Source organism: Chelon labrosus (assembly GCF_963514085.1).
Source record: "Chelon labrosus genome assembly, chromosome: 17".
Lineage (NCBI taxonomy): Eukaryota > Metazoa > Chordata > Actinopteri > Mugiliformes > Mugilidae > Chelon > Chelon labrosus.
Genome location: NC_140350.1, coordinates 5,006,438 through 5,109,234, shown reverse-complemented (window position 1 = coordinate 5,109,234; position 102,797 = coordinate 5,006,438). Strand labels below are relative to the sequence as shown.

Below are 102,797 nucleotides of genomic sequence, written 5' to 3'. Positions count from 1 at the left end.
AGCCAGTTTCAAACGGTTTCAGCTACGTTTAAACCTACCTTAGCGGATCTCAAAGCGCTTTGCGGTGTCTTTCATTTCCCCAATTCGCTAGCACACCAGCAGTGGAGGGACTGCCGTGCAAGGTGCTCACCTGCCATTGGGAGCAATTTTGGGTTGCACAAAGACACACTGTGGCATGCGATTAGTTGGCGACCTGCTCTACCATCTGAGCCACAGCCACCCACCCACAAATTACACAAGAAATACAAAATATACGGTTAAAAGCACTAAAATGCTGTTTTCTTTATTTATTTCTGCAACATTGTAAGTTAAATTACACATGAGCCAAAACCTTGACATGCTCTGGAGATTTTGTCAGTGATCAGTGGTTGAATTAGGTATTAACCAGAAATATTTCCCTCTAGGTTTATGTTGGTGCGTTGGCTTTGATCCCTGCTTTTAGTTGCATTTTATACATGTGATAGGACATATAGATAATATACTGTGCAGGACAAGCTCTAAATTTGATATTACACAATACTAGCGTCACAATATATATGTAAATGATGCATCTGCTCAAAGAACTGGCTTAAACTTATAGTGGTATCCTAAAAAATATATATAGATTCTGTCCTAGTCCTAGCTTAAACTTTCTCTGAAGTAGATTCTTTCTGCAGAGCTTCAGATTCAACTTTATTCCATCATGGTTATCTCTGAACCACATAACAGCTCCGTGTTACACGAAGATAACTCTGTTATTGCCAGCACAGATCAGCGCCGGGGAGGATAGCTCGGGGCGATGGTGCAATGGGTGCTACGCACAGTGAGCCTGTCAATATTTGTGTCCTGAAATGGATGGTCGGGGATTAGGACTCTCTGCAGATATTGTGCAGACAAGGGGGCACAGTGTGCAATCCAGCATTTAAACTTTATATCCCACATCTCGGCTTTCCACAAGTGCCACGAGGTCAAAAGAATTTGGATTGTGTAGTCGGTGCCGTATCACTCTGACTCAATATGGCTGCAGTATTGCAGGGACCAGCCTCCTGCAGTGTTGTGTACTGGTGTCTCCTAATTTCCCCAGCTTGTAGTACATGTGAATTTAATAGAAAAACAGAAACGCGTAGCTTAGCCCTTAGAGCCCAATTACAGGCCTCACCTACATTCATATAGCAACAGCTGGCTCATAAAGAGGTAGCTTCATATACTGTTCTTGGAATGGTGTGCTGACTTTGTAGATTGTTGTGGTTTTGGTTCAATGAAATGAAAAATCTGTTTACTGCAACAAATTTATTGCTGAGGTACTTCTCCAGCCTCTCGGGGGAACAATTTGGCATCAAACAGCCTCGCTTCTTTAGACATTGCTCCAAACAACTGAAAAGTGCTTTTAATGGAGGTCTTTTATTCTCTGAAAAGCCCTTGTAGGAGTAATGACAATGAAGCAGCTTGTTTTTGCAGGAAAATAATTCACTCTGCACATTACAAGCATCAATTGTTGATTGCAATTTGAATGATGGCTTGATAACAGTGTGGGAAAGAAAACAAATCCAACAGATTGTGCAGGTTGTATTTCATTTTCTACAGGAAGATTCATTTGGAAGTCATCAAGTGGGTAAGAATTAAAGGTGTTAAAATGTCAGACCCGCTGTTTGGGAGGCTTTAAGTGTTTGTTTGTGGGTTTTTTTCCTTATCTTTTGAGTGTTTTGTAAAATTCATGCAGCATCTTTAAGCTGAAATGAGCGAGGTCAGAATCAGTAGCTGACCTTTTGCCTTTGTGTAAGCAGAGCAAGGAGACAGTTTCACATTTAGTCATAGAAGGAATAGACATTGAATTCAGTTATTTCCTGGAAATTTCTGACAACACATACGCACGTATATCCTCGGAAAAAGAAGGCCCACTTCAAACGCAGCGCTTCAGCCTCGAGCAGGTACATCTGCCACCACGAAATAGCCGGATGAAGACATTAAAATGAATTTGAACTCAATTTGTCGGTGTGCACTTTAAAAGCCTCATTATGGATGCCACAAAAAAAAAGAAAAAATACAAGAATACGGATAAATCAACCTCTTATTTAGGACAACTTAAACGAAAAAGAAAAAAATAATAACAGGCTGCAGTTTACTTGAACAAAATCAGCATCACACAACTCTCATGAGTATTCAGAATACAACAGAATATTCCTATCTGTGGTATAGTATCTATGTAGTACTATATAGTATATCCACTGAGAACATTTTAGTTTTTCTAGCCATAAAGACTTGTTGATTGCTCAGTATGCAGTGTAAGACTTACTGTACAATCCTGCACAAATGCATTATTCCTGCTTTAAGGGAAGAAGAATGGGAACTACTCAGTCCCCTTCCTTTTTTTAAGATCCCATGTGTGCCCTCATGTGGTGGACAACCTTTTCAGTATGATTATGTGTAACCTTGCCTCCAAACGCCGAATTTGTGACTTATGACATTTGGCTAATTGCAACATTCAAACAGTGTGGTGGTTCACATGCACCCCCCCGCGAGCCCGAGAGTCCCGCTCTGTGGCTCGGCTACCCTGAGGGTAAGCTAAAGGCCACTGGTCTCCTGGCCTTTAGCTCCCTCAGTGACCAATTTATTTTCATCTTGTACACCCTGATGGTTCATCTGCCGCTTTTGCGTGCCACTGACTTGAAGCATCAGACCCTCTCCTGGAGGTCTCTGGTGGGGGGGAAAGCTAAAATTGATAAGTTTCTTCGTCCAGCGCCAGTGCCATCAGGGCAGGCAAAACAAGTAATCGTTTGGGGCTTTGTGATATAAAAAAGGTGGTGTCTAGATGGTTGCAATAACAACTATAAGTGCTGTTAAAGCTGTGAAGGCCTTACAGTGCACTGGCAATTAGTTTACAGCTTAGTTTAAAGCATTCTGAATAGAGATTTCATCTTTACAGAGATGCTAACTGTTTACATAGATGCTACATAAAATGATACAAACATAAATCCCTTTTCTTGACATGCACTTGGTGGTTCTGCTTGTTGAGTGAAGTCACATCTGCATGAAATACATTTATCTGGAACACTTGAACTTGAGTAGAAAATAAGTTTTTAATCTCACCTTTGTTCCTAAAACCCCACTATTGCCGTTTACTGTCCTTTCTGGAAACTTGGGGCAAACTGCCAAAAGAATGTATTTATTTCCACCACAAACAATCAGATAAATCTTTTACATGATTATTGGATGATGATATTTTTCTACTGTGCAGATTATCAAAAGTTAACAGCACCCAAAATTCTCTCTGATCGGGCCAGGCCGTCACACGAGAGCTTTTAAGTCACGACTGGGCTACGGTTCTGATTATCAGTTAGTGTCCATGTAGCTACCGTCTCTGTGTTTAATCTCGCCAACAGAATTCCCCTCCAGACGCCCCACTTGATTTATTTAGGACAGCCTGTCTCTGCGCAGTGTCTGCTGGGGATCTCATGGTAATCACATTGAGCCGGGGCAACACATGCGGAGGCTGCATTCAGATTCATCTGCTTAAGGTGGAATGTTTCTCCACACTCATCTTGAAGTTTAAGTTGTGTACCTAAGATGGGTTCCTACATTTTTTTTAAATATATATTATAACATGTCCTTAAGTACGGTGATAATTAATTAAGACACTGACTGCTTTCTGCACCTCCTAAAAAATTTTGACCAGTCTTATTTCTATGACTTTATGGCATAAATATACCCATGGGTAATGAACAGTTTGTAATTAACTCTGTGTGTTTGAAAATCTCTCTTTATAATCTTTAGGATTCTTTGTCACCGTGTGTGTGTGCTTTAAAAATGTTGCCCTTATGCTTCCGACTCTCACATGAAATCCACGCTATCGCCCTCTTTGCCTTGAGTGCAGCTTTTGACAACTTACCATTCCCCTCTCATCTGCCGCAGTAAGCCATCACTTGGCATCGCAGGACACATCCTCCCTCCCCGGTTCGCACTCAACTTTTATAGTGACAGACAGGGCTATAGCTCCATAAACAAATTTGAATTTACCACTGCTGCAACGAGCTCCACCTCACCACCAGATTCATTATCTCTGACACCCCCTAATTCCTCACCAACTGCCTGCTTTAAGAGAAAGTAATCTTCCTCAAACACAACTGCAATAAATTTGAAATCATAAATTTGCAGCCCGCTGCTTCCACTCATAACTTCTCCCCCAACACCAGTGTTAGCGCATCCCTTGGCCCTCGGCCTTGGCACGCCTCTCGTCGCCAATAACGTCAATGGCAATAGAAAGCACGACCTCTCAGAGCTGAGAAATGCTGCCTATCTCTGACACCACCTGTGTATTTCACTGCAGTGAAGCTAATCGATGTCTTCATCACCTCCAGACTTCTATCCTGCAACAGTGCTTTCTGCTCTTTCTCAGTAAACCTAATTACTTTGAAAATGCCGTTACTTGAATGACTGCACGCACCTGCTCAGGAGGTCGTCTCCAAAATAACTCAAAATAACTATACAAGGCATGCAAAATGATCTTCAGGATTATGTCAAAATTAAACGGTGGGAGTTTTGATAAGAAGAAAAACCAAAAGCCTACATGACATATGGCGCAGATCAGCTGGTAGGTCAGACAAGAAATTTTCATTTTCAGCACAGCACTCAGCCTCTATAGATCTGTCCCCTTAGAAAGAGTTGTTCGGAGCTGACAGCCATCAGTTTCTTTTTTTTTTTTTCGTCAGCCTCTGTGCAATTTTGCCACATTTGCCCTAGCTGTCATGGCTGCCTCTTTGTCAACAGATTGCAGAGAATCTGCTGGATAAACACAGCAAAATTGAAAATGAAACTTGGCAGCTCACGCACGCGCATGCGCAAGTGCACGCACATGCACTTGCAGTATCTTAGAAACCAAGGCAAACACTTGAAAACCCCACTGTAGACAGTTGTCCTTGAGAAAAAAAAAAGAAGAAGAAGGGACAAGAGTGAAAGCCTCCATTCATGGCGCTGAGAACTAATTTTCTAGATATGAAAACAGCATTACTGACTAAACTAAATCATGCTCAGAATTCAATTTGGTTGCAATCATGTTATTGGAATAATTTATGAAGAGGATCATTGCATGAATGACTTATTAAACATGACGAAAAAAAACATCCAATGTTTGAGTTCTCATTAAAATAATGACCAAACGCATTCCAGATTTTAATGCAATTATCAGCATAGAGGAATAAAGAAATGTATTACTTGTTATAAAATCCATAGTTTTATTGATCCTCATGGCTGCACTGGAGTGGACACTACCTTTCACACCATTTAGCCGTACCAGTTTTGTCACTCAAGGCCGAAGTGATAATTGGACAAAAAAAAAAAAAAAAACTCACACCATGTCTTAGCTGTTGACAGATGTACAGTTGTAAAAGAGGTCAGCCTTTTTGCTCAAGTGGGGCACATGAGATGGTCTCATAGGCTTCACTGTACTTAACACCTGCTGTGATCATCAAAAACGCAGCCATTTTCCTGTATTGTAGTAAGGAAATGTCAGCAATTATATCTGAGAGTACCCTTTTTTCCCCAGAAAACATCATAAATGTTCTGTTTTCATGCAATTCATCCATGCTCCGTTAACGATCTCCAAGGATACGTTCAAATACTACTTTTTGTGGGCTTATTACAGAACAGTTTGATGTGGGAACAATTTTAAAAGGAAAACCAGAGGAGCGATTGCAGCTAAAGTGTATTTCTAACCAGAGTGCAACTGTGCATTTTCTTGCACATTCAGTCTCTGCTGTCGCAAAGCAAGTGAGCGTATATAAGCTGATGGACTTGCTTTTCTGACAGAGATGAAGCGACTTGACTCGTGTGGATCAGTGACTAGTCTGGAGGACGTCTTGTAAAACAAACTCTTCTGATGTTCTAGACTGAAAAGCGCAGAGTGCTGCTGCTCTGTCCTTTACCTCCTCTGTTCGTGCAAAGCGCTCCAGCTTCTCTGGTGTTGAAGCAGAAGAAACAGGCACTTATACTTGCAAGGTCAAGAGAATATCCTTCTTTGATCCTCGCCCTTGGCAGTATGTGTTCTGACAACCAAATCTGGAAGAGTGAGTAAACAGCCAAGTGGAGTGTTTTATAGTTCTTATGTTAAGTTTTAATTACTAAAAAGGGATTTAATTATTAGGATTATTGCTTTTTTTTTATCCTTCAACCTTCAGAAATTGGTCATAAGTCTGTAAATTACCAGATAAATGTTGATGAAATGACAAGCTCTCAAGTGAAAGCTGCGGCAATGTAGCTGCTAAATGCTTTACTATGTTCAGCTTTGTCTATAAACTCATGCATGGTAGATAGCACATAGTTGGTTTTAGAGGTTGTGAAACTAAAACGTCATCATGTGCGTTCTGATACTGGAGTTGAATGCTGTGCATGTTTCCTGAGCACGTTCTTATAGAATTCTTGTCGAACAGCTTAATGACCAATTAGAAAACCGCTCTATAGGAATGCGCGTTGTCCGTGAAATGACCAATTACAGCCTGCATTTTTCTGTATCTGAGCTTGTAATTGCGCATGTTGGGAGTGTTAATGACATCTGTTCATTAGATCACTTAAGTGTAAATTTGAGGTACGGCACCATATCACAGGCTTTTAACTCTTAACGCATTTGTGGAGAAAGCTTTATTTGCTAATTACTTTTCAGATCACTATTTTTCATACCCTTACGGTCCGGTGACAGCTGGGTATCTCGGAAGGTGATGATTTCGAATGTGTGTGGTAAATTGGAGGATTAAGTGTCTCTTTATGGGTTGAGAAAATTCTCATCCTCCTTAAACTAAATTAAAGACTGCTGGATTATCAAGAAAAGCTTTAAAAGTTAGTTTTTCTTTTGAAGGATTTTGTTTTCACGGGACGGGATACTAAAACTATATAGTGATCTCAAAGTATTCAATAAGGTGAGATCAGAGAGTGACAATATATTCATCATGAAACCATGAGAATGCAAAGTATTTTGCCGTATAGACTCCGAAGGACCCCCGATCCTATGCACTGGTGGAGATGGAGGTGGAGATGAAGTTAGCAGGCAACTGAAGGAGACATCTGATGAAGACTACAAGAAGCCCAAGAAGAAGTGGAGATGGGGAGGAACATGGTTGCACAATAGACGGTCTGAAGGTAAAGTGACATATTTAGGATGGATTTAAAGAGCCGGGACTAGGGATTAATGGGCTGTGAGATGGTGTGCCAACAGATCATTGGATCAGAGTTGGGATGTAGACAATGAGTATGATTTTGACATCGTGGGAAAGGGAGGAAATGGATAAGCCTGTGTTCACCGTGGGAAGAGAGACAGAACACAAAGGGACAGATCATTCTGGATGAACTTTTACCTTCACTCCATAAAACTTGTTGAACCTTTAGCATCTACATAGGTACACTGCAACATACACATACTCTAAATGCAGCTATATGTTTAATCCAAAGACATCGTAAATAATAATTCAGCACTGACATGGAGCGTTTAATAACTACACAGTGGTGATGGAATACAAATTAAATTTTGCTGATATGCTTACACACTCTTACGTAAATGAGGGTCTTCATAAGTTGGAGTATTTTCACACTTTGGTACTAGTATATTTACCAATTAAATGATGCAAATGCCTCCACTACAGATTATGAGGCCTGCTGGACTGAGATGAGTGGCAGAGCCGTTTGTCAGTTACATTCTAGGAGCTGGCAGCTGAGCATTGCTTTGAGTATTGCTGTGGCTCTGTCATGAAACTCGCATCATCCTATCAACTAACTGAAAGGACAGCGACAGCAGAGTCGTAGGTGATCTCTGAAAATAAATTACAGCAGAACGTGCTCAGGAAAACAGATGCCCATTAAGGAGGATGACTTTTTGTTTTATTCTCATCTTCAGGTAAAAGTGTAAATATTGTAATATGAATGCAATGCTAGGACAGTGCAGAAAGTCCTGCATAAGAAATATCTCGCGTGTCATCATTATATTGGAATTAGTAGTCTTAGTACAAGTTGTGCCTGGTGGTAGGGTTATGAGAACACGGTGCTGTGTAGAGGCAGACACTAAAGCATGCTCTGATTGACTACAGGACTTATAGAAGCTTTTAGAGAAGAGAGAGGAACATCCTACGCTATAAATAGGTTTTTAATGGCAACTTGTGAAGCACCAGGTAATGTGCAGCACCCCTCAGGACAACACACCACATTTACACGTCATGCAGTGTCTGGAGTTCGACATCCAAAGTGAAGTATATAGAAAAATAAAGTGAGTTTAAAAAACAACACAGGTTGCAGCACTCTTGGTTTGCAATAATCCCTGAGTTGGTGTTTTACCTAGGGTAGAACAATCTGAAAGGTCACAGTACGTACTCACCTCACCACCGTGTGGAGCTGCTTCAGGGTGGACCTTGTTAATAAAGCGCAAAGGGTACTACATAATTGTAAAATCAGTGTAATTATTTGTGGATGATGCACTACTTTGAGTCTAGGGATAGTCAACTTGACACATACACACACACAGGTTTGTATAGCTATCTTTGTGAAGACATTCATTGATATAATGCATTCCCTAGCCCCTTACCCTCACTATCTCTGACCCTAACCCTTAAACCAAATCCTAACCATAAACTTAATAGTAACCCTTATCCTAAAACCGAGTCTTAACCCTCGAGCAGTCTTGTAAAGAAGCCAGCCAAAATGTCCTCAATTAGCACAAAACTCAACCTGGTCCTCAGAAAGCTAGCTGTACAAGAGCGCGCACACACGCGGGCTGAAGACCTTTGTGAAATACTTGCTTCATTTCAAAAGCTTACAGCTGCTCTCTTGTTGAGGGTTCCTAAGTGAGGTTAATTAAACTGCATATCTCATCAGACCCCCTCAGTTTTCCACTCTAATCCTCCTCACCTCAGAAGCACAGAATGGGACGGGTTTACCGTACCTGTGGGACAAACTGACAGATATTCAGCTGGAATACAGGGACCGAACTACCAAAACACAAATGAACAAGTATCTCTGACATTTTTTAATTAACCAGCGGAGCAAACATTACCGATCCGATCAGATTTTCATGAATATAGTTTAAATTAGGGTTTCTGTTAAACATACACATTTCACGTTGTAGACCACTTTTTTTTTTCTTTCTTGATGTAATGTCCACACAAGTTGCACCTCCTATGTTCACAAATCCATTTGAATATTTCAAGGTCTTAAAACTCCTGTTTTTTTAATAGAAATCTGAGAATTTTCCAGGTTTTTGCGTTATCTGTGTTTGCAGACCAAAAACATGCTCACTTTTTCTTTTCTTTTTAGTGTTAAATATGTCTGTGGAGATCCTCAGTCTCTCTGGTTGCAGTAATCCTAAGCAGTCGAGCGGAAGCCAGTCAGACTGGAGAAGTCCAGGATTAGCTTTGTTAAACTTCCATCTTTAAAAAAAAAACACTTTTGAAGACATGAGGGAAATTACATTCTTCACGGTAAGTAGTGGATACATTTTGCCATGTCTATGTGCAACTGTGGCCCAGTGGTTAAAGAAGAGTCTCAGGGCTGCGCTTTCCACTCGATACGCTTCGTGGATGCGCCTTTGAGCAAGGCACCTAAGCTGCCAAACTGATTCCATAGTGTTTCACAGGACTGCCCACAGCTCTGAGTGTCCGTACTACTTCTTGCATGTAGAAATGGTTGGGTAAAAAAAAGCAGAGGCCAAATTTCTACGTGTGTAAAAAAAAAAAAAAGGGCTATAAAGATTCTTCTTCTAACTTTGAGTGGTTGAAAACAATTGTTCCATCTGAAAAAGCAACCACAGTATCGTCCATTTTGTCCAACAGAAACAAGTTAACAGATTACTTGTAGTTGTTGCTTAAGGAACAGCAATATTTATTCAAACAGAGTAGTTAAAGTGACATATTTTTTTCCACATATAACTTACAGAACAGGGCTGGACAATATGACCAATATCTGAAGCACAGAGAACAATTAACTGTAGAATGATCAGTGCTCAATAAATTTAAATTAGAATACATTTCTCTTTTAATATCAGTGTGAGCAGTTTATATATTTTGGAAATGTTCTAGACTGTGATAATTTGATTGAAATCCAGGTTAGATGTAATTGGTTGTCAATTTACAACGGTAATAGATTGATGGTGAGTCATCTGACGAATTCGGGATATTGTCCAGCCCTACCCTAGAAGTAATGGCCAAGGTTGAGGGAACACAGGAGCAGACGAAATGAACTCATCAGAGAGAAACAATGAAATGGAACCAGTCCATGACCTGACGTTTCATCATCCCGACGGGACGACAGAGCAGTCAAGATGTTAAGTAAAACCTCCAACAGGTGAATCTGCATGCAATTCTCCCAATACACACAACGGATAGTTCACATGTGAGTGAAAGCAAATGTACGCAACCGAAGTGCACAATCACAATCAACAATCTTTTCCTCCCGCCTGAAGTGAAATGATTAACAAGACTCCGGAGACTGATTTCCTCCAGTCCAAAGTTCATTTAACAATGACTTAGAATAAAATTAAGTGATTGTGCTTTTTATAACCAAAGTAGAACAAATAATACAAATACAAGATGTACATCACTTAGAAAACATTAACACCGTTATATAAAATTTGAAGCACTTCTGTGGCAGTAAACAATTTACAAGATGGCCGGTAATGACTGTATATCAATTACAGTAAAAGAACAAGACAACTGACGAACAGAGATCGGGCGCGCCGCGTCAAGCAGCCGCCGTGGATAATATTTTTGTAGACACTTACAGCCGCCATCAAATGTGCATTCATTTTACTTTACCGGGGCAACCAGCGGCTCAGGGTCCTGGAAGCTGCTCGCCCAAGAAAGCAAACAATAAACAGTGCTATAAATTGAAGTCCACAGACTTAAACATGAGAGCACTTTTTTTTCTTTTTTTCCCCCAACACCTAATGAGAAAGTAGAAAATGAAACTGTGTATTGTGCAGTATTTTTAGTCTTTTTTTGTTGTTGTTGTTGTTATTGTAAAGGTCATAGTTCTTTGTCTGAAGCAACTGTAGGATATTTCCACTCCTCTCACGATTCTTCTTAGCTTTTCAGGAACTGTGGAAGTGAAAGATTGTCTTGATGTAATTAGACTGTCTGTTAAATTTTGTCACATATAGATATAGATACATAAATCCATTTAAGTGGTGATGCCTGGTTTGGATTTACCTCTTCCACCTTTGCCGTGGGTGCTACTTGTCCTCCTTGTTTGGTCCTTGAGTCTCCACATGACGAAAAGCTGGACGGGTTTGAATCACCTGGCTCCCTCTGAGCTTTACCTGATGGGAAAGAGGGACGACTGTACAGAAGAATGTCCCCAAATTCTGAAGGCAGAGACACAGTGAAGAAAAATGAAGTAGGCTCGACATTCAGTCACTTATTAAAATGCAAGGAGCGCCATCCATCCATCCATCCATCCATCCATCCATCCATCCATCCATCCATCCATCTGATACCTGAGTGCTGTTGGTTTTTGCTGCTTCCTTTCCCCGCTAGTTGAGCCTTATGCTTCTCCTGGCTCTCTCTCTGCTCAAATGCACCCTCTCTGACCCTGTGAGTCCCAGTGCTGCCTCGTCGACCACGCACATCCCCAGAGCCCATCCGAGGGAGCGTGGCCCCCCTCACTTTATAGTCACCGTGGGACGTCTGGCTGGCGAAAGTCAGAGGCATGCAAGTGTCTGGGGACAGAGCGGAGCGAAGAGGTCCAAATGTTAGAGTTATTAAGAGACAGGCAGCAGCAAAGTCTGATCTCGTTCTTCAGTCTTTATACCGTCATTGAAGACATCTTTGGCTTGGTAGCCCTGCTGACCGGACTGGTTCTGTTTATGCCTCCTGGGCCTTTTATGTGTTATTGCAGGACTCATGTTGCTATCTGTTGACATGGGGCTGCTGGGTCGCTGGTGCCGCCAGCCTGAAATCATCATGCAGATTTAAAAGTTTAAATTGCGGTTGATTCACTGTAAAAGATGTACACAGTCTGATAAAATATCATATTTTCTCCATCAGCTTCTTTCTGTGAGCAGGGTGGTCTTACATGAACACAATTTCTGCCACAGTTGGAAGTAAAATTTAATATATTTTATGATCTTTCTCTTCTGAACTATTATCAGGATTTAGCAGCAGTTGGATCAAGATGCAATTACCATTTCCTGGTTGTTTGCTCGTGTTGCTCAAATTTGTCCACATCGTGTTTAGAAATGTGTGAGAAATATTTAAGGATTAAAACCATTTTTTTTTTTTTGTCAAGCAGCTTTACTGGCAAACTGTAGGATAATTAGGTAAAAAACCAATGATAACCCAAGGAAAGACCTACGGCTTTAAAACACTTTGTTGAAAGAACACATATTAAATTCTACTGAGGAGAAACAAAGAACCCTTTCAAATAAAATTGAGTTTTATGATCCAATTCTGTGCAAGGGAATGAAAAAGTACGGAAGCGAGTTAAAAGAAACTTGACACACAAATCAAGCTTCCACAGAAGCTCTCTCACCGGATTCCTCTGGGTATCTGCACATGCGCAGGCCTACAATATCCCTCGAGGAGGCTACCGCCTGGTTGAAATCGCCATCTGTAAAGAACGATCCCTCTGAGGTGCTGACAACACTGGACCTGCCTGATGAGATGTTGTCCTCAGATGCTGAGCCCCAGCTGTTAACCATGGACCCCGTGACTGATCGGTCCAGATCCCCGGTACTGGAGGTTGGGGTCTGCTCCAGCCCACGGAGGAGCAGCTTGTGTGGAGAGGGCTGGTGCAGCTGGTGTTTGTGCTTCTGATGGTTGTGTTGTTGGCTATAGTGACTTCGAGTGAGCTCTGCGTCTGTTTCCTCCTCCTCCTCCTCCTCCTCGTCCTCCTCCTCCTCTTCTCCTCCCTCCTCATTCTCTTCCTGTCCATCAATATCCATGCAGATGGGTATGGAGCTGTAGGTGTGCGTTGGGGAAAGAGAGTGAGGGTGGCTGGTGACGTCTTGGCTGAAAAAGGCATTTAAGAATCAGTAAAAAAAATCAAGACAATCGTTTTAATTGAATGATTGAATTCAGAGTTGGGTTGGTTAAATCCAGTTACCTGAAGTGTTCATCTCCATCGTGCAGGCCATTGCTCAGGTCTCCCTGCGATGATGTGCCAGGTGGGTGACTATAGGACGCGTCGGTGGGGGATGAGGGTGCTCCTCTAACTGGTGGAGTGGGGCAGCTTTCTGTCCTCTGCTCTGGATCAAAACTAAAAAGAAAAGAACAGCTGACACAAGGTAATGGCTAAAGGAGTCAGGGGTGGCTAACAGTTGTCACACATTAGTCACAGCTCATTAGACGTAAATGCGAAACCCTCAGTCCACCGTTAAAATATTCCATCACTGCAGCAGCCAATGATAGAGGCTCTCTTGAAGGTCTCTCTTGTTTCTGTTCCTTCACTGCACATAACAATTATATAAACTCTACTGCTTGTTGTAAACTGACAATGACAAAAACTGTATAATTAGTTTGGTTAAAGGTTTTGGCTGTGACAACAGGACGTTGTTTTGACAGAAGGTTTGCAGGTGTTCCTCCAATTAGCTATGCTTGCATCTAATATCTTTATCATGTTATTGTTTTTCGAGCTGATGGTGCCACAGTTGGCTAATGAGCGACATCAAAAACAATAGATTAACCTGACACATTCATAAATGTTGCTAATTGTGTGTTATGCACTTGTTCATCAGTCAAGTAAGAACTACAAAGTTATAAACGTGGCGCATATCTTGCATATCATACACCGATCATGCATAACATTATGACCTTCCTAATATTGTGTAGGTCTCCCTTGTGCCTCCAAAACAGTTGTGACTCATCAGAGAATGGACATGGGCCTTCTAAGGGTGTCCTGTGGTGTCTGGCAACAGAATGTTGTTAGTGGGGGCCTTTGAGGGGAGGGGCCTCTGTGGATCATCCCACAGATACTTGATCAGTTTGGGATCTAGTGAATTTGGAGGCCAGGTCAAAAGCTTGTGCTGTTCTTCATGTTTTTTTTGAGTTGTTCCTAAATTGTTTGTGTGTGTGTGCCTTTATCAGACAGCATCCTGCTGGGGATGGCTGCTGCCATCAAGGAGTCTGGTCTAGGTGGGCGGTACTTTAATGTTGTGGCTGATCAGAGTCTATTTTTCCTTTAAGAGTCTGCTATAAAACTATCAACTGACAAAGCCATGGTGTCTGTGTGTGCTGTGTAGAAGTGCATTCATCTTTTCCACTCACCTCCTCTCCATAGGCAGGCTATACTCGTCACAGTCCCAGGCATTAGCATGAGGAGGAGACAGGGCTTCTCCCCAGCTCACTGCAGTATGTTTTGGGATCTTTTGGGCCCGTGTTCCCCTCTTTTGATTCTGGCTCCCTGAGAAATGAAAAGTAAACCTCAAGGTAAACACAGACTTACTCTTTACCTCATTAATATTAAACAGAGTATAGTTGCCGGCCTCACCTGAGGTGCTGCTGCTGCCTCTGTCTGAACTGTGGTGTGAGCCTCCTGTGCTGTGATCTCGTGCCTGGATGTAGGGGATAGTTTTGGGATGGATCATCCCCTCACTTCCTTGCAGATGATCTGAAGAGAAAGCATTGTTGCAATATCTTATCTTTTTTTCCCCCATACAAATGATGTAAGGCACATCAAATTTTAATCTGTCCTACCTTTACTGTTTTGCTCACTCATGTTGTATTGCATCTGTGCTGCCATCTCTTTCGGTATTGGGGGCAGATTGGGGGGTTGTTTCCAGCAGGGTATGTCCAGAGGCTCTGCTATAGAGCCACCAGTGGCTGCTTTGTTCTTAATGTTGGCCTGAATGAGCTGCGTGGTGGCGTACGGAATGGGCTCATATGTGGCTGATGGATCTCCTCCCGGGCTTGCATAGCACAAGTTGGAGTTGTTGAATGTTTTAATCTCATTGAGCTTGTTGGAGAGGTTCACGTCGCTGTATATGGCTGTCTCAGAACCAAGCTGTCCTCCCTGTTTGCTGTCTGGATGGTTTCCATAGTTGGCGATGCAGTCAGCTGTGTGCATGAAACAAAGCAGCTCATGAACGCAATAAGTCACAAACCTAGTGTTTTATTAGCTTCACTATATGTGTTTCAGAGGCTTCCACCTGAGCTAGAAGCTAAACTTGCACTGACCTGGTCGACTGTATGTTGTCATGTTGCTGTCACTTGTGCCATTGCCATTATTGCAGCAGTTGATGCTACAGTCCTTGTGATTGGCACATGCATTTGGCCAATTGTCTGGCAGCCACAGCTGGTTTAGAGGCTCACCCATGCTGAGAAGGCCAGGTCTGCAATAAGGAGGACCACAGTGCTGTCACTCAAAACCTGCCCGTCCTCATAAATCAGTAATAAATGGAGAGGGTGCAGACATCCACAACATTTAGAGCGGGGAGACACCTCCCCCTAGCGTTTTCACCATGTAAGTGCATACACAGTCTTTATATAACACAAAGGGACGAAAATATCACTCACCTGCCAGCATTGCACACCGATTCTCCTCTTTGATATGCGACTGCAAAGAGAAATGGAAAAATATTCAGCCTTGATGAGCTGTCAAAAAGAGGGAGTGCCAAAGGCTGAGAAAATCATGAAAGGCAAGTAAGGAGACTAAGCAAAATGAAGTCAAAAGTCTGCATTTACTTCAACACATGCCTCCATTCATAGCGTGCAAAGTCTGAATGTCTGGTTTAATTTGCATGAATAAAACACTAATTATCGCCTGTGCCTTAAAACATCTCCGCATAACAGCCACTGATGCAGAACCAGATAATGTTGAATTAAGCTGAATCTCTCCAGCAGAATGTATTATGTATTTTCTTTATTTATTCAAATGAACTTAACCCACTGAGCAGGTGTGTTTGAAGTGGAATCAACCAACTGACATCTGTTTTAACCGAATACAATGTACTGTATTAATTAATGAGTTAACTCACGTTTAAATATTGACAGTGTATTAGATCATTTTTACTGACTGCCATCTTCCTTTAGCACTGAGCACTCCATTAAGATATGCTTCCATATGTAACTGACGTAAAGAATGAATTGCCCCACCAGGTCAAATGAGCTTTCAAAGAAACAGGATGCATATTGAGATGTTAAATGCATGATATATAACGCTTCATAAGAAAAGTACTTGCAATATCCATAAATTATCACAATAACCAGCACATAAACCATCCTGTACATACCTGTAGGTGTGAAGGTGAATGACGGGACTGTAGGGTTAAACAAAGTAGAGTAAAGAAGGTGAAATCAGTGATTACTTAGGAAATAAAGCATACGATTCTACTATAAAAGACTACATCCTTACAGTCCTCAGTATTTTGTAGTGTGTCTGCATGCAACCTCCGCTGTTTGTCAAACATCTCGTCATATAAAAACTTGAAGTGCACCGACACCGAAATAACCACATGCCACCTGTGATTGTGCCGCGTCTGTCTTTGACACAAGTGTCCAGGTGAAGGTTAATGGGGGTGACAGGCAACCCGAGAGACAGGGGGGAGAAAATAACAGCAATATTGTAGCAGACATGGTAATGGCAGGTTGACAGGCCCGTGCCTCCTAGAACCGCGCGCCGTTGAGGAAATGACACTCTACAAACATGCCATTAAAGGTCAGCCTTCGGATGTCTGCACAGACGCAAATGCAAATGTGTTTCTGAAGTCTTTGTATCACAGGGAGATTAGACCAGAGCATTTTTTTTTACCCTTTGATGTGATCTGCTTATCAGTTTCTGAAAATATTCTTTAATATCACTGAAATGACAACCGATGTTTAGTTTGGTGGCAACATGTCATGTCTTGATCTCTTCTACAATCATAGCGACCTTGAAATGTACTCACAAACGTAACATCATAATATGTTATGCACACATGGCCTTTATGATTGGAGTGCATTCATCTGTGCGTCTACCAGTGCAAAGTGTAACCGTGACAGAGGAAGCACACACCCTTGCGGATGCCGGTGTATGTGCTGCTGAGGCCGCTTCTCTTCTTTCGGTGACGGTACAGCCACACGCTGAAGATCATGAGGACCAGCCAGCAGGTGGTGCCAATGCCAGCGATAAACGCCGGCTTCTTCACCACGTCTGAGATCTGAGACAATGTGTCTCTTTCCTCACTGATATCCATCATCTGGCCCGCAGAGTCTGATCCGTGAGAGCAGAAAGAGGAGAAAGGAGAAGAAAGAGCAGAATTCAAACACTGCACAGAGGATGTTCAAACATGTTGATGGTGCCGGCAAAGACACGACACAAAACCAACTGACAACACAGCTTAATGTTTCATTAAATGTTCTACACTGTATAAAAAAGGCTCTAAAACATTACAGAAGTTTGTTGCCATCCACTTTTATGACAGCTCCTAAATTGATTCACCATTTTGGATGAACTTTTACCTAATTGGAAGAAAGCGACATCGCTCTTTACTCCGGGCCCTGCACCGTTGCTGGCTGCAACCTCCACACTGTAGCGAATGCCTGGCGCCAGGCTGGAAATGACAACGGAGAAGGTGGAGCCATCCACCGACTGGTTTACGTGGTAGCGACTCTCATTACCAAGGCACCAGATCTGTCAAGAGAACATGAGGAGGAGATGAGATGACAGCGACTGCCTGAGGGACACATACGGCAACACAAGAGGCGGCGGCACTCTCACAAAGATATGAATTACGTTTTAACTGGAATACAGATGATTCAGAGCAGACAGTCGACTTTTCTTTTTCTTTTTTTTTACCTTGTATTCCTGAATGACTCCAGCCTTTTCCGCTTCTGGTGGTGGTTTCCAGGAAACAAGGATAGCAGTCCCATTGGCATCACTCTTTGTAACTGTAACACCCTGGGGTGCTCCGCTAGGGGCTAAGACAATGAAGCATGCAGTTAACCACTGAGACACGGACCAAGTCTCAGCTAATGTGCTGTTGTACGCTGAGTAAAGCAATATCTGTCGTTTATATTACCATCCAAACATCAATCATTTTCCCTTTGCTATTTTTAGATACTGCAGGACAAAACTTCACCTTCCTCGAGCGTCCTGACGACTTTCACCTCACTGTCAGCTCCCTGGAATTCATCAAAAAAGGGTCGCACTTTGAACTCGTAGATGGATCCTTTCTTCAGCTGACCGATCACCACCCCGTCCTCCCGCGGGGCGCGTACCTCCAGGACACTCCAGTGCCCCTCAGGCTGGCCGTGCTCAGCAGACGCCCTGTAAAGCACCTTGTAACCCTGGATGTATGGGGACTGCTGCTCGACCTAGCAGAGAGCCAAAGATAAAACATGCTGCATAAATGTCATACTGCATGACGGCGATACCCCCTTCCATCTCGAGCAACTGAACATCCGAGTTTGAATCAAAAAGAGGTGTGAATGTGCTGCAGGTAAATTGAGAGTTTAAACAAAAGCGTTCACAGAGGAGGTTAAAGCCTCATCCTGTGTGAACATCTCCCGCGAAGGATCTGTTAAATCTTAATTAACTTAATACACTTTTCCTTCAGGGTAATATAGATTTCCTCATATCTGCGAGTTCTCATTTGAAACCACAATATGAGGTCATTAATAGTTTCCACTCAGCATGGCCTTGGTTGAAATTGCACCAGCAGAGAACGAAGCAGTTTCCATTTAAACCACACTATTAGGACAAAGGATGCCTTAAAAGATTCCTGTGGAGACATCCACTCATGTCCACTGAAAAATGCTGCATGTACATTCTTATGTGCTCGAAACAGAGTGCAGTTACACTCAATAAATTCCCTTCTCTGTGCTGTAGATTTACTGCCTTATACATGTTTAGAAAGAAACTCAAACTATGAGATGTAGTTTCAGAAAAAAAATATACTATTTCAGTTTCTGCTGAACTATTTATGTATCTCCGTTGAAAATGCAGTCACTATTTCATAATTTCACATCATTTTCTTGGGAAAACATAAAAGTACTAAGTGTAATTTTCTCTACAATAACCCCTTTTATAAAAACTACTCTCTCAGCCCTCACATGTTTTTCAAGGCCTGACCCTTAGCTTTAATAGCGTTCGTTAAAGTACAATATTTGTTTACATGTCCTGGCAAAATTGCTCATCTGACCTTTTCCCAACCCTAACTCTGGCAGTCTAAAAAGGTCTGAGCATGTGCGTGACATGTTACTCTTACTTTCCACTGCAGCCTGACGGCAGAAGATGAAAGGACGACCGGTGTGTGCAGGTGGATCACAACATCTCCCAGTTCTCTCTGGATGTGACGGTGGTCCACTCCCTGCATGGTTGACGTGCTGTCTACTGGCACAGAGAGAAGAAAAAAAAAAACAATAACTTATTTATTTGAACTGAAATAATGACGCGGTTTCTCCAGTGTGCTTTTCGATGTGAAGCAAAGCCTTTAAAAGGAAATGGAAAACCTGCACTGACCTTGTGTTCTGACCGAGTCGGAGATTGGACTGGGGTCACTGAGGCCATGAGCATTCACTGCTCTGACCATAAAGAGGTAGACAGCTCCAGGCTTCAGGTTTCTCAGAACAAAGGTCTGAGCCTTCACATGCTCAGCTAGAGTCACCCATCTGTTGCCTAATGTGTAACTGCAGGTGGGAAAAAAACATAACACACCGATATAAGTGATGCTCCATAAAGATAGATCATACCTGCTGCATTCCACACGTGTCTAACCTGAATGCCTCAATTAGGTAGGATATAGGTGATGCATTGGTGTTGGGGGTGGATTTCCATGACAGAGTGACTGAGTTACGAGTGATGTCGGTCACTTCGGGTTTGGATGGAGCAGTGGGAATCAGGTTAGGGTCTGCAGGATGACTGGACTGGACAACAACTCCAAACTCTGCCAACAGATGAATTAAAAAGTCAACCACATATGGCTCTTCTGTGATTGTTAATCTTTCTTGCTCTGTCACAATCTGCATAACCAACCTTCCACTTGCAAGTATGCTGTCCAGGAAGCTTCTCCGTTGGGGCTAGAAGCTTTACAAGTGTAGAAACCTGTATCTCCCAGCTGATGAGAGAACGTATGGAGGCAGGGTTTAGCAGGATCGCTTGGCTCAGTGCTTGAACTGTAAGAACTGTATCACTTCACCGCCTACCTTAGTATAGTGAATCTTCAGTGACCCTGTCTCTGTCAGGGACATACGAGAATCCACAGGGGACACCAGCACATCATCCTTCATCCAGTGGACTGTAGGAGGTGGAGTCCCAGCAGTCTGGCAACCCAGTATTACCGTGCTGTCTACAGGAACGGTCTGATTGACTGGACCCTGCCTAATGACAGGAGGAGGGTGGTCTGACCCAGCTAATAAAAAAATGAAGGACAGTGAAAGAATAGCAATGTTAATGCTTTCCTTGTAGCTCCATTACAGGTTATACACCACCAGTTAGCCACAATATTAAAACCATTGACAGAAGAAGTGAATAACATTGACCATCTTGTGACAATACAATGTTCTGCTGGGATTAGACCTGACATTCATGTGGATGTTACTTAGACATGTAGCACCCACCTAGACCAGACCAGGCACCCCCACCTTATAGCAATGACACTCCTTGAAGGCTGCAGGAACAACTCAAAAAACATGAAGAACAGCACAAGGTGTTGACCTGGCCTCCAAATTCACTAGATCCAAAACTGATCAAGTATCTGTGGGATGATCCACAGAGGCCCCTCCCTTCAACCCATAGGACCCAAAGGCCCCCACTAACAACATTCTGTTGCCAGACACCACAGGACACCCTCAGAAGGCCCATGTCCATTCTCTGATGAGTCACAACTGTTTTGGAGGCACAAGGGAGACCCACACAATACCTGTGTGCAAAAAAAAAGTGTCAAAAGTCTGTCACGGAATTACAAAATGAGGTTTGATGCTCATGAAAGGTCGAAGTTAATAAATAAACTGAGAGAAAGAAATAAAAGTAAGGAAGACGAAAGTAGAGAAAATGAAATGCGGAAAAAAACAAAAAATAACAGATAAGATGTGAAAGATATTGAGAGGAAAATTGGTAAAGAGGGAGAACAATAGGCTTAGATGGCTGTGCAGGCAGTGGAGGAAAAATAAATCAACTTTTCCCCTCCAGCGGAGAGCAACTAATCGTTCACTGGGCAGTAAGGTACCGCTGGAGCCGGATCCAATCATGACGGCAAAGCCCAACTAATAACAGTTCCACTTAGATAAGAGAGCTCTCTCTCTCTCTCTTACATTTTAAAACCCCGTGGATGGGGGCAGGGGGTAGTAGATAAATAAATAATTAAAAAAATCCCCCCAAAAAAAGGTGACGGAAACATGCCTTGAAAACTGCCAGAGGTAATGCAGGCTGGTTATTACCATACAAATGCACCACTCCAAATGGGGATGAGAGGAGTGTTGAAGGATGGAGAGAACTTGGGGGAAGGGGAGAATAGAGGGAAACAAGTACAAGTGAGTGCAGACCACTGAAAAAAAAACAACAACGTGACACCTTTTTTTTTTATTTCCACTGAGTGGATACCTCTAATTTTCACGTTGCTAACATGATCAATCCCAGCAGAACATTGTCCATTGTTACTAGTACTGCACTGAACAACTTAATGTATAGCTGAACTAGCTATATGTTAAAACCTAAAGCAATTACCTTATATTAATGTACTGCATGAACATAGTGCAAAGTTACACAGACACATGTATTCATGATCACACAGGTGTGTAATTGCTGATGTGGGCCTCCGAGCACATTTAAATTGCTTTTTTAAAGCAATTAACACAGATTTTTTGAGTCCCTGATACCACTTTCCATTAAAATGTACCTTTAAATGAATCATATGGCAATCCTGCGTTCTTAATTCACAAATATCTGCAGCAGAGGTGAACAAAGACTGTGCTGTGTTCATAAAAAAAAGAAGGAGAAGTTCCGCAGCAATTTTGTTACTGCATTTCCCTTGATCCAACCCTTTTTACTTGGATTACATTCTGAAATGTTACATTTTTAGAGGTAAGAGAGATAAGGATGGGCACTCTTTGCACACAGTCACCACGGAAACAGAGAATTCTGAACCTGACATGCGAAGAGCATCTCATCTCCCTCCCCTGACAGTAACCAAGCCCAACTACCACACCCACGAGGGAAGCTGCTCTCACCAGTCTGCAACCAAAGCAAAACTGTAGCCTAATATACCTGCTTAAAAAAACACTGCAGCAGCAGCAGCAGCGCAGTCTGTTTACCCAAAAGACAAAAGAATGAAGCTGGAAAGGTGTATAATAATCTGCCCTCCGTCACCCCTCCTCTTTACTCACAGTCTGTAACCTCTAGCAGTGCTTTGGTAATAACACTGCCAGCGATGTTAAGAGCCTGGCAGCTGTAGAAGCCACCATCCGAGCGCTGAACGTCAGTAATGGTCAAACTGCCCATCTGGGAGACAGACAGGCGGCTAAAGGGCTGTGGCGGCTGGTAGGAGAACAGAAGACTCTAGAGGGCGAGATGGAGATCGTAGTTAGAGGGCCATTCATTACCTTTATTTACACTGAGTAGTGATTTAGTGCGATGACAGACTGAGGCTCAGTCTCACCTCGCTCCCCTCCCTCTGCCAGAAAATAGCGGGCTGTGGGTTGCCCGTGGCCTCGCACTGGAAGGTGACGGTCCTGCCCACTGCCACCGCCTGGTTTCTGGGGCGAACGGCAAACGCTGGGGGCACTACAGAAGGAGAGAGGCCCTAATTACCTGACTGACACATTTTCTCATTTTAGAACATCTCAGTGTGCATACAAAGCACAGGGAATAAGGCCTGAGTGTGTGTGTAGCGAGAAGCAACCGTTTTTCTTTACCTTTTAGAATATAAAGAACAGCACTTTTTTAAAAGAAAAAAATCATTTACCCACACATAACATGAATTACATACTGTAGTGGTGGATGGAATTACAGTGTTGACAGGACAGAGACAGGGGCTCATGATTTCCTGCTGCTGCCTGATGGTGGATGAGGGATGGATGAAAACTTACCAGTATTGACTACAAGAGAAAAGACACAAAACAGAGCAGTGTAATGAGTAATCAGGGTGAACGTGGGGATGTACAAATGAAATGACACACTTAACAGTACTGGCACATGACTGGAGGAATGAGCACAATGGAACTTATATGAAAGCACAGTCAAAAACGTATCTAGAGAATCATGAATGGGTTATGAGAATATGAGCCTCTGGGCACAGGTGTTTAAAATGACCCACATCTCCTACAAGGGAGGAACACATCCCGCATCTCTTTGTGGTGATTTTAAATCTCTCGGTCATTGTTCTACCGCATTTGAAATGTGGTGATTCTACGTTCCTTTGCAGTTGTTTTAGATCTCTTTGCAAAAGTGATACGTCTCTCTGTAGTCATTTCACCTTGGTTTGCATCTATTTGTAGTCGTTCCGCTTGTCCTTGCAGCCATATTCTCTCTTTGTATTTGTTTAATGTCTCTTTGTAGTCCCCTTTCATCACTTAGTTGCAGTTTTGATTTTTGTTTGGACCAGTTTTCTTTTTTTTGTAGTTCATTTGAGAATTTCAGTTTCAGGGTTTGGCCAGACACTCATTGGAGAAGAAGTAATTCTTCTGTGCAACGAGTACTATATTTGTGGTTAATAACAAATTGCTTTTATGTTTAACATTTTACCTAACTAGCATTTAGCATTTTACTTAATTAACTACATAGAACCATAAATAAATAAATAAATAAATTAAGCAAGGGCAAAGCAGACTGTTTATCCCCAATTAGACCCAGCCAACTTGTTGACTGTGACGTGTAAAAGCTGCATGTAATTGCTACTTTGAGTCACAGGTCACAGAGGAGGCCAGCCGGAGGAGCGTAAACCTGAGAGGGGTGAGGAAGGACCACCGTGTCCGGAGGGGAGAACTGTGAACTGCTGGCGCTGTACACAGATCTCTCCTGTACAAGATGTACCACACTAACAGTGACACATTTGGGGGTGAGAACAGCCGACCATCTTGACATCTGTGAGCGAGATTTATAGTGAAATGAATGGCTTGACTTGCTGCGCAGCTGATTTTGGAAGTACTGCTGGAAGATGACTGTGGTAAAGTTGGGTTTACAGAGATGTATTTATACGTATATTAACCATACAATGATTTAGCTCTGTGGCCTGCTACATCTATTTATAACGGCAACTGTAATATCAAACACATATTCTGAGATGTAGGTAAGTGAAAACTGATTCTGTGGTCAAGACTGTGGCAATCTAGCCAAAGGTTTAGACGGTGTGATTTAATTATAAAATAAAACGTGCATTCATTTAGAAAGCACCCTGTTTTCTCCATTAACTTCCCAAATTAACTGTGGTCCCCCCCTGCATGCACATTTTTGCTGCTAAGGTTTTTTGGAGGAAGTGGAAAACAATGTAATTGGAACCATGTCACTTCCCAGCATGCAACAAGGCCAGCCTTATCTTTAATTAAGCCCTACTGTCCTGGCAGCATATGTCACCCGCTGTGTCACTGCCGTGTGTGTGTGTGTGTCTAAGTGTAAAGGCCTGTGTGCAACTACGAGAGGTGTCTCGGTGCTCATTTCCTGTCACTAATTTAAGAAGTGAAGGGTGTCATTGTGGCGCGGCAACCAAATGAGTCCATTTCTGTGGTCACATAAACATTTACTCTGCATGCTCCTTTCAGTTTACACATGGCATTAGTATGAAGCGCAGAGTAAACAAACTCCTGCATTGTATTATACTCCTTGTTATTTAGAACTGGTGACAGCTGCAAACATTACTTGACCTCCGGCCAGGAAGTGGAAAGAATGAAAACGCACACATGAAAGCCACAGTGATAATTCCGCCTGTCTGCACTGTCTTGAGAGCAGCAGCAACCTAAGGCACAATAATGAAAACTAGGTCTGGATAAAAGGCTGTGTAAGAGTCACTCCTCGCTAATTTGTGACACCATGAGACTGGATTAGTTCTCCCGTTAGCAATAACTGCCTTGCATACACTTCTCATCCGTGGAAAATAAACCTCGGGCCTCCGAAAAAAAAAAGTGTGTGAACTGTATATACAAGAGAAGAGAGGAAATTACGTGTGAAGGTCGGGTTGTACTGACCGTGCACAGTGAGCGTAGCGGATGCTTCAGACTTCCCAACCATGTTCTCCACCACACATGTATAGGAGCCCTCATCTGAAGAGGTCACTTGGCGAACATTCAAGGTATGGTCCTCTAGGATTTCAAATCTGCAAGCAGGACGGACACACATGCTCAGAGATGAAAGAACAAGTTGAAATACCATGTTTGCATGGTATATTACTGCATGTGGAGGGCCTTTGTGAGTTACCTGCCCTTAGGCAGGTCAGAATCATCTTTCCTCCAGCGGACAGTGGGAACAGGGTCTCCTTGAACCACACAGTGGAACGCCACAGTCTCGTCAGCCAGCACCACTACACTGCTGGGCCGCTTCAAAAAGGTCGGCCGCTCTGGAGGATAGTGCAAAAACACAAAATACAATCTTCAGTAAATTCATCTCACCATGTTAGTGCCTTTGCAGCGTGAGACCACCAACAAATTCTGTTTTATTTTTTACCTTGAAATACTCAGTCGGATTATTTAGAAAAAAACGTAAAAACATAAAAAACGTGTAAAATAAAGATTATATATGAATTCAAGGCCATTGACCATGTTAACTAGTTGTTAATCAGATGACACTCATCTGGATTTGACCCGAGGTTTGTTCAAGTAAATCAGCTTACAGTCTGTGTTTACCTTCTCATAAATATGGCTCAAGTTTCCAGCAGAACATTATTTATTAAGTAGCTCTGTATCAGTGGGAAACATGGCTTTAAAACTAACTAAGAGTCAAAAGTGCCATTTTTATTCTAAGCAAAGAGAGACTTTCTCAGCATTAAATCACTGCTAGACTGAAAGGGGGAGTGTGTGGCGCTAAAAAGCAAGGCAGACGTAAAGCGATAACCTCTTCAGAAAATCAATATTCTCTTTGTTTACTGAGAGATAGAAAAGACACTTTATCACAGATACGGAATCTAATAAATGAAGAACGCATCTCAGTATTTGCAAGAACTACTTTAGGACTAAAAAATACCAAGGAGTGTTGACTGTAATGGCATGTGTAATCAGGTTTTGCGCAAGAAAGGGAGGAATATTGAAGATATTCTGAAATTCATGTACATTTTTCAGCCCTCACATCAATATGTTATAAATCTTATAGACATAGCAATACAAGCACAGTTAACAGCTTACTACTTTTATAGAATCTGGAAAGCCCATCACCCATGCATCTCCATAAATCTACAGTGAGCCATTTATTATGTACAGGTTGCATGTGCTGACCTTATTCTGCATATAGCAGGATTATTCTCATAGCCTTGAAAGGCTCTACCAGGCACTACACTGTATATTTGCAACCTAAACCAAGGTCATCTTAACAGTGTGATACTGATAAGAGCTGTACTCTGATGGAAAGTGTTAGGAAAATAAGTGGGGGATGGAGAGTAGAGGCTGGAAGGAAGGTGGGGGTATCGGAAGCACCATAGGGAGCTCTTATGCTGAAAGGTTATAACGTTGGCTGTGGCAGCGGTAGATGTTCGCGGCACACGTTTGGTGGGGAGCCTCTCCAAAGCTTCCAGACTGGATGATAGTGCTGCATAATCAGCATAATTAATGGGTTATTATACTCCAGCGGACTGGCAAACTAAAACTAAGAGAGTACTTAGACTAAGTGAGGCACTGCAACACTGTGAAAAGCAATCACAAATTTTACCTAGCACCGTGAGTTCGGCGATCTCGCTCTCCCTCTCTCCCACCATGTTGGTTCCAACGCAGATGTACTTCCCCGCGTCGCTCTTCCGAGTGTTGGTGATCATCAGCTTGCCGCTCCGAATCTACAAGAAAGCCGAAAGAAAAAACGTGTTTGCGCAGCTGTATTTGCACAGGATCTTACCATGCTAATGTGTAGTGTTCTCTGTGAGCTACCGAGTGCGGACGGCGCATTCATAATGCATGGCGTCCCCACCTCCCGCCTTTCATATAATCACACCTTTGGCTACCTTTCGTTTGATAATAGACATTTTCATGCACATGATGGCATTACAGCGCATGGCGCTGTATAAGCCTGTGTGCATCGGTACGGCTGAAAAGAATCTGCGCTGTCTTTCAAGCCGTACAGAAGGTCATCCATTATGAAATTACATAATTCATATCTAGTGCTACACAAGAACCCCGGGAACAAAGACGCTGCCTCTTTGTAGAGATGCTCCTTAGATGTTGTGTCAGCCCACTTTGCCTTTCCCAAACTTTTCTACCTTCTCTATGTGCACACACACACACACACACACACACCCACACACACACACACACACACACACACACACACACACACACACACACACACACAAGAACACCCACACACAACAAAGAGGTCAAAGACATATACACTCCATGCTGCTTTCAGTCTTTTCTATCTACCACATGCCCCCACAGACCACGGAAGCCGTTTTTATTGTGCATTTTGAATGTGAGCTCCTGCACTGATAGTCTGCAGCTACCCGGTGTTAGAGGTGATACCAGAGCAGCAGAGGAAACATGCCGATGTGAAGACCTCAAAATAAACACCTCGCGCAAACAGACATCTGAGACATTCTCCCAGACTCGGCTTCAATTAAGCTTTCAGCCCAGTTATTATGCTTTCAGATTGCTTCTTTCCTGCTCACACTAGGCCGTGGTCTCCAACTATTCATATATGCTTGCTAGGGACACACACACACACACAACGCGTAACGGCACGGCTTTTGCAATTTCTTAAGGTCACAGGTCAAGGCTGCCTACAGTGCTGCGTCCATAAAAGCATGATTCAGAGTCATGCGAGGCAGCACCTGGCTTGGTGGGCACTCTCCCCTCACCAGCTTACAAATGGAATACATCATTAAATTGCTGCTGCAGGGATGAAACCAGCAGCCTTTTCATTTATTAGTCAGCCTCCTCTAGGCTAACCTTCCACCATGAACGCCAGAAAAAATTAAAAATAAAAAAATAAAATGAGCGACCTAACTATGGCTGACATTCCAAATCTGTTGTAGATGATGTGGTTTTAAGAGGAAGACTTAACAAACTGTGGTGCGACTTGTGGTTGTGTGCGCTTTAGATACACAATGCCAACCACTAGTAATCACAGGGAGCATGTGTGGGGAATATGGGAACTAGTATTGCAGATTCAGCCATTCCTGTCGGCGTTCAATGGATTAGGGCTGCATGTTTGGATTCACATTAGGGCCGATGAAAAACATTCTATATTTGACTGAAAGCATAACTGCATGCAGCAGTGGGGAGGCTTATTCTGCCACGAGTGAGCCATGAGTAATATCAGATCTTACTGCTGGAATCCTAGCAAGTCACATGCAATAAGCAGCATGTTTTGACAGTAACAGTATTCAATTTGACCAAAGTATAAATACGCATATAATTGCATCAAATTAAAACCCAGTTATTATTAAAGGTTACGTAATCTAAAATAGGGGAACTTATGACAAGGAGAGAGTGCCTGCAGATTTATTATTAGCTTGTAATCTTCCACATAGTGTCGTTTTCCATTCATAGCATAGGCACCAACATGTTTCATCAAATGCTTAACCATATTGAATAGTGCTGACTGAGATTACCGAGTCCAGTCCTGGATAAAGGGATTTGCATCTCAGATTCACCAAGCACACACGGGCACTTGTTGGACCGAGGTATTTATATATTAATTATCATTTCATGAACCCATATCAAATTGTGTCGTGATGTAATGCTGCCGCTGAAACACTCCCCAGGGACAGCGAGGATGATCTAACCAGTGGCAGTGACTCATGTTGCACTTTTATTTTCCAACTTTTTCTGCGCCGTAAATGTCGCTGCGCCAGTAACTTTAGCAGCTGATTAAAGAGCAGACCGAGGGCTTTTTTATTTCCCGGAGTGACCGCTCCTCGTTTTTAGCAGCAATTCCATTGCTGAGACATCCAACTGCGGTTTCTCCATCCTCCGTCTCGGACACTGAAACCTCAGCTTTCTGTTCTGTTTGCATGGGTTCTCTTTCCTCTCCACATAACCTTAGTGACCCCGAAGGCAACACATGTGTGAAACTGTATTTTGCCACATAAAGGCACACAGTTCTTCAAATTAAAATCCAAAAATTACACCTACATAGTGTGTAAGTACGCTGTAAAAATGCTATAAAAATCAACTCACTACTTTATGTACATTACTATTAATAACTAATGTCACAAGGGAAGCACTCAAAGGGATGGGAAGTAGCCATGAATCACTTGTGGTGGACTTCTTTGGTCTTTGTACAGTGAGTAAGTAAGTCTCTGAGTGAACACTCATGGCAAAGGCACATTTCCATATAGAAAAGATTATTAGGAAGGACAAAGACAGGCACGTAGGAAAGTACAAAGCAAAAAGGAGCCTTTGTGTTTCCCTCAGAGGAGCCACCCCCCCCTCGGCTCTGATCCGTTCCTTTCCTTAAATCAGAGAAAGCTGCTCTGTCCATCACAGTCCCCCAGAGAGACTCTACCTGTCAGTCCACACTAACGTGAGCTTTGAGTCTTCTCCTGCGTGTCTCCGGCAGCTCGCACGGCCATTCAGATAAACAAATCAACACGCACACACGTAATGTGCGCACACACACACCCACACGCACACAAAACTATATGAGCTGCTGAAACCCGGTTCCTTATTTTCCCATCAGATGCAGTATGAATTCAGTGTACGCACAAAACATGAAAAGACTTCACTGCCGTCTGCTGCACGTCACATGATAAATTAGCACATTCAATCAATTCCATACTGTGCTCATGCATACAGTATAAAGCAGCAGTATAGGCACGTCTTTTTCCTGAAACACCATTTTATAATTAGGATTTTTATGTACAAAATAAATCATCTCTTCAAATTCTTCCAAGTATTTTTCAATTGTGAGAACCTCAAGATAATTATACAGCAATCTCGACTTTACAACCTTGCTTTTTCACATTCCTGCTGAGGTGAGAGGTGATTAGTTCTTGAAAGGTTTTTCTGTGGACCATTCATCGAGGTAAAAATCAGGGCTGAAACCTGATCAATCAAGTAGTCGATCTATAAAAACTATCTTCAAAACCAAATGGCTGATTCCAGCTTCTCAAACTGGAGGATAATGAAAAATAGGAAATAAAAAAACCCTCATTAGTTGCAGTCCTAGTCCTAGTCAGAAATAAACATGTTCAAGGGCAAAGAAGTATTTTTTGTTTTTACCGTGATGCGTTCATCTCTGTCATCTAAATTGGCTCCATCTTTCCTCCAGGAGATGGTAGGTTCAGGATGCCCGCGAGGCGGTTGGCACTCCAGCACTGCGGGCTCACCCACGGCGACCATAACGTCTACAGGGTTCTGTCTGAAGTCGTCTCGTAGAACTGGAAAACACAGAAGAGTAAACAGAGTGGCATTTAATGGTGATTGAGCACGAATGGACAATGGTGAAATCATAACATTGCTCATGTTACTGGTGACTTTGAGGTTGTGTTTAGTGAGTTAAAGAGTCCATTTAACAGACTCATCCAGCTCCGCTCCCACAGTGAACGCCATAGGTCTTTATTCATACAGCAGCTCACCTTTCTGTAACAGATAACTCCATCTCTATGTTAATCCTCCTCCATCCATATTATTGCACCTTATTTAACCTCAGCAAAGTCTGTCCAAGTCTAATGTGCCTAATTTCGGTGTGTTGCTCACAGCTTCCACAAGTGCGGATTAATATTACTTTAGAAAGAGTTTAGAAATTCTAACATGCATTTAATATGCAGTTTTAAAAAAAAAAAAATGATTAAATTGTTATTTTTCCATTGTTTACCCCTTTCTTGTTCCTAGAGTGGCAACAGAATGCAACAAGCACAAAATGATTACCACTATAGTAAGTGGAACTAGGCCATGGTCCGTCACATTGTTAGTCACCTAGCAACAGTGTTCTCAAGACTTAAAGGGGTCCTAGAACACATTTTTTGACCATTAGGAATTGATCTTTGAGCCTAAATAATGGCATATGTAAATTTGTGGGGCTGAAAACGCCCCAGGAGCACTGCTAGAGAGCCTAATACAAGGTCATAAATAAGCCCTGCAATGAAACAGTTTGTTTTTCCCGCCCACTCAGCAAGTTCATGAATAATGAAATGAGCTGCGTGCTGATTGGCCAGTTTACCCAAAGGCTGATTGGCCCACATATCCTGAAAGCTGATTGGCCTAATCCACCGGGCTGAAGCTAGAGCCAAAGCCGGCTTGATACTTTTTTTTTTATTTTTTTTTTTAAATATATTTTTTGGGGGCTTTTTGTTGCCTTTATTATAGAGACAGCTGAAGATAGACAGGAAAGGGGGCAGAGAGAGAGGGGATAACACGCAGCAAAAAGCCACAGGTCGGACTCGAACCCTGGGCTGCTGCAACAAGGACTCATCCTCGGCACATGGGTCGCCAGCTCTACCCACTGAGCTATCCCGACGACACAGCCGGCTTGATAATGTCCGAGGTTGGAGAAACACTCCGGGGTGAAGTGGGCAGAACAAACTACCAACCTCGGGTTGAAGCTCTGTGGAACGCGGTTGTAAATGAACATCAACTATTCCCGCTGACAGTTGAGTTCTTGGGGAAGTCTGTGTAGAGTCTTGACCTGCCCCAAACATCCTGGAACATTACACGCATAGTCCGACATACCGTATCCCTCTTGACAGAAACTGCGGTTAGCTGTCGCTGGGGCTAGCTAGCTAACGCCTCCGCCCTTACAGTGGGCTGGAACATGCAAATGAGAGAGGGTGTATCCAAAAGGGCTGGGCGCCTATTACGTAATATCGGAGCTCTGTTCAGATTTGCCCATTTCAACACGGCCGTTTCTAGTTTTGAATTTGCATACGAAAGCAGGCTGGAGAAGGCGGTGAAGTTTTTGGTGTGGTTCTTAGACACCACTCGGAGCCTAAATTCAACAGGAACAACGTAAATGTGGTTTTGATTCTAGGACCCCTTTAAACCAATTGAACAGGAGGATATTGTGCACTTGACTCCCCATGATGAAAATACGACCCTACGAGCTCCATTTCATGTCAGCGTAATAAAAGGTCGCTTGCTCTATCTGCCCATCACATTTTTGAGAGTAGCAGACAAACACTTGTCCAAAATAGATTCACCATCACCCATGTAGTACTCTCTACTGTATCCATTTCAAGTGTATTCATTCATTCAGGGTAGTAAAACTAACAAAATCTCTCAGGGTCCCTCTTGGGGTTACTCCCTTACTCGAACGCGGCCTATTGAGACGCTAGCGTCTGAGAGAGTCGGTTCTTCTAATGGCCGGCGGTAAGACGAGAAGATGCACTGCTATATGGCTCCGCAGCAAGGTGGGATCCAGACGACTCCACGAGCAGGCGGCGAAAAGCTACCACAGCAATTCATCATCTTTCCACAACGAGCAGCCTGTGTGCAGAAAGAGACGCAGCAGCCAGAAACCAAACTGCAGACAACGCAAAGGAGACCAAGAGGACCGTGTGAAATCTGGTGGCCACAGGCAGCTCCTTCCTGTCCCCACCATAGACTTAAATGTACAGCTTCAACCTCCCAACACCTCAAGGAGGAGCACATTTCTGAATAGCTTCATTCCATAGCACACAACTATTATTTGCAAGATCGCAGCATGAGAAGAAAATGGAACTGGGGTGTGCTGTTAGAGAAACTGGGTTCTCTGCGATGAAAACAACCTTTTAGTCCATATCACTGAGCAGATTCCGGCGCCGGATGAGGTGAACAACATGTTCATAGACGCCTGCGCATGAGTGACTGCTGTTAAGCATTGCCAGTCTTAAATTACAGAAGGGGCTTAGAACCTGAACAAGCCAAGGGAGCTGAGCCAACGCAGAGCGAGCAGAACTCAGCAGAGCTGGGTTGGGGTGAAAAGACAGGAAACAATGAGGAAAAAGCATAATCACTCCCAGATGGCGGCAACCCGTTCACCTTTGGCTACGGATTTGTACATAACACTGGTCGAGCGGGGCCGAGATGGCTGATGAGCACCGTGGATACGGGAGAACAAATTGGGATGACCTTCTAATTGGAGATATTTTGGCCCCCGCGTGTCTTGGAGCTCCACTCCGCCGATTTGCCCCTCTGGTCCTCTGAGCGGGGTTGCGACTGGCTGACTGTAGATGACTGAGCGCTGATGGGAAACAGCTGTCTGACGACCACCCCCCTCCCCCTTCCCCAGCGCTGCCAACACCACCGTGTCACATGATAAAAGGCATTCCTCGTGGGACACAGAAACATGGTCGAGGGTTACTTCAGACAGGAAGAAAGTGAGACCGGCGCATTTCTGTGTACAGTGTGTGCGTGTACATGTTGACTGATTGACTGATAGCATCTTATAATTCCAGCGGCAATCATGTTACACATCTGCTTTCACTATTACGTGAGATCCAAATGATTCCATAGGATTTGAAAGCCTGGACTACTTCCTCAAACCCCGCTTTGTTAAAGATTTACTTTAGGTGTTAGCACTGAAGCTCATGCAAGAAAGGCAGCATAGATAAAAGATAAGGGTTAAGAGCAGAAGAGGCTTATGAATGTTAGTGAGCACGTTTGTATCCGAGGAAGGAAAAGCTGGCAGTTTTTGCGCTATTGTGCTGGGTAAGCACACAAATAATCTGGAACATGTGTTTGTAAAACTGACTGTTTATACTCTCAGAAGAGAAAAAGTATCTGCCTGTTGAGTTATAATAAGAAATTATGCATGCCCAAGTAAAAACCGTACAAGCATACACAAATAGAAGTACTCTGATTGTCAAAACCCAAAACTATGCTTTCTTCTCTGCAGTTTCTCGACAGTCTTGCGCTCCCTCCGCTCACCGTGCATAATTGTCTTTTCATCGCATCTACAAGCGCCACACAATTCACATAATTCCTGCTTATCTGTAAACACATCCTGGCGATCTAAGTCCTAAGGATGAATGTTGCTCACACTCTTAAACGTTTCTTAAATCCCTTAAATCATTAACGTTTGCAGGCAGGGAGAACGAAGTAAAACTGTGCTGATTTAGGGGACGTTTTGAAGTATCATGCAGAGGACAATCACCACAAATTAAACCTCCTCTCTTATTTTTTTCCTCAGTAAGCCTTGATTGCAGAATCATTAATATTTCTCTTGTTCATTCCTGCCAACTTCAAATACTTATTTTTTTACTGTAATCTTGTTTTTCCTTCTCTCTTGCATCTGTATTCCAAGGCTTTGTACATCATCACGACTCGTGTTATTCTCAAATCGAACTTGTTTATTTCACAAGCTGCACACATGTGAATTTCACAGGTTTTTGAAGCCACTCATGGCGTGTAGGCTCTGGATTCTGTGAAACCCGCATCCACATCCTCTGAAGGCAAACACAGCTCGACTGTTTAGCCGGAGCTTTGCACCTCTCGCCGACTCCTTTTCTCCCCCCCCCCCACCATCTGATCCCTCCAGATGAGAATCTCGTAGCCCACTTCAAAGCATCATCCCCTTGGCCTCACTAGTCTGGATCTGACAGTGTCTGACTTGTTGTTAGTCCTCGGGAGCCTGAGCCACAGCTTGAAAGGCCTACAGCAGCAGAGCTCCAATAATCCTCTCTGTACAGTCCAACTGGACCAAAAAGGAACACAATCAAACCCCACGGACAGGAGAGGGATGGGGCGCATGCAGTAACCTTATCAAGCTACATCGCTGCATGAGACTGATAACTTTTGTCATGATGGGCTCAAGATACCTTGCTGTATTTTTTGTATTCAAACTACCGGAGATTCCTTTGTACAACGATTTTGGCACAGCGGATCATTTTTATATCTCAAAGTCAACATCGACATTACTGTAAGGCACTAATGGTTGAACACCACACTTGCCAAAAGCAGGACAACAGCTGTACATGCTTCTGCTTCCAGCTCATGTTATAGTGGAGGAATACAATTAGCAACAGCTTATCCAAATGCCTGTCTGGAGCCTTTTTTTCTGAGGTAATAACTCAAACACTTTGTCTGTCTGCTTCATTAGACGGATGCATTTAATGTCATCATTATCCCACCAATACTGTACAACTATTGCAGGACACAAATGAAAGAAGGAAAACACAGCAAGTCGCTGCTGGAGCGATGAATTGAGAACATTTAGAATGGAACCACTTCTCTACAATCAGCAGTGTGCTGCATGAGCTTGATGAGAATAACTAGCTGTCAACTTATAAGAATTACAGTAATCAAGTTTTCAGGTTTCTTTGTCAAAAAAACGGAGGGACACTTCACCCCTACTTTTCAACAGTAGGTTCAGATTCAGCAGTGCACCGCTGGACTGCCACAGGGTTTTGTCTTTGACATCCAGCGAGCAGCTCATGATTTTGGGAAACACGCTTAGTTGCTTTCTGGTCAAGCGTTAGATGGGAAAATCGATTCCACTGTCATGTCTGTAAGGTAAATATAAAGCTAGACATCAGCCTGATAGCTCTGAATCAATACTGGAAACAGTGTGGAGTGGTGAAAAACCAAAGAAAATACTTAAGAGATAAACTAAATCTAACTTATTCACATATTTGATCTCATTTATTTTATCTGTTCAAAAACTAAGAGGGGAAACTGCCAACCTGGCTTTGTTCAAAGGCAAAAAAGATGACGAATTCTGACTTATTAACATATTATACTGTACTTATTTGACAAAAAACTAAACTAAGCAAGTTGTGGTTTTAAGGGGAGTAAGATGCAGGAATGTTCTGTTTCTGAGCTGGGAAAAGTGACTTCCTTAAAATATCCACTGGTTTTGGGTTGGATTCTCAAAATGTTGAACTACTCCTCAAAACAGACTTGTACTGTGGAACAAAATATCAAAAATACAAAAAGTGCCCAGATTTTGTTAAAGTCAAAACAATGACTGAAAAGCACACTATACTTAAGATTACATTAAGAAAAGACAATCCTTTGGTATCCTCTAACTTCTTAAATAAAAAGACTGTAATGTATAATCAAGCATAGAAAGAAAGACAGAGCATCAGCCTCTAAAGATGCCTGCCCTTACTACTGTTATTCATTTTTTAGGTGTAGGTGTAGTGTGGCTATTTTTTCCGTATTTAATCACACTGTGTCTGGGATATGTAAACACTAAAGTGGAAAAGAGACAAAAGCTGGAATTATAGTTCTCTCTCTGTTTCATGGTACCCTGGTCAGAGACCGCACTAAAACACATTATTCCGAGAGTAAGTAGTAATAAGTAAATATAAGTACTGACATCTATTACACTGTCATGAAGCCTTAATGCTTCCCAGTGCTTAAAAACATACACCTCAAATACAAACCAGCCTCCTTTGACCAAAATAAACCAGAACACCGACTGGAAAATATATAAATATATCGCTAACCTTAAAAATACCGCTATCATTCAATCCCAGCAGATATGAAATCCTTGACTTTTCTCACAATCTATCTCCTGACCTCTCCCTCCGCCCCCTACCCCTCTGCGTCTATCCACCGCCAATCCCCTCCTCCGCCTCCTCCCTCCCCTTGCTCTTATAGAACTGTAGTCTGGAGAGACAGAAAGCTGCAGGAGAAACAGCTGCTCCACAGAAAAACCAATATCTGCAGCTCAAGTATAGTAGTTGGTCAGATAGATCGAACAAAGAGACGCGCTCACACAGGAGGTCTGCCGGGCCCCGGACCCCTCTGGAATCATCTACCAAAGCCAATAACATGATATGAACCGCAACCAAGCATATCCAATATAAACTGAAGGCCCCACACATACAAATTAGAATACGCGCATTAGCTCAGTCTCATAACTATGCCACACGAGATTTGTGAAATCTGCACGTGCATCCAGAAAACAGTGCACACTGGTTATAAAGGAAACAAAAAAATCCTCGCCTGTCCTCCCCAAGCTCCCCTATTTGAATTTCATTTTCTGCGAAGAAATCATTACTCAAAAAAGTCCCAGGGCAAACAGATTGTTCTTTGCTTGCAGGGCCATAAATCTATCTTGTGTTTTGGCGAGCCCATTAACTCAGCATGGTGGTTCACTTACCGGTATAACGCTTATAATATAATCATTGTTGGATCTTTTAACTTTTTTCTTGCTCTCTTTCTCCCTCAGATACAGAAAATAGAACACTGTATGACTCCATCAGGACCAAAAATGTGATAGCTATAGTTTCATAGAGAATGTACATTATACACCAATCAGGCATAACATTATGACCACCTTGCTAATATTGTGCCTCCAAAACAGTTGTGACTCATCAGAGAATGGACATGGACCTTCTGAGGGTGTCCTGTGGTGTCTGGCAACAGAATGTTGTTAGTGGGGGCCTTTGGGTCCTATGGGTTGAAGGGGAGGGGCCTCTGTGGATCATCCCACAGATACTTGATCAGTTTGGAATCTAGTGAATTTGGAAGCCTTGTGATGTTTTTCATGTTTTTTGAGTTCTTCCTAAACCGTGTGTGTGTGTCTGTGTCAGGTTGCATCCTGCTGGGGATGGCTGCTGCCATCAAGGAGTGTCATTGCTATGGGGTGGGGGTGCCTGGTCTTGTCTAGGTGGGTGGTACATGTCTAAGTACCATCCAAAAGAATGCCAGATCCAAAGGTTTCTCAGCAGAACATTGAATTGTCACAAGATGGTCAATGTTATCTACTTCTCCTGTCAGTGGTCATAATGTTACGCCTGATCAAGATGTGTCATTTCTTTCTTTTCTTCAAACTCTTGCATACCTGTTAAAAATAAACAATGACCATGAAGGATTTCAGTTTGACACAAAAATCACTGTAAACGTGGAGTACCTTTTTAAAGGCACTGCATTCTGACAGAGGTATTATGTGCTCCATGGTACAGTGTGTGCGCGCGTGTGTTCAAGGATAGATCCACCGGTTCATCAGTTCTTAGAAGTTCTGACACCCTAATCCTGTAGATGTACGTGCAGAACACATCACTCGTGAGGGGCAGATATTAAAACCAGCTAAAAGGATTGTGTAACCTTCATTGTGATCTCCCCCCACTCATCCCATCCCTCTGTGAGAGGGAAGGCATTGCTGAGAATAAGGAGAGGGTTGATATGAAAAGACAGACGGGAAAGAAGGAGATTAGTGAATTTTTGCAGAAGTGCCGGTGGAAACCGAGGCTCTGATAAGGTTAGGAAAATTGTCAGTGCTCACTAAAGTGGTTCCTGTTGTTGATTTCCCATGCTGTTTCTTTTTTTTTAACAATCAATCAAAACAAACTATAAACTGGTATTTCCAAATTCTACATTTACTTGGACCACAGCCTGAGCAGCATGCAGAAAAAATGAAACTATGTGTGTTAAAGGGGGCATGCTTTTTCAGTGCATTTGAACACAAATACAGAACACGCCTGTTGTGTGTGGTGAGAAAAATATGAGAAGGCGCTCACTGATTTCCCTTCTCCATTCACCAGCCATATTGGTTCTCTTCCCTTAGCGTTTGCAGGTAGATCCATGGCACTGGCAGGAAAGACGCAACCCCGTTCTAAAAAGGGGCGTGGCCATTATAAAGCTGTGTGTTTGGAACAGAGCTAACAGCAGGCTTATACAGTACAAGCATGGTAGGATGATATGATATTATATGCAAATACTGGATACATGTAAAATTTAAAAGAAAGTGTATATTATGAGATATAACAGAGAGAAGTACATACTATTTTTTAAGTATGGGATTAATGAAAAGATTATAAATTTAGACCCAACAATACAAGGACACTGGACTCCCTTTGCATATTTTATTAATTGATAATAAATAACAACTAAAATTACACTAGTTGTCGGCTGGTCTGCTCTGTTGAGTTTCTCTGTATACTTCAAATAATGGCAACAGGAAGTGACTGATATTCATCAACAGATACTTTTACTGAAATCACTGCAACACAAAAAATAGAGAAGCTGTCTGAGCAGATGGTTTGTGGGAGGCTGAACAAGAGACATAAACGAAGAAATGCTTTTCAGATCGATCTCAGCTGATGCTGTTTGTATTGGTGAAAGGGTTTTATTCTTGGGGGAAATATGTCAGGCTACGACATACTGGTTACAGAGCTACACCGTACCTAAGATGAACCCTTCCCTGTAGGTAGTTAGAAGTGATGGGCGACCATAAATCTGGCTTAAACTTCTCATTATGGAACGTGTAATTGCCATTTTTACAAATGCTTAACGTGCTTATACATGAGCATGCTGTATTTTTACGTATTTATACTGCATTACGACAAGTTACCATGACTATTTTTCTATCTGAGCTACTAGTGCAACCTCAGTGGTAGTCGTCTATATCTATGGGGTCTTATTCTCTACTATGATTTTAATAGTCGGTTAAAAAAAATAGATTTTACATTATTGTGACGATAACAAGCGTCCATGCTAAGTACACCCACAGGGTTTCTCCTTGTTAAACACGGCGCCCTCTCGTTAAATTGGATTACCTCGCAATACAAAGCAAAATGAATTAAAAATGCTTATTATTCGTCCAACTCCGTCCAACTCCATTTCCTCTAGCGTCGACGGAAAACACACAAATTATTAAAACCATCACTAGCTAATGACTTTTAAGTATATTTTCTAATTAATTTTGCCAAGGTTCGGTGTTAAATTAAATCAAGCTTCCATGAGGCAAAATAAATGAAAAGAAAGCAAATCTGATTTTTTTAAAAAAATGGCTGCTCGGTCCATTTAACGAAGTGTTCGACTCCTCAGGCGACACTGTGAATCTGGAAAGACAGCGTTCTCTAAAACCCCTTTGCAAAATAAAGTCTGCTAAAGTTATGCAGTGGCTGTCCTTTGTATTTTCTCACAATTGCAAGGACACAGCAGAGTTTCTGATAAGGAAGCTTTGTATGACTGAAATAAACTCTCCAGGTGTCTGAGTGCATCTTTCCACCTGTTATTTTCTAAGCAGAAACACTTTGTTGACCGTGAGCTTTTGAAGCCCCATGTTAAAAATCCTCCCAAGCACTTTGCTCATTCGGTGTCTACTTTACGTTAAACACCAGCCACAAGCTATAAAACAAATAGAATTGTTAATTGTTATTAAGATGACCGCTGCACCAGTTACTTATTCCAAACAATTGGAATTCCTTCTGGCTGAGTGATAATAGGGGCGGAAGAGCAAACAGCTGAGAATGCTGGGCGGATGACACTAATGAGCGACAGGCAAGCGGACACAGAGAGGTGTCTGACAGGGTGTTGACAGCAGCAGGTTGAAATGGCGGTAGAGCACACAGCAAAACCCAGGGATTGTTGGACTCAAAGCACAATGACCTATATGGTGAGATCTGTACTAATGACAACCTCCCCGTTGGGACGTGACCTCCTGCCAGGTCCCCTGGCACCCAAGCTCTGCTTTATTACTTTTAAGGCCCGTTCCAGGTGTGGGGAAATTTAGTGACTCAACTGCGACGATCTGATTAGTGATTAAAAACAGATCTATTTTGACTGTTGATTGTGGCAGCAACAGCAGACACCTGAATCCTTCAGACAGCAGGAAGTACGCGCCGATGAGAACGGGAACGGTACAAAACCGAATCAAGTCCTCTTCTTCTGAATAATGGAGAGAGCTGGAGGCAGCTGAAACGTGGCCCTTTCTCTTCGGGGGCAAGAGTCCCTGGCATGAAAGCAGAGAAGCCACACACACACACACACACATCACCCTTTAACCCTCTCATTAGTGTAATCCTGCATGAGAAGAGTAAATTGTCATGAATAAATCCACTTAGAAGCCAGTGAATGAAAGACTTTCACTTTGAGATGGTTGCATTACCATTTCAATAAGCGTGCCGTGCTGCAAAACGTCTGCAGTGTTTGACAGAGTAATTGGGAACATTAACGAGGAGATAAAATATGGTTAGCGGAGGGAGGCGTGCATGTAAGTATGTGTGTGTGAGTATGTCAATTAATTCTTTCACGCGGACCAAAAAAACACATTTAGATTCTTCCACTAATAGGGCTGATGAATCTCTGTTGAAGCAGAGATATTGGTGAGAAAGACTTCGCTGGTTTTGTATGGCAAAACAAAAGAACTGGAAAGTAGATAGTAGTCAGACCTTCAGTCAAATATACTCCAGTATACTGGCCCTTGGAAACCTTTGTTTGAGCTGCATGACCTTAGCAGTGCTGTTTGGAAAATCTCCTCGGGCTAGGCTGAGTTCTAAATAAGCACCTTTCATGAACTGTACACAAAAAGAAATGAGGGGCAAATTTCGGGGTATGTGCAATTACACACTGCAGACGGAGCATAAATCTCAAGCTTAGCGGGCTACTCTTTTTTTTTTCAAATGAGTATCTACCCTAATTCCTACCTGGCCTTTGTTTGTGAGAGAAGACGAAGTGGGTCGAGATAGAAATAATAAAGTGCAAAACCCAGGAGAGATGCTCCGAGGAAGGAGTGCACCCAGGTCACAGAGAGAGGCGAGGGAGAGGAGGAGGATCAGGAAGAGTCGGTGGTGGGGAGGGCAATGTATCGCAACAAAGAGAAAAGTGAGCAAGACAAAGACATAGAAGCATGAGCACGAGCAGAGACAGGCACAAAGAAACAAAGAACCACAGCGAATGCAGACTGAATTAGACGAGTCAGTAGTCACGGTTTGCTTTACGGCGAGGCAGGTGCCAAAATACGCAAAGTTATGTGCTAACAAAAACACACCGGACGCGCACACAGTGCACACACTCCTAGTTACAGCTATGCTCTGCATCTTAATGTACCCTGAGGTGCCCTAGTCTTTCGCTTGTCATCAATCTGAGAGACAACTCGGGGCCCAGGAGAGAAGCAGGGTATGGGCAAATATGTAACATGCTCCACTGTGACAGAAAAAAAGGGACAATATAAATCAGGAAAAGGCACCAGACACAATCACGATTTGTTTTCACACAAATATTTGGGACTATGGCTATTTATTCCAAGGAATATAATTCAGATTGGCAGATATACATTCTGCAGTGAGATACACAACATAACTCAACAATGCTTCCATTCAACCGGGGAAAATTACATTTTCTGGAAAGATGCTGACAGTGCAGGTACAGATAGCAGAACCCTGTGACTCTAAGAGGCTGCATTTTCCACCACACTGTACGTGATTTCCCCTCAACTGATGGATGTGTGAAGAGGTGCAGCACAGAGGTTAAAAAAAAAAAAAAAAAATGAATTAGAGCCATTTAGCCCTGTCAGGTGTTCGATATTGATAATAAGGTGTGCAGACGGGATGAGGTGCATGCGGTGCACGCTGCAACGTTGCATTACAGTTACTCAGATCATCCATCATGGTTTCCAAGCATTTCTCTTTTCTCATTTTTTCTTTTTCCTATTTCTGACCGTTTCACCATTTGCTCTCCTAGAAAATTCTTAGCATTCTCCAAATATAAACGCAAGGGGGTTTCAGGAAAAAGAAAAATGAATCCACAAATCCAACATATGCTCTATTTCATGTTCAAATATTGGCTAAGAACAGTAGTCTTTGGCACTTCTAACCCCTTAACGTCACGGAGAGGCAAACGGCTGGTGATTTAGAGTAGGAACGGCAACAGAAATCGAGTATAACGACGAGCTTGTTTGGTTTGGACCGAGCTGCACCGGGGAGGAATGAATGGGAAGAGAAATGAATGAGGGGTGAAAGATGAAACTTTAATGATCCCTCTGGGGAAAATTGGGTCACTGCAGCAGCAGAGGGGAGGGTATAGATAAGAACAGAGCAAGCGGAGGTCTTCAGATAGCAATTAACACGAGATAAACACGCGGATAACGAAGGATAAATGAACGCAGCGAAAGTGATCGCTCATGTCAGTGTGTTGAATCAAAGACAAATGTCAGACGGGCTGACGCGCAAGGTAAAACACTTGCATCCATGCTGAGATTTGAAATGAGAGTTTAAACGATCCAGAGCTGCAGATGGAGTGAGGACTGCAGTGGAGGGGAAGCAGGGAGAGAAGACAGATTGAGCAGAGAAGGGAGGACGACCAATAGGATTGTGCCGAAGCAGTCCCCAGCCCCCTTAATTGGAAGGAAACAAGAGGTCTCTGAATAAACACACATCACAAGGCAGAGCATGGCTCATTTTTTTCTCTGCTCAAACTATCCTTCTTCCCTCCTGAGTAGTTTAACCGAAGCTAACTCAGAGTCGCGCTTCCCCCAAAGCGCCTCGCCCTCCCTGTCCTCTTTGCACTTCCCCTTCACTCATCACCAGCCACAGCTGTCTATCCTCCATTCTCTCCTGTGTATCTGTCTGTTGCTCGGACAACAACCTAAACATGATCTCAAGATTTCCAAATATACCAACAAACTGCTCTCAGAGAGGCTACAACCCCCTAACTCTGCACCTACTACTCTCCGTCCCACTCTCTTTTATTTTCCCCTCACCGCTGGCCTTCAGTCCTCTGCTCATTCCTGCTTTTTGGTCTTCTCCCTAATTATCTCTCGTGGAGGACAAGGTAGCCCCTACCATCCCCCACACCTCTACAGCCCCCGCCAGTGAGAGACCCTGATGAATAATTTCACGTTTTTCTAGCCTTCTTTTTCCTCCCGTCCTCAAAATTGATTATTGTACAGAAAGCACAGCTAAAAGAGCAGCCCACTGGGTAATTTGTCTTTCTGACGAGCAGAGTCCGCGGATAGGTGCGGGGGGGGGAGGGAAACGCAGGAGGTTTTGAAATGATATGCAAAGGCAAAGAGAAAAACGTGATTATACGGGAAAAAAATTGATACTGGACGCCTTCGCCCGTCTAGCCTCTGATCGCTCATTCCGTTTGATGTTGTGGTCAGAGGCACAATTGGGAAAAGTGGACATTTGCATGTGAGAATGTTCACAGAAAAGTGAGAGAAGTACATCCCTGAGAAGCATCTATAATTACACGAAGCCTGTTTGAAACAGCTAATACAGCGCCCTGTCATCTTCGTTCACCTCTGTAAATCCGTATCACAAACACCGCTGCAGCCCTGTAGCCACAAACACTCATCTGTCAACGTTCCATTCCACTTAAACATGAGTGAGTGACGCGGCGTTGGATGGTGCTAGCCCTCCAGGTGTTTTCGGTCTCCATGGCTGTGACACTCCCCAAGGAGTTGGCGTGCAAGACTCCACTGATGACAGGGGAAGAGGGTATCATTTGGGCACCGCAGGAACGCTCAGGCACCGGTTGCTATCATTAGTATGAGGTATTCCATGAGTAAGCTCTGTTGGAGTTCATGCACCTATACTGACTCTGTCCTCTGCTGCATTAGGTGACTCACCTGACTGGATGGGAGCAAATTAGAAGGACGAGATGAGGTCAAAAGTGTGCGTCAATAACATTTTAGGCTGAGGCAAGCCCGCACCTGAATATGTCAAACTTTACCTCACATATTATTTCTACTTGGGATGCTGAAAGCCTTCTGCATTTGGCATTTTTTGCGCGGGTTCCACCATGCACCATGCGGCTTTGATTCCCCACCACTGCAAAGTAAGCTGAATCAGCCACCCACTGACTCCTCTCTCATCTCTCTGTCTCTTCCTGTATGTACTGTACGCTCTCATCGCTTTTTCTTTTTTATTCCCCTCAGTGTTTTCCCGTCTTCCATCTTCAATCCATGCTTACTCCTTTGTTTCCTCTATCTCACCATCTCTCAAGGCGTCGCTCCTCCCCGTCTCCCCTCTCCTCTGCTTCAAACCTGCTAGATTTTCCTCGCTGATTTTAAGGCCCGATTTTTTAGCTTTCCTCTTTTTCTTTTTTTTTTTCCTCCACCGGCCCTGTTGTGCATTCTCCACCCCCTCAACCCCCCAAAACCCTCCTAATGGATCCCATGTCAGCAGAATACCAGAGCAAACCACACAACTGCACTGTGGCTTCGTGTCTGTCTCTGCCTCAACGTCTCTCTCTTCCACATTTGAAAAAAAAAAGAAGAATGAATAGAAAAACTGCTGGTTGAACATAACTGTAACATGACTCCGATGAGATTTTACATACTTCATAAAGCTGTGTCTGACATTTCTAAGGAATAACCCTACAAGTTTGCAATTCAGATTCTTTTGCACGATTGCTATTTGCCTTTTATTTTATGTATATATAAAATATAACTAATAATACAGAGCAAATGCTGCGGCATTTTTTTTTATTTTATTGGGTTTTAATATTGCTGAAGTTTGGCTTTTCTTTGTCCATGTAGCCACGGAAGCTATCATTAAACATGATAATTACCCACTTCTTCTAAGTTCCAAAGAAAATGCTATTACTTCTGGTAAACTCAGCACTTACTGGGCATGAGAAGATTTTTCCCAATTTTGTGCCATAACTTGTGTCCCTGAGGAAATTAGAACAAAAATGTGCTTAATAAACAATCTGTCTCACAGAAATGAAGTCCACATACTAGGAATTTGTAGCAAAAGTGTTCCGTCAGGGGTTTTGCGAGAAACTCAACGCCGTCTTCGTCAACGAGGAAACCTTCGAGTTATCCGGTAGCAAATTGTTATTTCTGAATGTATCTGTTCACGGCCATGGTTAGGCAACTGATAGCAATTTGTTAAGATTTAGGAAAGATTGCGGCCTAGGTTAAATATTGAAAAAGTCAACTATAAATTGAAGCGGACATTCTGAAACACGAAGGGTTACCGCAATTTCACAAATATAAACGACGCATTTAGATGGGTGGTTTGTCTGCGGTCTCGTTTCTGATTATGATTTGAGTATAGTATATTTACAACTGACTGGACGTATCTCTTTTTTTTAGAACTCTTTATTAAAAAGAATCGGCTGAGGAGTGTTCACAGATTAAAGACTATAAATAATTTCCACCTCAATGGAAAGTATGTGCTCCTTGACCGTGCGGGTTCTACTCTTTCAGGATGTGGTTTTACGACCTTCATGTAGCTCTTCAGCAACAAATTCAGCCAGTGATGGGTTTTCTCAAAAGGTGAGAGCACTAACAGCAGGAACTCAAACAGAGCTGGAGCTCTTAGCCTTGCTCTCTCCTTTGGTGGAGGAGTGAGTCAGTGGTAGTAGCTTGCAGGAGGCATGTGTGAAGTGTGATAGACGACCCGATAAGGGACTGACAGGGACAAACTGTCACATCTCTGCCGGGCTCGGCACTCCACAGGTACACGACATCCCAGGCAAGCCAGGACAGTGACAAATGGACCCAATTTCCATTTATTTATCTATCTGTTGTGTGGACCACAGAACACATGCTGGCCTGCCCCCCATAAATCTTTATCCTGTTAACACAACACCAATAAACCAACACATTAGCCCTCCCAAGCTGCACAGACTAATCAAGCATACAGTCACACAATGCGTAAAGAACATGAGCGCGTTTGCTGTGAAATTACTGGCAAAATACACATCAAGCAGACAATTATAAAAACCCTGAAGACAAGCGCCTTTACCCGTGGACATCTGCACACACAAAGAGTAACAACATTTCCCGCTAAACTGTTCTGGAAAGCAAAATGGAAGGCATGCACTCAGAGAATAAATCTGGGGCCAAAACCACCTCACTTATAACGCAGTAATAAGTTTCTACCGTGGAGATGGAAGGGGGCTGGAAAAAGCTTAAGGGAGCATTGGGGTCAAGGAAGAGGGAAGGTGCACATTTATACTGTTGAGATTTGATAAGGCCTGGAAATTGCTGAGTGAGGCACCCACTTCTGGAGAGACGAGCAGCCTGCCAGTCTGTCTTAGTGGCTCCAGAACGAAGGGGCCTCGCTTGACATGATGCCCCCGCTGCTATTAACCCGGCTGACAAACGCTCGCCTCCTGCACCGATATCTGCATCATCCATCTCACTGTTCCATCTGCAAACATTAGGCTAGAATTAACATGTCCTCCTCTACAGATCTCCCTCTGGCTCTTGTGCACAAACAAAACTCATTTTACAGCCCCAATAACAACCCCCCCCCCCCCCCCCCCCCCTTTTCTCTCACTGACACTAACACACACCCACATAAACTATCCCCGCTGCTTTTGTCATATTACCTGACAGAACCCCAACAGATTCTTTTTTTTTTTTTTTTTCGCTCAGTGCCAAGCAGTCAGTGGTGTGAACGGTTGAGCCGCTGGATTTAATTAGCGCTGCGCCCATACGGATTAGCAAACAGACAGGCACACGCGCAAGCAGAAAGTATGTCACATTCCCACCTGATCAGCTCTTAACATTGCCCTTGGTGGCATGCAAACACAGATGCACACATGAATACACACACCAGAGGGAGAGAAAGGGAGTGGGGCGGGGGGGCGGGGGGGTGGGGGTGTAGAGGCTGAGCAGCTTTATAATCAGGTGATTTCTTTGCCGTAAATTTAATTGGTTTTAGCAGCAGTGCAAAGAAAACGTTAAGGTTGGCTTGCCGCGCCATGTGCGCAGAGACAGCTGCTCTGATGGGCAGGAGGTGGGAGGGAGGAAAGTGAACATACTGCTAAATAGATTATTTTAAAAAACCAGCCAGATTGATAAACAACATACTGTCATCCTGGCAGTGGAGAGATGCAGATGGAAGGAAGGACATGTAAATACAGGCACCATGCTCTGGTGAGATTCACTTGGCTTCTTTCTTCCACTGAAGGGAAATGCCAGATTTCCTCAGTCTCCTGTACATTCACAGGTCAGAATGGTAAGATTTTGACCCACAAATTACACTAGTTCGCCGGCGTGGCCTTAAAGATAGAAGGACAGTAAAGTGCACAAAACCCTTTAAATTGACAGAATGCCACTGATGCTTTTAGGATGTTGAACAGCCATGCTAGGTCTGCCACGTGGCAGTTGTAATGCTCACGGGTCAAAACTCAAATGACTAAATAAATAAGGAGGTGATTTTCAAGACTGCAATTCATATATCTATAGAAGGTGTGAGGGAGTAGAGGATAAGACAGGATGCCTTGCTCAGACCAGCGAAGCTGCGGTGTTTGCTCAAATGGCTTCCTCCACTACGGTGTCTATTTGTCATCCTAAGCCCAGAAGTCAAATTATGCACTCCTCCTAGAATTAGTTTCACTGATGGATCTGCTACCTGAATGGACCATGCCATTTCCTCATTTCTGTCCAACAATACCCTCAATGCGCCGGCTTAATGGAGTCATCAATGATGCGTTACGGACTGAGAAGAGAGCTGTAATAGGGTTTTGTTATTCTTTACCCTCACCAATGGTACTTAAGCTGCAACGTGGTGTTTAGTTTCAGTCGTAAAAGTAGTGAATAATATGTAGCGATATATGCTACGTAATGGTGGTTAAAGCATTTTATGCAGTTAAGCTTTGCATGAATAATAGTGTAATCCGGTGCAATTATGGATAGATAGCTTATAATTAGCTCACTGTAATCCCTCCAGCTGTCTCCCTCTTAGTAGACTCAGCACTGTCTGGATCCAAATAGGAGGAAATGAGAAAGAGAGCAGTTAGGGATAACCTTTTCTGGGAAGACATGTTTGGCATTGTGCTCCCAAATAAAATGATGTCCTTCACAGCCCGTGGAAGGGGAAGTTTCTTTTATATCTCATCAAGCTGCGGGGAGACACATAGAGGAGTGAATCGGGGTTGAGTCGAGGTCAGTCTTAATTATCATTTCAGCTCCAGTCCCACACTCCCACACAACAAACCACTGAGTCCCACATCATATTGAGGTCTGTTGTCGAGCCACGGCTGACTTCCATTTTCTTAATTTCCATTCACCGTCTCACTTGGCAGCATGTGTCCAAATTAATTGGTTTGTTTTTGGATGTGCTGTTTTCTCCCACTCTGCTTGATATAAATATGCTACTGCTTGAGGGGGAATGAAAAGCGGTAGGTCAACGTACCTCCATGGTAGTCTTACAGTAATTTACAAGGCAAGGAACAGTGAGCGTTCTAGGGACCGAAACCCTTGATTAGACCCAGTAGGTGTTCTGCTGAAGGTAGCCTGTGTTTAATAGCATCCACTGGAGCGTACTGACTAACATGCATGGGCTTTTAAAGTCCCGCCGCTTGTGAGCTTGTCGTTCTGTTCAGAAAGTGAACGGGAGCGACAGGGAACGCTATTAAACATGGCAGACTGTGTATACTGTAAACAATGTACAGCGCATTCCCCCGCTGTGTGTTCATGAGAGTGTGAAGCTTCTTCCACTTCTCCCTCCCAGAAGCAATTGGATACCAGAGTCATTTAGCAGTGCAGTTGCTCCTCTCTACACGTATATACAGAGGGAGGACACATTGATATCTATTGTGAGTCCATTCTTGTCTGGCTTCAATAACTGCTTTTGCTTACTTTAGGCTCTTTATTTTTCCATGAAATGGCAGGAAACTCACTCATTTAGCTATAAGGGCTGTCAGTTTCAGATATATCTAGGTTTCTACTCCTACTGCAGTGAGATTTAGGCAAATAGAAATTTGTTTATGGCTCACAGCATTGAAAAATTACATCCAAAATTTAAGAGCATCACATTTTTCCAGAGCAAGTGGTTCCATTACTCTGTATTATCCAGAGAACTATTGAACGTGGCTGCAGGCTGTTCACTCTAAAATAAAAAAAGAGAGTTATAAAATAAGCAGAACATTTGATTTTTTGTATGTTAGTGCTCTGCAAACAGAATCCCATTTTCCTCTATTGGTGTAGAGATCTCAGAGAAAGGAGGTGACTGTTCTGACGAGGGTCAACTGCCTCTTTAATTCAAAAAATACGAAACGTATAAAGTTGGCTGCAAGCCTCGCGCTAACTGGATCCAGCACATGTGTTCCGAACAAAATCTCCTGGAGATACGCAATTCAATTAGCTCAGACTATGAGAGTGTGCGACCGCCGGTGTCAAAGGGCTAATCAAACAGATAGGATTTCATACGTATCTGCGAGTAAACGGTGGGTATTCTCATACTTTGAGCCTCTTCCCTATTTCTTCATCTTCTTCCATCCAGCGGTACCTCCACCCCCCACGGCAGTGTGAGGCGGGCAACAGTATCTGCTCTATTATGGAACCTCTAGAGATATCTGCCTTCTCAGCATGCAGCGGAGCCAGGGACGGCGAAACGCACACACACACAGAGTGCACACACACTGAGAGGATACCTCGGGTCTGAGATAATCAATGGTAACGGAGCAGCAGCAGATAGAGAGGGTGGAAAGAGGCAGACTCAAGGCCAAGTTTTGCTCAAACAAGCAGAGAGAAAATACTCCTGAGTAGAGCGAATGGGGTACGATTGATGGAAAAAAATATATATTTACAATCGATCATCTGTGTACAGTATATTTTACATAAACTCTTCCCTTTTTTTCAATTCTAAGAAATCCTTAAAATTCAAAATCATGTGTACTTGAGATGATAAGACCAAAAGCAAAGGAAAACTGTGAAGACAAAACTGCAAGTGAATAACAAATCGCACGGTTTCCACAAATATGTGCATGCAAACCTCTAATTAAATCAGATATGATGTCTCAGTCTCTCTCACTCATATTTTTATTTAGTTTTTGGGAGCTGGGGGCTTTTTAGCTGAAGGAAATGCGTGCCAACAACAACACCGCATGGCTTCGGCACAGTCTATTTATAAATGGCACTTCGCGTGAGTGAGAACGGGTGACAGCGAGGATATAAGACGTCAGACTGACAGCGTTCCTACATCACACTCGCTGTCTCCGCGCACGCTGTCAACAAACCTCAAGGAAAATCTGACAAGAGGTGCAGGTGTCCAATGGCTATTAGTGTAAAAAAACTTCCTCGTCTGTCAGTGGAGGGAACCGGTTAGTGAACCTGCTGTCAATTAAACAACAACCGCTCATCTTGAGACGCTTCCCGCACTCAAAGCGCAGAGTGGGCGAAAAAAAAAGATGTGTGTGTGTCTGTGGTGGATGTTTTATCGTCTGTCGACTTTTCTGTGCAAGACCTTTAGCGAGACATTTCTCATGACATATACACTGATTTGGTAAAGGCCCATAAGAAAAAAAAAAAAGAGCCTGTACTAAAATGGCAGCAGGCAATAAAGCAGAAAAGGTGAATATTGTGTGCAGGTATCTTCACCTGTTTTTCACGGGCGTCTCAGCGGGGATTTGGAGCTTTCCATGAACCATGACTTATCCAACATGATATTTATTCACTGGTGCGACAAACAACACACAATGACACCACTGAGCGAAATGAAAACAGACACATACTGTACACGCTTCTCTGAAATTGTGCAAACTTGACTCGATTTTTTTGAGCATATAGCAGCATTTTATATGTATACGGTATAGCAAATTAGATGAGGGAGGTCTAGCGGAATACCCAGTGCCCAATCAGTCCAATTATCGCAAATCCTGGCTCACTTCGCTCACTCCAAATGAATTCAGTGAGGCTATAATTAGCCAGCTCTGCTTGGAAGCCAGTGGGATAACATATAGGAATGGAGCCTGGTTAAAAAAAAAATAAATGCTTCTTATCTGCCTGTGAATCTTTCATGAGAAGATGCAAAACCTGCCAGGAGAAGGTTATGATATTCTGCAATGGCATTTAAGTATACAATAAATTCATAAGGCATTTTAAACAAATGTGTTTCTAGGTATGAACTGCCACACTGAAAAATCTAAATATATATACGTGGCCATGGTTAAAATCAAACACCCTGAAGCCAAGGCAATCTGTGCATTAGCGTAGGAGAGCACGCCTGACATTTATCTGCTACTGTACATAATGGGGCTGTAGAAAATGGTAGCACCATCAAGTGCACAGCTTTCCCTCCTGTCAGTTTTGCACACATACTGATGCCCCGCGCCATTATTTCTTGTTAGTGCTGGAAACAAAGCTCCCTCATAAAATCTCCTCCTTAACCGCATTTCTTTTCTGTTTCCCGGAGCATTTATTAATACAAACGACATCTGATCTGAGATTTGACATCAGGCTCAAATGAAAATCGATAATATTTCTGTTTATGCAGCCTCGTTACATCTTTTGCCACAGACTGCTCGACGCCAGCTGAATTTAGATTCGCATTTTGTGAAATTGTTATTGCTCTGATTGGAAATGGTAAACAAAAACAGGCAGTTTTCTATCTACGTAACGGTCAGGCTTGCTCGCTTGGGTCTGGTATCTGTGGCAAGACAGACATTTCCATTCCCATAACAGGTGGCGTTTGTCTCATCTTCCATTCTTTGACTGACACGCACAGTCAGCTGTTCATCCATCTGACCTCAACGACCTGGGGCAGTAGTGTCGTCATTACAAGGCCCAGAAAGCACCTCAGGGGATGATTCTGAAAGTCCTACATGACATGGTTGTTTCTAACTGAAGCTGATTGGATAATATTCAGTATGTATAAAATCTTAAATTCCCTATCATTCTGAAAACAAGTTAGTGAGGAGGAAAACAAATTGAAAGTCTTATGAGAGATGAGCTGCAAATATTCCTTGCTCTGGTCTCTTCTTTGATGTGTGACTCTCTAACGAAGCAGATAGGGAAAAAAACAGGTTCATTCCTATCATGCATATATTTCAATTTGACACTACAATCTAAAAAAAAAGTGTTATTGCATTGTTCTTGCAATACAGCAATACTAGATATTATATTAAACCAAAATAATTAATTTCAATGGCACAGCAGCACATTTTTCATGCCTGCTTGTGATAAATTGCCCGTAGATTGCTGTTATGAAAATGAGTTGAATTTTGACATGCTTTGCATAACTCATATTAAATATATGGGCAGGGAGGAGACAAAGATTTATATCCCGAATGCAGCAGAAAAACAATACGGCTTAGAGTATAGGTATTATCTGGTTTAAATGTGCATGTGTGGAGGAGCATTTATATGTGCGTAAATGAATAAGAAGTCCCAGCGCTGAAGGCGATATCACTCTGAAGATCCTTTTAATTATCTCCAGTCCGTCTGGTGTCTCCAGGTCTCCCTTTACCTCTCAGCTCTATCCACTTACTCAGCTCCCAGTGCCTCGTCTCATGCCGTCTGTATTTGTGCTTCTTTGTTATATTTCTGCAATAGCCTTGGGAAGTCTGGGAGAAACAGTAAAGGGAATTTTCCACAGAGAAAAACGTACATTGAATGGGCAAACAGAGAGGAGGGATTTATTAGCAGAGGGGGTTTGTATAATGCAATATTCCATCTTTACATATTTTATGAAATTTGAAAGATGCTGTCATATATCTGAGGGAATGGGGAGTCTACCTGTGAGCACATACTGTAATTGTGTCTGTTGACACATGTACTAGATTGCTAGGTTTGCAACACCGAAGAACACTCTCATTCATCTCACGGTCTCTGTCTCGAATAATAAAATTGAGACCCTGAAAATTGGCCCTGATGACAGAGGCAAAAAAATGAAATTTATATTGTGGCTGTAGAAGAAAGATCCCAGCAAGGCAAACTTAGGTGGTGAATATGAGTTATTACCACATCCACATATAGCAACGCGATTAATTGGAAAAAATACAGAAAGTGCCTATTTGTATTCTGCAGTGTCAACATCACAAAAGGCTCTTCAGAACACAGGAGGCAGAAAATAAGCAGAGTCTGTTAAAGTGGCGGTGTGATGCTATCAGTAAAGATCTGACACTTTGTTTGGTGTGACCCAATTATTTTCCAGCTACTTGAAAATGAAACTAAGTGCAATCATTTTAGCTTTTCGGGTACAGAATTAATAATAAAAAAATAGAAAATGGCACTATTTCGAAAATGCAGAGGTACACTCTGGTTTCACTCTCTGCCTCATACATATGCACACAATTTCTATATACAGTAGTGCGTGCACACGACCATGTTTATAATGGGGAACGCATTACTGGTCATCAAAGCTTTCAGTGAGCAGCTTCAACAGCAGCCGCTCCTTCACAAACCTGTCTGCACATTTGAGAGTATTCCCACAGGAGAGAGAGGAAGCGACGCTCCAGAAGGAGGAGAGGGAGGAGGAGGAAAATGGCAGAAAATAGGGGATGCAGAACTGACAGCCAGGCAGGCACGGGAATGGTTGTAATGCCTTGGAACTGCTCATCTCATTATTCTGCTTTCCATTGACAAAGCGCCCCCTCACTCTTTTTTTTTTTTTTGTCCCCTACTTTGCTGCACGTTATAAATTACAACATCTGCAGCCCATTAGAGAAGATAGCAGAATCTTTGGTTGTGGTGGGTAAGCAGCAGGAAGAATACTGCACAAACAGTCTATTACTCTGCTGCGCTAGGAAAGCGTTCACATCTCCGCTTCCAAGTGTCAGTCACTGCTCCTCTGTAGTGTAATTTCTGTGAAGCACTCAGCTGTGAAACCGTATTTTCATTCCTCAGACTGTTTCTTAAAATTGCCTGATTTGATTGTCATTTTTCTTCTGCCGTGCTTCAACGGCCAGAATAAAATGTAATGTACGAAAACCAACTTTAGGTCCACATTTTATCGTTTTCCACAACAGAATATTAAGTTTCCTACGACGTAGATGATATTTTGGTATTTTGGATATTAAGATATTTATTCTGTTTTTCTGTCTGATCTTTTCGAGCAATGGTAAATTTGAATATGGTATTTGGTCTGAAAATGTTTTGTGGAACAACCGAGTCTGATTTTCATCTGACTAGTTTATTGACTGCTAGCTAACCTTCTTCTGGCAGGTTTTCCATGAAATTTAGGCTAGTTGGCTACGAACCTCAGCTAATATTGATTTAAACCTTCAAAGACAAAAAATACCTTGTTTACATAGCTATAAATACTGTATCATTTGGTAATTGTTAGCTTTAATACATAATACAGTAAACTAATTTGGTATTTCTTAAAATTTAAGAAATTCAGCCTTGTAACATTTGACTGAAATGGTGAAAGCCAACTTTACCTTTAATATCTCAAATCACTATCTGTTCTTAATTATTAATCGACTTATCTGTCTTTTGAGAACAAGTATATAAAATGAATGAGGCTCTGTGCCTAACACAGCCAGCCTTACATTTAAAGCTATAAACCCTTGCCAATGGATTTCACAAAATGCTGGTTTTGGTTGCATTATGTTTCCAGTCAAGCAGTGACAAATGCTGTCGGATATGAAGAGGGGAGCAATGTAGCAGCGGAGACAGAAACAACGGCAGCTACATGATAGAAAAACACAGTTATGAATGTAACCACGGTTCTATGAATACACCGTCTCTGGTGAACAGAAAGAATGAACAAAAACTTGTCCAAGAAAACTTTCTGATGCTCAAGATAAAAATCAAACTCCACATTTAGAGGAAGGATTCCAGTGTGAAAAAAAAAAAGCAATCAACAGCGGGGACAAACACAGATTACCATTGGTGAGCTAAACGTGGATGCCGATGAAAGCCTCTGTTTGTCTACATTGTATTGCTTCGAAATATTCTAAAAAACAAACAATAAACACTGAGTTTTCACGCGCAGCAATTTAGCAGTCTGGTATTCATTCAGAATATATAAAATCAAAATTATAGTTGGCAGTGACACAACAACGTGTCTGCCTCTAGTAGACCACATTAGAATTTTGATTAGCTTAATGACGGGCCAAAAAAGTTGGCATTTTAATCACAAACACTAACAAACAATCATCAAACCACAATTACACAGTGCACCATCTGGGAGAGTGTTCATTTTTCATTTCCATGCCCTGAAGGGGCTGTCAAGAGTTGTACTGCCATTTATTTATTTATTTTTACCAGAATAACACTGTGCCATCGATGGTGTAAAACAAAGCAGAATCTCAGATAAAGCAAAAAAAAAAAAGACATACGGCTGAAAAGAAAGAGTGAAACAACCTTTGACCTCAGAGGAAGTCAGTATTAACCCTGAGCACAGATACGGTTGGTGGATGCTGTTGACTGTGGCGTTACGGAGTGACAGAGAGAGGATGGATAACGCTAATATCTCAGCAAATGCACAACCATCCCTCTTCTCTCACTGACAGCGAGATTACTCAACCGTGCTGTAAGCCCTTAATACTTCCACAATGACAAATTCACAAGTAAAATACAGCGCAGGCTGGACAGATCATAGTTTATGTCAGCGCACGGCTTGTTGCAAGTTGTGACTTGATGAAGGGCTTTCCCTGTGAATTAATTTATGTGTTATGAGAACCACAGTCTAATTATTTCTGCCTCTTGGATGTTTCTCTTGCCATGTTAGTAACCAACAAAAGAGTGAGGCAAAGGCATACGACGTCAGAGTAACCTGACCCAGCCAGCAGGGAGTTTTATCGGAAATAGATGAAATATAACTGCATGACTGCTCTGATGATGCAGGGAAATGCAACCAGTACCAGAGTTCAGTGGTGAGCGGGAAACAGAAGGAAAAGATTTAGTACCAGGGGAAATGAGCCGAGCCAAACAGTATCTCCCAGACAACAATCAGAGCTGAATATATTAACTACAACAAAATGATACCTAAAAGGATTTGGAGGAGGATGGGAAGACAAAATGGAGAATGAAGAGACACCCAAGGCATAGGAGGGGAACATCCGCAAAGCATCTGCCTAATGTTGCTCACATACGGGCACCCGGAAGCATACAAAAAACTTCAACAAAGAGATTTGTTGGTTTGATTCTTTCAGGTCTGCTTGGTGTATTGCTTTCCACTCTTTCACTGATATTGCATACAGATCCAAATATGTGCACCATTGATATGAATGCAAAAACAGTCATCATTACAGATGAGATCTCCTCCCTCTGTACAGTCAGGCGCCACCATTACCTAAGCCAAACATAGCATTTAAGATAAGCACATGAGCTACGTATGAGATAGCTTCGCATGGCCTTTTAATTTCATTATGTGGCAAGTTTTAACTGATACAGAGAAGAAAAATAACTATGCACGCAATAGCACAGTCCTACGACCAATCAGAACCATTTTGTTGTAAACAAACTGCATCACTGTTGCTTGGTCCATCACATCTTAAAAGGGACCTACTGTTTTTTACAACCTGGACCTTATTTCTGGCATAAAATACAGTTGTTTACTCACCCATATAACTTTTGTGTAATTTGTATTCCTTCGGGAGATAATTAGATCAGCGTATATCCATATAGTGGGAGAGACTGGGGCACCGAAATGCAGCCTCTAAATAACGCATTATCTGCCGCGAAACTCGTTCATTTCACCAATATTTTGTTATCGTACGCTAATGCTATTTCCCGTTGAGTCCAGAGTTAGCTGTTATCATCATCCGGGCTCTGTAGATTGACATACAGACCCCGGATGATGTCTTCTGACCTGGATGATGTCGTCTCTGAGCAACGGTCGGCTATGGCGTCAGATAACTGCCATAATCATGAGAGCGCAAATACAAACTTAACGAGCACGGGATCAGAAATCGAGGGCGTAAAAAAGATAAAAGAGAGAGGTAAAAAATAATCATGTGGCAAATTAAGTTTTTGTGCAAGTGTGTCAATTGTGAGAGAGAGCAATTGAGGAAGCCGTGGCGCTGCTCGCTCTCACTTCTAACCTCCTCACTCGCTCGCTTGGGGACGTTTCAGCGCTCTCGATATTTTTTCCAACCCGAAATACGTCACGGGTGTAAGGCTTGACAAGACGATTGCCGATCATGTTGCCGATTGACGTTTGTCGGCGGTAGGTGGCAGTAATGTGCTTAATGCTCCAAACAAGGAAGAAGGAGGAGTTAACAAAGAAGTTGGTCGGCGCGGCATACACCTGTTTACATGGCAACACGGATAGGTCACTTTTGCATCAGGCCGCGGTGATGGAGCCGGGAGGAAATGTAAGTTAAAATTGTTTTGCGGCATATGAACGTTAAACAAGTGTCACAACATTACTAAATATTTGAAATAGCTGCTTGATGACTTTTCTCTCATCTACCAAACCTCTTAAAGAAGCTAGCTCTTGTGAATATTTCAGTTATTTAAATTGAACTGATGCTATGGTTACCACTGAGATGATTAATTAAAGTCACATTGTATTTAAATGCGTTTGTTCATTTAAAAACTAAAACTTTCTCTTGGGCTTTCAGGAAATCCTACGTAGCATACTGGAACGTCTAATGACAAGACTTCAGTGGATCCAGGAACAGTCCTCTGTCGATCTTGATTATTTGGAGTATGTTTGCAATCAAGAATACATCTTACTTGATGCAGCATCTCGAATTTTTGAGATACCTTCCTCCATAACAGAGACATTAATACAGCTAGGCAGACTTGTTAAAGATGCCATAGAAGAGAAACAAGGTTCAATATTGTTCACATTGGAGCAAGGGGAAAGAGGACGCCCTAAGTTAAACTTCTCTGCTGAGTTCCTGAATTATCTTTTTGAAATACCACTACCTGTACAATGTGTGGCCAATCTACTCGGCGTTAGTGAGAGAACCATTTTCAGGAGAATGAAAGACCATGGCATCTCATCAAAGACATCATACAGCTCCATGTCTGATCAGGAACTAGACAACAAAATTGCTGCTCTTAAATCTAGCGCTCCACATGCAGGATACAGACTTATTAAAGGACTGTTACAGGCTGAGGGCCATCGTGTTCAGTGGCACAGGATTAAAGGATCCATGCACAGAATTGACTCTGCTGGTGTTCTGTCTCGATTGACACACATGGGGAGCACAGTGAGACGAACCTATTCTGTCCGGGGGCCACTGTCACTTGTCCATGTGGACACTAATCACAAACTAATAAGGTTTGCATAATATGGCATGTTGCACATTCTACTGGCACTGATTGTTTTGAAAAATGTCTGGAAACGTCATGGCTAACTTTTTATCTGTGTATTTTTGTCTATAGATACAACATTGTTATCTTTGGCAGCGTGGATGGTTATTCAAGAAAGGTAGATAAGATGTTTCTGTTACCGGATGTGTTCTTGGTAGGATGGATACAATTGCTCACTCTATTGTTCTTAGATCCTGTACCTGAATGCTGATAATAACAACAGGTCGAACACTGCTCTCCATCTTTTCCTGAAATCTGTGCAGCAGTTTGGTTGGCCATCAAGGTATGCTTCCTTACTTGAGGCTATTATCCCTTTAGACCTTTTCCTTAAACCATGAACACATTCTACAGTTTTAAAAACAGCTAAGCTGAAACGTCATGCATGTCAGTTAGCTTCCTCATGAACCAGACAATTTGCTATATTGTGTCTTAATGTAGAGTACGAGCCGATCAAGGAGTTGAAAATCTTGGGATAGCACGGTGCATGTTCACTGTGCGAGGGACTGGGCGGGGCAGTTTTGTGTCAGGAAAAAGTGTACATAATCAGAGGTATGTTTGTTTGTTATCCATATTGAGAAACTAAGAAATTATCAACTTTTATAAAACTTTAAAACATGAATTGTACTTTCAGAATTGAGCGTTTATGGAGAGATGTGTGGATGGCTGTGACCCAGATCTACTATAACTTACTGCACACCCTGGAAGAAGATGGCCTACTAGACATTACCAATGACATTCACATGTTTTGCGCACACTACATCTTCCTACCACGGCTTAATGATGATCTGGCCAAATTCAACGATGGGTGGAACAACCACCCACTGCGCACAGAGCAAAACTTGACCCCCCATCAGCTGTGGGTCATGGGCCACATTCAGAACCCCCCCACTGAAGCAGAAAACTTTGAGCAGGTACATCACAGCATTAACACAGTAATGATTTAAATCTGTTGAAAATAAACTCATCAGTATCCATGTGTTTAAAATTGACAACTTTACTAAACTCTAATTAGCTGCACCAGCAACAGGATTTTTGTTTCTAAATTTAAAATGTCACAAGTTCAGAACAATTTGCTATCAGTATCTGCATTTGTGTTGCAGCATCCAGACGTCGACACCATTGACTGGGAAAATGCAGGGATTCCAGACGGGTCTTCTTGTGGGGTCGAAGTACCCAACATTCCCAGCCCACTGCATCCTGAAGAAATGGAACAGCTACAATCTACCATTAATCCCAGAGGACCATCACAATGCTTTGGCAGAGATATTTATTTGAACATGGTACAGTATGTACACAGACGACTTGCCAACTGAACCAATAACAATCACCATGTTAATCATGCCAAATAATGTTACATCTGTTAAAAAAAAAAAACAGTAACAAAAGTTTTACTCTTCATTAAGAGAAATGTTTCAAATTCAACAGCAAAGACGTGTCAGCTGTGTAAAATTGAACGCTCAAATACAGTAATTGTCATCACTGATCCACAAATCAAACTCGGTCAAAGGTACTCCCAAAGCGCAAAGCTAGAGTTAGCACATGTTTAAACTCACTGTAAGTGCTCATGTGTGCCACAGGAAAAGTTATGGTGTTTGTACAAGCACTAACTATTGGGAAACAAATGTCATGCTCTTCCTCTTGACATCCATGATTGAACTTGATGTGAATTTCAAAGTTTTTTTTTTCACTTGACAGTACTGGCTTGTGTGCTTGCCCTGTTAACCATTGCAGGACTGATGGAACTGTGAGGGGTTTTGTGTTATGAACCACTGTTGTGTCCAATTCTTCTCTTTCATCAAAGTGTTCGGGATGAGTATCTAATAAAAGAAAATACTGGGTCATTCTATGTCTAAGCAACTGTTATCATAGTCATTTACTGGGTGTGATGTATATCAGTGTGTCTGACACAGGAATTATGTGAACTGCTTGCAGACAAAACGGATGCTTGAGTCTTAAATGGTTATTAACTCAAATTTAAATGTACAGCTTTGTAGATCTTATTGACCTTCAGATTCTACAGGCAGAAAATGTATTTTCATAAAGAAGGGGATAACAGAGGAAGGCTTTAAAAATTGGATATTTAACTCATGTGTCTTACCATTATCCTCTAGTTCTTGAAGAAAATCTTGGAGGCAGTTGAGAAGACTTTGTTCAAGATTGTGTCTTGAGGTTCCTTGTTCACTGAAGTCAGGTTTGCAGCTTGCCATAATGAAGTTTGCATCAGGCTAATGAAGACAAAAGAATATACAGCAGGTGAATCAGAATTTATGCCAAGATGCGTTGAATGCGTTCATCTGTTAGATGTTACCTTGTTATCCTGAAGTGGTACAAACAATGGCCGACATAGGTCAGTGTTTTTCTCCATCATATCTGGAAGGTTGTAAAGCCGCAGGCCTTTTCGCATTTGGTCAAGCATGGGCAAAAGTCGGGCCAGGGAATGTAGAATGATGGTTCTGATAGATAAATGCCCACATTCAGTGACCCACATTCAGTAGTAGGCTACATAGGCTGCAGTATGATTAACATGCGTAAAAGGTTCAACTGCTAAAAATACAAAATTCAGTGTGTTACTAAACACCTTGTTATTGGGTCCTTTCTTTCTGCATTTATGGGACCTGTGTATCCACAGGAAAGCAGTTCATCAGCCAGACTCTGCATTTCTCCATCAGTGGCTGCTCTTACCTGTAAAATATTCAATGATCCACACATACTTTTTAATTAAGTGCAGGGACAACTAACAGCACATTCTTCTACACCCTTTAATTTGGAAGAAATAGCAAAAAATCCTACTGAAGATCATGTGTACTTTTGACCACAGAAACAGGAGAACATTTATTAAAGGCACTTTGTGCCTAATGAGATGAACATATAGCAATCACCCCCAAAGTTAATACAGTACATAAAATTCATTTCAGCACTGCACATGCTAATAATATAATTGCAATACCTTTTCAACTAACTGAATAATTTCAAGGTCCGTCACGTCTTCAGGGGTTACCGCCAAACTGTCAAGATCTCCAGTTGTAAGATAGGTGTAGCACCAGTTCCGCATAAAGTCTGGTGCTGGACCACCCTGGGCCAAACTCACAGCAATGATCTCCCCAAAGCTCCTAAGGAACAATTAAAAAGGGCAGAGGTTTGGGCGCACTTTCCTATCAAGGTACCCAAATTCATAATTTTATGACATGGTGAATGTGTTGTGTACATTTACAGGCATAATATGAACATATGGAAATTACCTGAAGTAACCATCCTCCAAGGCACTTATAGAGTATATGGGATTTTTTCCTTTGTTGTCATTGCCAGGCTCAAAGTAGCGCATTTCAATTCCACTCATCAGTTCTGCCAAAATAAATAAGTGCACATAAGTTAAGCACAAGCAGCAAATATCAACAAAACAGATTATTTAAAAAAAGACAAAATAATGGAGAGGATAGTTACCAGTAAGAAACTCCTTTCTTATTGCTCCTGTATCTATGCCTGCTTCTCCAACAAAGCAAACTTTAAGAGAGGATTTTGGGGTGGTCTTCTTTTGTCTTTTCCATTGTTGAAGAGCACGGTGAAAGAAGTTGGATCGAGTGACACAGACTGAGAATGTCTGAGAGTGGTCCACCTCGCTGGCTAGTTTATGCAAAATGTCATCGAGACTGAAAAAAAAAAGTATATTATTCATTTATATAAACATCTACATATAATTAAATACATTTACACTTGCCTATTATAGATCTGACCTTTGAGGATCATTGTTTTCAACCTCCAAGGTAAATTTGTCTTCCACAGGTCTGAGAATTGTACACAATAGAACAGATGAATTTGTGTCAATGTATTTGCACACTCACCAATAATGTTCAGTAATGACTAGACATCTTATGATTTTAAACATGGGCTAATACTTGTATGTCTTTATTATATCATAAGAAATATATCAATAATAAGAAACTACTTTGATCACAAACAGTAACAGCAACACATAGTTTGAATAATCATATTTTATGCAACAATCTGTTTTTTCCACGCAGGGGACAATTTAACTAGTCCTACCTCTCACCACATACGCTAGCATGCATCTCAACAACATCCAGGGGAAATGCTGTCTGGCATATTGGGCAACAAGCATTCTCTGTCTGAAAAAAGTAAGAAAACATATGAGGAAACATGAGTATAGAATAAAATTCCATCAATTAGAGAAGCAAAGATTCCATAACATCTCTGATCTTTTTGAAGGGTTCTGCATCCGGAACAAGTGGGGTAAATTCTACATCTGTCTCGCAGTTGTTTAGCTATTAGTCATAAATAAGTGTGATTACATAGAACAGCTAAGACGCAGCCACTTACTTCTGTGCTGCCTTCATCATGTACATCTTCTTCTGCATAATCCACAGTCACTGATTCCTCGCTGCAAGAGAGACTTCCACTGCCACAGGATTTGACATGTACTACCAGGAGAGCTAACGGCATTTCCTCATTGCACCTATTACAGTGCGCTTTGGGCATTTTGTCAAATTCTTTGGAACTCAATGGCAGAGGTGTCATATCTATTTCTGCCTGAAGTGGCACTATGTAAAGGACCGATTTGCCCCCATTGCTCGCATTATGGAGAATGGTTCCAGTATACCCTTCAGTCTCTGGCGAAATGACTGTCAGGGGTCTCTGTCCACTCCCACCTGTGAAAATGTCAATTTGGAAAATATTGTTAGCAAAAGACAAAAAAAAGTGTTATTGGTTTGTATATGGTATGGTTACTTTCTTATTTGTGACAAAATATTTTGGTTTATTACCCCAATTAATGCATTTCTAAATTTACTTTATTTAATTACTAAATCTTGCCTTTAAATGTATTTCAATCTTGACTTTAAACCGTTTATTCAGTGTGTCATATTGCACTAATCAATGTGACTTTCTTCAGGTAAATGTCTCTGCAAAATAACATGAATATGATACAATACCCATTGCTTTATAGAGTAACCACGCTCCATTCAGGCCTCGCATCTTGGGAAAATGAACGTCAAGGATCTCAGACAACTGTACAAACAGAATTTATGTACAATGTGAGTGTGCACTATATGAATAAGCTCCTCCTACTACCTACTACTACTAGCACATACTTCAGCATGGCTGATGTTCTTGTTGACCTCAAAGCTTCGTTTGCCAAGCCCAGCTTGAATCAACTTGAATTCGTCGCTGCCTTTTGGGGTTTTTGTGGTCATGTGACCCAGAAGGCAAAATGTCATTAGAACGTCCTTCTGTGCCTTGCGCTTCATGGGTACAAACTTGGATTTCCCTTTCAGACCCTTCTGAAAGACACCTGGAAATGATCTAAAACAATACAAACAACAATTCACAGATGCAATTACTGTAAAACATTATACTACACAAAATCTGAAGTATTTCATCCATTGTAACACAGGATAAAGGAGAACCTCATCATTTCTTGCTGGACTGAGGGTTGACATGAGGCCAGTGGGTGGGCATGCTGAACCCTCCCCCTGAATTGCAAAAAATAGAGAAATAAATAAAAATTATATAATGCTAAATAAAGAATGATACACTGGTTAAAAACCGTAATGTTTTCCACAAACCTTTGCAGTTCCTGTTGTCCCGGTTGCTGAGGTGGGAGCTGTGGGCTGACCTGCTGTCCAGGAGTCCTACTGATGTGGACACTGGGAGACTGCAGTGTGTTGTTAATTACAGCAATCAGGTTTTGTGCTGTATTTACAATTTCTCTCATGCTGCTCTGGAACAAACAAAAACAACGTACACATTGAGCATCTCTTCTAGCTTGCGTGCAGAATAGCTAGCTTGCAGAATTTCTTCTTTTTTTTCTTGGTTTGAATAATTAATACATAAAACAGGAGTGTCTAACAACGCTACCAGATATTTTGAATCATTCATACGAGCTGCCTGGTGACGTTTCGTACCTGTTGGTTATTGGTGCTAACCATAGGTGCTAACGTGTCTAGTAATGTAACATGTTTTACACAAACATGAATAACAGCTTTAGCAGTAAACCTTGAGCACAAAGTTCATATGCCGCAAAAACAATTTTAACTTACATTTCCTCCCGGCTCCATCACCGCGGCCTGATGCAAAAGTGACCTATCCGTGTTGCCATGTAAACAGGTGTATGCCGCGCCGACCAACTTCTTCGTTAACTCCTCCTTCTTCCTTGTTTGGAGCATTAAGCACATTACCGCCACCTACCGCCGACAAACGTCGATCGGCAACATGATCGGCAATCGTCTTGTCAAGCCTTACACCCGTGACGTATTTCGGGTTGGAAAAAATATCGAGAGCGCTGAAACGTCCCCAAGCGAGCGAGTGAGGAGGTTAGAAGTGAGAGCGAGCAAGTTTTTACCTCTCTCTTTTATCTTTTTTACGCCCTCGATTTCTGATCCCGTGCTCGTTAAGTTTGTATTTGCGCTCTCATGATTATGGCAGTTATCTGACGCCATAGTCGGCTTGTTTACCTGTAATTCATAACAGCTAACTCCGGTCTCACTAGCGTACATTAACAAAATATTGGTGAAATGAACGAGTTTCGTGGCATCACAGTGACTCCACACCAACTTTCCGCCTAAAAAAAACTTTCTAGGCAGAAAAATTGGTCTGGCTCCCAGGCTCTAAGATGGCGACTGTGTGAAAATGTCTTCATTATCCAGAAATGAACAAAAAAAAAACCAAAAAATATACGTACACAAATACAACATGGTTAGGAAAGAAGCTTTATAAAGCTATACATCTGTAATGTAGATGAACCTACAACATCCATCTTACCTCACATGAATGTAAGTCAAGCATATTTTCTTTTACGCCACACCTCTATAAGAAAGTTCAGTCTTCTTTAGTTATTATATGAAATATCAGTAAACAATAGTCTGTAAAAGAGTTCACATGTTTTGAAAGTCAGTCCCGTAGACAGCAGTAAAACCGTCTTTCAGTTGATATACAGCAAAGTTCTGACACAGTGTACACACAGACACATGCAAAAGACGCAGTTTTACATTTTGATCATATTGCCACACATCCAGGAGCCATATGGTTTTTGTCAGAAGCCCTCAAGTACTTCCCCTCTTTTCTGCCTTCACCAGACAAACTCTTTCCCTTCGTCCTGACACTCTGGCACAAATCTTGGCTCTTGGAAAAGCTGAGCCGAAGGGAATACAGCGACTAAAATTGTTTAGACAATACTAGCAGCGCACTCGCCCCAGTCTCCACACTGTAAACACAAACCAGCTGTCCCGGGAGTGTGATACTTACTCACCGACTGATCCAACCATAGGCCAACTGAGGGAGAACAAGGGAGCGGAAGACCGGATGAAGAGCAAGAGGCTAACACGGCTTTCACAGACTGTCACAGGCAATTGGAAATAAATTGTGATATCTGACTTCGTGAATGAAGAGCAGGTACAACGTGTCAGTGTTTGTCTATCAAACAATATCACTCCTCCTCCTTATGGAGAAAAAAATGACAACTTTTCTGAGATATACCGCTTGGCTGCCACTTAGGATCTTTCGCTGCGTTTATCCAGAGTGACTGTGGACAGGATGTTGTCAGCAACTGTGACAGCCATTTGAAGTGAGGAGCCATTAGTTAATGGATGGGGGCAGGCAGAGGGGGAATCTGACCTCTGAGAATCTGCGTCTGCCTTCCCTGCTTCGTACATCTCCTGAACCCGCTCGTTTTCAGCATAAGATTACAATCAAAGAGGAGTGGACAGGGAGACAGAGCAGGGGTCCCACCTCGAGCTGTCAATCTCACAGACTGACGGAGCTACGTATATCCCACGATCCACTTCAGAGAGTATGGTGTTACAGTGGACATGTCTGTCATGTTAATGCGTTCATGTAATTACCACATGCTTTCCAGTAGCTTTTCCTTTTCAAGCAAAGGCAAAAGAAAAGTGTTCTTTCAGTGACGTTCTTTTTCTAAGAAGCATATGAACATTTGTGCCCTCTTCATGAAGTGGGTATGGCCAGGACTACATCTTACTGTTCATGGTGGATGTACAATAACTGAGGTGTCTATTTGCAAAAAAATATAGAAATAAAAATAAAATTATGGAGAGCTGAGAAGAAAAAAAGATCTGTGGTATGATTCTCCTACAAACTGAATTAAGATTTTACCTATTTACATATTTAAATTTAAAGTGACAATCTCAAAGAACGTCATTTAAATAAAAGTCACTATTTATTGCAAAACAAGTTAACGCACTGGGACTGAGCTTGTATTTGCATTAACATCAACTGAATCCCTGTGATGGCCTTGCCAGAAGAAAATGGTGCATTAAGTTACTGCTAACAAAAAACAAAAAAGGCTATCTGGAAGGATACACCAGTGGTAGTGCAAACCAAACATTTAACTCACAGAACTGCCTGAGGTGTTTATCAAAACAGTTTTGCTTTTGCTTTCCCCCAGAATTCTGTGACTCTGTAACTACAGGTGTATTTATTTATATGAACTGGTTCTGAATAAAGCTGTGGAACAGGTCTGGGTGATTAAGTGGCAATTTTTCTTTATATCATTATCAATGGGCTTGTACACAACAGCAGCTGTATTATATATTATGATTTAAATTAACCTGGTCTGAAATGTGCATAGATACAAATTACGCAGACCCCTCGTATCGACTCTTCAGCTTCTTGTATACGGTCAAGTCATGACTAGTTGAAGGCTTTAATATATTATAATCATAAAGTGAACGCTACAACATCTGTTGGGAAGAGGGGACACATGTTACAGAGAAAATCTGGATTCATACCACATTTGTTAATAATATGAATAATGCATTTGTTTACATAGCCAAAGACTAATTGAATACACAAACAGGGAAATCAGAGGGGACATTTGTGCTTTTCTCATCATACTTTCAAATGCGTGAGGAGCACCATGGCTGCCTGCTTGTCTCTCCCTGTGGCTCATTACTTCACCGCCGCAGTGTCGTGGCTTAACCTTCAGCCCTGCCACGAGCCTCGCTTTCCTTCTAGCAAATGGCAACGTCCAATTAGTTTAAGAATAACATTTATTCCTTTCTCTTACTGAACCTAAAAACTGTTCTACGATCCAATAACCTTTAGAGTACACAGGCTGTGACTTTGCCTTCACCTCAATAAAGCGCTCCATGATTGAATCAAGTGGCCGAGGTCAATAGGACATATGTTCATTTCCCAGGGTCCTCCAGGGTCCCTGCAGGCAGAAAAAATATGCTGAGTGTCTTCTCTGACATTTATTGGATAGGAACTAAGTTATATCTTTTTTCCTTTTTTTTTTCTCATTTCATCTTCGTCACTTTCCGAAAACGGCTCCACTACACTCTGTGTGTGTGTATACGTACATGCCTGTATGCATGCTGTGCGTGCTTACGCAGTATTCCAACCCTGTGGTCACACTTCAGGCACCAGCACATACTACATCTGTCACTGTCTCTACAACGTCACCTCCATTTTCTGCAAACAAGTTTCCCTTGTGTGCCTTGAAGGACAGATACTTTTCTTTCCGTCTGTCTCTGTCACTCCTTTCCCGGTCCCATCACTTTACATCTGTCAGACTCCAACACTGTCTTTTGTCAGCCATCCCCCCACTTTTCATCAGCTGTCCCTTATTTAAGTTAAATCGCAGCAGCAGTAGTAGAGAAAGTTATAATACAGTGAATCCATGTGGAATTTAGTAATTTTATAAGTAATTCATTTCTCACAATAGCTTTCAGATTTACTCTGTCCATAAGTCATCAGATGACTCTGTGGGATTCTTCTCAGTGTGCAACAGAGTCTCCTCTTCCTATGTAGCCAAGTCCATGAACTCATCGTATTATATAAAGTGACACGATAGTCATCACAACCAATCATGTAAATTAACTGTGACCTTTGAATGTTTACTTTTAGGGGCACATGTAAAGGTTAGGGGTCATATATTCACTGCACTGCACGCATTGTAAAATATGCAAATACTTTTTCTGCATGTTTTGTTTCTCTTTTATTTACTGAAAAATGCAAGGCAAAAATAATCTATTTGCTGTATAGAACTAATGTTTTGCATTTCCAGTTAGCTTACATTAAGCAGGTGTAATGTTTTCTGTTGTTACTATTATAGTTTAGTGTGTTAGCATGATGACAGCTGCTAAAGCAGTGCTAAATCAAATTAGTTGAGCATGTGTTAGATCATAAACCAAAGTATTGGACTAATGGAAACTTAGAGAAAAGTAAAGGGGTCCCTGCTACAATCCATTCTGAAGAAGGCACGAGTGCGTGTAGCCAATTTCATGGACACCGAATGTTTGTCAAGACAATTCACTCAAAACCAAAGATGTCAATTTTATGGTGGTGCTAGAGAGAAAGTCTGGCAAGAGCTATGCCCCCTGTCCCACATGGGATTCCTGAAGAGCGGTTTGTGTTTTTCTAAGAAATTCAAAATGGGTAAAGGTTAAGCAAGAGTAGGTGATTTCAGTGCAGATTAAGCAACTTGTGCCAGCACCCACCTCTGCAGCCAACTGTAAGCCTTGGCACCATTAAAATTGGTAAGTTACTGTATGTAAAAATTCTGTTGTCATGAAGGGGGGAATTTAGCTATAGAGAGCAAAAACTTGTCTGGTAAACGTGTTTATTTCTGCTGTAAAGTTAGACATTTTAACAAGAAGTGTGTGTGTATATTGCCTCTTGGCGCCCGCCTCATTTGAGGAACTGCATTTTTTGGAACTTCCACCTTGGCTTCATTTTCCAGCTCCAGAGTTTGCTGCTTGGAGATCCCCAAGGACATCATCTGGGGACCACTGATGTTTATACAAAACGTCATAGAAATCCACAGCTGTTGAGTTATTTCAATCTGGTGTAGGACCCATCAACTGACTGACAGAGACACTGATATTTCCACGCATGCTGCTCGGATGGCTAAACCAGACAAATACATCTACACAGTATAAAACTGATAGTTGCCACAATGTCATGGTACTGAATTATTATTGCTTCAGTCATGAACTGTAAAATATTGTTTTGGGTGAATTACCACAAAACAAATAAAGGGCTCATAACTTATATGTATGATGCATGTGGGTCTATGACGGCATTTTATGATGCAGTCATTGTGGGATGTATACATCACATGCCATTGCCATACATGTGTGGTCATTCAGCCTCCCTTCAAGTCTCTACTTACTAAAAAATGATTGCCATTCACTATTCTGCTCTGTTATTAGAGCATCACCGCAGTAGGCCTGCGTGACTTTTCAGTGACAGATAAAATAAATTAGTATAGTAGCTCAATGACACTGTGCATGGGTAATATGTCAAAGTAAATTCTTTTAAAAACAGCAGCTCGCCGTATAACTCACAAAACAGTAACCACTCGCAGTCACTTAACAGCCAGCTCCCCTTTTAAGTGCAATGCCTAAGTCAAGTCGGTAATTATAACACTATACACAAAATTACTATCACGTTAGCAACACTAAACCAATTATTGGACACATCTATCGGCTGAGTAAGGTCAGTGCTCCTTTTAACACTCCCAAGCTTCGCGGTTCTCTCCTAAACACCTTAACTCAGCAGCATTTGCCAAAGGGTATACTGTTTTACCACCTAGCCCCAGGGTGACCCATGAATCTGTGTGACCTCTGAAGGATGAAGCTGGGAGACATAATTCATCCAGGCAGCTTCAACAAGTCCTCTCTGTGTTCCCCCTCGACCTTAAAAACCCGGCAGTAAATTTAGCGAACTGCGAGTAATAAACTCTCCCCCTAGAGGGCTTAGCTTCTCAGGATAAGAGCGCTGATCTAGCATTACCATGATACCATTTGACCATCTCATTCATTATAATTCAAAGGGTGCAGAGGATAGAGGAGGGGAATTATTATTCTAAAACCTTGATGTATGCCCGGGAGATTGAGCCTGGGGAGAGCGATGCAAGCTGACGCAGCTGAGCAGAACAGGGGGATGGAGAGAAAATGATGAGGAGCTATGCAGTGTGTGAGGGCACGGCTGTAGCTGTTAACCCTTGTCACTAACATGTCCATCTTTCAGTGTATTCTTAACTTGTGATTATCCAGAGCGATCCCAGTGTTTTTGGATTTGCAAAAACCCGTGCTCCATTGGGATTCACAGACCATCTGCACTAACCCTATTCTGATGGTTGTAAGCCCTGACCTTTTGCTCTTTGCCCTCTGCCTGCTTCTCCACAGCTTTCATTCCATCACTCTAGCTAGCATACACACACACGCACACACGTTTGGCTGCTGCATGCGGTGCGATGGATTCCTGCCCGACACATACTGCAGTGAAAGGCTGCTTAACTAGCAACGCCCCACCCTCAACACTTTGCAAGGCTACGATTCAGCGAGTTCAGACCGTCACCTGTTAGCAACACACTCTGCCCTTGTTTAAACCTGGGGACTGAAGCAGACACACAGCTGCTGCATGTCTGACAGTGAATGTCCACCTGTCTCTCAGCCATAAAACTGACTCTGATTATATACTATGTTTCATGTATAATTAGATCAATGCAGTTGTTTGAGTTGAGAACGCAAACTTCAGTGAAATGTAAATTTAACAAAGAATTTAACTTAAGCTTAGTTCACTGATATTTGTTCATGTGGCTATTAAGCCATTACTTTGCGAGGCAGCTGGATTCTCTGGAAATCATAGAGGAATCCATCTTGCCAGGCTCCAAGCTATGCCCTCACAGCCAAGCAACTTGAGCAATCAGCACCCTATGAGGAATATCGGGTGTGTTTTAGGCAGGATGCAAATTTTTCCTTACAAAGATGGTAGAGATCCTCTACAAACATGATAACTAGCTACACTGACTGCTTTCTAGCCTGGCAATTATGTTGTGATTTGGTAAGTTGATCTGATTGGTTGAAGTTAAGTGCGGTTTATGCCTTTGCGGGACATAGACGCCGTAACATACGCACGTAGCCTACGCCAGTGCGAGAAATTCATACTCGTGCGCTTGTCAGTCTGGCTCGCTCTGTAAAAACGCCACCCAAATGCTGTGTCTTTGTTGCCAGTCAGGTTATTTTTTGTTTCTGCTTCCTGCTTCACTTTCTAGTTCCTGGTTCACATTCAACAATGACGACTGAAACGTTCGCCGAAATTTCGCCAAAGATGAGTCATACAAATGGTTGTACCTTTGAACATCCTCAGTCAGTCTTTCTTCGGTGTGGTCCATCGTTATTGAGCCAAACCAACCAATTCAAAAATTGTGGAGATGGAGAAGCAGCCGGAAATACTAAAGCAGAAATATACAACTACCAAGCAGACCAATCACAGCTCTGGCGGTCTGCATAGCGACAGCATCAAATTGACTCAGAATCATAAACTGTCTGAATTGTAGACTAGTAGACAGATCCAATCACCTGCCATGTATTTGTTTCAAAATGCCTTTTCTGAACTTTCCACAGAATTCATTGTATGGTTCTGCATAACAAACGATCTCTTCAGGTCAGGTCAAACATTCACAGATCTGACACACATAAACAGAACTTACTGGCTACTTCCAGGGATGCATTGTGACTGATCGCTTGGCCAAGATAGTTTCGGGCAACGCACACGTAGCTGCCGTCGTCCGGCTTGCTCCGCCGTCCGTGGACGATGCGCAGGAAGAAGAGGGACCCGCTGGGGAGCAGCATACGGTGGGAGCGGGGGTTGTCGCGGTCCGTCTCGACGCGCTCCCCATCTTTGTACCATTCCACCGTGGGGGTCGGACGGCCCTCTGCCTTACAGTTGAGAGTGGCCGGTTCCCCTTTGGACACAATGAGGTCAGAGGGGTGTTCCACAATTCGAGGAGGGGAGTCTTCCTGGCGAAGACGAGACCCTAGGGGTGGAAGAAAGATGCAAGGGTGAAGTACATATTTTATTGCCACATTAGCTGTATGCTTACTTTAAACGCCACAACAAAGAGCCACTGTGAAATGTATCAAATAATCCTTCCACGTAAGAAAGAGTATTAATCAAAACAGCAGCCGCTCTAAAGGAATTAGACATGGCACATTATTATTGCTGTGTAAGTGCCTCGCATTAACAATAATCCAGTTTGACAATATAATTACTGCACAAACGCATGTCCCTCATCAAATGTTTCTCTTTTGTTTCACCAGTTGGAACCCCGTGAGGCATGGTAAATTAAAAAAACAATGCTGACACATGAAATCCCCAGGAAGTAATATCTTTCAAAACATGTCTTGCCTTCAAGAATGCATTTGCAAAAACATAAATATATATTTATATATATATAAAGCTTCTTAGACAAGCTTTGAGGCTGAATTGTAATGGGGTGGCATTATCTGCCACTCCACCAACACAATGCTGTAAATGTCTGTGCTCATTTCACCAATTTAAATATTTATTAGTATTAAATGTACTGAAACATCTAGTACTAGACGTAACAGCACAATGAAGGCATGCAGCAGGTTCCTAAGGGTAATTCTGTTTTCAAAGAACACTTTATGAATGACCAGGGAAATAAATATGTTAGAAAAATCTCATTATAGCTCTACATGTCGTAGTACCACTGTGGTGTTTTCTATACCTGACTCTTCTGGATGTTCTTTCTCAGCATGAGCCACCACGCTCTCATCCATCCCGTTGCATCCAGATGTGCACGTATTAATGGTACACGTTCACCTTTTGAAGACATTTCATTTGAGCCTCTGAAGTCGTTTAATAAGCCGCAGAAATACAAATCAATACCTCCAACCACACTAACAACCAGAAAATCCCCTCTTATCCCTGATACACTGTTGAGATGTCAGTCATGTTGGACTTCTGGTGGAGACGGCTCAGGAACGAGTCCCACGGAGGCAGAGGACAAAGCAAACCTCCCTAATGAGAACCAGGTACACAACTCCAATGCCTCTGCACATCTTACATTCCATTCATCTCTTTCCAACCCTCAACACAGTCAAGCACGTACACTAGCCCACACACAGACCATCACTTATTCTCTGTGCTTTTTCTTCCTTGGCTATTTTCTGACTCTGGAGTGGACTCTCCAAAAACAGCCACAGGTGTCAATCTTATATAGAATCTAGATAATCCCAACACGAAATGCATAAATAAGTGTGCTAGAAACTGCTAAGCTCCCAATATATAAAGAGGAGACACAAGACAAAGGACGTGTGGCAGTAATGCCAGGCATGCAACCACTGTTTAGTTGTTTTATTGCTGTGGGAACACTTTTCCGTCCTTTCATGCCGCTGCAAAACAGCAGCTTACACAGCCTTCAGCAGGTCTCGCTTTAATGTGCCAATGGCCCTGTAAAGCAGATAATCACCACCATGCTAGAGAGTGATGAGCTCCTACACTCCCGCTGCAACCAATAAATCCCACACAGACAAGTGTTTACCCAGAAAGATAACACCTCACGCATCGTGAAACGGGTGAGAATTTGATCCACTGAGCAGGGTGGTACATTTCTTGTGTATTCGCACAAATCTGCATTTGACGTCTTTTCCAAAAGCTTACAAAGGAAAATGTGATAATAGAGGCAGAGCGCAACCCCCTACCTTACGCCCAAAAGTCAGGAACAATAGACGTATGGTAAGTATGCAAGCTTATCATTAAAAAAATGGGAGATATGCTGACATTTGCATGTTTCACATTATTTGGAAGGTAGCAGTCTGCCTAAATGGACGTGGGCTGCTGAGATAAGCCCTCCTACTGCCTGAATCATTATTTTTTTTATTATTTCTTTTAGCAATTTGCTTCCTTTGTCTCCTTTTCACTCTTCGGGGCTGTCAAGTGGTTGATCTAGCGAAAAGGCTGCATGCTAATGAAGGAAAAATATGCCCAAAAATTGATTTCCACTGCAGGTAATTATCTGTGTTAAAAGGCTGCTCAGAAATATCTAGGAACCCAGCAGTTTTTTGTAACAAGAACACCAGCAGAACTTTTATTTGCAGTAGTATGGTGCAAATTCAACCAACAGGCCTGTAACCATGACTACTACCATTACTTCCAATGTAACTGTTTGCATGAACACTAAATTAATCTGATAACATATATATTCAGTATCAGTGTATTCTGGTACATGAGAATAAAGATTTTTGGACATGCGCAAAGTGGTGGCACCCACTGTGGAGCATTGACTCTGCCAGAAGCAAAGAAGAAGACTTTTTTAATAACACTGATGACATGATGGACGTGTGATTTCAACAGTGATGATCGCATCAATTCTGTCTCCATTCAGCTTGTCAAAAAGTTGTTTGAGCAATTCATTGTTTGAGACTTTCAACCTTCAACGACACGGCTTAGCTCACACCTTCCTGACTCGTAAAACTTGCCACACCACCTAACAGGGCAGGGTTTAAAAATACAAAATACTTTGCAATAACGATCCTGTATCAATTCATTAAATCCTCGGATCGATTTAAATGAGGGAGTTTCAAAACATGACAGAAGCACCAACTCCCTCAGAGCACCATCAGGCCTGACAGCTGACTGGATTTACAAAGTATGACGACAGCGAAGAGCTGCACGAAATCAAAGCCACAAACATTGTGGAAATACTGTACCACAAATCTGCAGAACTAATGACAAACATTTGATTTGTGAAAATCTAATTTGTGTAACTAATAAGTTAAATTGTTGTGAAACTGAAATGCAACTAAATAATTGTATATTGGCTCAAATCACATCAGGACCTTGTGAATAGAAATCGAATCGATTCAGGAAATCAGAAACGATACCCAGGCCGGGCGTTTCCCCACCTGGCACAAACATGCACAAACATGCAAAGAAAATTCAATTATTCCTGTTTATTTATTCTAGACAGTTGTTTTAAGGCTATAAGGTTTTGGAAAAGTTCACAACAATTCCACCCCCCCCATAAAATTCTTTGTCTCTTTTGATTTCCGCTTTCACCCTATAACAATAATTTCAATTAATATGCTACAGTAAAGCTGGTTGATTTGTGAGTCTGTAGCAGAGTAGAGTTTTACATATAAAGCTAACGCTATTGTGTTGAAAATGATAACAGTGTAACACTTAACACTTAACACTTAACTGTTACTGCAAAACAGAAAACACTTCAGACCTATGTGGTTTTATTCTCTGGGCACCATGGATGACTGCCCCAAAAATGCATCTTCACACATTTTTGGGAAGGAAAAACGATTTGCCAAAAGCACAAGGCAATGACACAGATCTAGGTTCTCAAATGAAGTAAGAGTAATCACTCTGACCCCAGAAGAAGAAAGGCAACACCACCCTACTTCATTGTAGGGAAACATAAAAATAATCTAAGTACAATTTTACACACTGTCTAGACGTTTAAATGGGTAACAGAACAATATCAACAAGGCAGCAACTGTGGCCTTCAGAGCCTGTTTACAACACACACATGCAGCTCTCCTTGTTCTTAATTGTGTTGGGCTGATGCCTGAGGGTCCATGCAACTCCCTGAGCTCCCTGGCATTACTGAAAGGCAATATCAGCCCGCCACAAGTGGCACCCCAAAAGACCAGGCTTTATCTGCAAAGGGCCAGCAGCCAGCATAAAATCAGTATGCAAAAACATGCACACAGGTGCACAATGGAGAACATACATACACACCAAAGGTCATTTGTAGCACCTGCACACCTACAAATATGTTCTTTTTTTTTTCTCAGCCAGTCATCCCTGAGGCAGTTCTGTTGTCTCGTTAAAGACGTCTGTGTAGTTTCGTCTCAGACAAAGAGAAAAGAGGGGGAGTGGGGTCTGTTTTCTCTGGAACTCTGTGTCTCTCCAGAGAATCAAAATGGTGAAGGCCATGTTGGGATAACAAGCTAGGTATTTTGTATGTTATTCAAATTGTGAATATGTAAGGCACAGAAGAAAGCAACAGGGGATAAATTATAGGAGGAATGGAGGAGGGAAGGAAGAGGTGATAAAGAAGGAAGGAGGGGGCTTTAAAACAACAAATCATGAGCGCTGAGATTGTAATAACACAATGTGAATGCAATTTACTGCAGTGTTGGTGGTCTTGGATCAGCCCACCCCAGTGTCGTATACAGAACCCATACTGCATGTATTTAGAGTTTATGAAAGGGGACTACTATGACCGTCTGGATCTAAACCAAAGAAACAAAGACAATGTCACAGCCAAACTTGGGCTACAGGTTTCAACTCAGGTTCACACTCCAACTCTGGATGAAGAATGTGCATAATTGTCTCTTTGTGGTTGGTCCAAACAAGCAAGTACTAGAAAAGCTGTGTGTGATATCTCTTCATGTAGACTACAGCAGATTCACGCTTTGGTACTGTATGACTTAATCAGTTTGCTCTGTGACTCTGACTCCAAGACTACCAGATCCAAAGTGGTGGTAAATGTCTACCATGTGGTACTATGCGGATCGCCTGTGAGTGCCAAATTCCATTTACAGAGGAACAGAAGTCAGGAACAGCTAATAAAGGCTGGCAGATTTTGTGAGGGGCTCAAGAGTGTGTAATAAATGGAAGAGCCATGTCTTGTTAAGGCAATCCTTTTGTTTCAGCCTGTAAAAAACATTCCGTTTTCCTTTTTGTGACCCACGGGCTAGATGGTGGATCAAAGTCCACAGTTTTAATGGCGAGACAGAGATTTCCAGAAGCTTCTGAGTTCACGGCACAATTCTCGTGAGTCAAAACGACAGCTCGTGTTTGAACAGAGAATTATCCAAGGCAGACGGGCAAAGAGCATTTGAGAGACAGCCGAGTTACACAGACAAACAAATGGCCACCCGAGTACAAAAGAATACCAGAAGAGGGGAAAAAACATCAGAAGTAAGCAAACTACAGAAGTGGTTAATTCTGAGTCAGACATCAAAAACGTTCATTTCTAATTGACCAGCCGGCAAGAGTCAGATTGACGATGACACTTTTCCGTATTTGTTAGTGTCAGTTTCACAAAAATTAAGCATGAACTTACACTGAGAGAATGAATCCTCTGTCTGAATGCAAAATGAGGGCTGTCATCATTTCCATCCTCAAATACACTTCACCCAGACTCAGACCAGACAGCTGTCGGACTCTGCGGCGCTTAACTCGCCGCCGCAAAATATCAGTGTGACAAGTGGGTGACACAAACATTTGCAGCGCATCGTTGCGCCACCTTTGGTTTTCGAAGCAGATCTGATTATACCGAAATGTCAGCAAAACATCCAAGGAATCTTCTCTTCTGAGGCCAAGTTCTGACTAATGTGGAAGCAACGCTTTATCAAAGGAGACAGCGAGACAGAGCAGGGACCTGCTTCATAAAACTGCGAAGGCTCTGCAGTAAAAGGGTTTCGCGCACACAAAAGACGAAAATCACCCTCAAAGTAATAGCTATTTTGAAAGCTGTCTGAACGTCCACTTACAGTTACTCTTCTCCACGCTGAATCACAATTAACTCAAAATGATGACCTTATAAAACTCATATCTTCTTAACAATTGTTAACTTTAACAATTGATCAGAATGAATGTCAACTGTGAATACTCCTATTATTCAGCATGTCATTTAAAGGAGAAAGAAATGTGCCAGGCCACTAATTGAATAGGCGGCACTGCGCTAAGGATTTTTTATAAAGGTTGAAGACAGATGCGCTGTTGTTTAGCTGTACACCTTTGATAAGAACTGTGGCTTTAATGAGGCCACAGAAACACATCATGCGAGTAAGAAGTCTTATGAACAGATGATCTTTTAGAATAGAGAAATACTTTGACATTTTGGAAAGTGCACTAGTCCGCTTTCTTGCCAAGGGCCTCATGAGAAGATCCAAACCACCATTAAATATGAAGCCAGGAGGCGGTTAGCTTAGCTTAGCTGCTCCCTGCCAAGAAATATTCCAGCACACAATCCCCTTTAAATCCACAACTCCGTTTCCCTCAGTTTCCACCCTTCATGCTAAGGTAAGCTAACAGTTTTGTGGTTTTAGGTTTGTATTTATCATCAAGATACGGGAGCGACACCAATCTACTAAGCTAACTCTCTGCAACAAAGCAAATGAGCATCTTTCCGAATTTGTCACCCATTTGTGCTGTTCATCCTTTTGGAGACACGTATTCCAAATATACACACACTCATTCATTTGTAAAATAAAACACAGAGAACCAATAAATGCCAGACATTCTTTCTCAGGCTGTATAAACTGCAATTAAGCGGAACAGTTGAACACTGTCATTCACTCAAGAATGCGGGGGAAGGAATGCAAGAGCGTGTTTCTGAGCCTGTGTGTGGCCAGGACAAGGTGTCTGCGACCGTGCTCTCTCTTAAATCGTGCTGATTTTAAATTGCACACATGTGGATTTAATCACAGGGAAGTTATGGGGGGAAAAAAAAAAACTTCACGCACAATACTGTAAGTCAGTGCTTCTTTCTTTCTTTAGACATCCTCGCAAACACGCGGTGCACGGTGAAGCAGTCTCCGGGGAGGAGAGTCAAGGTCGCGGACATGATAACACCTCCCGACTGCAGATGTTCAGAGTGAGATATGAGCTGAGTGAAAATGTGAGCGGGAGGAATAGGCTCACAAGCTTACCACGGGCTTAGGAATCGATTTTACGAGGTGCAGACCAAAAAATAACTTAATTATTGATTGATTTATTTTTAGTTTTGTGATAAATCCTTTATTACATTTATGATGAACTAAGTAACAGATTTGGTTTGAAAGTGCTTGTTTTGACTGTTCAGCTTCTGTGAGAAGAGTGCAAATTTATCTATATGTATTCATTATTTCAGGAAATTGTGGCATACATATTTTTTTAAGCACCAGACAACTAAAGTATTATTAAAAAAAAACAGAAAAAGAACATTTTGGTTTGCCATCTGTTAAATGCTCACTGGGAAGGTAACAAGCAATGAAGTCCCGGGGGCACACTCGAACCAGAACATTGCTGGTGCGCGATAAACATCTGAGCCAAGTAGGTCACCGGGACACTTTAACTGGGGAATAAATCCATCAGGCCAAACACAGTGCACCTTTCATTCCTCTATTCCTGCAGTTTCTAGGAATATAATCATATTTTGTTGCATCAGACAATCGACTGCATTGCTAGTCAAGTGTGCATGGCTTAATCCCTGCTATGCAAACTGCTCTTTCCTGGTAATGCCTCACCGTGTCAAGTATCGTTTTTATTTTATTTTTCTGTCGGACTATACAGTGTTAATTGCTTCATCACTGTGAGCGAATGCGTCCATGTGAACGGTGGTCAGGAGCTTACCTCCCTCATTTGTGGTGCGAAACACCTCCGGAGCGCACAACTGCCTGAGAAAGTCAGCAGACGATCTGAAAGGCTTATTCTCACTCCATTTAATGTTCGGTGGAAAGCAAAGTGGCTGTATAGACCATTGATTATCACTCAGGCAGAGATTGAGAGTCTAACTTCCCATGAATAGAGCAGACACCGAATTGGCACAGGGGTATTGTCTGTTACAAAAGAGAAAAAGCACATCTTGCATATGGGTTAATCTTATATTTAGTGATTTAACAGTTATATATTTGTCCACTGTTGCTAGAATATAGTATATGGTCTATTATATTCAGTCTATTATATAGTATATTCAGTTAAATAGAGTGCATAATGTGTGTTTGAGCATCTGTAGTTGATCATGTTTCCTTAGTCTCCTTTGAGGTTTATGAGTTATAAAAATGTTACGTAAGCCATTTTCTGCTAAACAAACTGACTCATTATTTTATTATTATATTAGCGCCATGCCATGTCATTGCACGTCTGCGTGACCAACGTTTATTTTCAGCCTTAATTGTGACTCTGGTTGCGGCAGACCAGATGTGACATGGCTGTCACACTGTGAAAGAAGAGAGTCATTGCTCTGAGCACCAGGACTCACCCACAAAACTGTGCAAGCAGACGCATAAGAGTATTGTTCGTGCCCATGGAAGAACATCACACGTACTAACATCTAGGCATACAATCAAATGCGCAAAACAAGCTCGAATTTGCCTCTGAACCACTCGCGTCAACTCTTGACTGAAGTGTCTCTAATGAAGAGGAAGAATAAGTGGTCACAGCAGTGGATGTTTTTGGACTGCGCTGACACTTAAAGCAATCACAGAATTTGTTTAATAGCTAAGAAAGACATTATTAAGAGGTATATTCATCCACGAGTGATTAGAATTCAGGGCTTGACTTGATTTTTTTATTTTTTGTCTGGCATTGTCAAGAACCTGCTTGTAAAAGAGGAACGGTTCTCACAAAGCTCTGCATTAAGCCCCACTGTGGGAGAGTAAGCAAAGGGATATGCACCTGGTTTTAATACCAATCTAGTGAGATTACTTCTACCTGTAAATGAACAGGTCACCATTTTACAAAATATGCTTATATGCTTCTCAGAGTTACTTTGATCTTCTGAGTGTTGAGAAGGAGAAGATTATAATCTTTTTAAACACCGATCAGCCACAACATTAAACCCACTGACAGGAGAAGTAAATAACATTGACCATCTTGTGACAATTCAGTGTTCTGCTGGGAAACCTTTGGACCTGGCATTCATGTGGATGTTACTTAGACATGTAGCACCCACCTAGACCAGACCAGGCACCCCCACCCTATAGCAATGACACTCCTTGATGGCAGCAGCCATCCCCAGCAGGATGCAGCCTGACACAGACACACACACAAAAACGCTTTAGGAACAACTCAAAAAACACGAAGAACAGCACAAGGTGTTGTCCTGGCCTCCAAATTCACTCGATCCCAAACTGATCAAGTATCTGTGTGATGATCCACAGAGGCCCCTCCCCTCAGCCCATAATACCCAAAGACCCCGACTAACAACATTCTGTTGACACACACCACAGGACACCCTCAGAAGGCCCATGTCCATTCTCTTATGAGTCACAACTATTTTGAAGGCACAAGGGAGACCTACACAATATTAGTAAGGTGGTCATAATGTTATGCCTGATCGTTGTATATTACAAGTATTTTCTCCAAAATGTTCAGCATGAATGCATGTCTAGTTAGGGCATAAAAAAGTTTGCAGTTTGCAAAGCACATCACACCATCTGAGCAGTCGGACACCTGTTGGACTTATGTATGCAGTAACATCTGTGCACAAAGACTTAATGCAGGATAAATGACGTTTTAAAATGCATAAGCTAATGCCTGTCTGTTTGCATCAGAGGCAGTCTGACAGATCAGATCCTCGGTGCATCTGTTTTCTCAAACCTCTTGTGCTCCCTTGAAACTGAGCCTACCAACTTCCATTTAAGCTGACAGACTGGATTAGAAAACTGCGGCATGTAGCTCTTTCTTTTCACAAATCAACACGCAGGCAGGCTGTGCTCATAAAGTAATGGTATTTACATGTAATTTGCCGTTTCTCACAAAGAGTTTCAAATCTCAAGGCAGCAGTCTGAAACACTGGCAGCATTCAAGGATTCGAGCTAAGGAACCAAATGCATGTCTTATCAAAACACAGCTGCTTCTGCTGCTGCTGCTGCTGCTGGTGGTGCCATGTTATTACCTTCGTACAAACAAGGTCTTCATTTTAAATATTAGACCTTGGTGCGCAAGCTATGGCAAATATAGTTTGCATCCACTTCAATCAGCGTATACACAAACCTTATAATTTGTTCTCCTTTTTTTAAAAATGTATTTTTCTTTGCTTAATGAAATTGCAGAAGTGTGCTTTGCCCCGAACCTTTGGAATAACGTCTCAAATTGAATACACCTAAAGTGAACGTGCACACTGCATTTTTAAATCCTTTCAGCAGTACCTGCTTGTACAAAGCAGCGCGTTGTATAAATTCCATTAAAGCGCCACAGTGGGAGAAACCCAGAAGTCAGAGTTCACCGAGGATGAGACGGCTTCTGGAGCTCCATAATTTCCCTGACCTCTCTTTTCACGGCAAACCTGCTTGTGTCAGTCACTTCCACCGCACATATACAGTATCACTCTATGTTCATGCCCAGTTGCTTTTCACTCAGTTTTAGCTATGAAAGAGCGAAATCCTTTTCGTCCACGGAAAGATAAAAGCTTAGCCTTTGAGAAGCTTTTTTTTTTTTTACAGCTGGCTTTACTCACGTGGTAGTCATTTGAGAAGTTATCTGTATGAACAGCTTTTTATTTGGCCGCATTAACGGCGCTGCTGTTGATCGCGCATGTTGGCACAGGCTCTGCGGTTGGATGCTGACGTAAGGTGCCAGGTTAGAGCCCAGCCTCTGCGTTTCCTACCCTCTGTGGTTGAGTTTGAGAAGGTGGTTCCAAAAGCCTCCTTTCATGATTATGGTGACGTCTGTCTAGGAAATCATGTTAAGACTGCAACACTTTGCTTTCAATCTGATAACCTCGTTGACAAGAGGTTCTGCTTGGCTAGTGTAACTGCAACTGATTCGTGACAAGCTCATTTCTAAACCGACACTGCGGCTTTAAAAATCTGGCTGCAGTACACATTTGATAGCAGTCTTCCACGCCACAATAAAGCAGCTCCGTTTGAAGTGAGCACACCACAGCAGGTACTTTTCCTGATTGGTAGTAAAGCTTAAATCTGCTCCTTTCGTTTCTAATGCGCAGCGGAAAATAACAAGCAAACGGAACACAGTGTCTCCGAGTTTAACGATTATCTGAAGTTTCTTTTTATCTCCTTGGTCGCGCGAATTCGGAGCACGAGTTAATCACCGCATTTCACAACGAGGTGACCATAGTGTCCACAGAGCTTCCATTTTAATAACACCTTTCCCTCTATCCCTGTCCACACTTCCTCGCTGTCTCATTAACCCGAGGCATTTTTTTTTTCAGAAGTGATGAGACTCAACTGGCCATCATGGCCCTCCGTAAGGCACAGTCGCATGAACTTCCAAAAGAAGGCCCTCGGCTACGTTGTAACCCGGCGCAGCGAGAGAGAAAATGGAATCTGAGAAAGCAAAGCTCAGCTCCAAGACTCTTTTTCTTTTTCTTCCTTTTTTTTTTTTTTTAACCTGCAAGCTTTCAGTCTTATTTACACAAACTCTAGAGCGGAATTAGCAGATGGAAAATTTGAATATCCTTGATGGCTGTGGAGGGAAAAAAATTCATACTTTCTCATGAACAGGCAGACTCAAAAGTAGCATGAAGCTAAAGTAATAAAAAGGAATAGAAAGTGTAATACTGTAGATCAAATATGTTACGAGAAGTCGGGGAAATTGCACCAACAACCATCACAGTAAGTAATGCTATATGATAATCTTGTTACACGTATTTTGCATGCTTTTTATGGTATATTAAATTAGGTAATCGTATTTTCTTAATCAAACAACTAACAAAACACAAAACCTTTATGAAAGGATTGAATTTTCATTCCAGTTAATTGAACAGATTCTCACAAATCTTCCTTTGACTCATCATATAAGATGCACATCCTACATATGGCGCATACCCTGGCTCCCTCTCTGGTTAAAGAAAGTGTGAAAATGCTTTGAGAGACTACATTTCAGCGTCAAGCACTGGCTAATGAAGGCAACGTTAAGTGCGGTCCTCCTCTCTGAAACAACAAGGTCAGTCCTGAGGCCACTGTGCTCTCACACCGGCCTACTGATCAACCTGCTCCCTTCATCCTTCACCGAAGCCTTGCAGGGGACGTGACGGGGAAAGGGAAGAACTGCGTTTAGATGTTCTGATCAAGGCCTTTGGAAATCATTTTAATATTCAGCGATTCAAGCAAAGGAACAAGAACCATTAAAATCACACTCATATAATATTAGCACGCAAGCGGCTTGGCTACGCGCACTCGAGAAGTTGACACCATGCGCCGTGCCAGTGTCTGACGAAACGCTCGTCTTCCAAGTCGTGTTTGGCAAGATATTCAAATTCACCTCAGACTCCTAGATTACCCTAGATATTTTTAAAAACATAGCAGAACGCTCGCTATCCATTTCATTAGGTATACTAGTGAAGACGAATGCACTCTAATATAACAGTCCTGCACTAAAGCTTGGCTTCGTGAAGGCTGCGGTATTTAGCTTTTGTTTCATATTACTGAGAGAGCTGTTGATTCAACCGATGCCGTGGTTTGTAACACTCCTGAATTACATTGTGTTGTATTGACATGTGTTTCTATTATTTTGGCAACCCCATTTTAGTCAGTGGGCACATTTGCTTTTAATTCAATCCAGGTTTACAGCACCACAAACTACATCCTCCAATAGTGGAAAACAATAATACAACATTTAGCAACCATTAGGCAGTGGTAATAGTATTACTCGACTCACACTTTTGCATTATTACAGCTCCTACTGTGAATGGCATCCGACAGCATTGCATTTTGAATGCTAACTAATAATAGATGTGCTAATTAAAGCAATTTATGCATGTTTTGGGCTCTTCAGCGAGAGATGCTCTGGTGGGAAACGGTTCTTTATGCCTTCAGTCTTCAGATGGAGGGCTTTGAACTCTGTCAGTAATGACAAGGAGAGACAGGAGACAAATGAAGGAGAAAGATGAGAAGGACGGAGGAAAACGGCAGAGGGATAATTTGCACTACTGATGTGTTCCCTCACAAATACCAGGCCGTTCTTCTCTGTTGTTGTTGTTTGTTTTTTTTTTTACCTAATCTTTGGTTTAACAGTCAGAGCAGGCCTAATTGATGATATGTGTGAGAAAGCATCTATTTTCCATGTGTGTCTGAGCGTGAAAAGACTGCAGAAGATCTATCAGAAGGCACACAGATTCTATTGATTATTAGCCGCCTGAGTGGAGAGGAGATGACTCGCGGAGGTAACCTCAAGAAGACATCTATGAGGTCATATTACTGTGACCTTTAAATCCGCGCTTTCAAAATATGAATCCTACCAATTCGCCGCTGAACCAAACCTTTAAGGAATCCAGCATCTTCATTATCAGAAGGCGTAACGACACATATTAACCACACACTATGGGCGCAGATTGCGGCAATTACTTATAAAACCTCAAGACAAGGGAGCCGATTTATTTACAGAAGTAATTATCCCAAGTGCTTGAGCACACAGACATAGCTGGACACTGACCTCAGAACAGGAAACTAAGGCCAGAGGAGTACAAACAACCCAGAGAAAACCACAAACCCACGGGAATTTCTGAGCTTAGAAGTTATTCCAGATGAGAGCGGCTATTGCTTCAGCATGCAGGGCTGTCCTTCGTGAGGAGCCGAGAGCAGGGCTCAGCACAAACTGTTAAAAAGGATTAATGAACTTGATATTACAAATCACTTTGCCGAGCCATGTCAGGTCCATATTAGGCTTATTTACTGTGATGCGATCTGTGGCACAGCAGACAACACTTTGTATCAGCCTAATGAAAACATACTTAATGACAGAATACATCGGTTAGAACTAATTGTATGTGGGTGATTTAATTCATTACTGAGGCGGATGTCACTATGAAACTTCAGGTTTAATATTTTCAGTCTGTGCAGAGCTTTTAATAAAGTCAAGATGGTTTTATTAAAATGTATTATTTGTTTTCATTCTTGCTTGAGTTGCTGCACTTTATAAAGACCTCACTGAGGTTAAATAAGATTAGTCTGAACGACTGAAACTGCTGACTGCACCAATGAAATATAATTCAATTCTTCTTTTTCATCTTTACCAACGTGAATCTAAAACGTTGAAGGAAGTAGTAAAGGTGTGGGAGGATGCTTGTGGCGAGGAACCTGCCAAATCGACCCCCCCGCTTCAAAATGAGGGCTTGCGCGTGTGTGCGTGTGTTTTTGACTGTGTGAAGGTGTGATGACCTTTGAACTCCGGGGCCCACAGGCACTTGTCAAAGCTCCCAGTGGCTTCCCTCTCCCTAGGTTAGCAACCACTCTCAGCCTCACAGCACCACAGGAAAGCAGTGAGTAAACAAAGGAAGCAATCATGAATCACAGCTTTCTGCAGACAATCTGAAAGCGCACATTAAAAATAAGCTTACGCTAACACCATTACATATGCATTTATGCACATTCAGGCAGAACCAAACAATCCCGGCAACATCTACAGGGGTTTGAGGGAGCATACAGCCTTAGTTATTCTGCTTCAGCAGTTCCTGGTGGGGAAAGTTCTCAACAGCGAACACTTGTGTCAGACAACATTCATTAGGCATGACCTGACTTTCTACACTGCGGACGGTTTGAATGATAATGAAGGCAAGTTTGTTTGAATCACCTCCTTCAAAATACTAGAAAAATCTGAAGACGTGAAAAAGTAAAGACATAAACTGACGTAAATTGCTTAAAATCGAATAATAACAAACCTTCAAAATGTGCCAGAACACACAAATTAGCAACCAGCACAGCATATTCTCAGTCAGCACGGAAAACGATCCCACATAAAAAATAAACAACATTCATGGAGATGGTTTCCAACCAAATGACTGTCCGTGGAAGCCCATTATTTCGAAGGAAGAACAGAAGGAATTTGACAATTTTATCCAACAAACAAAGGAATCCTTGCTGCCATACAAAAGTGTCCTCGCGTCCCCATCATCCACAGCAAAGAAGTCCTCATTAGAGGGACTCGGCTCGTCACTGTCACCATCACAAAGGCTACAGGGAGTCTTGTTAGCTTAGGGGACGACACAGCGGGCAGGCCTCCCTCCAATCAAGTCATCATTGCTTAAGGTCCGGCATTCTGTAACAAGTGCTTTGCAGTATTTTGAGTCACAACAGTCGATCTCTTGCAGCCATGAGTGTCAGTCGCCAAAACAGCATGAGTAAGTACACATGAACTCTGACCCGTGTGCGGCTAACTCCAGCACTGGCCAGATGTCTCAGTTAAACTGTTCCCTATGGGGCTGCTGCACACACCAGTGATGGAATGAGGCTGCGTTCTGCTGGTCTCTGAGCACCTCCTGCACTTACTTCACCACTGATAACACACGGATGAGGAGGTTTATAAAGGTAAAATAAGCCTCAGAGGATCTTGGTTACTTATTGCTTTAGTAATTAGCCTAGTTAAAGCCTTGCTGGAAGAGTTATTATGATGATCCTGTACTAAAATTGAAAGCACATTGTGAAACCATCATAACAAAGAAAAAACACGATGAGCCGTTCTTATTTCTTCCCCCTCGCTTCCTTTATTAGGCGGCATTTGCAGACCACGAAACAAAGCAGGAAGGACGGCGACGCAAGACACAAGACATCGCTCTGGGGACGCATAATTAAGATCTGCGGGATGAGAGGGAGAAAGCTATCTTGACACAAGCATATGCTTTTAATGGCCATCATTTAGATTATTACATATCGCCCAATTACCGCTGGCAGATTTATTATTCAGAGACGGAACTCTCGAGTGAGGGGACTTCCCAGATCCTCTACGGAATGAAGTCACTAAGGCTGAACACAGCTTTAAGAGCGCAGTGTTTGTGGTTTTGTTTTTATGCAAGTGAATACCAGAAGATGCATTTGTAGATGTAAAAGTCAAGGATGGAATAAAAACAATTCTGACTAAGAATAGGGGCTAGAGCTAGGGGCTAGGGTTATTTGTTAGGGTTAGCGCAGGATAATTTTCAAGAACAAGCAGCTGTCTAATCCACATGTCTATATCCCTGTTATCTCTCATAAGGAAATGGTAAACACTTACAGGTTTGAACTGGGCTGCTGCATGTACTGTTTGCCTCGTCACCTCTGCCAACTCAGTCAGTGAGCATTTATCAAAGGTCTGGTGACGTGCCCATCGTTGATTGGTAAAGAGGAGCATTAAATACTCAGTCTCGGTGTTCTAGTAAACTGTTAGTCTCAAATCAGTGCTCTTCCAGTGAATCACACAATAGTATTAAAATATTTGGTTTGAAGTCTCTGCTGCCAATTTGCTACTTGGAGTTTGGAAAATAAAAAAGCAAGAGAACGGGGTCCTTATGGTGCAATTTTCCCTGCAAATTAAGATATTCACAGCTTGATGGAGCAGAGACTTTAGTTAAAAATCAGACAACATCAGCAATACTTCTCAAACCTCTCTGAGCACTCTTGAAACTCTCAATAGCGTGGTTACCCAATATGTCAGATTGTCAGTTTACAGACAAACGAGCTGGAAAATTGGTGTCGTGCACATTCTTGAAGTCTTCATGTGGAAAGGCCACATAAAAAAAAGATTTCCTTTTTAGAGTCACCACTTAAATTTAAGAAAAGACGGTAAGATGCCGTGCAGGATGTTGCATTTGGTGGCTTACCTTTGATTTTGGAAAGCTATGAATAAAACTTACCGTAACATGTTCATGTGATATGAAGGAGTCACGCCCAAGAACAACGCTGCGCTTAAACAACTTGAAACAACTTGTATTATGAAGTTATGTCAGCAAGTAGCCAAAGCTTTGGATAAAGCTCCCTCTGAGCTGTCAAGGAAAGTAAGCCTCTACAACAGACAAAATCCTCCACTGTGTCGAGACACTTGTGAAAGCTGCAGTGCTGAAAACACATTGTTCTTTTTTTTCAGTCTGCGGCCACTGATAATGTTACTGACAGCTGTCTTTGCCTCGCAGTGTGAGGGACCTTCTAAAACCCTTGAAAGCATGTTTTCACTTTGTCATGTTGGGTTTTTCGGTGTAGACTGGTGGTGAAATGTCATTGTCAGTGTAATCCAATTTTATCCAAATAAAAAGAAGTATTTTTATATTTTTATAGTTCTAAAAAGTGAGTATATTTTAGATAATATTGAGCATATTTAGTATTTATTTCTAATTCTTGCTCCTTACTACTTAAAATGTTTACCTTCATTTTTTTATATTAAAAAAAAAAGCTGACTCAGGGAACTTCCAATGTACCTGTTCTTTCTTGTACCTGTGCAAATGGCAATGAGCTCTGTTCTGGTCTACTCTAGATCTACCACACATCCAACTTGGCACAACACTAGCTGGGGAGGTGGGATTAAACCTTGCCCCTCAAACAGCAACATCATATGCCTTGTAGTCGAGGTAGCGCCCTTTTTTTCTCTGTCTCAGATTTCTCTAAAATGTCATGATAAGCTGATTTCCCAACAGTTCATAGAGGAAACACACATACATGGAAATTGTTCAGTGCATTTAAGGAATCCATTCCAAGAGAAAAGTGCACACTTGGAGTAGAGGGCAGTCATTCAAGATGCCTGGGGAATAGTTTTAGTTCAAGAGGAACTTCATCCCTGAAGTCCCAAGTCAACTCCTCTAACCACTAGCTCACAGCTCCCCAACTAAATAACAGCTGGACTAAACTACAGTGCATACAGCCCATTGAAACTTCCCATCCCCAGAACATCAGAAGAAATGCACAGGCAATAAGCAAGTAATCATACCTGAACAAATCTTCAGCAGTGCCAGCAGACAGTAAATCCCTGTGAGACAGGCAGGCATCTCTAAGAGCAGCTGGAAACGGTGTAAATCCAGTTAGAATGCGTTTTGTTCTTTTTTGTTAAGTTGTTTTTTTGTGTGTGTGTGTCTATTTCATCTAAAACTTCTACAGCAGTGCCGATGACTGGGATCCGGGCGGAGGAGAGTTGCTGAACTCCGCAATGTGTCCAGATAATAATGTTCAGAAGGGCTCCTCTGAGAGTGGATCTCTATTAGAATCAAAGTTCAGATCAGTCGGAGGCATCGTTGCCGGCTACTACCCGACAAGTAATCCACTCAGCAGCACTTGGGTTTTCTCCACTCCCCCTGCCGAACTCCTCACTTCCAAACGCCGATAACTTGACGGTATTCATCTGCGATCAGATTCGCTGACGGCTGCTCTTCGGAAAAGAAAAGAAAGGAAAAGAAAAGAAATGCGGAGCTCGAGAGAGGGGCGAGAAAGAGCGAGGGCGTCCAGTTGCAGTCACTTTAGTGGTTTAAATGCGCAGCGTTACCCCGGTTTCGTGGGACTGGCGCTGGTTGGATGAGGCGCCGTGCGTCTCTGCGCTCAGAGCGGCTTTGGTTTTTCCTACCCAGTCAGAGGCTTTTTTTGTTGTGCAGAGGAGATTCCTGCGAGTCAGGCACCATTTAACCGCATAAGGTACATTCACAGTGAGGGGGTCCACTGGGCTTTTTGCATTAAAGAAATCAATAAATGCGAAAAGAAACTCATAATACACCCAGACTGCTGTAATGGTGAATTACCATTATCAGAGTTTAAAAAAAGAAGAGGCGTGTATGAAATGCAGATTCCATAAATAAGATATAGTTAATATTCTTAACCGTGTCTACTCTTTAAAGTGATACATAATACGACCTTGATGAATGATTCACACATCTTTATCCCTCTATGGAGAGGGAAGTGTGCTGTGTGCTTATTATAACAAAAAAGGGACAAGCTCAGGCAGGGGGAAAAAAGAAAGAAAAGCCGTCCGTGTTGTTAATGAGCCAGTAAAATGTGCCTTCATCTGTACTGGCCTGCAGCAGCATCGTGCTTCTTCAGTCAAAGATAAAAAATCGATCAGGATCCCCCCCTCTGACCTTTCAACACACCACTGGGAAATTAGATGATATTTTAAAGTGCATTAGAGATGGAGTGTCTCATATATTGTGTGCTAATGTCACGTTGAAGTAATAATCACATAGCCTCAGTGATATTCTGATTAAATTAATTTGATTCTTAATAGATAAAGATGAATCCTATGAGCTTAATAGTTCCAGTGTGTCTCTAAGCTAGTGAGCCTGGGACATAGATGTCTGTGTTGTCTCAGGAGGTCAGCACTCCATCTGCTGGCTGCAGGGCTGCAGCACAGTCTGGTGTGAAGGCTTTCTTCCCGGCAATTTGCTCCTGTCTTCAGCAGACACTGCTGTCACAAGCATTTTTGTGGGTTCATTTTTTTTTTTTTAAATGCTTGTCTGATATTGAAGATTAAAGTTCTGATTGCGTGGTGATTCCGTCCACTCCGCACTGACATCTCCAAAACCCCATGGATTCAGCGGAAAGCTGCATGAAACCACGTGTGTGCTGAAGTTTTCCAGTAAAAACTTTTTGAAAACCATCATCATCCATGCATGCAACTGAAATTAGTGGCCAAAGAAGAGAGATAATTATGCATTCAGACAAATTCAACCGTCCCAGCTCAGTCACACACGAAGAGGAAGAAGCAGTGACGCTTCTGGTCTTTAAAGTCAGGTTTACTCCCTCAGCCCTCCCTGCCCTCTCGCCTCAAATCCTTTAATTGCCAATTGTGGACCACTGATGGCTCTGCTGAATGCTGTCAGCTCTCTGTGCCGAGACATCGCGGTTGGTAAACAACCAGTGAAACACGATAAATGACAGTTTCTCCACGAGCTCATGTAGTTCTTTTTTATCTATTTTTGATTCATGCACACCTTCCACTTTCCTCTGCCTTATTGCTTGCATTTTCTCCAGTCCACATACCCTATTCATCATGTTTCCAGCGACACAATGGCAACAAAACATTTGTGCAGCTGTGTCATATTTCTTGCTGTTTGCTGCGCGTTACCAGCACATTTTCTTTTCTGTTTTCCCAATGGAATGTCTGATTGTTCACCATCTTTTGCGCATACTAGCTCCATGCTTTCCTGGCAGTCCATTTGGCTGAGATTAAATGACAGCAATAGTACCATTGTACTGTAGAGGTCAATATGGTGTTGGTCAGTGACTGCATAATTAGTCTCATTTCATTGCATTATTAGAAATAAGCTGGCTGCAATCACAATAGTGCCAAAGCACAAACAAGAGGGCAGAGGTTCACCATTGGAGCCTCGCTTCATGCATGTGCAACCTCACCATAACAACAGGTGCAGTGTAGACAGCTAAATGCAGAGCTTGTGGATTCTGTTGTGTATTATTCCACAATCCAATCAAGCACCGATATTTCCACGAACAGATGGTGGAGAAAAAAATGGACACAAAGAAATGCATGTCTTCGCGGCAGCGCGGCACACAAAATGGCAAGGATCTCGAGGAGAGGGTGCCAAGCGCTAAGACCTATTCTTATTTATTTATTTCTTCTCCAGAGTAGCTATCCAGTTGGTCCTAAGCCAAGGAAGAAAATCTCTCCAAAACGCACAAAGCCAAATCCAAAAAATATTTATGAAAAAATAAATAATTTTGGATTCTCCTCTGAGCAATAAACTTGGCTTCAGTTCTGCTTTTATTAGTCACTGTTTTGTCCATTAAAAATACACACAGGTTTTAGGAACTCTTATCGTAGAAGGATGTGTGTGTGTAGCAAATCATTGCCATTAGCTGCTCCATTTAAAATACATTCCCCATGTTGATTCTTCCACTTCATCTGACAGCTCTTTGGCTTTTCCATTTCTTGTTTATATCTTGTCAGCTCCCCTCACTGCGTATCACTGCAGTGGCCCGGGGTCATATAAAGCACTGTAGCAAAATGAGACACGGCCTTTGCCTTCACCTTTCACATCACAGAAAACAAAAACAAAAAAACATGCAACAGCCATTCCCTTCCGTTTTTCTCGGCCTCCCTCCACACTGGCAAACTCTGCAGCCACCCAGAAGGTCTTATCAGTTGTTAAGGCTTGGACACGCTTTCAGCTTTGCACAGTCTCACTATCATCTTTATTTTCCCCACTGGCCCACAAAGATTATCAATATGAAAAAAAGGTTTCTTATCTTAAGAAACAGTTATAATTTTAGTTATAAGTGCCTTTAGCAAAGTTAAACAGACCCAATTTAGAATTTATAAGAGAAAAGAAAATTGCTAAGCCATCCATAAAAATGCTAACCATAGTTAAAAAAACAAACAAAAAAAACAAAAAAACAGTCTTTCCTTAACTTATATTTGCTCCAAAGGTCAGAAAGACTGTGGCACATAAGATTTTTTTGTAATCTCCCAAAACCAAAGAGGCCAGAGGGACAGAAGAACACTTAAATGTCTAGCTTTGTTCCGCCCCACTACATCCCATGTCTTTCCATAAAATGTTAAAGCCCAGGGAGAGGGGCTTGAACTGTGTTGGCTTCGGACACAGCACTTGCAGTCTGCAGCTGCTGAACTGGCATTAAGTGGTATTTGGATCTTTGTCAGCAAAAGGAAGCAGAGTACTCTTCCTTGGAAACGGGCTCAATATTGTATCTTTCAAGGGACAAATACAGAATGAGCACACCCTTCACTGACGGCTGGCTGCGTCGAGGCTTTGTTCAGAAATATCTTTAAAACTACTTCACACGATGACACCAAGGGAACAGCAAGTGGAGCCGATATTGATCAGATCCAACAATTAAAAAACAGAAAAACTACATATATATTTCTAAATAACAATCTTGTTGTCACTGAGAAGAATCATGGTACCTCCTACTTGATTAACGCAAGCATTCTGTACATGGTGGTAACAACAATAAGGTGTAGTGCACTAAAGCATCGGTACTTGCACAAATCCCATCAGGAGCATAGACTATACCTTTGTATCCGAAGCTGCCATCTTGTTCAGGTTCAGATGCAGGTGGATGGGTAACGACCTCACGTCTTCCTCTGTGTTTGTCTGTATCTGTGGGAGAACAACAACACTGAGTCAAAATGTACAAAGTGGTTTTTCTTACCTATATACAATGTGGACCTTTTTTCCCTTCCTCTAGTTTAACAACAGACAAATTAGGTAAAAAAGCTGAAAGGTCTGTTATGCATGACATAACTAGTAATTTTATCCACTTACAGTATATAATGTATGATTACCCTTAATCATAATAATACCCTTTATTTTTGCAACTACATTTTAATAATACAATGACCCAACAAGATGTCTTAAAGAGACACTTCTGTTGTCACTAGATAATGTGTGAATGCCTTATTGTCTTGGTCACAAGAGAAATATGATCCTTTCTGCGTAATCTAATCCGAGACGCTTTTGAAAATACAGTATGCTGATGGACATTTAGCTTAGTAACCAATAACTAGTCTAGCACAGATCATTCAAACACTTCATGATGATCAAAAAAAAAAAAGTTAAATACACTAAATGCTCACATGTGCCAGCAATAACATTTCTGTTCTTTAACTGGTTGCATTTACATGATTTCTGGATGTTTGGCAAGGATATGGCATATGGTTGTGGATGTAGTCTACAAATGTAACACTAGAGGGAGCCACTACTTTACAATGTCATTTAAATTAAAGCCAAGAAACAAAACTACATTTGTACTTAGGTATTTATTTATTTTTCTTACAGGGTGTTTTATTACGTGTCATTGTCTTGGAAGTACAAGTTTGCACACACGAACCAGCTGTGTGCATGTCTTCAGTCATGTACAGTGTACACTTATACTCCCCTTTACTTAATACAGAAATAAATAAATAAAAAATGAAAGTGGGAATGCCGTGTCTTTAAGAATTCAGCCACAAGAGGGCAGCATAACTGCACCTACAAGGGGATGTTCTGCTGTCAAGGTAGTACTCACTATTCAGAGATTTGTTTGAAATAACTGAGAACTGTTTATTCATCTGTGTTTTACAGTCTGTTGTTTGTAGTACAATTGAATTATATTGTGTTGTACTGACACATGTTTCCACTATTTTGACAACCCCATTTTAATCAGGGGTTAGACTAAACATCAGAAACACATTTGCGTTTGATTCAACCCTATTTAACAGCGTTGCAAACGACATCCTCCAGAATCATAATGCAGTTGAATTACCACCTTTCTGACGCTGTTTCAACATAAACCGAACATTATAACAGTCATGAAGGGGGACCTAGTGCAGGACTGTTACATTAGAATGCATTAGTTTTCCCCAGTATAAATAATGTTTTGTCAGGTGAGTGCGTATTTCTCCTCCTCCTTCTCTCACCCACACAAGAGATTCTCACCTGATGAAATGTTCATGCCATGCCCCTGCTGCAGCTGGTTTACACAGAGCAGGCTGATGAGCAAGAATAGCTGAATAGCCAGCATAGTCCCAGATGGCTTTAGGAAAGCCTTAATCAATCTGGGACAAAGAGAGAGAGAAAACGGTTGTTAATGTCTTGTTAGGAAAGCGCATATAGTACACAGAATCTGGCACATGCTGAAGGAATAAAGGGATCACTATACACCGTGAGCCAGCAGCACAGCAACATGGTTTGTGTTTCATATTGGCTTCATGCATCTATTACTGCTATCAACATTCCCGGAAGACAGCTCATGAAATTATTACCATAAGTATTTTGTTACTATTTTATGACTTTTTAATACAACTGCTCACATGAAGTGAAATCACACATAGTCTTTGTCCACTATCTACCCTCCTGGCAAGTATGTACTGGTATGTTTTTGTGTGAAATTCCACTACAAAGAAGAAAGGCAGACAGATGGACTTTGCTCTGAAACCAACCCTGCATGTAGCCAAACTCTGGGTCTGCCTGATCCAGTCCTCACAAAGCAACCGAGCATTCAGACTGCTATTGTTTCACTGTCGCTTTTCCCTGCCGCACTCCAACACAGGACTGGGCTTCTACATCTTAAACATGCGTTCCATGTGCTTTGTGGAAAACTGCGTGGGCTTTGTGTTCAAGTGCTCCATCAAAATTTCATGCGCTCATACATAATCCAAGTCAAACACCGTGCAAACGTGCCCACGTTTACCTGCCGCGCATCCCCATCCAAACAACCCCCCCACCACACACACACCCCTCCAAATAGACACTCATCTTCACACATACAAACCCAACATGAAACACGCGCTCGCTCTCAAGTGGGTAAGATGATGAGACGCGATGACAGCGCCAGGCGGGAAAAATAGGAAGTCAGTTCTACTGATCAGCCATCTGTGGTACAAACTGCTTTGCAACTCTTCCTAGCTGTCTGATGGATGGCCAGATTCCTGGGATGTCTTGGCACCCTGTGGCCACAGACTCCATGCACCACTTTAATTGTTCGGAGAAATACACACCAACAGCCAGCATTGTAAATAAGCCAACTCTTGAGCAAACAAAGTGAATGTACTGTGCACACAGTGCTGAAAAGATTCAAGTAACTACGATGGGAGAGGTTCTTGAACATGTTCAATGATCTGGGAATTTTACGTCTAAAAAGAAACATGGGGAGTTAAATTATTTACTGTAGCTAGGTTATTTTCAGGATTATATATAATTATAATCTTAATATAATAGTTTAATAACTCAGTAATACAGTGAACATACTAAATTTTGATCACTTAGCTTTGAATAGGAGTAGGAAGGATGAGAAGAAGAAGAAATAACCTTATTAAGATGACAAGCCCAGAGTTAAAATGTGATTTTAGAAAAGCACAATAATGGACAATAAACAGACTGCAGCATGCATTTAGCAGTGTCTTAGCAGCTTTTCCTCATACACCCCAATGATGTAGGATTTGTAAGCTTTATCAACAGGTCAAAAAGTGTTAAAGTGTCCAGTGAAATGTCTGACTTTCCACTGGGGCGTCAAAACACTCTCTATAGGTATCAGTTCAATCAGACTACACCCACTTTTCTTTTTATCCTTTAGCACTAACATGAGGTTGAAATTTTGTATTTTTGTGCTGTCTCAACAACTGGGATGCCATGAAGTTCGACACAGATGTTCTTGTCACCTTCGGGATTTATTGATCAGTTTTCTAATTCCTTGAGATTTCATCTGGAGCCACCATCGGGCCAAACTTTACTCAATATATAGATTTTGTCTCACATCAGTCTAGGCACGCCGTGGCTGAAACCTAATTAGGAAATGTTAGCATGCTATCGTGCTCAACTGAAATGTGTGGACATGGGGGACGTCAGCATGTTAGCTTTGCCATTGTGAGCACATTAGCATTTAGCTTAAAGCACCTCTATCCTCAAGAACAGAATGCATTCTGCGTTGCATATCGTGCATTCTGGATCTGGTTTCTAATAATTCATGGAATCTTGCAAATCAGCGTGAGCTTGGCATATTTGTGTGCATGACGCAACAGTAACAAAAAATAACTATCCTGTTGTTACCAACACAGATTTTACAGTGTTACGCAAACTCTAGTAAAGATGCTGACGTCTCAAAAGCTAAGATCCAGAAACAATAATATTACACAAGAATCTAATATTCAATATGGATGACATTCATACTGGGATCTGCCGTTTCAAACACGCGGATATATTGCTTGCATAATGAGCACGGAGGATTTCATTGTGAATAGGGCTGAATATTACATGTGGGCTGTAATGATATCACTGCGCTGTTTAGTTTTATCCAACATATCTTTTGGAGAATGCTGAAAGGAGGTGAATGTAGAAGCGAATAAAACATTATAAATACAGAATGTAATTTAAAGCTATGCCAGAGGAAGACAAAAAATTATATGAGATAAACAGTAAAACACTCAAGGGTGTGCATAATTTACCAATAACTCCTGTGGAAAACAAATGTTACTGTCACATGAGGAAATCCACAGTAGAAGGGAAAATGAAAAAACTCACTATGCAAAGATTTGCAGTATGGGCATTGTGTACAGTAAGTTCTGTGAACAGGGAATTTCCATTCAACTTGTGTTGGCCCGTCTTTCTTGTTAGCATAAGGGAAATAACCTGCAGTTTAATGTCATGCGAGTCCATCACACTGTGTCATATAAGCTGTTGCCTCATAACTCGACATATATCCATTAAAATGATAAGACGTCCTTTCTGAAAGACGACGAAATATAAGTTTGATTCTGCAGAGGCTCCGAGCTAATAATAAGAGTGTGCAGTTGAAAGGAGACAGAGCGGCCGATGTCCCCCCTTCCTTCTTCTGTCTGCTGGGGAATAATCACAACTTACCATCTAACATATTGTCAATAAGATAGACTAGAACTCCCCCTCCACCACAGCAGAGAGATCACACACTGTAGAGAGCACTGGAGCGTGAACAGAATCGGCTTTCAGCAAACACACATACACACACAAACCCATCTTTTCACCCTCCTAAATTTAATACCATGTTCTCAAGGAGACAGGCATGTGCAGTGCAATGTGTTACAGTGTAAATGTGTCAAGAAACATTTTCCTATTGAATGGAAAATGAGACATATTTTAATGCACCTGTAGCATTTGCAGGGATCTATATAATTATGTGGTGTATATTATATTAAGGATGCTATTGGAATATTTTATGGGCTATTTTTATAAACGGTGATTTATATTTTATTTTGGATGCACCTTGTTGCACAGATGCAAGGGTTAATCCGTAGCGCTATAGTAGGTATGCGAAAGTAGGGGGCACAGCCAGGAAGTATGATTCACTGACAAATTTGGAGTCTAAATCAAGGCCACAGTGGGAGGTATGTGAAGGAGGAGGCTCACGCTATTGAGACAGACAGACAGACTCAGAAATGCCATGTACACACAACCCACCTGCATATATTACTGTCAGTCAGGCAAAGTCATAGATCACACACTTTTACATTACGCAGGGCTCGGCGTCTTCTAATGGAAAGACTGAGGAGTTCTGAGGAGTTCTTATCAGCACCTGGCAGTTATCGCTGACATATGGCTGTGTCTTTTGGGGAAATGGATGGGGGAGACAAATCCAGGCTTTCATCACTGACGCTGTAGTGCATTGAGGGAGCTACCGGAGCAAGACAAAGGATATTAAAAGTATGAGAGGACATGTCTTGAGCTTTGTCAGGGTTCATAGTAACAAGTCATAGCCAGCTGAGTAGGCACTGTGGTGCGGAAAAAAATAGCCAGAGGAATAACCGATGATCCAACCACAAAGGGCAGTGGCCCATTGCTGCAGAGGATGAATGAGCCTAATACTGTGTGTCAGGATCAAGACCGTAGATATATGCTGTTAGATAAACTTTCTATCGGCAGTATTTAAATGTAATTCCAGCAACTGTTACTTCCGCATTATCACAACTGAATGCATTCAGGTTTTTGGCTTTTGTACAAATGTAATTGTTTAGAATGTCAGTCATTTTATGGTGTTAAAGTATTATGGTTTGTGAGATGCACACTTAATAGAATTAATATTTTTTTTCCCCCACACCATCATAATTAATAAAGATTAATGTAGACAGAACTTTTATTATTCTGGAACTAATCGAAAAAGTACAAAGTTGTGATTGATCAATTATTTAACATTTAAAGCACAGTGCAAATGCTGCAATCCCTCTGTGGAACAAAACTGACTTCTAAATTTTATTGAGTTCAATTAAATGTATACAGGAAAAACAGAAGGTTGAAGAATTATAGGCTTAGTGGAGCATTATTGCCTGCATGCACATCAATTTGTGTTAGCCACAGATAACTTTCAGCACCACAGCACGTGGACAGAGTCTGAATCAATGCACAGGGAAAGGATTCAATCCCCCCTGAAGAAACCTATGCGAAAAATATGCGTAACTCACCACAGAGAAATTAGCGATCAAGCCTCACTAATATGAACAAGTAAAACTTTACAACTTACCCCTCGAGGTTATTCTTCCAGTCTTACTGTTCCATTTGCTCTATTAATGCCAAATCCCTTCCACCGCATGCTTTTGAGCCATCCAAGTAACCAACAATGAAGGCAGAAAGAGAAAGAAAAGGTATGCTGTAGACCTGTAAAAAAAAAAAAAAAAGACAGAGGGGGGGTCAAAAGAAGGAGCCTGTGCTGGAGGAAGAGCCTAAATAATCCATCTGTGATCCAGGAGACGCTATCAGATGGGTTGCATACAAATCACAATCCTACCTCTGCAGCAACCTATGTCCAATATCCTCAGGGTCCTAAGGCTACACTCAGACAGTTTACAGTTAACAGATTAAGGCTGACACCTTACACGCTCCAGGAATGAAGAAAATAGTGAATTTTAAAAATAGGATTATCATTTTCTCAGATTAAAAAAATAAATAAAGAAACATAGAGCATGTATATTCTCATTTTCCAGCCATGCTGAAGATTAATGTTATTGCTTTCATTCAGTGCACAGATAAATCAGTGTGTTATCCTCCACGCATTTTAAATAAAACAATTTATTTTTTAACGTTTATTACTTTCTCTCGCAGCATCAACATTTTGTAGCTGTTTACATTTTATACTGCAAAATCACCCGTTTCAACCAATAATTTAACGCAATGTGGTGTTCAGTAGACTCATTTATTCGTGTAGGTTTCCCAAATGAAGTTACCTGCAGCAATGGGTAGAGAATCACAGTGTGCAACAAGAGGACACATTGTTGCATTGTGGTTTCACAATCTGCAGAAAAGTGTCCCACAGGGTCCACGTTTACCTGCAGCAAAACCAGCCTGTCTCTCTCTATCCCTCTCCCTCTCCCTCTCGCTGAGTGGAATTGAAATGCTTTCCACCCATTTATTTTTTTTTCTCTTCTCGCTCATTCCTATTCAGGTATATGCAGTGGGGGTGCTGGAACCTTAGCAGGCATAGGCCAGAAGGCAGGAAAACACCCAATTCATCATAGAGATAGCAACGACAAACACATTTACACCAACAGAAATTTTCGAGTTTTGAGTCCACATGACTTGGAGTTCCCTTTGTGTTGTCTCCCACTATATACTTTGCATATCTTTCTCTTTTCTTCTTTTTCTCCAAATTACTTTTTGCACTGATTGATTAAGTTTTAATCTATTGAAAACAGTGTCCAAAATGACTGATGAATCTTCTTCTGTGTAATGATGTGTGTAACAAACAGAGAACTGATCCGTAACATTGCTCAGCACCTATTAAGTCTAGCATACAGCAAATGATATGCTCAACAGACACACAGTAACTTTGTCTATGTATCAGTTTCATTCACTTTGTTATCCCAAAAATGAAATAAAAGCCATATTTATTTCTATGCAAGAGTTAGTCAGAGAACTTAAGTAAAGTCTAAGATCTGTGTAACATACTGTAGATTCAAGCACACGTCATAGAGGTCAACAAAAATCCATAATCGGTGACACCTAGCAGTTTGGCTTCGGGGTTATTCTTACCAAAAAGATGATGGAAAACTAATGAGAGTCAGATGCCGCATGTGTAGAGTCTGCTGCTGCACTAAAGGGACATCATGGGTGTGACCCAAAACAATTTTCTTTTCAGCTGCACTCTTATCACGGCGCTCTTATCGAGATCCTTCATCTAACTCAGCATTGCAGTTTTGAATTAACCTCAAGTCGATATCGTGGTCATCGATCATGCTGACAGGAGCAGACTTGTGAGTGTGACATTGGAAAGATAATCATCTCAAGAGGAAACGTGGTCTTCTCCAGCAACAATGTTTTCGCTGATTAGAATGACCAAGACCCTTGCGGTTTGAACCTGAGGCGAGCTAGACAAAAGACAGACAGTATGACAGTCGATTATATGAAATGTTTTGGAGGATGCGGGACTAATGCATCTTTTTTCTATGCAAAAATTAAAGGCCACTTGGCTGATTTTTAGTGTTACCTCTTCATCAATATATCCTTGATTCTTTATCAGAATTGAGAATATAGTGTGAGCCACTATATTTTTTTCTGGGTTCAGCTTCAGAATATCTTGTTCTTCCAGAAACCAGCGATGGCATTCGTTCCCTGAAGAGCAACAACCCATTTGAGCTTGGATTTCTAGTCTCCTCCTCTGGAAATCAGGGGGGGGGGTATGTGTGCTCGAGATTGATGCTACTCCTCTAGTGAGTATTGCAAATTAACTACATTTCCAACAACACAAATGTGAGTGCAGAGAATGTTACAGTACATTGGCAGACGTAGATAGACAGTCATTTATTGCACCGGATAGAAGATGAAAAAGCCTGCGAAGAGAGGCAGAGGCTGCAGCTGCATTGCCCTTGAAAGAGAATGTGGCCAGAAACTGAGCTGCCGAGACCAAATGACTGGTGGTGTCTTTGTTGTTAACTGTTCTGTGATGCCAACAAAAATGAGATCATTCAGCTGCTGATGTATTACCCCATGAGCTGTTATTGGTGGACGCTCATATTGATGCCATAGCCCCAGAGCGGCCTGTGTGTATGTCACTTGGAAAGAGGTCTGCTTGAGACCTTCTACAAGATAAACTGGAGAAAACAAAAGTTTGGCAGATAAATTAAAGTTAGGGTGGTGGTGTTTATTAAAACATTTGCACTGTTTTCAAGGCTCCTTGTTTCCTAGATGAAGACTTGTTCTGTTTATAGGTTAGGATGTTAGGAATTATAGCTGAACAGTTAAGTACCATTATTTTTGACGCTGAGAAGGTTTTGGAAAGATTTGGGAACTGAGCGTCACATGCTCACATGCAATGAGATACGTACACCAATCAGGCATAACATTATGACCACTGACAGGAGAAGTAACTATCATTGACCATCTTGTGACAATCCAATGTTCTGCTGGGAAACATTTGGACCTGGCATTCGTGTGGATGTTACTTAGACATGTACCACCCACCTAGACCAGACCAGACACCCCCACCCCATAGCAATGACATTCCTTGATGGCAGCAGCCATCCCCAGCAGGATGCGGCCTAACACAGGCACACACACAAAAACGCTTTAGGAACAACTCAAAAAACATGAAGAACAGCACAAGGTGTTGACCTGGCCTACCAGTTCACTAGATCCCAAAATGATTGTAATG

At 42.0% G+C, this 102,797-nt stretch overlaps 2 protein-coding genes across 2 annotated transcripts; both read right to left on the bottom strand.

Moving 5' to 3' along the window:
• Positions 1-9,202: 9,202 nt before the first annotated feature.
• On the bottom strand, positions 9,203-90,144 carry LOC311502647 (roundabout homolog 1-like). The gene is made up of 29 exons (XM_084564972.1): positions 89,677-90,144; positions 72,008-72,334; positions 30,210-30,367; positions 26,704-26,824; positions 25,264-25,402; positions 25,035-25,162; positions 22,514-22,638; positions 22,242-22,413; positions 20,064-20,269; positions 19,894-19,975; positions 19,636-19,804; positions 19,381-19,547; positions 19,127-19,251; positions 17,999-18,233; positions 17,716-17,837; positions 17,379-17,550; positions 16,933-17,130; positions 16,172-16,198; positions 15,456-15,495; positions 15,117-15,271; positions 14,637-14,996; positions 14,431-14,550; positions 14,208-14,343; positions 13,048-13,200; positions 12,475-12,953; positions 11,755-11,895; positions 11,441-11,662; positions 11,154-11,308; positions 9,203-11,042 (listed from the first exon to the last, which is right to left on the bottom strand). Exons 1-29 carry the CDS (start codon positions 89,732-89,734, stop codon positions 11,028-11,030), a joined length of 4,707 nt encoding a protein of 1,568 aa, XP_084421098.1. The 5' UTR covers positions 89,735-90,144; the 3' UTR covers positions 9,203-11,027.
• LOC311502646 (uncharacterized protein) lies at positions 57,120-64,984 on the bottom strand. The gene is made up of 15 exons (XM_084564971.1): positions 64,590-64,984; positions 64,116-64,270; positions 63,957-64,022; positions 63,642-63,852; positions 63,483-63,558; positions 62,872-63,200; positions 62,578-62,660; positions 62,268-62,318; positions 61,978-62,183; positions 61,776-61,878; positions 61,484-61,646; positions 61,115-61,218; positions 60,845-60,989; positions 60,635-60,761; positions 57,120-60,353 (listed from the first exon to the last, which is right to left on the bottom strand). Exons 1-15 carry the CDS (start codon positions 64,722-64,724, stop codon positions 60,028-60,030), a joined length of 2,280 nt encoding a protein of 759 aa, XP_084421097.1. The 5' UTR covers positions 64,725-64,984; the 3' UTR covers positions 57,120-60,027.
• Positions 90,145-102,797: the final 12,653 nt, after the last annotated feature.

Excerpts from the sequence above, each read along its gene's own strand:
- LOC311502646 (XM_084564971.1), bottom strand. The coding sequence starts at position 64,724 with ATGTGCTTAATGCTCCAAACAAGGAAGAAGGAGGAGTTAACGAAGAAG. Across the intron at positions 64,271-64,589 it reads TGATGGAGCCGGGAGGAAAT|AGCAGCATGAGAGAAATTGT; the intron begins GTAAGTTAAAAT and ends TGTTTGTTCCAG. Across the intron at positions 61,879-61,977 it reads AAGAAAGGAGTTTCTTACTG|AACTGATGAGTGGAATTGAA; the intron begins GTAACTATCCTC and ends TTATTTTGGCAG.
- LOC311502647 (XM_084564972.1), bottom strand. The coding sequence starts at position 89,734 with ATGCCTGCCTGTCTCACAGGGATTTACTGTCTGCTGGCACTGCTGAAG. Across the intron at positions 18,234-19,126 it reads CCGTCAGGCTGCAGTGGAAA|GTCGAGCAGCAGTCCCCATA; the intron begins GTAAGAGTAACA and ends GCTCTCTGCTAG. Across the intron at positions 15,272-15,455 it reads TCGGTGTGCAATGCTGGCAG|ACCTGGCCTTCTCAGCATGG; the intron begins GTGAGTGATATT and ends TCCTTATTGCAG.